The 144,179-nt window shown below is 42.9% G+C and overlaps 1 protein-coding gene across 1 annotated transcript; it reads right to left on the bottom strand.

Annotated features, from left to right (window-relative positions):
• Positions 1–27,088: 27,088 nt before the first annotated feature.
• Positions 27,089–137,107, bottom strand: EPHA4 (EPH receptor A4). Its single transcript, XM_068280731.1, has 18 exons — positions 136,969–137,107; positions 134,605–134,672; positions 130,365–131,028; positions 93,959–94,114; positions 81,460–81,795; positions 63,212–63,336; positions 60,517–60,676; positions 59,685–59,796; positions 49,593–49,651; positions 47,489–47,602; positions 47,188–47,373; positions 44,479–44,540; positions 42,212–42,421; positions 39,041–39,190; positions 36,618–36,811; positions 33,256–33,411; positions 31,742–32,401; positions 27,089–29,564 (listed from the first exon to the last, which is right to left on the bottom strand). The coding sequence occupies exons 1-17, from the start codon at positions 137,057–137,059 to the stop codon at positions 32,287–32,289; spliced, it is 2,958 nt and encodes a 985-aa protein (XP_068136832.1). The 5' UTR covers positions 137,060–137,107; the 3' UTR covers positions 27,089–29,564; positions 31,742–32,286.
• Between the last annotated feature and the right edge of the window lie 7,072 nt (positions 137,108–144,179).

The following is a 144,179-nucleotide window of genomic DNA, read 5'->3' as shown; positions in this document are numbered from 1 at the left end:
CCTGGCTGCCTAACCCTAACCAGTCCACCCTGGCTGCCTAACCCTAACCAGTCCACCCTGGCTGCCTAACCCTAACCAGTCCACCCTGGCTGCCTAACCCTAACCAGTCCACCCTGGCTGCCTAACCCTAACCCCCTGCCTAATTGATCCTACTCCCTGTCACTATTCTGTAGGTGGCATTAGTAAAAGCCACAATTAGCAGCAAGGAGGTTAATTATGGTGCACGATAAATAGCGGGCGCCTATAAGGCACCATAATTTAACCTCCTTGCCGCTCTTTGTGGCTTTTACTATTGCGCCACTTTTATTGGCAATCGTCCTGCACCATTTTTATCCATCACGACCGGGTGGGGCATCACCAGCACTGGAAGAGCAGCATTACTATTGATTTGTAATAGTTTTCATTATGAAATCTGTTAAAATTGATGTGCAGTGTGTGGCTTAAAGGGAACCTAAACTGAGAAGGATATGGATTTTTCCTTTTAAAATAATACCAGTTGCCTGAATCGCCTGCTGATCCTGTGTCTCTAATACTTTTTAGCCACAGCCCCTGAACAAGCATGCAGATCAGGTGCTCTGACTGAAGTCAGACTGGATTAGCTGCATGCTTCTTTCAGGGTGTGATTCAGCCACTATTGCAGCCACAGAGATCAGCTGGACTGCCAGGCAACTGGTATTGTTTAACAGGAAACATCCATATCACTCTCAGTTAAGGTTCCCTTTAAAGCACTCTGTGAGTGTAATGCTGGGAATACATGGCTCGATTTTGAGCCATTAAGATGGTTCGATTGATAATTTCCAACGTGTCCGATCTCCCGCCCAATCGTTTCGCCGCTCAATTTCAGATTGAAGTGAATGGAAAAGGATAAGAAAAACAAGCGGAAGATAAGAGAATCACCTGCGGAATCGAGCCGCGAAATGATCAAAAGGGAGAATGGAGCGGCAAAATCGAGCCATGTATGCCCAGCATTAGACAGGCCTGTGAGGAGAATTTCTGGTGCAAACCTTGTGACTAGTATTTTGTTTCACAGTTTGTTCATTAGAGAAAGATCTCATTTGTAAAGTTTTTTTTTTTCAAAGGACACACATCCAATGAAAATAGTAATAGTTTTAGTTTACTGCTTTTGCTTCCTTCAGGCACCCTCTATGTCCCGTGAACTTTGAAAGCACAAATTACACCATAAGAGCAGCTACCACAGGGCGCCTGCAGGCTGCAAGTGATTTTATTATTATCTTAATCCTCTTTTGTGCAGCAAGAAAGCCTTCATGATCCCTGAAATATGCTGAAAACAAATGTCAGGATTCACTGTGACTCGAAGCTCTGCCAAGAGAAGACCCATCTCCTTTCATGTCTCTCCTCTACCATTGTCCACTGCTATCAATGGCAAATCAGGTCACATTGTCCCCCTTTCATGTGGGTGCTTTGATTAGCGCAACCAATGTCATTACACTGGGGGTAAGTATTCAGCATTTTAGGAAGCTGGTTGGTGTTAGGGAATATTTAGCATTTACACGGGGTTAATTAAAGTGGACCTGAACTCTTGCACAGGACAGAAGGAAAACATAGAGTTTAGTCTGCCTATTTCCCCATCATCTGTGATTAATCACAAGTTGTAATTTGATCACTCAGTTGTGTCAGCTGAGTACCATGGCAGAGCAGCTAATTGGTAAACACAGGATTTTAACAATATGTCTGCTTCCATGAAAGCAGTAAGTTGACACACTGCAGATTTATTGCAGGATTTGTATCAGCTGTGACAAAGTAATGTTTTTCTTTAAGGCTGGTTTCACAGTGGGACGTCACAGGCGCACGTTAGAGCAGCCTGTAACGCAGCCCACCGCACAGTAATGAAAAATCAATGGGGCTGTTCACAGTGCGGACGTTGCGTTACATTGTAACGCTGCGTCACAAGACAACGTACTGCATGCAGTACTTTAGACGCGGCTGAGCCGCGTTAGACTGCTTGCACATGCTCAGTAATCTTGTGGAGGAGCGGAGAGCGGCCAGGCACATGGCTAATTAATATGCACTGCACGTTGTGACGTGCAGTGTTTACTTCCTGGAGCGGCCGCTCTGTGCGGCGATTGGCCGGCGGGACCACGTGATGCCGCATGCGCACAAGAGTGCACATCACGGCATCACTGACGCCAGAGTGAGCTGCACAACGCGGCTCACTCTGACGTCCAGATCCAGCACCACCAGGCGTTCCGTTAGGGGGACGTTATGCGACCTTAACGCCCCCTCTAACGCAACGTCCTGGTGTGAAATTAGCCTAAAGGTTATTATGCCGATAGGTGTCGGGAAGGTGGCCCCCCCAGGATCTTCTAACGCCGATCGGCATCAAGTCCTGGGGGGCGGAGATTAGCGGGGTTTGTGCGCACGGATGCAGGCTGAAAACAAAATCATGCTGAAAGTGCTTGTACAGCGCTGCGATCTAATGCAGTGCTGTACAGGGGACAGCTCTGTCACTGAGCTGTCCCCAGGAAAGGCTCACAAACTGATATTTTTCATAGGCTGATGCCTATTAGAGGAGATCATGATGACTGGATCTCCGGGGAGGGGTAATTAAAGAAATAATAGCCATTTTTAATAAAAATAAGTACTGTAACAATAATATTGATTAAAAAAACAACAATTTCATCAGCAATCAGATGCCACCAACAGAAAGGGGCAAAATTGAAGTTGTATGGCCCTGCAGCAAGCTATTAAAGCTGCAGTGGCCTGAATTGTAAAAAATGGCCTGGTCACTCGGGGTGGTGTAAGCCTGTGGTCCTCAAGAGCTTAAGTAACTCATACACTGGGTCGAATTTCCACCGATACACAGCAGATTCGAATCTGCTGAGAAATTGTTAACACGAACGCTGACCGATGGAAAATTTTGCTCGATCGTTGGCGGGTCGGGTGCGCGATGCTAGCGCCGTTTGCTTCGCCGACAACCGATGCCGCATAGGGGCAGCAATAACATCACCTGTCCGCCCAGCATGAGTCCCCGGGATCCATGCCATCTTACTTTTTTCTCCGTCTTCTCTTTTCTTCCTGTCGCATCCTGTGAGTAGCCGAAGTTCAAACAATAGAGCGCCCTCTACTGTATGAACTTCCGCTAGTCAAAGGACACAATGGGAAGGGAAGAGGGGAAGAAGTGAGAGACAGCACAGATCCCGGGGACTCACGCCGGCCGGACAGGTGATGTATTGCTGCTGGCATCTATCTGTTGGTCGATCTGGTGGCCATCTATTAGTGTATAGCCACCTTTTCACTGCTGACTGAAAACTGCTCTGTCATGCACCACACCATTGTCCCTCCTCCTCCTTTATAGCAAGTAAACACATTCTGAAGTAAAGGTGGCCATACATCTATCGATTTTGCAGCCCACTCGACCAGGTGAAGATCGGTGCCACAACAAGTATGCCCTTTCAATGATTTGACTGATTTCGGGCAGAAATTGGTTGAATGTGCCAACCGAGCAAGCTCAGGCCGACATGGTCGATTGGGTGCGCAGTGGTAACTGTGTGTGAGATTGGTACGAGCGGCCAATGCAATGGAACCCACCACTAGTGTCCAGCTGCTCCTTCTCCTACATATTCACGCCTCACCACTGGCGTGTGCCACCACGTGATGAAGATTAGCATTTTTTTTTTTTTTTAAATAAACTCTATTATACATATACGAGGTGTCCCGATGTCCGGCTTCCGTCTGTAGCCCTGCTTCTAATGGAAGAGGACACACGGGCTTCACTAGGACAGAGACGCACCTGTGACAGCTTCTGCTAGGGGGCGAGGCCTACAGGCATCGGAACACCCGGTAAGTATAATTAACTTCATTTAAAAATCAAAATGCTTGGCCCCTAAATCGCTGCAAAATTGTTTTTCAAAGTGATTTTGCAGCGATTTTATACACAGCACTGAGCGCAAACGCGCCCAAAATGCTACATGTCCTACGGTTGTGATTCACCCCCTAATCGCCACTAGTGGGTTCTGCACATTTTAAATACATTGGTAACGGGTTAGTCGGCGATCCAAAAACGCTGCCAAAATCGCTCCAGTGGGTCCCGGCCCTTACTAATCTTGCTTTTATAGAAAATTGTCCCATGCTTGCTAGTGGCCTTAGTAAAGCGACATACATGGCTGGATTACCCACAGAATGGCAGCACAAGAGCAGAATTCCACAGCAGCTTTTCATTACATTCCGCCATGAACTATATTTATGTATTTTAAGCCCGTTTCAGTTATCTTTATGTCCAGGCTCTTGGTTATAAGTAGATTTACACTGAACCGTGCCTTGGCCTCTCACAATCCCCCCTAGTGTGCATTCAGCATTTTGCAATAAAGACTTTTTTCCCTGCGTGACTTTCCTTTTATAAAGGTTTCATTTCTTTGGAATGAAATGCTTTTGGTGTATACTGAGTCATCTACCACCTCCTAACCTGTGACATAAGAAGCTGCAATCTTCTGAAATAGTAACACGGTTACAATTAGCCTTTGAAAGAGCGGCTATGTTTTTCCTGCCCTGGTAATATGAGGTTTATAAGATCATCGCTGCCATTATAATATGCAGTTGTGTTCCTGATTCAATTTGCAGCAGCTGCATAAAAAGGCTGTTATTTCAATAAACTGAATGTACAATGCTCACTCGACATATTTAGGGGGGGGAAATGGCTGTGCATCGAGATCTATTGTATTCATTTCCTTCTGCAAGCGTTTTTAGTTATTTGGCTGTTTAACCCTTGATAGAGATCTCATTCTTGCCGCAGTGAGACGCTAGCGGGGGATCCGCCATGCTGTGCGAAGCCTCAGGCAAAGAGCGAAACATATTGCATTATTATTGCCTAGGCATGTGTTTTATGTTTTAATACAGAGAGAAATCATAACGGGACAAAAGAGGAGCCCAAAATATGGTATAAAAGTTACATTACAAAAGGAAGAAAGTGCAGGCACTTACCTCCTCGATAATATCATATTCATGTCTGTAACAAGACCTATGATGCGTTTCGTGCGGTTTACTGGACCACATTAATTGGGCAGTGGTTGATTGTGGCTGCCAACAGATTTGTGGTTTGCTCTTCTACCCTTGCATTGCATTAACCATCTGTATTTTGTACAAATGAATAAAAAGTTTTATAAAGTTGGATACAAACATGCCAATAGCAGGCCAATCAAGGTAAGCTGTTACGAATCTGTAGTTACCTTGCTCTTCCTGCTGGTGGCATTGCACATGGCTGATGTCTCTGGCTATTCTCCAGTGGGTCTCTTTGGCTGCAGTTCCAAAGCTTTCCATTAGGTGTCTTTGGCTGCAGTTTTATCAGCGTCCTGCTGTGAGTTGTGTTCCTGCTGCTTTGGACTAAATGGGCCACTATAGTGAATAATAAGTAAGCAGTTAAAATCTGACAGAACTGACAGGTTTTTGACTAGTCCATCCCCTCATGGGGATACTCAAGGTTTTCATTGATTTCAAAAGCATTCCCTGGACGGAAGTTGCTGAATCCAACTGCCTAAATAATCAGATACCACCCAGCCACCTTACTTACTTGCACACTATTTTGGCAGTTGGACTTAGCAACTGCCGTTCAGGGAATGCTTTTGAAAACAAAGAAAACCCTGAGAATCCCCCATGAGGAGATGGACTAGTTTTCTTTTGTTTTTTGCTGTAGTGGTCCTTTAATTACATAAATCTGTAACTGATCATAGGGATGCCAGAGCCACTCCCCTAAGTCTTGTTCAATACGGTGTCTCCTTCATTGCATTTAGCCCTGTCTAGCCTTTCCATTCTAAAGCCTGGTACATACTTTTAATTATGACTGGCCAATCACTAACCAATTTTACCACCTCCCTGTAGTATGAGGGTCAACAGATGTTGATTACTATGAGGGGAGTGTGTAGGCTAACCCTATTCCTACAGGGAGGTGGTAAAATTGGTCTGTGAATGGTCAATCATAATTGAAAGTGTGTACCAGGCTTAAGAGGACATACATACATGTCATTTTGATTGGCCAATCGTGGGCCAATTTTACCACCTCCATATAGTATGAGAGCTTATTTGCACAATCAGTTCATAGTATTCAAAATGTGTTGGTCTCCATACTACATGGAAGTGGTAATACTGGCCAATCAGAATTGGATGTGTGTATCAAGTTTTAAAGCTATATACTCACTTGTAATAGTGGTCACCTGAAACTATGATTTTGGAATATATATATATATATATATATATATATATATATATATATATATATATATATATATATATATATATATATATTCATTCATTTATATGGATACACCTTAATAAAATGGGAATGGTTGGTGATATTAACTTTCTGTTTGTGGCACATTAGTATAATTAGTATATGTGATATATGAAGTGAGCAATGTTGCTATTTTTGCAGATGATACAAAATTGTGCAGAATCATCAACTCTCAGGAAGATAGTGTCATATTGCAACAGGATCTGGATAGGACGGCTATATGGGTACATAAATGGCAGATGAAATTCAATGTTGAAAAATGTAAAGTCATGCATTTTGGTCATACCAATGGTCTAGCACAGGGGTCCCCAAACGTTTTGGGCCGGGTCAACATACTTCAGACTGCTGGGGGGCCGGAGTATTCATAAAATGATGTAGAAGTCTTTGTGCACCACACAGTGACGCATACCCAATTGGACAGCAGTGTCACCTGATGTGGAATGTGATTGGAAACCACCAAATTACTGCTTTCCGGCTTCATTCTATATGGGGACCACCAATATTTAAAGATGTAGCTGACCGCATCTATAATACATTTTGTGTGTGGGGGGCCGGTAAGAAAGCCTCAGGGGGCCACATTCGGCCCGCGGGCCTTAGTTTGAGGACCACTGGTCTAGCACCATACTAAATAAATGGGATACAGTTGGGGACATCAAACTTGGAGAAGGACTTAGGAGTACTCATCGACATCAAGTTAAATAATCGTACTCAATGCCAAGCTGCTGCAGCTAAAGCAAACAAAATTTTGGGATGCATTAAAAGGGAAATAAAAACTCGAGATGCTAGCATAATATTGCCCATGTTTAACTCTCTAGTAAGGCCACATCTGGAATATGGAATTCAGTTCTGGGCACCACATTACAAAAAAGATATTGCAGTTTTAGAGCAGATGCAGAGACGAGCAAAAAAATTGATACGTGGGATGGAAGGTCTCAATTACCAAGAAAGGTTAGATAAACTGGGTTTATTTAGTCTAGAGAAAAGACGCCTTAGAGGGGATCTAATTAACATGTATAAATACATCAGAGGGCTATATAATAGCTTGGCGGATGAGCTTTTTGTCCCTAGGCCTTCTCAAAGGACTAGAGGACATGATCTGCGCATGGAGGAAAAACGTTTTAGCCATTTATTTAGGAAAGGGTTCTTTACAGTAAGAGTGATTAAGATGTGGAATGCAATGCCACAGGGAGTCGTTATGGCAAACTCTATACCTGCATTTAAAAGGGGCTTAGATGCTTTCCTTGCGTTGAAAGACATCCATGGCTACAATTACTAGGTAATGCCTAATGATGTTGATCCAGGGATTTTATCTGATTGCCATCTGGAGTCGGGAAGGAATTTTTCCCTTTTGGGGCTAATTGGACCATGCCTTGTAAGGGTTTTTTCGCCTTCCTCTGGATCAACAGGGATATGTGAGGGAGCAGGCTGGAGTTGTACTTTATACTGGTTGAACTCGATGGACGTATGTCTTTTTTCAACCAAAATAACTATGTAACTATGTGATGGGGGAAACTTTTTAAGATGGGTGGTGACCATGGTGGCCATTTTTAAGTCGGCCATTTTGAATCCAACTTTTGTTTTTTTAATGGGAAGAGGGTCATGTGACACATTAAACTTATTGGGAATTTCACAAGAAAAACAATGGTGTGCTTGGTTTTGTTTTGCCCATTCTGCAAATACAGTTACGTTAAAACCAAGCACACCATTGTTTTTCTTGTGAAACTCCCAATAAGTTTAATGTGTCACATGACCATCTTCCCATTGAAAAAACAAAAGTTGGATTCAAAATGGCCGACTTAAAAATGGTCACCATGGTCACCACCCATCTTGAAAAGTTCCCCCACTCACATATACTAATGCGCCACAAACAGGAAGTTAATATCACCAACCATTCCCATTTAATTAAGGTATATCCATATAAATGACCCACCCTATATATATACATATATATATATATATATATATATATATATATATATTATCCTCAGGACTTCTAGCTGGTGCGTTTGGAAGGCAAAAAAGTAAAAAAAAGTAAGAAGACCCCTTAAAATCATTAGTTAATTAGCTACGGAAGCAGAGAAAATTCCCAAAAGGCACTGGATACAATTTCCAATCAACATTCTACTGCTTATTAATGAACTTGTGTGTAGTTCACTACATGTTGTTCTTCTACAGCTGTGAATTTTGGTCAGTAGACCTTGAAGAAAAAATACAAAAGAAGGACAGGAGCCCAATATTGTGTAGTAAGTTAGATACTTGAGCTGGTGGACAAGATTAAAGAGTTGGGTACTCACAAATCGCTACCACCTTCTGAGCCTGTGGGGAATGCCCGTCCTTTACTTGGGTTTTCGAGGAGATATAAATCTCGATGGTCACTCTCTCTAAAAAAGTGAGTTAGGGCCAGTGGTCTGCCCCTTCTGGGGAGGATTAAACAACTAGTAAATGTATTGGGTGAGAGGCGCCCAAAATAATGTGTAATGAATATCACAATATAAAAAGGAAAAAAAGAGGTGTCTTGCCTCAATGATGAATCTAAACTCTATATAGGGATAATATATGTTTATTGCGCACATTTAGACAACGCGTTTCGTGAGTGACTTGCTCCCTTCCTCAGGTCAATAAAGTGCCATAAAGGCTGGATGCAAAAACTCTGGGAGCCTCTCATCCAGCCTTTTCGGCACTTTATTCACCTGAGGAGGTGAGCAAGTCACTCACGAAACGCGTTGTCTAAATGTGCGCAATAAACTTATATTATCTCTGTATAGAGTTTAGACTCATCATTGGGGTAAGACACCTCTTTTCTTAATTTTTATATTGTGATATTCATTACACATTATTTTGGGTGCCTCTCACCCAATCGGTTTACTAGTTCTTCTACAGCTGAACTCCAGGAAAAACCTTTTTGAGGGTTTGGGGCTGTAATAATAGTTGGTGAGACGGAGACTAGACTTTTTTTTTTTTTACAGAAACAGAAACAAAAAATAAAATGAATATTAAACATATCAATCATTCGATAAGAACAAATTATTCTACATAATGCAGCACAACCAGCTACTTGATATTTAAGCCACTTGCGCTTCAATTGTTAATATACAATATTATATTTACCTAAAAAATTGGGGTTGGGGGGGGTTGTCTTATTTATTACTATGTTCAGCATCTACCTTCGCATTTGAAATTTTTTTGCCAACATGATTTCCCTTTTATAATTTTTTTTATTTTTTGTAATTCTCAAATGATAAGTACCTTAAGATTTATATTATCTAAATGTTTTTTTCTGATTGTTTTGAATTTTTTACTTCTGACCACATTGGTTTTGTTTTAGCCTCTGTACTTGTCACCCTACAGAATAACTTGACTGAAATGTTTATATAATACTGACATTAAAAAATCTCACTTATGTTCTGTATCTCTTTTCGAAGAAGTCTCCTTCCTGTCTATGGTGAAATGCAGCCTTAAGCTACAGGATATTATCACTTTTAAAGTTGTGTTTTTATTTTTCCAGCCTGTGCATCTTTAAAGCTTAGGTTAAGATCACATAGTGAAAACTCTAATAATGTACATTTCTTATAAGTCGGGCATTGTCGGAAGTTAAAGGACTATTGATGCAAAAAAAAAAAAAAATTAGTAAAATGTAATTTTCTCCTGTGTTGCTATGGCTTACAGTAAGCAGCAGTCCACTCTCCTCATGTATTTCCTTTATCATTTACAAAAGTCCATTACAGACAGAGTCTACACAAAGATGCCAGCAACTGCAGTTCATCAGTAAGTGCTTTTGAAACTAGAGAAAACCCAGAAAATCCCCCATGAGGAGATGGACTAGCCCAAGACCAGATCTGTCTGTTTTTTTTTTTTACAACCTATTATAAGTAAAAGCAAAGTAGCATAAAAGTAATTGATATTGCATTTTACACTAGAATAAATGTAATATATATATATATATATATATATATATATATATATATATATATATATATATATACTAGCTGGTCGCCCGGCGTTGCCCGGGTATGTAATAGGCTAGTGGTACCTCTGCCCACTTTTTCTAATCCTAACACACAATTACTCAAGGATGACCTACAGGGGCGTAACTAGAAATCACTGGGCCCCCCTGCGAATATTTGGATGGGGCCCCCCCATAGGTGCCAAATAATCGTAATGGGGCAGCGTTTCACTGTAAATTAATTGTAAAGTGGGCAGCATTTTACCAGACAATCGTAATGTGGGCCAGAAAATCGTAATGTGGGCAGAGTTCACCAGAAAATCGTAATGTGGGCCTTTAGAAAATCATAATGTGGGCAGAGTTCACCAGAAAATCGTAATGTGGGCCTTTAGAAAATCATAATGTGGGCAGAGTTCACCAGAAAATCGTAATGTGGGCACCAGTCACCAGAAAATCGTAACGTGAGCAGCAGTCACCAGAAAATTGTAACGTGGACAGCATTCACCAGACAATCGTAATGTGGGCAGCGTTCACCAGAATATCGTAATGTGGGACAGAAAATCGTAATGTAGGCAGAGTTCACCAGAAAATCGTAATGTGGGCAGCAGACACCTGAAAATCGCAATGTGGGCAGCAGACACCAGAAAATCGTAATGTGGGCAGCAGACACCTGAAAATCGTAATGTGGGCAGCAGGCACCTGAAAATCGTAATGTGGGCAGCAGACACCAGAAAATCGCAATGTGGGCAGCAGACACCTGAAAATCGCAATGTGGGCAGCAGACACCTGAAAATCATAATGTGGGCAGCAGACACCTGAAAATCGTAATGTGGGCAGCAGACACCTGAAAATCGTAATGTGGGCAGCAGACACCTGAAAATCGTAATGTGGGCAGCAGGCACCTGAAAATCGTAATTTGGGCAGCAGACACCAGAAAATCGTAACGTGGGCAGCAGACACCAGAAAATCGCAATGTGGGCAGCAGACACCTGAAAATCATAATGTGGGCAGCAGACACCTGAAAATCGTAATGTGGGCAGCAGGCACCTGAAAATCGTAATGTGGGCAGCAGACACCAGAAAATCGTAATGTGGGCAGCAGACACCTGAAAATCGTAATGTGGGCAGCAGACACCAGAAAATCGCAATGTGGGCAGCAGTGACCAGAAAATCGCAATGAGGGCAGCAGTGACCAGAAAATCGTAATGTGGGCAGCAGGCACCTGAAAATCGTAATGTGGGCAGCAGACACCAGAAAATCGTAATGTGGGCAGCAGACACCTGAAAATCGTAATGTGGGCAGCAGACACCAGAAAATCGCAATGTGGTCAGCAGACACGTGAAAATCGTAATGTGGGCAGCAGACACCTGAAAATCACAATGTGGGCAGCAGACACTAGAAAATCACAATGTGGGCAGCAGACACTAGAAAAAAAAATGCACCTGTTAAAAAAAAAAATTCACTTACCTGACAGAAGTCTTCTCCTCTCCCGGCATCTGGCTCGCAGCTCCCCGAGTCCTCCTGCAGCACATCTCCCGCGCTGACAGGCAGAGTGCAGGGCTACGGCAAGATGGCTGCCAAAGCCCTGTACTAGAGACACAAATAGTCTCCAGTGCAGGGCTTCTTCGGCGGCCATCTTGCCGTAGCCCTGCTCTGCCTGCCGGAGACTATGCAGGCTGCTGGGCTGCGGGGAATGAAGCACCTTGCTGGGGGGTCCAGAGCAGCGCTCCCCCCACGCACAGTGAGCGGGCCCCAGAGCAGCCCCGGGCCCCCCTGCGGCTGAGTGGGTCGCATCCCCGGTAGGTACGCCGGTGATGACCTAGTTTCTGAGCTTTGCAGTCTTTGGCATCAATAATTGGCATTGAAATGAAATGAATCTAATTGGCTGTGGCTCCACTCCTTTGAAAATCAATAGGTGAATTTTGATTAGCTTTTGTAGGCTCCACCCACTTTTCTAAATATTAATCCCAGTCACCCAGTGACCAACTGTGCAAAGTTTAAGAAACCTGCCATTGACAGAGTAAGAAAAACAAAAGTTTGCTTTCTTAAAACAGAAAGAATTTGCAATAATTCAGGGTGGAGTGAACTTAAAATGTCTCCCAGGCACCACTGTTGAATATATGCAAATTAACCATTGTTACCCTTGAAACCTAAACACACCTCCAGAACTGCTGGAATGAAATGATGTGTCAGCTTGTTAGTTTGTACAGAGCCATAAAAATCCAACATGCATACAGACTGTTTTGGATTGTTTGATCCTCATCAGTGCATGGCATGGATTAATTTGGCTCTATGCAGTAGGGCTTGTAACACCGAGAGGTACAGACTAACCAGCAAGCTCATGGTGACCCAGAACTCATTGGAGTGTGTAAGGGACTACAATGGTCCTAAAAGCCCCCTTACTAAGATGTTAAGAAAAACAAAAAGTTTCCTTTCTTAAAACAGAAAGAATTTGCGATAATTCAGTTTGGAGTGAGCTTGAGATGTCTCCCAGTGCATCACTGCTGAATATATGCAAATTAACCATTCTACCCTTATGGCCCATACTCACGAGGGACTTTTGTCGCCTCAACACGCGGCGCGCGCGTGTTGCGGCGACAGGTCGCCCGTGAGTATGGGCCGTCGCACGCGCGCGCACCCCGAACTGTCGCCCGCCGCTCTTGTCGCCATGCGATTGAAAGTTTCAATCGCATGGCAACAGTCGCCGCCGCACCTCCGCCGCAACTGTCGCTAGTCCACGTGAGTACGCGGACTAGCGACAGCAACCTCCATAGAGGTGAATGAAGCTTCCGGCGGGGGGAGGAGGAACGTCGGCGACAGCTTCCGTCTCGCCGCTGGTCCCTCTTCCGCGTGTGTACGCGGAGGGACCTGGAGAGAAGCTGTCGCCGGCCTGTCGCTAGCACGCTCACGTGTGCTGGCGACAGGCCACTTCTGCAGCCCGTGAGTACGGGCCATTAGAATCTAAACACACCTCCAGTGTAACAGTGTAAGAGTGGCTGCAGTTTACATTTTCCAGTGAAATTTGTATTTGTCTCTTTTTGGTTATGAGAATAAAAAGTATCCTATACTTTATTCCAGGTAATGTACTATGTGTGTGCCAAATTTCATTCAAATCCGTTCAGCCGTTTTTGCGTGATCGAGTAACAAACATCCAAACATCCGAACTTTCCCATTTATTATATTAGTAGGATATATATATATATATATATATATATATATATATATATATATATATATATATATATATATATATATATATATATATATATATATATATATATACTTGAAAATGTTACACATTTCCAAGGTGGTGGTCCTTTAACAGAGCATTGTTTCTAGTTGGGCCATTAATACGTTTGTCCATAAAGTTATCATATAGTAATTTTAAGCCATTCACAGCATCTGCAGGGAAATGACCCACATTTTGATCCCAAATGTTCATTTCCAATCATTCATAGAAATAATCGTTTGTAAACGATCGTTCACTGAATGATATCGCTAGTGGCAACATTAAGATAACAATCTGTTCACTTTGGCCAAATCTGCCAGTGAGCAGTTGCCACCAGCAAGCCCCAATAAACTTCCAATGAACTTTGAATAGCGCCGACATCATCCCTAGCACTTTACAGAGTATATATAGTCTTGCGACTTAACTGTCCCTCAGCGGGCTCACAATCTAATCCCTACTATAGTCATATGCTTATTGTAGTCTAGGGTCAAGTTATGGGGAAGCCAATTAACTTATCTGTATGTTTTTGAGATGTGGGAGAAAACCAGAGCGAGGAGAGCGCCAGCGCATACCACTAAGGCTGCATCTGAAATGACAACCAGCTCGTGTGTGCAGCACCTCTAATAGGCTTTCTGCACACTTTACATTCAATGCAGATGCAAATCATATGCAAAACTGCTACTACTTATCATGCAAACAGGAAACTCAGGAGGAGGGGCTGGGAGCAGCTAACCTGATAGTTATATACTTGCAGAGTTAAGAAAAAGTGGGGGGGAAGGCTGCGCATCCCTAAACACAAGCTAAAGTTCCTCCTAGTGTAATAAATGTTAGCACTTGTTTTCGATGCAGGGCATGCATTTTTCAGTCTAATAGAGGCGGTGTATGCCTATGCGATTAACCATTCAATTGCAGGCAGCATGTGTTTAGGGATGCGCAGCCTTCCCCCCACTTTTTCTTAACTCTGCAAGTATATAACTATCAGGTTAGCTGCTCCCAGCCCCTCCTCCTGAGTTTCCTGTTTGCATGATAAGTAGTAGCAGTTTTGCATATGATTTGCATCTGAATTGAATGTGAAGTGCAGAGAGTCTATATAGGTGCTGCACACTGAGCTGGTGGTCATTTCAGATGCAGCCTTAGTGGTATGCGCTGGCGCTCTCCTTGCTGTCCAACAAAATGTAAGTTACATTTTTTTTTGCTTAGCTGCTCCCAAGGTTTTATATTTAGGTTAGGTCACTTGCCCGGAGGTTTGCCTCACCGTGGCGCAAGTGTCTAGTACATTATACTTTGCATGCAAACCATATTGGAAGCTAAAGTTCCTCCTAGTGTAATAAATGTTAGCACTTGTTTTGGATGCAGGGCATGCATTTTTCAGTCTAATAGAGGCGGTGTATGCCTGTGCGATTAACCATTCAATTGCAACATGTGATTAGGGATGCGCAGCCTTCCCCCCACTTTTTCTTAACTCTGAGAAAACCTGAGCGCCCCGAGGAAACCCACGCAGACACAGGGAGAACATACAAACTCCTTGCAGATAGTGATCTGGCTGGGATGCGAGCTGGGAATGCAGCGCTGCAAGGCGACAGTGCTAACCACCACACCACCATGCTGCCACCCACTAGTTGGGGAGTAACAGCTGTGGGTCCATGGCCCTATAGCTTTGTACTGCACTGAGTATAGCCCGGCCCAGATTTACTTTTCAGGAGACTATAATATACACAGTTGTCTTGGCACCCTAGGCTTCACCCTCCTTGAGCCTACAAACTATGTGCTGGCTGGTCCAGCTGTCACTTATCCCTTGCCCTTCTAGCTACAGGTGCCCCTTAGTATTAGTTAGCCAGAGGTATCCTCAGTATTAAGCTGCCCACAACTGAAGGGAAATCTCGTCAGTGGAATGCAGTGACCTGGGTGAGTAACCTCTCATTTACATTCCACTCAGGACTCTGCATAGGGAAGGAGAGAGAGGAGGCAATCACGGAGCAAACTGAGCTGCCTTTCCATCATCAAGCACCTGTAGGCGTGTGTCTACAGTGCCTTATGGTTAATCCTGCCCTGAGTATAGCAAAGCTAGTGGGGGCAGCCAATCAATCAAGTTATCGCCAGATTAATTCAGGAATATAATTGAGATTGAGGTGATAAATGGATTCTTCCTGAATGATTTCCGATTGGGAAGTGATCGATTGTTTACCATAAGGAACCATAACCAACCATTGCATACGTTAAAAGTTGAGATACATTTGGGGCCTAAAATCTACATACAACATATGATGTATCGGATAAAGAGAGTAACTCGATAATGGGAATGGATCTGGGTGTGTTTATAGATTATGCACTCAATATCAGCAAACAGTATAATGCCAATCCGCAACCTCTAAAGGTAGCAAGATTGTCACTTGTATTAGAAGACACATACCGCAGCTGGCAATTTAATTGCTGCAAGGAAGGAGCAGTGACTGATCAGATGGACAGCAGAGTTTTCAGTGCCCCCTGTCAGCAGAATCAAAGGCTGATAACCCAAATGCCTGAGTGTGACAGTGCAGAGCAGAACATGAAAGCTACAGGAATGATTGCTGCAGCCTGCAGGCAACCCACACACTTCTCCTTTCCTCCAGTCTCGGTACAATCACTGAATAACATGAGCTGTGACTGCTGTTAGCATCCAGAACTTCATGTACTGCTTGTTTTCTATTGATATTAAAACCTGCTGTGCACTAGATGCTCTGCTACAAAACACACATTGCACGATTACATTTCTTGTATGTTCACAAATGTTTCTTATTGGTAAATGCTAAATTATTAAGTGATAATAGCTCCTGTACAGATCTGGAAACCAGTAAATATAATCCTTGTGTAAACCTAACAAACTTTCTATCCCAGGAGTGTTTGTGCCATGAAATCCACAATGCCAAGCTATCGCAGAACACCCTTAGCGATGACTGATCAAGAAAATCCAATATAGGAAACTTTATTTCTCCTGAAAAGTAACTGAATATGGGTGTCTGTTTAATAAAGCCACCCACTGTCAGAGATTGTCACCTAAATGACTAGAATCATCGGCATTGAGCATTAGTCATTGACAGATGGTGACCATTATGTTTTTGGAAGAGATGCCCAGAATTACCATATTTTTCAGACCATAAGACACACTTTTTCTACACCAAAAGTGGGGAGAAAAATTTGGTGCGTTTTATAAACCAAATACTCCCTGACTTCTGCAGCCTGGTGCAGTGTAATCTGCTGCAGAATCTCACCTGCTCCAGACCCAATCTCTGGTCAATTCGTGTCGGGCTGCGGCGTGCATGTTACCTGCTGTGCGTTCAAGGGCAGGGAAAAATGTGCTGCCTCTATTGCTGGGATACGGACAAGCTATGGTGCTGGGCAGCGCGTGTGGTCAGTGGTGGTGAGTTACACAAACAAGCAGCAGAAGGACACAATGGGATGCAGAGGGACACATGGTGGACTCGGAAGGATACATTGGGGACTCAGAGGGACACATGGAAGACTGAAAGAGACACGAGGACGCAGTGGGACTGGGAAGGACACAAGGAGGATTGAAAGAGACACGAGGATGCAGAGGGACTAAGAGGGACACAAGGAGGACTGAGGGGGGCGCAAGGATGCAAATGGACTGAGAGGGACACATGGGGGACTCAGAAGGACACAAGAAAGACTGAGAGGAAGGAGGCCTGAGAGGAACACAGGGAGAACTGAGAGGGACACAAGGAGACAAGACAAATAACATTTATATTGCGATTTTCTCCTGACGGACTCAAAGCACTTGAGTTGCAGCAACAAGGGCGCGCTCAGTAGGAAGACTAGCCCAAGGACTCCCTAATAGGTACTGGCTTATTGAACAGGAAGAGCCAAGATTCAAACCCAAGCTGTGTCAGAGCCCTTAACCGTTACACCATGCAGCCACTTTACACCATCCAGCCAAGGAGGACAAAGGGGGACGCAAGAGGACCTGAGAGAGACATGGTGGACTCAGAAGGACACAAGGTGGATGCAAAGGGACACAATAGGGATCCAGAAGGACACAATGGTAGACACAAGAGGTACAAGGGGGACATAAGGCACAAGGGTGACATATTAATTGGGAGGGATTGGTGGGAAAAGATCCACAAGACACCCCTGAACCATGGACCCACCAGGTTTAGCATATTTTTTCCCTTGGTTTTTATCCACTAAACCTAGGTGCATCTTATGGTCTGGAGCATGTTATCATCCGAAAAATAAGGTATATACTGCAACTAAATGAATAAAGAGATGTGATACAGGTAAGGCAAACCTGTAACAACGTAGGGTGGCATGCTGGTGTCATGGATAACACTCTCGCCCTTCAGGACTGGGGTTTCCAGTTCAAATCTGGGCCAGTACACTATATTCAAAGAGTTTGTATGTTCTCCTGTGTTTGTGTGTGTTTCCTCTAGGCTCCCTACTTTCCTCCCATATCCTAAAAGCACACTGATAATTTACTTGGCTCCTCACAGAACACTTTGTACACATGCTAGATGGTTTGGCATATAAATGAATAGTAATATTAAAATAGAATATTGCAACAGTGTTAACGTTACTAAACATATGTCTGATGTTATTTATACAGGGAGCCCCACTCCAAACCGACCCTTAAAATTGTGAATAAGTCAGGAATGCATCAATACATAAATATGGTACAGAGCTCAAAACTTCCTGATTTCCTGTAGCATCAATTGCACATCATGAAGACAAGAAAGGTTGGTGTGATGCCGGTGTGGAGACACCACGGTCAGCTGGCTGCACCGAGCCTCCCTGCCAGAGAACAACCATGCCGGCACGCAGAAGCAGAGAGAGTGAGGATTCCGAAAACCAATTGGATCACCATGTCATTAACCAGTTGTCAGAAAGAATACCGGAAGAGGTTTAGAGGAAGAAGCGGTCTTTGCAAGAACACCATTAAATCTCTGGCAAACAAGCTGAAAACCATGGAATGCCTCCCAAGAGACAGTGCAAGAAGTGAAAGAACGTTCGGAGTGAACACCGTTACATTTTTAGGCACAAGACAAAGAGTACTCATGTTCCACCTGTGAGTGAGCCACAATAAAAGGAAAAATTCAGCCCTATGCCGTCACAGTGGTTCTGGAATTAAAAAGCTTGATATTCAGAGAAGCGTTTCATATTGCCAATGGTTCCTCCATTTTTTTTGTACTTAATTCACTTCTCCTGGACATCACTTGGTTTACTGATGGATCATGATTAGTCTAAGTAGGTGAGTGCTGAATGCTTAAATGCTGAATGCTTAAAACACTCATGGACCACAGTAATTTCCCTTTGCTTACACGAGTCGCCCTTCCATGACTTGTAGAAGATTGTAGTGTGGTGTGCGATCTCCCATACTCAAATTATTGGTCCTATTGTTTTAATGCACCTTAAATACCAACTCATATTTTCCACATTTAGCAAATAAGCAAATCAACTGGAAGTTTATAAACTTCAGCAAGTCTACTTTCAACAGGATGAAGTACAGTACATACCATACTATGCATGCCAGTATGGAAGATATCCAGGGTTATTTTGGAGGGTCATTTCAAAATGTTTGTGGCCAAAAATGTGTCTGACCATCTTGATTTCCAATTTGACTCCAGCAGACTTCTCCCTGGGGGAACAGTTGGAAGTTTTAAGTGAACAAACCAAGGACCATCAGACAACTGAACAGTGTGAAATTGCTGCTAACAACAGTGTTATGTTGAGCAAGACATGCACATACACATATATGTAGCGTCATGGTGAATTGTGAGTGGGGGACAGTGGAGGACTCTTTAAACACCTGCTATAAGGTGGGATTGATTGGCACTAAAGCTTGTGTATGTTTACACATTCCCAAATTATTCACAATTTTAAAGAGGAACACCAGTGAAAATAATGTAATAAAAAAGGGCTTCATTTTTACAGTACTTATGTATAAATGATTTAGTCAGTGTTTGTCCATTGTAAATTATTTCCTCTCCCTGATTTACATTTTGACATTTATCACATGGTGACATTTTTACTGCTGGCAGGTGATGTCAGTGGAAAGAGATGCTGCTTACTTTTTTGACAGTTGGAAACAGCTGTAAACAGCTGTTTTTTTCCACAATGCAACAAGGTTCCCACAGTGTGATGTCAGAATCATGGTCCTGACATCACACTGTGGGAGAGGTTTCACCACAATATCAGCCATACAGAGATCCCTGATGATCCATTTGTGAAAAGGAAAATATTTCTCATGGGAAAGGGGGTATCAGCTACTGATTGGGATGAAGTTCAATTCTTGTTTACGGTTTCTCTTTAAAGGGTCAGTTTTGAGTGGGATACCCTCTATTATGGTGAAAAAGCTAGGCTTTAGATTTACATTGATTAGCCAAAGCATTGAAACCATCTGCTGAATACTGGGAAGTCTCCATTGTACCATCAATCCCAGTGCTTCATTGTGGCATGGATGCCACAAGACCTCAGAATGTGTCCTGAGGTATCTGATACCAGAACGTTAGCAGAAGGACCTTTAAAGTCCTCGGTCATCATGGAATACCAATGCAGTAGGAGGTCTGGAACAATTATTCAGTAGGTGATACGTATCATAGCAACATTTACAAGGTCCTATTTTTTCTGCTTATAACCTTACAGACTATTCATTTGCTGACATATATTTCACCCATTGACAGCAGCCATTGCAATGAGATAATGATAATGTTATTCGCTTCACCTGTCAGTGGCTCGTTGTGGATGATTAGCATATGCATATGAATAGAGTGGGATGAAACGGAACAAAATTATATATGTAAAATGGGCGGTGCTTGTATTGTAGGTATATGATAAATGCGTGTATTGCAGTTATATGATAAAATGAGTTTGATGGTCGGGTGTTTTAAACAGGGAATCCCTCACCCCTATGTTTACCTCCGTGATAGCTATAGCGTGGCGGTGGGGGGGCTGGGCAGAGAGCGTCGGTGGGAGGACACAGAGGCATGTCATGAGGCAGAGAACATGCCTCTGTATCCCATCTGCCCCCCCATGAACTACCCCCCCCCCCACCCCCCAGGATAGATCTGAGCTCAATAAAAATCCACTTACCTCGGGCTTCCTCCAGCCCCTGCATCAGTAGCTTCCGGTGCAGATGCCGACCTCTCGGCATTTGCTTGCGCTTCACCATGTGGCTCACTGAGTCGCACTGATGTCATCCGGACTGTACTGCGCAGCAGGGCTGTGGAGTCTGAGTCGGAGCAATTTTGGGTACCTGAAGTCGGAGTCGGTGGTTTCATACACTGAGGAGTCGGAGTCAGATGATTTTTGTACCAAATCCACAGCCCTGTTAAGTATTAGACTAAGGAGCAGGAGTCGAGGTGCCATTTTGGGTACCTGGAGTCGGAAGTTTCATAAACTGAGTTGTCGGATGATTTTTGTACCGACTCAACAGCTCTGCTGCGCAGGCGCAGAAGTAATGCGCCTGCACGGTACAGTCCGAATGATGTCAGAGCGACTCTGAGCGCAGCACGCAGTGGCTATTTTGCGCTGGAGGGGACCCTGGGAACGGGTGGAGAGCAGAGCTGCGGCGAGGGTACGGGATAGCTGGCAGGGGCAGGAGTAAGCTCCAGGTACGTGGATTTTTTTATTTTAATGGTGCTCAGATGTGTCCTTTAACCTGCTTGTGTAAAAGGGGCCTCAAATAAAAGAGTGTCAGTTTGTCTTTACTACCTCTAGTAATTCATATACTGTATATATAAATCCAATGACTCACTCTGGTATTACTACCTCCAGACTTATGTTCACTAGTCGATTATTTATGTATGTATGTATTATGTGCCCCATATTTGATTCTTACTTTGTATGGCGCCACAGAATAAGTTGGGGCTTTTTTAAATCAATAATAATAATAATAATAATAATAGTCAAAATTGTTGCAATATTCTGATTGTCTCTATTTATTGCTTTTCCATTACTTCTATGTCTCAGTCATGAATGCTTTCAATTATAAATACACTGTATTGCTACAAGTATAAGGACACTAGTCTTTACAAACATATGAACTTTAATGGCAACATTAATTGGAGGTTGGAGTGTTCTTGATTAAGTTAGCCAAGGCATTCTAAAGGGTAGAAGCAGCATGACAGGAAGCTCTGGCTCTTGGCTACCTAAAGACCGCTCCACGCCCATGGGCGTGGCCACGGCGGCAGCCCCAGGACCGCCTAATGCCAATTGGCATCAAGTCCTGGGGCTGCAGTTTGCAGGAGATCGCGCGCAGGCTGCGCGCGCATCTCCTGCTTGGGGGGCGGAGCTCTGCCCCGCCTTTAGCCTCCGAGCGGCAATCGCCTCTCGGGAGACTGTTAGACGGCATAATCGCTGTCTACTTACATGTACAGTGCTGCGATCAGCAGCAGCGCTGTACTGGGGACAGCCGTGTGACACGGCTGTCCCCCTGGGGATCAAGAGGGCAATCGGCTCTCATAGGCTGAAGCCTATGACAGCCGATCGCCATGATTGGCCGGCTGGGGGGAGGGAGGGTTTAATAAAAAAAGAAAGAAAGAAAGAAATGGTAAAAAAATAATAAAAAAAACAAACAAACATAAATATTGACAAAAAAAAACCAAACATCTGGGGAGAGAGAACTCTGTTGGCCAATTATGAAACAAATAGTCCGGTCATTAGGGGGGGGGGGGTTTACCACTGTGGTCCTCAAGTGGTTAAAGGGAACCAGAGACAAAGCACCCTCATGTTATTTACCATATATATCAATGGGAACAAGACAGTAAATACCTACCCTCCTCTCTGTTTCATTCTTCTCTGCTAAATCTGCCCATTATCAGCCCTGATAAGAATCCCCGACTGAGCATTCAGTCTAGCTTTTCCCGGAATGATTATAGCTGAGTCAGTCTTCTGTGATGTCTTTTCAAGCCCAAGCCTGCCCCCTTGTGGCTCTGCTTTGCTGCTTCAAGGATAAATAGCAGCAAAGCAGAGCCACAAGGCAGCAGACTTGGGCTTGAAAAGACATCACAGAAGACTGACTCAGCTATAATCATTCTGGGAAAACTAGACTGAATGCTCAGGCGGGGATTCTTATCAGAGCTGATAGCAGACAGATTTAGCAGAGGAGAATGAAACAAGGAGCAGAGTAGGTGTTTACTGTCATGTTCCCATTGATATATATGGTAAAATACAGGAGGGTGCTTCGTCTCTGGTTCACTTTAACCACTTGACGACCAGGGGATTTCTGTCTGATCTGTGCTGCGTGGGCTCTCCAGGGCGCAGCACAGATCAGGATTATGCCAGGGCGATCAGACTTACCCCCTTTTTTCCCCACTAGGGGATGTCTTGCTGGGGGGGTCTGATCGCCGCTGGCTTGTTGCACTTTGCGGGGGGGGGGCTCTTCAAAGCCCCCCTCCGCAGCGTTTTTGGCGCTCCCTGCCTCTCCGTCTCCCTCCATGGCCTGCGCAGGACGGATATCCGTCCTGCGCATTGAAGGATAGGCTTCAGCCTATCATATGCCGGCGATTCCCGGCCAATCAGAGGCCGGGGATCACCAATCTGCCTTACGGCGCTGCTGCGCAGCAGCGCCGTATGATGTAAACAGCGGGGATTTCTTCCCCGCGTGTTTACATTTTGCCGGCGAGCCGCGATCGGCGGCTCTCCGGCTGTTCACGGAGACACCCTCCATGAACGGACATGGAAAGGCCGCTCGAACGAGCGGCCGTTTCCATGGAAACCCGCAGACGACCAGTTTACGCCAATCGGCGTTAGCTGGTCGTCAAGAGGTTAAGATTGTCAAGTTATTGGATCGTTTTGATCTGAGGCTATGGGAGGTGTGACACAGTTGCAACAAATCCTTCAGGTATCCGGGGCGTAGGTCATGTAGGGATTTGAATGTTAGTGTAATGGATTGCGGAGATGCCGCCGCGCGGTCTGGCAGCGAAGCGGCTGTCTCCGCGTTCAGACCGGCGGTTTCCGCACAGCAGCATGCATCTGGTTTGTCTGAGCCTTCTAGTGCACACAGATGGAGAGCTACGCGCGTGCGCACCGGGAGGCAGGACCTTTATGCCAGTAGGAGAGGGATCAGCTGATCAGGTCGATCAGCTGATCCCAGCGCAGCGTGTGATTGGCTGAGTGGCGCTGGGCGGCGCTGAGGAGCGCTGCACTATATATAGATCTTGCTGGTCAGTCTCAGGTTGTCTGCCGCTGCGAATACTTACGTGTGAGCACTCAGACCAGTCAGATCTCACAGTGTGTTAGAACCAGGAGGACCTGGGAATTCACACTTAGCCAGATTACGCTTGTGTTATACTATAGACCAATTCCGGGGTGTTGAGACCAAGGACCTCACACCCAAGCTTAGGATTACTGTGTCATTGCTGTGTTATATCTTAGACCAGTTCCGGGGTGTTGAGACCAAGGACCTCACACCCAAGCTTAGGATTACTGTGTCATTGCTGTGTTATACTATAGACCAGTTCCGGGGTGTTGAGACCAAGGACCTCACACCCAAGCTTAGGAATACTGTGTCATTGCTGTTATACTTTAGACTAGTTCCTGGGTGTCGAGACCAAGGACCTCACACCTCAGACTAGGACTCTGCTCTATTTCTGTTATGACTATTTGCTCTGTCGACCTCTCTGTTGCTTTCTGATTCGGTACCTCTGCCTATCTGCCTACCTGTTGCCAGACCCTGCCCGTACCCGGTTACCGAATCAGCCTTCTGTCTCTGTACCTCATCTGCTCGTGTGTTGCCAACCTGGCCTGCCCCGACCTTCCAGGCTGTCACTCACCCTTGAGTGCTCAGTCTATCTGTACTAGCAGTGACACAATTCCACAAAGTGTCAGTTGCAACTAGGACTCCTGCTCCTCAGAGTATCCACCCTGTTAGCAGCTAGTGTTGGGCCGAACAGTTCGCCTGGCGAACCTCTCTGGGCCTCTTACTACTTCCGGGTTGCAATGACCCGGAGTAGTACGCCTGCGCTGCCCGGCGGAGCGCGTCCTAGATCGCGCTCCTGTTGCCGGGCACTCTCTGCGCATGAGCGTGACGTCACTCATGACGTCACGCACATGCGCAGAGAGTGCCCGGCAACGGGAGCGCGATCTAGGACGCGCTCCGCCGGGCAGTGCAGGCGTACTACTCCGGGTCATTGCGACCCGGAAGTAGTAAGAGGCCCATGGATTAAGAGATGTTCGCCGGCGAACGGGTCGGGAACCGTGCGCCACATCTCTATTAGCAGCCAGTGGCCTCTTCTCCTGGAGTCCCCTGGCTGCAGTACAGTCTATTACCTGACCTCTAGATTCCCTGGTTGCCAGGTTCTCACTATTCTCTCTCTCAAGGAGATAGTCCCTGCACTTCCCAGGGCCACCTACCCCTCAGGTGGTTCTTGGCCGAGCTGCCTATATCTCCCGCCTCACAGGAGATAGCCTACAGTTACACCAATCACTTACTCTTTATTAGGTGTCCAGAGGTTAGTCATACTTTTATTATTGGTGATTCTGCAGATCATCCATAATCAAGTATACATCTGTATTATTGATGATTCTGCAGATCATCAATAATCAGATTCTCTCTGTGTGCTGACACCGATCGTTACAGTTAGCATGCCAATTTTGAAAAGAATTCCCCATTTTATGGGTAGCAAATGTATTGAGCAAAAGATTGGTGTTATGTGGCAATGGTGGGGTTGGCTAGTTAACAGTCTTGCGGCAGCATTCTGTACTAGCTGCAGTGGGTGTAGGTCTTTATTTGGAAGGTCTGCATAGAGGGCACTGCAATATTCCAGCCTTGATGTGATGAAGGTGTGAACTAGGGTTGGAAGATTCTTTGAAGGAATGAGGTGCTTAATTTTTGCAATAATGTTCAAGTGAAGGAAGGAATGTTTCCCAGCAGCTGAAATTTGATTCCTGAAGTTTAATTCCCCATCAATAAACCTAATCTGCGCACAGTGTTGGAGCTTGTTAGGTCTGAGTTCTCTCCACTCACTAGTGTTGGCTGTGGAGCTGCTTTGCTGTTAGAAGCTGACCTCTGATGACAAGAACCTCGGTTTTGTCATCTATAATGCTTTGTGAGCTACTTAATTATTAACAATTATTCAGAACATCTGTCTTGTATACTTCCTACAGTATGACTGCAGTGGCATGATGGCTAGCAGTTCTACAATCCAACATTTGAATCCCAGTTAAAGCGGACCCAAACCAAACATTTTTTTAATTAAAAATATTTAGTTGCACCACTCTGACACATACAAAGATAAATAAACACTCCTTCAAACCCATGATCATTTCAGTGCATGCTTTTCACCCTTCTCTTTTCATAGCTAGGGTTATACTGGGGGCAGCCATTAGCAATTCCTCCATTGCCAGACACCATCTACTCCACCAGTTTGCCGGAAAATCCCGGCAATTTGAAAGGAAGGGAGGGGTTCCTCCAATAAATGTAAAATATTTTATATTTTTCATCATGCAGATGAAAAAAGGCAGCTATTTATTGTTATAATTTAGAAAATAGATTTTATTTCTGAAATCTTGTATTTTTAATTTGGGTCCACTTTAAAGGATACCCGAAGTGACCTGTGACATGATGAGATAGACATATGTATGTACACTGCCTAGCCCACAAATAACTATGCTGTGTTCCTTTTTTTCGTTATCTGCCTGAAAGAGTTAAATATCAGGTATGTAAGTGGCTGACTCAGTGCTGACTCAGACAGGAAGTGACTACAGTGTGACCCTCACTGATAAGAAATTCCAACTATAAAACACTTTCCTAGCAGAAAATGGCTTCTGAGAGTAGGAAAGAGATAAAAAAGGGAATTTTTTATCGGTGAAGGTCACACTGTAGTCACTTCCTGTCTGAGTCAGGACTGAGTCAGCCACTTACATACCTGATATTTAACTCTTTCAGGCAGAGAAAGATACAAAGGAACACAGCATAGTTATTTGTGTGCTAGGCAGTGTACATATCCATATCTATCTCATCATGTCACATGTCACCTCAGGTATCCTTTAAGGCAATGGCCAAAACTCACTTAGCTCATCTCCTTTCATAGCTTCAGTAGTTGAGTCACACACCTGGTACAAACATGCACCAAGTGTAATATGAGTACCTGATCTCTATACTAGAATCTCGCTATAGTAGACTCTGACAGAGTTAACCTCTGGCTATAGTAAACCATGTGTCTGTATGAATCAACAATGTATGACCAATCCTATAGGCAATACACAGGAGATTCATACAGTATTTTGCTTTTCTCCTGGCGGACTCAAAGGGCCTCAGGGCGGCAGCCTCTTAGGACTCGCTCCACAGGTGACCAGGATCATTAGGGAGTGTTGCCTAAAGACTCCTTACTACTTTACATACTGGCTTGAGCCTGGATTCGGACCCTGGTCAAAGGCTCAAATGCTACATCAAAGGCCTTAACCCTTAGCCAGTATGCTATCCAGCTGATATAAACCTCTGATATAGTAAGCTACTTGGCCAGATCGCTTGAAGTTTACTATAAGGAAATGTTACTGTACTGGGTTAGGGTTAGTAAATTGGAAGGTAAGTGAGGCAAAGGAAGAACACAGCCACCAGGAAACTACCAACAGTCTTTCTTAAAAGAAATTAGAAATGGCACTCGTCATATTCCTTTCACTCAGAGTTTCCTTTAAGAAAGAAGTACAGTTTGCTAGGAAAAAAATGAAGACAACTCATGTAATATTTCAGTAACTACTTTATTTTTATTTATTTTTTTTATTTAATTTTGCCCGGAATGCAAACCTTTGCATTAACTTTGCTATTTTACAATTTTACAAACTAGGTATAAAAAGACCATAAATAAAGGAGATAAGTTATGCGTACCTAATTTCTGGAGAAGAGGAACCAGTTACTCTTCCCTGCGCCAAAAATGCAAAAAATTACAAATGAAACAAAAAATAGAAAAACATAAGTCTAAAGAATGCATGAACCAAAAAAATGTTCTGTTAGATTGCTTTTTGTTTTTCTTTTTTTTTCTATCTTTTTTTTTTTTTTTTTAGAATAAGCTAAATTAAAATTCCTCATTTGCAGTGACACAAAAAATATAATGTCCCTTTTCTTTCTCTGGTTAACATTTGGTGGGGTTAAGTACAAGTTAGGAAGTGAAAAATACTGAAAATACTGCTAAGGATAAACCGGATCAATCTATAACATCTCTGCTCGCGGCTGGACCTAAATGACCCTCAGGCCCAGATGCAGGCATTAGAGTTAGCCGTTCCCATCAGACGTCGAGTATTGCTAGTCAGACAATGCTTGCAATATGTGAAAAGAGAAAGAAATTTTGGCAGTAACACACAAATACTGATTAATGTATACCAACCCTTGCCTGCAGTGTGTGGGCGCAAGTCATGAAGCAAAATGGAGTCTTTTGCGAGATGCAAGGGACTATGGCAGATAAAATTAGGATGATGCATCTGTTTTAAGAAGTAAATGTCACTGAGCTGATAGGGTGGTGCAGACATAAGGTTGATCTCATCTCCTGTTGTTTTGATGAGAGATCTGCATGACTGTTGCCAGTCCCTCTCTTTCAGAGATGCCTATAGACATACATATTGCAAGAATGTCTCTATACAAGTAGCATCATTTGTGCCTCTCTTATTTAACAAGCCTCTATCGACCGTAAAATCCAAACTAACCAATAGAATCCTCACTCGTGTACCAAAAACCTAACCGATAGACTCCAGACTTATGTACCTACAACAAAGGGTGTTTGCTAACATGTGATGGCATCCATAGACATCCTGAGGATTGCCTAGCTCAAAAATTGACAAGAAATTCCCTTATTGATGGCTGACTAATTAATTCTGCTTCGGTTTCATCCTTGTGTTAAAATATTTTATTACCAATAAGACCCTTCGTGCCAAAAGATGGTCCATTACCCTTTCAAATGATCTCATTGTTGAGGAAACCACACCGTGCATCTGACAAAAACAGCAATTCTTGGCAACGTCCGTGTTACAGAATGGAAGAAATCTGGTCAGGTTTTGTGATGTGCTTACCACCCTCGTCTATACTGCTGTCAAAATCCCATATGGCCGGCAGTGGAAATAAGGATAGCCTCATTTGTTTGAGATTTTAGCAATCACACATGGAGGAAACACAATTTCTATAGGGAGAAGCATGGTGATAAAACACATATTGGCAAGATTTAGAACTGTCAGTACTCATAGTGGTCAAACTGCACAGCACTGAGATGAAGGAGATCAGACAAAGACAAAGGGTTAAGCACGATGACTTAAGTTTATATATATGAAACTCATTCTTCCATTTATTTATAAAGTGGTTTGCAAATTTATTCAGTCCTCTTGAAGTTTTCCGCATTTTGTCATATTACTGCCACAAACATGAATCAATTCTATTGGAATTCCACGTGAAAGACCAATACAAAGTGGTGTACATGTTAGAAGTGGAACGAAATGTGGAAAACTTCAAGGGGGCCAAATACTTTTGCAAACCACTGTATATATATATATAAACTTAACTGGCAGCTCTGCTTGGTTGCCACTGGTACCAGTAAAATGCTGAAATGGATAAATTGCATATTTCCTTTTCTATTATCTTGAATGGAAAGTCATATTACATTATAGAGGCCATCACAGATGAGGAGCAGGCCTTGGCCGGAGTGCATCAAGTCTTTGTGGTGTTATGGACTGACCATAAAGCAAAACAGTTAACTGGCCCATGGCAAGTTGGGTCCATGCTTAAGGTTAGTTTGGCATACAATTATCTCCATAGTGACAGAAATGCACTGCTCACACATTGTCCTCTTTAACGTGCGGTGGTGGGAAAGAACAGAAACTGGTCTTGGGTATGTCCAAAGTGCCTCGATTCCCTTTTTACTGATGAAGAAAAAAGCATGGAGATAGTCATGTGACCTCAGTGATCCGAGTTACTGAAGGCAAATATTACATCCAGGTCTTGAAGACATGGCATCATTAGTAAACATAAGCTAGCTCCCATTGTCATTATACACCAGGGCATGGAATACACAGGAAGAGCAGTGGGACCTTGGAGGATTATTTCTTGCTGGAGAAACAGCAGCTGTGTCCGTGACATCTGAAGAATGCCCTCTCTCAAGTTTGCAGAGAACTTTTTTGGCTTCAGTTCACTTGTGTCTGTGGATGGTAGACTTTCTGTGGAGGATGGAAAAGAGTTCCCTGCAAGGAAAGAAGGAGAATCTTTAGTTTTGTATAATACAGAGTTCAAAACAAACACTTTCTGCATTCCAGAAGAGTTATCTGCTTAATTAAATTATGTCTAAGCATGTTATCTATAAACAGGATCAACTACTGACGTTTGAGCATTCAATAATTTATATGACTCCATTAGCTTCCTTTACAGTCTTCCCTGATAAAACAAAAGTCCTCTCCAAAGATCAAAAACTCATGTCAAAGCCTTGATAAACATCATACAGATGGGAAGAAGACGAAAGACACTGGTGTCTCCCTGCACTGCTGGCAATCTACTGTTGTCCATAGGCAGATGTTTTGATGTAACAGCAAAACATCTAATGGTAGCTTATTCTTTAAGCAACTGAAAAGCAGATGTAGCAGCAAAATTTTATGACTTCTAACTGGATTTCATTTTTTTTTAATGTTCAAAGCTGTAATTGTTTTTTTTCCATTTTTTGTTAACATCTGCATTTCAGTTGACTACATAAAGCAAAGAAAAAAAGAAACCCATAATCATGGAATTTCATATACTGCACTCGTGAGGCTCAAATACCCTAAAAGTAATTGTAAAAGCAATATAAAAAAAAAGTAAGATACTTACCTATGGACAGGGAAGGCTCTGGATCGTATAGAGCCTTCCCAGTCTTCTCTTGCTCCGCTCATTCCAGCGTTGCCTCCCTTATTGTGTGTACTCAACCAATTGGTCAAATACACATGTGTGGGCCCTTGGGAGGCTTCGGAAGTACTGGTGTCACCAAGTGCTTCCAAAGACGGGCAGCTCCGTACTGCCCATCAGTGAGCGCGCACCCATGCATGTGCAGTACGGAGCCGCCGGTCTTCGGAAGCACTCGGGTACACGAGTGCTTCTGAAGCCTCCCTAGGTGGCACATTTAAATGGGGGGTGATGGCACTGGAACAAAGGGTACAAGAGAGGACAGTGAAGGCTCTATAGATATGGAGCATTCACTGTCCATAGGTAAGTATTAGACTTTTTTTTTATATTGCCTTTACATTTACTTTAAACAGCAAGCTAAAATGGGTGTGCTATTGGAAAACAGTCCTGGATGCATGCTTGGCCAAAAGCAAGTCAAAAAGCAATTATTTCTATGGCTCTGCCTACTGTCCTGCTCACGTGATGGATGGTAATTCCCTTCTGTTGTAAGAAAGCAATATTGTAATGGTTCAAGTTAGGAAAATCAATATAAATGATCAATTTAACACTAGCAGACAGTTCACTGAATAAGTGTTGAGCTGTGATAACTTGCTATGATTCACACTTCAGTTAGACATTAACAATATGATCATTAACTTTTACCATTTTCACCAGCAGTACAATACTCAATCTATTCACCCAATTCAACTAGCTTACAGTATAAAATCTTCAGCAAAGTTTATGGACCATTTCTGATGTACACTAGAAAAGGTCAGTGATAAGCAAGCAGTAGCTGAATGGAGTAATGGTTAAGGGCTCTGCCTCTGACACAGGAGACCAGGGTTCGAATCTCGGCTCTGCCTGTTCAGTAAGCCAGCACCTATTCAGTAGGAGACCTTTGGCAAGTCTCCCTAACACTGCTACTGCCTATAGAGCGCGCCCTAGTGGCTGCTGCTCTGGCGCTTTGAGTCCGCCAGGAGAAAAGCGCGATATAAGTGTTCTGTGTGTTTGTGTTCATGCAAATTGTCTGCAGTTTGGAAAAGGTCCAATCAGATCACTTCCTGTTGAATAAGACTGTCTCAATTCCAAGCAGCATACAATCTGCAAGCAAGACAGAATTATTTGCATCTCATTGAACAACTCTAAGGTTTACTTACCTAAAATGGCTAATTTAGGCATATCCTAGTCAGTGGTTGTCACATAGAAGACATTCCTTGTATAAGAATCATGTGGTGTAGGGTTGTCTTAAACCAAGTCAAACTCCTGTCCTCAAGGGCCATATCCATGCCAGTGTTTAGGATGGACCGAAAAAATTGAGAAATGTGTTCTTGATGAACCACACCTTTTCCTGATTCAATCCCATCAATTCATTTGAGCTGGGCCAAAAATGTGTGAGGACCTTGGCCCTTGAGGACGGAAGATGGACATTCCTATCTTAAACGCTTGGAGAAAGACTGTGCTCCAAACACATTCCACTGAACAGTGATAGGGAAGAGATTCAAAAACTCACCCTCATATCCCATTCCACACTGTTGCCATTAGGTAGTAAATTATATGTCCTTCAAATCCCGATTTAGTCTTCACAAGTCAGTACATGACCAGTAGGTTATAATTCATCTGATTGACAGGAAGCAGCTTACATTGATCCTGTAATCTTCTCCTACAATGGTCTGCATCTCCAGCAAAAAGATCATATGGTTATTCCATTTGCCCACATTGATGAAGTGATGTACCCATTCCATAAAGATGTCCATGTGACCATCAAACGCAACCCACAATGAGATGGCGAAAGTCTGATAAATCAGATGTATCTAGTGATACCAGAGCTCCCTCTTTGATATGTCTATCTTCCGGATGTAAGTGTGGCACAAACAACTACATTTATTTCCAAGTTGAATGGGATCCACCTCAGCCCCTGTGATAATTTAAGTCTCTGTCCGATGGGGTGAGGTTAATGTAAAAAAAAGTGCAGTTCTTCAATTAAAGTGCATGGATGAGGTAAACTAATTCTTCAAGAGTTCTTAGTGTGTAGTTTTGCCCTGATGCACAGTTTAATCAGACAGGAACCATCCTGCCTTGTAACTGTTGCATCTGGGTCCTCATTCCCTGGACACTGCTCAAAATCTTGTTCTGGTGCGCAGGGGAAGTGATACCAATCCGGGTGAGGTCACTGCACAGAGACAAGAATGAAAATGATTAGTCAATAGCTATGGAATCAACGTATCTCTCAATCTGGAGTTTAATAAAGCAAACCCACAACCACTAGGCATTGACTTTTTAATGCCCTCTGTCTGTTTTCTTTATACTGACTATGATAGCTTCAATTCACACAGCACTGATCTAATACAGAATATACAGAATCATTGCTTATGATGCCTGTACCACAGAAAAGCTCACACTCTGCAATTTCTATTACAGCCATATTCTAGAACCTATTTGGTCACTATTCAATTATGGTAAAGGGAACCTGAGGTGAGAGAGATGTTGTCATATTCATTTCCTTTCAAACAATACCAGTTGCCTGGCAGCCCCACTAATCTTTCTGGCATTAGTAGTGTCTGAATAACACATCTGAAACAAGCATACAGCAAATCCAGCAAGACTTCAGTAAGAAACATCTGATCTGCGTGCTTGTTCAGGGTTATGGCTAAGAGTATACGAGGCAGAGGATCAGCAGGACAGCCTGGCAATGTTTAAAAGGTATTACTTATGGCAGCCTCCATATCCCTCTCGCTACAGGTTCCCTTTAAAGTAGCCTTTTGAGAAGAAACCCATGAAACAAAGAGGAATACATAAGACTGAGACTGACTTTTGTGAGATTTGAACCCAGAACGGAATGGAAGCGTTTCCAACCACTGTCTACAGAAGTCATTAGGAGAACATTTTCTTGATACAGGAAGGGGAGGTTGAAAGCGAGGCTAGAATCTCAAGGCATCCCATAGAAGTAGCTAATTGAAATTCTTATGTGGCCCTGTGGTAGAAACAGCCTTGTGAAAATGAATAGAGTACAATGAGCTTACTTACTCTTGGTTAACGTGGACAACTGATTCCAGATTGGTGTACCCAGCTGCTGTGAAGTTATCTTTGTATCGCTCCATCTTAATGGCCTGAAGCCAGTCCAATACAGACACCACTTGGGACCATTCAGGAGAGCCAGGGTCCAGTAGAGCGGTGTTCGTTCTGGAGGAGAGAAAATCACGGAATGTAAGCCTAGTGTAGTGATAGACATATTTGTGACGTTTACAAGTACATAGATCATATGATTAGACAGAAAATGCGGGGTTGATACTGGCCAGTTTTACACCTGGCCAGTGCGTTTGCAGTGTGATGCTCCAGGGAGGGGGCTACCGCTCGCACTGCAAAAATCGCCTTTCATATGACCCTGCGGCAGATTGCGCCAACAGGGTCATATGCATAGGGCCGCTCCCACACACACGACCCACGCCCAGTGACGTACTCCCCGCTGGGGAGGAAGTAGGTCAATGGGATTCCGCGGTTTCCCCGTCATAATTCCGTTGTTCTGTGCCGCTGCCAATGTGTTTTAAATGTATGCGTTGCCCATAGACTTACATATTACGGTAACATGCTGTTGTCTTTGCAACGGCTTGCTGGCATGTCAGCCCCATAGACTTTCATTATTGTTGTGTTACCTTGCATGCCAAAAGGGTAACGTAACACAATGAAACGGCGTAGTGTAAAAAGGGGCCTCACAGTGCCATTGTCCTTTTACTCACGTGGTGTTTAAATGCCTTAGCATAAGGATCTAACCAGTACTGCAGTATACTTCCATTACTGATTCTGGATCTATTTTCCAATGCAATCTGGCCCATTTCCACTAGTGTGGCATCCGTAGCGTTTCCCTGTATGCGATTCAAGTGGAGAAATGATGTCTACTCCGTCAATAGGCTTGCAGTCTGAATTTCATGCTGATGTGATTCTGGTCAGCATGCAGCAATTTTCTATAGGATGCATCCAAATCCCTATAGCCATTAATGGCTGTGGCTTCGCAAAGGCATGGGTGTCATGTTCAATTTGGAAACGGACATAGAACCCCAGTGAAAATAGGCCCGTCTTGTCTGTGCCTATGCTTACTTTAAGAGCTAACTTTGCAGTGGCCTACTTCTCCATAGGCATATTTTAATACGTGGGGTAAAATCAGTAATGCAAGCTTATTGCTGTACTTATTAGGGCCCTTATAAACACTGTAATCCGCTGCATACTGAAGTATATACGATACATCTGAGGACTTACAGTCAGATACTCAGACTGATTTTAATCATTGGGTCTGGGTCTCTTTTCTGTAGTAGCAGGAAGACTGTCTGGACGCGTGTGAAGCCTTTCAGAAAATTCCCACTGTACAGCTTCTATCTATAAGAGTTAGGCTCTAATCAGCCTTGCTGCACTTATACTGCGCTTATGTTGAGCTCTTTCGCAATATAACAGCCCAATCAACTAGCTCCTGGCCAAGTTCTCCAAGAGCAGACAAAGCCCAGCTTGCAGGGGAGATAATCCGCTCTTTAATCAACATGTTCCTGAACGGTACGTATGATGGAATTGGCTGGAATAAGGGGGTCTTTGATGTAGGGTTAGAGGAATGTCATTCTCCTCAGTTCCCTCTGCGCTGGACCTTTGGGGTAATTGCTTTAGCAGATTCACCACCGTGATTAGTAACATATCCTGAAGCCAATGCGCAAAACGGTCAGAAAACTGCTAAGACTTTTTCAAAGTCATACCAAGAAAGAAAGTTTTTTTTAGTGAGTAGTAAGAGCAGAAGGAAAGATGGGTTCATTGGATCCTGATGAAAGTGAGAATCGCACTTGTAAGCTTTGGCTTGTACCCGTTTCACGCACTGAAATACATCAGCAGACATCAAGCATCTCACCCACATGGGTGCGCTGATGTAAGAGGTCTCTGACTGGCAGATCAGGTTTCGCAACTAGTTCATCTTTCTCGGTGTGTTCTGCCTTACAAGGAACCGCAAGTCCAACATCGCTTATTTAAAAGATGCTACTAACAGCATTTTCAGCAATATATATAAAGAAGCTTCATGATCTCATCATAACTAAGTTCTAAAGGACGATTTGCCTCTTTCTTGGTCTGTGTAGAGAACAAAGTGATATTAGGTAGGAGCAGAATGAAAAGGTTGAGCAATAGGTCAATTCAGCTCCAGGTGCGTACACATGCATGAAGCATGTCGTCCATCCCTCAGGTGACAGCTCAGTGCCATACAAATGTATCGCAAGGCTGGCAGCAGGAGGGGTGAGGATAGGCAACATTGAAATCTACACAGGACAATGCAGCGTTCCGGACTGCTCAGCGATGAACCAGGGAGAGACAGGACAGCACAGCTTCCGATGTGGGTGCAGGACTGAAAGTAGGGGATCACCCACACAGTGTTCAAGTAGGAAGATGCAATCCACACACTAAAAGTCACTTTCCACTGGTTTTATTAATCCACGGTGACTGATGTTTGGTATGATTTGCTGTCTTGTCCATCATACCTTGGCAAAGGGGACCCAGTGAGACCTCAAAACATTAGTTGGTGATATGGCTTGATTGGGACACTGTGGATTAATAAACCCACTGAAAAGTGATGTTTGCGTGTGGATTGCATCAACTGGCAGGCATCAGGAATGAATCCTGGAACAGACCATTCACTAGCTTGTAGGCAAGCGATGCATCCATTGCTATGGAGGGGGTAGGGGGGATGACATATGGCACCCCAGGGATTGGATGATGCAAACAGGAGTGGGGTGCACTTAGGCACTTATAAGGATGCCCTTTATGATCCAGCATGCCAGATCTTATCTCACCCAAGATGGCCTTTGTTTGGCCACCTCACCCTAGCTTAATCCAGTGTCTATACATAGCGTGACAGTAAACTGAGAGATAAATGAAATATTTCAAAATAATCGTAGTGCTTTAAGCCCCTTTGTTCATTTCAGTAGAATTAAAAGACAGGTTGAAGTGTTAACAGCAGCATCATTATAACCAAGAGATCTAATATTTTTCATCCAAGTCGCCCTGAATACCCCTGAGAATCCCTCTGCTTTCTAAAGTGTCCAATCAATATCTATAAACAGAGATACTTAAAAGTCTGTTGAGTGTGGTTACAAATGTAAACTGATCGCGGATAGATTCTGGGTCAGGAGGAGGAGGGGGGAATTAAACAGTTGCTGTTATAGTTCCTTCCTAGTTGAATAATTTAACATATTGATGCAGATATGGCTGTGAGCTGGGATCTCCCCGCTGGGACTTATAACCTATATCTGCTACAAACGAGTCCTTGAAGGCCAGTGCAATTTAATTAGCTGGCCCCGTTTCTGCTCTCGTCATTTGGGTGCAGTGCTGCATGCTGCGGTTTATGAATGAGTGTATTTACTGACCTTGAGCCTTCTAATCCAGTCCTTTTCAAGCTGTTTGGGTTCCGGATAAGCTTGTCTAGCATGCTAACAATCTGTCCAAACTTGGGCCGGTCACTGCGCTCCTTCTGCCAGCAGTCCAGCATGAGCTGATGGAGGGCGACAGGGCAGTCCATGGGAGGGGGAAGACGATATCCTTCTTCTATGGCTTTAATCACCTTGAAAAATAAAAGTTTTGCAGGTGAGCCTGGAACACTGACGTCTAGTCCTTCCATTAATCAGTGATGCTCACTAATGCTATTAGATATTAGTTTTAAAGCAACCCTAAATTGTAAATAAACTTATGAGATAATGAATTGTATGTGTAGTGCAGCTAAGAAATAACACATTAGAAGCAAAAAAAAAAGTCTCATTTTGTTCTCCAGTACAGGAGTTATAAAACTTAATTGGTTATCTATGCAAAAGAGCTTCACTGAGCTATCCCGGTAGAATACAGTCCTGTTTTCTGAAGCACTTAAACAGCCAAGAAACCGTGTGAGACAGCTTGAGATAAGGTTTTACTGCAGGAAAGTTCAAAGGGTCATTATATCTGCTTTGTTTTATAGCTTCAAAGACAGGGTGTGGTTTCTATACTGCAAATATGAATGATGCAATGTTATAAAGAGAAGCTATATAATTGAAAAAAAAACCCATGAGACTTTTCTATGCTATAATGTTCTATTTGTAATCCGTACTACACATACAATTCAATATATTATACTTTTTTTTTTCGCTTCAGGTTTGCTTTAAATAACTCCAAACAAACTTAAAATGCTCCTTATGTATTCCATAAAAAATCAGAAAAAAGACTACATAACCAAACACTGTTACCTATAAACTGTGTTTCTACTGGGGGCATGAAATCTTACATTGTGAGTGCCTACCTATACATGAATGGGATAAAAGGGGGGGGGGGGGGGGGGGTGTTACATGAGGGAGATTAGAAGATGGGAAAATTGAAAACTTAATCCAAACAGCAAAGATGATAAGAGGGGTGGCAGCGAGTCAACAGAATTGAATGTTCTGCATAATAATGCCATCCTCTATACTCTAAAGCCTAGGCTCTCTATGTGTGGTACGCGAACCCCAGGGGGTACTTCTGATGATTCCAGGGGGTACTCAGGCTTGATATACTTAACCAAGAATAACAAATTTAGAGTTTTAGAAAATGATAAATCTTATTTAAAACAATACTATCTTAGTGTTTTAGCTACTTAAAAGCGATAGTAAATGCTTGTACATTTTTTAGAACCAATTACCATGTATTACGAATAAATATATATTTGACAAGGGGTACTTGTGATAATGTTACTATTCCAGGGGGTACTTGGTGAGTACAGGGTTTTAAAAGGGGTACATACCAATAAAATGTTGAGAAACACTAAAGCATCACAGCATCACTATTGCATCACAGCATCACTATTGCATTACCTTGCCAACCCTTGGCCATTTCTAAAAATATCCTGCATGTGTTTTATCTGCATATAACAAAATGTGTGTAATTGTCCTTTAATAAGAGATGAGTATTACAGCTCATTTCAGTGATACAAATACAAGACGCTGGCACTTATCACTGAATGGAGCTGTAATTGCCCACAATATCACTTTCTATATAGTGTTTCAGGATGTGTGGTCCAGCTGACCCCACCATTCTACGAGGCTGGTGGTTTCTCCCTGCAGCATCGTATTTCCAGCTGCACCTGGACCAGGGTTGCTCGCCTGGTGACTTCCGCACTCTCTGGATGAGGGAAGAAAGGTAAAAATATCTCCAGGAGTACAGAGGAAACCTTCACACAATACACAATCCCAGGCTTGGTGTGGGATTGCACGGCAAGCGCTGCACTCAAGGAAATCGAGAAAGAAAGAACCTGGCATCTTCCTCTTGTCATTGTGATCTACAATGCAGACTATTTCCCCTGTTACTATACTTAGGTTTCAGTGGGTCATCAAGAGACAGCTGTCTGACCGTGCTCCCATCTGAGACGCTACAGATGGTCCACTTAAAAAAGATATATATAATTTAAGGAAGGCCATTAGTGAATTATTTTTTTTAATGTCCCCCAGGGACAGTGGTTTAATTGGCTCCAGAGATAATTACAGCAGCGCGCTGTGTGTTTTACAATGCAGGTTCTTCTCCCAGCGGTGAGTTTGTTAATGACGCATAAGGCCGTGCATTTCTATAATTGACAGAGCCTGTAGCTGGGGTTTTATATGAAGTGATGTCATATTGTTAAGTAATCAGAATCCACCGCTTTGACATCACCAGCGGAAACTCCCATTAAAATAGGAAGCGTCAATCAGAGCTGTGTGTGTAGAGAATAGCAGGGGAGTTACATCACTACAGAGCACTAGATGATGAGTGAATGAGGGAATGTGTTCTCATCTGACCAGGAGAGACCGATGCTTACATCTTGATTGGACATGTCCCAATAAGGCCGCTCTCCATAGGACATGACTTCCCACATGACAATCCCATAACTCCATACGTCGCTGGATGATGTGAACTTCCTGTAGGCAATGGCTTCTGGTGCAGTCCACCGGATGGGAATCTTACCCCCCTGCAACACAAAAAAAAAAATGTAATGCACATACAGATGACTTTCAGTGACCTTTACAATGCCTAGTTCACTTTAATGGCAGACAAAGCTGATATCGGCTTTAGACTTTACGTGACATTACTGATCTTTAAGAATTGCCATTTTCACTGAAAGTATTTTTCATATTATGTGCATTTCTGTAGTTCAACTTTTTGACATATTTGTCTTAAAGTGAACCGAGCAGAATTTATACCCCCCCAGGATATCTCAATAGCACCTTAAACATGCATTCTAACAATGTGGCTCATTACTAAAAAACATTCTACCTCTATTTTTATATTTACATTTTTTGTAAAAGGCTGTTACATCTATGGCCTCCCGTTTGCAGAAAGGGCAGGCAGAGAAGGATTGCCTTAATTAGCAGTAGCAATGAGCAAACAAAAGCTTTCATGGGGGGCGGTCCTTTCACACTTGGTCCACTGCGTTGCATCACAACAAATAAAGTCATTGCATTGCTGTGCAAATGTAATGGGTTCATTCAGTGTGTTACAGAACAGTGTGTGCATTTACAGTGGCACTGAGGCATACTTACATTGTACTATATGCCTCAGTGTATGGGTACACCACACCGTTAACATGCAATGCAAATTTTCAGAACCATTGTAGTGAGATTGAAGAATAATCATTTTGCAACATTCTCTATATAGTGTGAAAGGAGACTGAAGCCCCCCCCCAAAAAAAAAATAAAAATTAAAGCAAGCAGAATTATATTTTTTTTAAAAATAGCAGGCTCCATAGGCATAACACTAGAAAATGCACATAATAGGTCAAATCAGTTTGGTATAGTTAAAATCTAGACAGCCAGAAACTTCAGTAATAAAAAATACAAAATTGTTTCCTCATTTAAATGGTGTATACATTTTAAATTTGCTACAAGCTGTAAAAAACCTGGGCAACATCCCATCTGCTGGCCTTCAAACATCCCTGGATCGCTATAAACGTTCTCTTCTCCTTTAAATGGGGTTTGTAATGAAGATCGAAATAGCTTGTGGAGTTCACCTCACCTCAATTTATGCTGTCAGCAGTGGCCTTAATCAATTGCTCATCTTGTCTGTCTTAGAGGAAGGTGACTGCCACTGACAGCGATGGCCTGCTGTCGTCAGGCTGTCACCGGGCTATTTATGATGGTAAAATATAGCATAATTTAAGGCTAGAGTGATGAGACAGGGTAACACACGGCCATAATTTATATTAGGCTACAGCAGTGAAGGTGTTACACATCATCTGCAACAAGATCCGTGCTGGTATGCCTTCAATTAATGGAAAAGCCAACAAGGGCTTGGCTTCCGCAACAGGCCTCAGTGCTTGGTTAAGTTTGTAAAGCGACTCCTTGATTTTTATCTTTGCTCGATTCACTTGGCTGAGATCCTGCCACTGATACACCTAATTGTTGTGGTAATGCACAAAGTGTGTTCCCTTCCCTACTCCCCCCTTCTCCTGTGAGGAGGTTTTTTTGTTCCTTTTGGAGCTGTTTATGTAAACGGCAGGTCCTGGAATGCAGAATAGAAACAAGGCACAGCACAGTGTAACATGTGAAGCTGGGGGCCTTGCCAGTGATTATACGGAGATCAGTTTGCACCCACTTTAGTGGCAAGGGTAATAAGCAACACAGCTGCGAATTTCACAATGTCTTTACTCACTGTACAGCCAATCGCTGTGACTGAAGAGAGAAACAGCTTTGTGCCAAATCTCTAGTTTATGGCATTAACCACAAATATAATCAATCACTATAGAAGAATGTGCAACAACAGCACCAATGTCTGTAAATCTGGAAACGGTGTGGCACCCATTGAAACTGGCCAAGGCAGCGAGAGAAAAGTCAGCTTTAATCGTTTGTCATAACATTCACAAACTCTCCAAAAAGTATCTAATATTCAAACAGTATTCGGGGCAGAAGCAGGTTAAACTGTGACGGAGCATTGTACAGATCGCATTGTGCGGTGGAGTGGCGATTTCTACAGTATCACAGCTGAAATCAGACACTGCAGTGTGGTGCATCACTGGATACCTTCCCACTTCCATTGTAATGGTGGAGAACTGATTGTTAGAAGGACATTATGGTGCCCACGCATGCCAACCTTAGGGTTTGTTCTTCTACGGAATTTGATCGTTTTATTGAATTTACTGAAAAGCAGACATGTAGTTACAATTTTGTTTTGGATCCATTCTACATACGTTTGGATATGGTTTTGAAAGAGAAAGTGCACATTTTTCAGTTGGTATTACTGAAAATGATCTAAATTGGCTCATAAATTACTGGGGAGTGTAATGACTTAAAGGACCACTATTGCAAGAAATTTTTAACTTAAATGTTTATAAGAAGCAGGTTTCTCCCAGAGTAAAATGAATTACTTATTAATTACTTACATCAATTACATTTCTCCTATGTCACCATCACTTACAGTAAACAGTGCAAATCTGACAGATCTGTAGGTTTTGGACTAGCCTATCTCACAGGGGATTCTCAGTATTTCCTTTATTCTTTAGAAAAGCACTCTATGGAGAAGATCTATAGAAGGATGCCAGCCAGCCTCACTACATTGCATGCAATTTTGGCTGCTGGACTGAGCAACTTCTCTTCAGTAAGTAATTTTGAAAATAAAGAAAACCCTGAGACTCCCCTGTGAGGAGATGGTCTAGTCCACAACCTCTCATATCAGTCAGATTTTTACTGCCTACTGTAACTAACAGCAACACAGAAACAAATGCACGTCTTATACATTTCTTGACAGTGGTCTTTTGAAGAACATTATTATTATTCACAGCTCTAACAGTACTGAAGAAAGTAAGTTTATGGTCACAGGACCGTTAATGTGCCACGCAGATGCGGCAACGCAGAATATATGCAGCGATTTTTTTGTGATCATCAGCTGCCATCTCAGAGACTTTGCAGTTACCCCGCAGGAAATAGCCAGATTGCCTATACAGAGATCAGAATTCAGAGAAATGCTCTACCCAGAACTACTGATAATGAATCCTTACCCTGGTGGTATAGGCTGCCTCGGGGTCATCTTCCAGCACACGGGACATGCCAAAATCAGACACCTTGCAGACGAGGTTGCTGTTGACCAGAATGTTGCGAGCGGCCAGGTCCCGGTGGACATAGCTCATGTCGGACAGATACTTCATGCCGGATCCAATCCCACGCAGCATTCCCACCAGCTGGATGATGGTAAACCGGCCATCATTCTTCTGAAATGATAATAATCATAATAATCAGTTACACATGATAAAAAAAAGGGATAGCCTCGTACAATAAGGTAACTATTTCATTTTCCACTTTTGTGACTGCAATAAAATTTCCCCCTGACTATCATGTTGTAACCATTCTCAGGTGTTTTCCTGAGGGTCAGGCTAGGCCAAGCTTGGGCAAGTTGTAACACACAAGCACCAGGAACTACAAACTATTACTGTTCTTTTTACTAGACAGTGCCATAAATTGTCTGTGCTGTGTAATGCTACACCAACATAGTTACATGGAATACGTAATCAAGTCAGGGTAACCTATAAAATAATGACCCATGGGTGGCCACTCTATAATTGAGATAAGTAGGCCCCACCCTAGAGAAATGAAGCTGGTTACATGTATATTATGGTGCTAAGTCCTGCTCAGTGGTGTAGCAATAGGAAATGCAGACGTTGCAACATCACCGGGGTCAACGGACCAGAAGAACCCACTAGGGGCCCGCCCTCAACCACAGTATTAGCTCTTTACTGGTCTTATGCTGGTAATAATCACCTCTATAGATGCTTTGAATAGTAGTAATCATTAGCAAACTGTTCCCCTTTTCTGCTTACACCTCTCATACAGTGGATGTCCTTGGCAGGTTTTGTTGCGCCACATGAATTGTTATGTATAGAATGCTTGGGGGTGGAGGGTCCCAATGCAAATCTTGCACTGGGGCCCAAAGCTCCTTAGCTATGCCACTGGTGGGGTGGAGAAACAGGCGAGCCCTCACTATAACTGAATGCAATAGAGATGAATCAGCAATACAATCTAGCCCAGTTGATTTCTATTCCCCATGAAGATTGCCAGACATGAGAGGTCAGGTACGCGGTTATTAGGGGAATCGGCAGACATCTAATTTCACCTAATCCAGCTATTAACCAGCAGAGCTGGCAGAAGTGATTGCATTTCTATATCTAGCTTAAATCCTAACTCCATAAAGCAATAGCGGCTTCACCTATTAAGCTGTGTTGTCAGTTACATGGAGTAGAGGAAGGGGAGGAACAGACATAAAATATTCAAAGCATCAGTCACCTGTCAGCACACCAGCAAGTCTATCATTAAGAGTGAATGAGTTGAAGAGCTCGCTATTTTAAAACAATGCAACGTTTTCCCAGCACATTTAACCTATAACTGAAGTTTCATGAAAAAAATGATGTGAGATCAATGACTGGTACAAGTCTATTTTGTAATTTAATACTATTAAAATTAACATTCCAATTTCCATCTTAATCTGCATCCAGCTATGGTTTAATAGATATGCCAGGAGATTTAAATGAGTTGTCCTTACAAACATGGCAACACCAAACCCTTTGCTGGACTGAACAGCCCCAAATTCTCATTTTCCCATTCCCATCCAAAAATCAATGTTTTATGCAGTCACTGATAAGTTCACATCTAGAGGAAAACCAGAATTCCAAATGGCTGTTCACAGTCCATATGCAGACACGCCCATTTATAAGTTCCTCTCACCTGCCAATACAGCTGACTGTATGTAGACAGTGCCACTTCATTCATACAATCATTTTTCATGAAAGAAGACTTCTACTTTTAAGGGAAACTTAAGTGACATGTGACATGATGAGATAGACATGTGAATGCACAGGGGCAAGCATAAAAATACCTATGCCATTTTAATTTTCGAGCCTGAAAGAGTTAACATTCAGCTGTGCAACTGACAGTTTCTCTCCAGTCAGGACCTATGGCATCTTTCACTGATAAAACTCTTTTCTGACAGAGAACTGGGCTTCGGAGAGCAGGGAATAGATAAAAAAATGACAATTGTTCATATATTTTAGCTGTCTGAGACACGGGACAAACTGTGTCATTGAGAAGAGCCAAACAATAAATCTACTTTTTTAATTTTTAAACATAACATAAAACTGTGGGATATAAAAAAAAACATTTTAGGAGTAGGAGGATAGATACAATTGTTTATCTCATCAGTATACTGTCATTTAAGGTTCACGGTATGCTTCGTTTTACATAATGAGAAAAGAGCAAACAATCCTTATGAACTAACCCGTAGGAAAGCATCCAAGGAGCCATTTTCCATATACTCTGTAATGATCATGACTGGTTTACCTAGGAATAAGAAAAAGACTATTAATGGCATATAAAGCATAGAGGCTGAGCTGCTGTAACGTTTTCATGCGGCCGGGCATTGAATTGTTGTCCTTAAACTGGATTGTTCTCCCTTGGCATGGCAGAATTACCCTTTCATTGTAATTCCGACCTAGCATGTGAAACATGAATCTCTCGACTAATTCATAGCGGGTGTCTGTTTCTTTGCATAATTACCATCTAAATGTATATGGAAATGTAAGCACTTTTCTGTCTCCCAGCCCTATTTTTCATGCAACTCGCATTTTCTTCTTTCTTCTCTCTTACTGCTACTCGAGCGGCAGCATATTTTAATGTGGTGCATGCAAGGCTTTATTCAGATTTTATGGTTCCATAAGTCACAGAAATGATAATAAGACACTGCTGGAATCTAAATCAGGAGCTTGGAATGTACAGTAGAGAATGGAGGAGACCAGCATTTTACTGCTGACACTTTTCACACCTTACAATAAACAACACTAAACATAGCTACGGGGCAGCCCGCTAGCCCTGCCCCCACCGCCAAAGTGCTGCCTGCTAGCCACCGCCAAATAGCCTGCATAACGGCTGAGGGACAAGCGGAATTATCAGAGCAGACAGCGGTCATAAAGAAAAGCATCTGTATAGCCCACGAGCTGTTAGAAGAACGAGATATTATTGTATGACATTAAACTGTTACTGGGCAGACATTTAAGAAGAAAAAGTGTATTACAAAGATCGGAAAATGGTTCCAGGCAATTCCCTGAACTTGGACAAGACAGAGGGCTGCTAAATACGTCTTCAAAACGAACCTGAATTCAGACCGTCCTCTTTGCTCTAAAAGATAAGCAGCAGCAAAATAACCTTTAAAGAAAAACATTTCTTTGTTACAGCTGGTACAAATCCTGCAATAAATCTGCAGTGTGTTTACTTCCTGCTTTCATGGAAGTAGGCATATTGTTAACAAGCTGTGTTTACCAATTAGCTGCTCTGCCGTGGCAGTCAGGTGACACAGCTGAGACATCAAATTACAACTTGTGATTAGTCACAGATGAGGGGGAATTAGAGAGGCTAAACTTTCTAAGTACATACAATGTTCATTTCTTTATGGTTTTGGTCCTGTGCAAGAGTTCAGGTCCACTTTAAAGGAAATCTGAAGCGAGTAAAATTATTTAAAATAAACACATGAATATTACATACTAGCTTCACTGTCAGTTCCTCTCAGAAGCTCATCATTTTCTTCTTACAGAGATCCCTTCCAGTTCTGACAATATTTTGTCAGAACTGAAATATACCAGTTGCTATCAGTTATATATCAGCTGCTGTCAGTTACAACTGAATGTGCAAGGTAATGCACATGTTTCCCTGTGGCTCAAGTGGGTGATATTACAGTACAACAGTTTTCTGACCAGGAAGCTGTTATGGGGTAATGGCCATTTTTAAAATGGAGGACGGAGAATTCCATTGATCACAGTGGACAAATGGGACGCAGGAGAGGAGAAAACGATTGAGGAGTAGACTACACCGGAGGTAAGTATGACCTGTGTATGGTTATTTTAAGTTTTTATTTTCAGTTCAGGTTCTCTTTAACATTACAAAAGCCGTGTCACCAGATTTGGTAAAGACCAATTGAAGGAGAGCTCGGGACAACCCACTTGGGATTTATCAAAACCACAGAACTATAAATGTGATTTATACATCTTAAAAAAAGTGATGCTTGTTCCGATTTAATGATTTCCCTGCAAGATTGAGAGTGCAAAACCACTATGCTACCATGCCGCCCTACTGCACCCAGGACACCATGCATAGAAGGGTGTTTTGATTAATGCCACTACGAGGTGAGAGTGATAATCACTATGCCCCCTCATTGTGACACTGGGTATAGTGGGGCATTTGATAAATAAAACTGCTATCTAAAAAGAGTCATGCAATGCCACTAATGAACTGGCAGCAGCAAACACCAGTGAAAATTCAGCTACAAATCAGTTCGCTACTTCTACCTGACAAAAAGTGTTGCTGTAGCCAGGCGCATCCTGCCTATGCCACCCCCCCCCCCTCCCAACAATTCAGAAATACGCCCACATGTGGTCCAAAAAGCACACTGCATGCGCATCTCTGAAAATTCCTGCAGTCTCCTCGTCTAGGGAAAAAACGCCTAAGTGAGCATCACCAAAGCCATTTTTATGTGACATGAAGATGGATGGCTCGATCCACACCCTATTCCCTCTGCTTTAGGAAACAGTGTAGCTGTTCCATCTGTCATTTCATGCTGAGATTTTGTGCTCATGACGGGATGATCTATTGTGCTGCTGAATATATAGGGAAATTGTAGGAGGTTCTACGGGACATCCATCTATTAATATTGTGGAAGATAACCGCTCATGGCAATTCTGATGCAATAAATCATATTTGGCTGCATCGCAGAGGGAAATGCACATAACAAACAGCGGGGTCATGTGACCCGTCTATAGTGATTGGCAATTCCTCTACAGTGCTTAGCACAGACTGCAGACTGGTTGTATGTGATTCATACGTTGCTGATGTGATCATGCAGATACATTTAATACTGTTTTTTCCCCCATGAATTGCAACTGGTATGTTTATGCCACTTATGTTTATGCCACTTATTCATCAAGTAAAAATGGCTTACATTTGGTGACTACTCCTTCAAGATGGATGATGTTGGGGTGATCAAACTGTCCCATGATGCTGGCCTCGCTGAGGAAGTCCCGCCTCTGCTTATCAGTATAGCCAGCCTTCAGAGTCTTGATAGCGACATAAATCTCCCTCTTCCCAGGAACCTTCAGACGACCACTGCACACCTCTCCGAACTCGCCTGGGCACAACGGAAAATGCTATTATAACACTTGCAGAAGATGGAAGATGGCTCTACGGTCACTGCACACGTGGCAATGTAAGTAGAATACATTATTTCAGGCTCTCCCACTCACCTACACCAATGACTTTCTCAATCTTAATGCAAGAGGCATCAATCTCCTTTGCAAACTCTCGCACTGCTTGGTTAGGGTCTTCATATGTGAATGGATCAACATAGGTCTTCACACCTGCGACAGCACAAAAATTAAATAAACCAGCCGAACAACAACATAGTGCAGAACAAAAGAAACAACAAAAGTACACATATGACTTAAAACAGAACTCGTAGTATTTGTAGTATTAGATCAACTTGGAGGCTTTAATGTTTGGTGATTGAGTAAACAGGGCCTGTATCATACATCGTTCTTTATTAATTCTTCTTGTGTCAGATCATCCTCTAACTGCTTCTGGAGTGAGACCCAAGCATGGTAAATACATCCACTTTTGAATGGCCAATCTTATTAATTACTTCCATGTAGTACAGCTTATCTGCATATTATATTCATAGTATTCAAAATCTGTTGGCACTCATACTACATGGAAGTGGTCAAATTGGCCAATCAAAATTGGATCAGTGTACCAGGCTTCAGGCCTGAGTTGTAAATTGCAACCTGTCCTTTCCTTTATCACTAAGCAGCTCTCACTGGTCAACTGTAATTAAAACTAGAATAGTGCCAACTTATCCTGTCACCAATATCACAAGACTAAAGATGGTGACAGTTAACTAATGGGAGCCTCTTAAAGTGGAACTAAACTCTGAACTTCCTCTTTGCTCAAAAATATTATCCACAACATTATAACCTTTATGGGAAAAAAAATCATTACAATTGATGGAAATCCTAAAAAACTGAAGTTGTACTTGGTTTCACTTTTGCAGAAGGCAATAAAAGGGTTAAGCCTTGGTGTTTACTTTAAGTAGAGCTGCCTTGGCAGAGCTCTCATATAGTCTATTCACAGCTGCTGACAAGAAATAATTGGATAAGTTAATCTGCCTAAACAAACACAGAACACAGAGAAGTGAATTTCTTCAGCAACTATATGTGGAATAAAGACTTTTCATTGCAGACTGTGCAAGAGTTTGGGCCCACTTTAAGTGAGGGAAGAAAGGGGGGAAGCGCATATACAAAAAAGGTTCACTTTAAAGGTAGCCACAGACATTCAGCGTAATCATGAAGACAGCTGGTCTGAAAGCTCCTATGGAGACCGAATAACCTGAAGATTTTACCATCGACTCTGTAGAGCAATGTCTCCTGAAAAAAAATGCTTCTTGGCCCTGATTCAGTCAACTTACATCCACCACCTGTTTACCAATGCATTGGTAAATGGAGTTTCTGCATTCATCAACAGTGGGTTGCTATGGTTACATGGTGCTGCCTTGATTGGCATGAAAAAAACCTTGCAGATTGGGTTTTTATCCAGGAACGATTATTTGTTTGGCAACATGATATTTGCCATTTCAGTCGGCCAAAATACCAAGTTTATGGCTACTTAGGGCTTGATTCACAAAGCGGTGCTAACCTACTTAGCACGTCTAAAGTCTTTAGACGTGCTAACCAGGGTGTTAAGTAGGTTAGCACCGGATTTCTCAATCAGATCGCGCGCTAACTTTGCGCGCGCAAAGTTTTAAGCGCGCAAAGTTTTATGCGCGCTAAGTCCCATAGACTTTAATGGGCACTTCGCGCGGTGCGCCCTGCGCTCTGTGCAGTGTACACGTAAAGTTTTACGCACGTAAAGTTTTACGCGCGTAAAGTTTTACGCGCATAAAGTTTTATGCGCGAAAAGCTCGTTTAGACGTGCTAAGGGGGTTTTCACAGGCGTGCTAACAGTTAGCACCGCTTTGTGAATCAAGCCCATAGTGTTTTTATTATGCATCTACTAGTCAAAGATGAACTGATTAAACAGAATTTGTTCTCTTTGCTACCTCTGCAATCTCTAATGGCATCACATTTTCAATGCAGGCATTCAATGCTGACAGATCATATCCGACTGTCATCTGATGTATCAAGGTAGCTTAAGGCAACTTGTAAAAAACACAGGCTTTCGTTATATATACGGTTGCCGAAAAAAACACATTTGAAACAAGTCATCACAGATAAACACAAACACCGCAGCAATTTATTTTTACTAGCTGAATTGTTTGCACACTAATCAGAGCTGCTAATTATGAAAAATCATTACCTTGGTTTAAATGCTTCTCTTCATCAGCTTCCTGTTTTGCTTTGCTGTACTTACTGCGCCTGAGGGGTGAGAGAACAAAGCCGTGAAGAGTCTGTGCAGTATGAGCCACATAACTTCATAAAGGCAAAATACCACTGCACATTATGCAAATAGCCAGCCGTGATTTAGCAGGAGAAGTGTCCCTCCAATAAAATAAGGGCCTGTGCCTGGCAGCAAGGCTTATTACCATCATAAAATACAATACATGTTTTATGCATTTTTTTCCTCACAAAAAAGGGGGATTTCTTTTCAAAGACAGGAGTTATAAAAAAAAGGAATACTGTAAGGCACTGATTTTCTGAGACATTCACAGTCTACTTTATTTAAAAATATATTCATTAGCAATGCTCCAAAATGTCTCTAAATCTCTAACAGTGTGTCCCATTTGTAAAGCAGCAGTGAAGATCCTGTTAAAGAGACTCTGTAACAAACAATTTTTCAGCCTTATTTCTTCTATCCTATAAGTTCCTATACCTGTTCTAATGTGGTCTGGATTACTGCAGCCTTTTCTAGTTGCAATGTCTCTGTAATATATCTAATCTTTTTTTTTTTTTTTTTTTTTGTGTGTCAAACTTTGTTGACCCAGAGAGGAATGCACTGCCTCTGCTGTGATAGGGAGAAGTTATGCACGCCCCCTCAATGCCCCAAGCAGGCTCTGTGTGTGTGTTTTGCTTATCCCTCACAGACAGGTCTCTGCCCTCAATTTCAGCTTGTCTGAGGGGAAGGGAGCTGCCCATGCTGAGAAACTGTGAGAATCCCTGACTGGAGTGCAGAAAATTAATGCTGAAATCGATTCACAATCTGTTTGCAGTAAAGGCAGCCATACGATCCCTCTCTGATCAGATTCGATCAGAGAGGGATCTATCTGTTGGTCGATCTGATGGCAAATCGACCAGTGTATGGCTACCTTTACCCTCAAATTAAATGAATTTAGGTCCCGCCCACATATCTGGCCTCATTTATTTTAAATGTCCCTTGCTTCTGTTTCTCTGATCTATCTATGTTTGTCTTCTTTGAACACATGGGTAAGAGGAAACTATTTGTTATGCAAATCTCCACTGACACAGGAAGTGGAAGCTGTACTAGTCAATGAAAGCCAAACACTGTGACCGACAGTGTTAATTTTATTAGTCAGTTGCCAGTTAACCATTTTGAAAATGGTGCTTTAGCACTGTTTACCTTCCTAGACCAATGGAAGTTTGCACTTTAACCACTTTATTACTGTGCACCATTTTATTATGGCACACAAAAGTCTTTCTCTATTTATTTACAGTAACAGATTAATAAAGGATAATTTACATATTTCATAGAAAAACAGTTGTCGGTTAATTATAATGATCGATCATGTGACATAATAATGGCGGGTTCCGAAGTAGTTATCCTCGCAGAAGACCGTTAGCCAGCCAGTTAGTCAGCGGAATGATGAGCGGGATGCTGCCGATGTCATGGGGCATCTGTACTCATACAAGATTTTTACCTGAAGTAATAGTTTCCCGTGACTAAAATCAAAGGTGTTTAGATAGCTGGTAGAAATGCCTGAGCCAAGCCACACAGGTTAAACATACAATGGTTATCAGCAATTTAAGAATGTTTCAACCTGATATTTGTATTAGATAGCCTATTTAGGAAAAAAGAAGGCTGATAACAATGGAAGCAAGCATTCAGAACAATGTGTAATTATGGTTTGTTTGGGGCCTTGTCCAAAGAACACAGATTTACTGATAAAACACTAATAGGAGACTATGAGGGATTGAATGACAGCTTTGCCACATAACTGCTTCTCTGGTCACCTCTGTGACCTTCCATAACCTGTGTGCGCCCTCACACAAAATGCTGGCTGCCATTGTCCAGAAGGCACCTGGAAGAGGGCGAACTACAAAGACAGCTGCCAATCAGCTGCTTCAGGCCATCTCTTAATTACCAAGGGAATCTGGAGTAATTTCATCAGCTGACAAATCATTTAAGAAACATTTACAAGTGAAGGACGGTGCGGGCAGCCAGTGGTCCTCAGGCTCCTGTCCATCTATAAGTGCTAATGGGATATGCATTCTTATGAAGTGCTGTGAAATACCGACAGAGCCAAATTATAACAGCAGCAGGTCACCACCTTCAACAGAAAACTGTACAGGCGAGGTGATAATATAAGAGTTAACATTTCCCACAGGATTTCAATGAAAACAAAAGGCTGGAATGTGCATACATTGTGAGGCAGCAGGTTAGTGTGAGAGGTTTCCCTCAAACATCACATGTGTACACAATGAAAGGTGTGTCTATCAGCCCAGGTCTGCTTTGATCGGTTCTTGTGTGACCTTGATTGATGACTTCAGCTAAGGGACAAAACAGGAACCATAAGCCTGTTGCAGTATACAATGACAAAGCCTGAGGACAGCGGTGTCCTCGCAATACGGGTAGCAGAGGTAGCATCCACTACAGGCACAATAGGCCCTGGGGGCCCTGCTTTACCTTGTCTCCAAAATTCGTGTCTCTTAGGGCTGGTTCAGACGGACGTTTGCAGAGCGTTTACAGCCAGCGTTCAGGGCTTGGTGTTAAACGCTCCCATTCAAGTGAATGGGAGCGTTTGTACCAAGCTTTCAAGCGCGTTTACACAAACGCGGCGTTTGGGTCCCGATTTTCCCTGGCGTTCAAGGAGCCCCTGGAAGCTACATGTAGCTTCCAGGGGAGGTTAACCGCGACGGCTAATGTCCCCCTAGGGGAAGAAAAAACGCGACCGCATCCAAACGCACACAAACGCTGCTGAACGCGACGCCAGCAAACGCAACGCCTCCAAACGTCCGTCTGAACCAGCCCTTAACCAAACATTTTGGGAGTACATTCATGATTTGTTTCACTACTTAGGCTATTAATACAGATTTTATTTTACAGGGACTTAGGTAATAAAGTCTACATGAGTTAAGTGGCCGTTCCTTATTATGTATACTGTATAATAAAATGCATAACTGAAAGCCACAGTAAATTTAGAAACACTATTGCAAAAAAATGTTACATTTAAATACACACACACACACACACATATATATATATATATATATATATATATATTATAGAATGTACATTTATCCCAGTGTAAAATGCACTATAATTTACTTCTCTCCCTATGTAGCTGATATTGTTAATCTCACAGTTCTCAAACTCTGACTGACAGATTTTAGACTAGTCCACCTCCTCATGGGTAACTCTCAAAGCTCTCTCTATTATTTTCAAGAGCACTCCATTTAAAGGACCTATAGAAACAAGCCAGGTAGCCTGTCTAATCCTGTAGGCTAGAGGTGCATTCTGTTGTAAGGGAGGAGGGCTAACAGCGCGGACACAATGGTGTGGGCTGGGCAAGCAAGAAAACAATGTGCTTTTGTTCTGCCAGGGACATAACATGGCAAGGCAATGGGTGGGTGGGGTGAAGGGGGAAGGGGTAATATGGTCAGGGCCCGCTATAGACACACTAGTTTCTTGGCACAGATGGTCAGTTCAGCTGCTTCCGCCAAGAACCATTTAGCTTGTGTACAAGTCTTAAGTGACAGCTACATATGGAAAAAGGTCATTTACAGTTCATTTTACATCTTATATGTATTTGTCCAAGTGCATTTTACAGCTTTTAATAATAGCGGTCCTTCAAATGAGTTCTCCATGACCAAATCATGTAAAATCTGAGTATTCTCCTTTTTTTCCAATGTAAAAGTACAAACAGGTCCTCACGTGGTAACACCGTGTTACTTCAGATCCAGGAATACACAGATAACTCCGTGCAGTGCTCACCTACACATTCATCTAGCTGTCAATACATTGCTGACATTACAGACTAGCAACTAACAGGGTTAAAAGGAAAAAAAACACAGAAGATGCATGGCATACTGACTCACATCCACCCCTCCAAGCCAGTTTGCCTGGTGGAAACTGCTTCCAAAAAAACAGCTTTAAGAAATCAGCATTAGGAATAGAGAGAATGAAGCCATGTACAGGGGCGCCAAGCTGCTATGAAACGATAGAGACACCATCTGCCTTCCTCTCTGTCAGCTGATTACATAACCTCATTAAAGTGCTCAGGAATAAATGTTCGGAGCTGTCCAGCTGGGTAATGACACGGCACTAGCAACTGGAAGCTTGTTCCTGGAGATGTCACAATCCAGACCTGCTTCTACAAGCTGCCCGGGTCAATAAATCAAACATTTACTGGTGTCTCGGACAAAAGCACTGCGCTGCAGCGTATTCACAAACAAGGTCAACGAGGAAAACAATTGCAGAAACCGAGGAAGGGAGACGAGCACTGAATTCACAGGTAGTCACAGGCAGGAAGGATTGGATGTCCAAATTACTGTCTAAACTGTGTGTGGCATGGTCATGAAACGACTTGGCAAAGAAGTATTGTATGTTTTGGAAACTTTCTTTCATGCTTGATTATACTAGGACAGCAGTGTGTGGAGGAGTCCACGTCAGATGGTTGGTTTGGAGTGTCTTCATGCAAGTGCAGAGAAATGGTGCTTTGTCATGGTGGAAATAACTGCTGACATAAATCAGCATTTCCTCAGCTGTATAATATAATAAAAGCCTTTATAGCAAAAAAAAAAAAAAAAAAACAACAACCCACAAACTTCCTAGAAAAACTGCACATGTGTGACCAATATCCTTCAATGTGGTGGTATATTACCACAGGAAGGTAGTCACACATACAGATATAATTAGGCTGCTTTTTCTCTATGGCACAGGTGTTGAACGCCAGTCCTCGAGAGGCCAAATCCATACCAGTGTTTAGGATGGACTGAGAAATAGAGAAATATGTTCAACTTGTTGAAACACACCTTTCCTGATTCAGTATCATCAATTAATTTGAGCTGAGCCAAAAATGTGTGAGGACCACAGCTCTTGAAGACTGGTGTATGACATCCCTGCATCCCTGTGGGCAGAACACCTATTCATCGTCTGGAGAAGAAATGGAAAATGTTGCTTGGGCACACCAGTGCCTGCTTATATGGTATATTTAACACTTAATTTTAATAAGTAAGACAACTTGAGGTAAACTTTTACTTAAAGCGGATCTGAGATGAAAAACTAACTCTAACAAGTACCTTGTCTATATATCTTATCTAAAGTTTAGATTGTTTACACAGCATATCGAGCTGCCAACAGCTTCAATAGAATATGATTATTTCTTCCTGTGATACAATGACAGCAGCCATGCTGTTTGTAAACATTACAAACAGGCAAGCTTATCTGCATCTTCTGTGAAAAAACCTAATCCCCCTCCTCCTCCCCTCTGCAATCTCTGGCAAGTAATACCTCCCCCTCCTCCTGCCCAGACTAAGCTCCCATGATCCCTTGCTACTGCCAAGGCTCTCTGAAAAAATGTGGGTGAGGCTTGTTTAGTTTATAGGGAATTAGAGTATTAAAACAAAAACAAAAAAGTATTTGGCTTGAGGAATGCCCTATAAACAATATGAAAGGAACACAATTATGCAATGAGTAAAAGTTAATCTCCGATACACTTTAAAAGTAGAATTAAAACTAAAACTCTGAGTTTGGATTCAGTGAGTTAGATAAGAACCACTATCAGGCCATTACTTCCTCTGTGTTTGTTGAGGAAAATTCTCCCAGCTTCCTGTCTGACAAGGCCCTCAACAACAGGAAGTGAGGTATAATCTACACCCATCACAGCAGTAATATGGTAAAGGTGTAAAACAACTGTGAGGTATTTAAATGCTCTCTGCCTCCCCACTGAGAAATGTTCAGTAATATCCTGTCCCAGTATAGAGTCACCAGAGCAGGAATGAAGCAGCATCACCCCTGTATTTTTGACCTGAGGAAGTGCCCACGAAACACATAATCTTGTAGGGTCTAATAATTGTATACTTTCCTTATTAAATTGTTTTTAACGGTTTTAATCCTGGGGTAACTCATTCCACCTATCCTATTGTGGTATCACATGTAACAATTAATTCTAGCAGAGAATATAATCCTTCTTCAAATTATGAAAGAAAAAAAGCTTAGGCTACCATTACACTTTATTTAATGCATCATGGACTTTAATTTCCAATTCCAAGAGTATCCCTTGAACCTGTTAGAGGTTCACATGAGGCCAATGAGAAAAGACCAGCTAATTCATACACAGAGCCCTATAATTCATGGTCAGCTACTGTGTAAAGTGCATGGGAAGCTTTATAGCAGACCAAGAGCTCACCGACACAAGAGCGGGACTATTAATAACTCATTAACTGCTCTCTCCCTTTCTTCACTAGACAGACATTATACCAAAGAATGTTTCTCAAGCATCCAGACAAGCATTCCTGTAACTGGAGACCCACAAATTATGTTCAGGAATACCTTCTACAAAATAGACTGCACCTAATAACGCAGCATTAGCAAGCAGCTTGCATTTAGCAAGAAACTGGAGGGAATAGACAAATGCTCTAGTTTCATACAAGATGCCATTTCCAGCAGGAAACGCTGTTTGAATTCACATTAGGGGCCACGGCGCTGTCAGCTACTTGCCTTCTGCCTCTCTTCCCTTAGACAGCTTTATGGTTGACACTAAGGGGGAATCAATGAAAAGTCCAAAGGGTTGACGTTTCATTTTTATCTTAAGTGCTCCATTGAGAACCAATCACAGCTGGGCTGCAATCGACCCGAACCCACCCTTGATCGTCAGTGAGAGACTGTGACATGCTGACAATTCCCTCACAGAATCTAACAGAGTGATGAACTGGGTGTCTATCATGCAAGTTCCAATTTTACACAACTGATATACGTGGCAGAACATAGCTACATAACGAATACTGCCACATAATATTAAACTGTGTAGCGGCGCTTTACAACCGCAATGCTACAAAAAATTCCATATTATAAAAGGCCAATAGCAAAAAGTAGTCTGCATTCCTCATGGCTAAGAAGAAGAAACAAAAAAAGATTGCTTGATTTTATAATGGTGGATAAGAGTGAGTCAGTGGAGAAGGAACAACTGACTTCTCTATATGGGATACTTATACAGGCAGTCCCCTACTTAGAAACAATTCGAGATACAATGTACAAAATAGTAGCTAGACATTACTTTTTCATTACTTAATTTTGTTGTATATATTACACTACTATATAAAACGTTGTAAGTAGATTAAAACAAATCAAAGTGAACCTGGTACGGTTAGTTAATTGTCCCGTAGAAAGAGGTATATGGAGGCTGCCATATTTATTTCCTTTTAAGCAATACCAGTTGCCTGGCAACCCTGCTGTTCCTCTGCCTTTAATGCTGGGCATACACGGGTCGATCCGGCGGCCGATTAGGCCGCGGGTATCTAGCGTAATGCTGGGCATACACGGCGTCGAGGGAGGCTTATCAATCGAGCCTGATGGCTCGATTGATAATATCCGACGTGTCCGTTCACCGCAGGGATTAATTCCGCGCTCGATATCCGCGGGCGGACAATAGCGGCGAATCGAGCGGAAGATAAGAAGCACCGGCGGGGACGAGCGGGAATCGATTCGGGAGCACGCGCGGACGAGCGGGGAGGCAGCGGGAGTCGATCCGGCGGCTAATCGGCTGCCGGATCGACCCGTGTATGCCCAGCATAATACTTCTAGCAATAGACACTGAAGCATGCAGCAGATCTGGTTGCTCTGACATTATTGCCAGATCTGACAAGAGTAACTGTATGCTTGTTTCAGAATTGTGATTCAGACACTCAATATACTTCTCAGTTCAGTTATCCTTTAAATAATTAATCAATCAAACTGTCAGTTTGAAGGGAATGTCTAATTATTTGTTTGTTTCTATATATAATAAAATAACACACTCAAAATAATTTTATGCATCAGACCCAGACTTAAATGACTTTCAAAGTGAGAAGTTTTTTGTCACTGTTCCTTATATGACCCAGAAAGGCAACAGCTGTCATTTTCTACTGCTTGCCGTGAAATCAAAGCAAGAGACCTGACTTAGGCAACAGAAACACCTTTTCTGTGAGACACTTTGTCCCTATTCACAGGCAGCCTATTGTGCACTGCCTCTAACAGCACCGAAAAAGCCGGCTCAGGAATTAGTGGAATTCATTTTCAATTTGAAACAGAGCTCCTGCTGCAGAAATCGTGTTTAAATAGCAGCCTGCTTCTGCTGCCATCATGCTGGGGACATCAAAAAAGCTGGTAGGGGTTTCCACTGGGAACGCTGCGTTTAGATGCTAATCACAAAACATGGCTTTGTTTTCAGGTCACAGCTCCACCCAGAAAAGAAAAGCAGTGGGAAGGGGCTTTACAGACAAAAGATGAACCACACATAGTTGGAATCCTAAAAATACCTCACATACTTTCTCAGATGCTCCTCGAATAAAGGATATGACAATATTTCTATCTGAAAGGAAAGGATTCTGGTCCAGCTTTTTTGGCTGGTGCACTGTTATATCACTAGTGAAACAGCTGTTGGCGTTTACTTCCTGTTATTATATGGCCTCTCTATCTGTACTGCTAGATGGTATACATCCACCAGCGGGACTGGCATATAGCAAAGTGCACCTGTCAAAAACCTCAGTGAAAGACCATAAGCCTAGGAAACGCCAAGATTACACAAATAGAAAACTCCATGTAGGATTAATGAGTAGTTTTTCGACAGATAGACTGCTGACTCCCACCTTTAGTAGTATTCAGTTTGGGTGCAGCATCCAGTGCCCCCCAATAACTTTATTACTGGGAGCCTGAAACCAAGCAGCGCACACCAATACATTTTGCCACACAGTGCGCAAACAGAATGGTAATATGTGCTATATCCAACTGCTTTCAGCCATACTGACCAACAGGAAACCACAAACCTTCAGTTCACTATACATTCACATTCAATATGAACAGACAAAAACACTTTCTATTTTTTACAGTTGAAGAAACATCCTTAGCTGGCACTAAATACAGATTGGTATGATGTATGTCAGCGCTGTGTAATAGCTTTGTAATAGTGCATACTCATGTTGGTTACATGCGATTGGTGGACATACCATATAAACTGTATATGCACTTGGTATTTAGGTAAAACTTTTGTCTAGATAAGTTTGCAGGGAGGCGCAGTTTGCATATATAATACTAAATACAGATTGGCAAAGTCAAAAAGTTTTCAGGGACTGTGCTCCACGGTGAACGGAGTAATTCAATAAATGTACAGAAGCATAGCATTCGGGTACCAATCCAAGGGTAATCCTTAAAACACTTGCTGTGTTTTGTGGCGTCCGACTAAGCTGGGGGACCCACAAAACAGCTCCCAGGCCATACTGCATACTCCGCTCTTGTGTGTCTGTCGATTTATGCTAAGGATGCAAAATAAAAAGATGTTCTAAGGATTACCCATGGATTGGTGCCTGGATGCTATGCTTGTACACTTTATATTTTTTACTTTTAGATTACTATTATTTAGTATTTATATACAGTAGGTGGGAAGAAATGAAGACGTCTGCCTGGGTTGCCATTTACAATAGAGTTAACCTGATCTACAGTGAGAAGAAATATCCCCAGGTACACAGACAGCAATTAACATGAGATGAAGGTTCTCAACCTTTGAACTTTGCTACAAGAAGTGTGTTTACTGTTGTCTGTGTCCCTGCTGTAAAGATTTCTCCTTACTTCCTGGTCAACTTAACTCCAATTACTTAGACAGGAAGTGGTGGTGGTGTGGAGCTCCTCCACAGGTTCAGAGACAATAATGGAAACCTGACAGAGTTCTATTTCCCACTCCACCCAAGCAAAAAAACTGCAATGCTGATCTGTACAGTGCTTCCTTACATATACCCAGTAATAATATATGAATGCATAAAACAAATAGTCTTACTCTGATCTAGCACACATCTCTATACCCCAGACAGGCTGGGGCCGTTTAAAAAATAATGGTGTTTTTACTTAGAAAGCAAACAGAATAAAAAATCGAGCATGAGATTGCTGTAGTTTTGTGACTTGCTGTTTTCATCACAATCTCTGAAGATTTTCCCAACACAGCAGCTTGTGAATAATTAAAGAGCGGTTTAAACACGCTTTAGTTAATCATGTGAAAGGTTTGGAATAGTTGATGAAGCCACATACCTTCTGCTGATGACAAAGGCAGCAATAAGAATGACCACCAGGACGATGCTTCCCGCCACAGACACCAGAAGCACTGTGGGACTGGCCCCTTCACCTATCATGGGGGATGGCACTGAGGAGACAACAGGATATTCAATATACATTTACTATGTCCGCACTGCCAAACTGAAATGTTCTGGAGTTCATAATGTGACTTCTACATCTCTTATTTTACAAAGTTCTCAACTGCTATCTAACGTATAAATAAATATTTACTATGTCAAGTGATTCTCAAGGTAAAAATGTATTACAGCAATTATTATTAGACCCGAAGGCACAGGTGTCGCACTCCAGTCCTCAAGGGCCACAGCCATGTTTAAGATACACTGAGAAATGGAGAAATGTGTTCTACTTGATGGACCACACCCTTCCTGATTCAGTCCCATCAATTCATTTGAACTGTGCCAAAAATGTGTAAGGCCTCAGCCCTTGAGGGCTGGATTTCGTCATCCCTAGCCTAAGGCATACCTGTCTGCCTTACCTGGAAACTGTGTCTGTCACCGAAAAAAAATCTTCTCCCTCCTTACCCTACCCAGTAACCATAAAAAATAATGATAGTTGTGACTTAGAAATGTACTGTACACTGAGCTAAACACTACCCAGCAACAGAACCCCCACCCACCCACCAACCTCTAAACCCACTCCCTCCTTCTGTGACAGATTGCCTGCTCTCTATAAGAGGCAATGCAGATGTCTATGACTGATTATGAGAGAAAAATGAATGTTCAGTGCATAATAGGGGGTTTACTGTGGTGGTTTTCTGGTGACTGGGAAAAACATAAGATACACTCACCAGTGTTAGTGGTGAATTCAAAAGGTCCGCTGAACTCGCCATACCCTGCTGCAGTGCGCGCACGGACATGGAAAACATAGGCAGTCAGTGGATTAAGGCCTTTAATATCAGCACTGCGTGTCCCAGTCTTTACAATACGATAACTACGTTCGTTTTGGTCCTATGGTAGAAAAAACAAAATAAAACCAATATTCATCACAATCATTTTTCATAAGAGCAAAAACAAGAATATGATAAAGTCAGCATGAAGATTTGGCAAAAAAAGGATTTGAGGCCAATTATTAATCAGAAAACTGCAGTTTTTCTGGTGATTAGCTGATCCCCATCCCCAAATTCTCTGATAAACATTTGTTAACCTTGACAGTCATTATCGACAATAAGTGATAATTGCCATATTTATAAAGTGGCGAAAAAGGGTGACTGCATTTTTACAGAATAACAAACAGCATTTAACACTTTAAAAGAGGAAAACACCACTGACTTTAAAGTGAACCTGGAATGAGTGGGATATGGAGGCTGCCATATTTATTTCCTTTTAAACAATAACCTTACCAGGCCTGAAATCCTGCTGACCTCTTGGGCTGCAGTAGTGTCTGAATCACACCTCAGAAACAAGCACGCAGCAAAATCAGGTCAGACTTGGGTCAGAAAATCTGATGTGATCTGCATGCTTTGTCTATGGCTGTAAGTATTAAAGTGTGTACACACCTGTGACAGATGTCACCCATCAGGGATCGGTACCCGATCTCTTTGGGCAACATCACTAAGCTATAGAGATGGGAAGTCAGCTGTGTAGCTGACAACGTGTTCTGTTGCTATGTGGGGCGAAGAGATAATGGCGCTGTGTGCACGTGATGCCACGCGTGGGGGAAGGGGTGTGTTGGGCAGGCTAGGCGAGTGGTGAGATTAAAGTAATCACCTGTCGTTTGGGTAAGTTGATTTGACAGGATCATTGCGGGTGTGTTGGTCGGGGGCTGAAGCACACCTGCTTGATTATCGGCTGAGGCAGTAGTTATCGGCTGCCTCAGGCAACTTTAGTCAAGCCTCCAGAGGCAGAACTAGGTAATTTGCATTGTTTAAAAGGAAAGGAAATATCCCTTTCACTCCAGATTCCCATTAATACAGCCAGTTTTCCCCTTTTGGTGCAGATAGTTTAAAAAGTAGGAACCTGCAGCTGCAATACACGTTGGTGAGTGGGGGAGAGGGTGTGTGCATTTTTTGATGAATACAGTAGTCATTTTGAAAAATGTAGTTCAAAGCAACTCAAGTGTATGCAGTAGCAGATCAACACTTTGGGGTAATTATGGGGGGCAGTCAAAGCACTGGACATCCCCCCATATGAATATTATGTCTTAGAGGGATATTCTGATTTTTAAACCAAGTAGTGGCAAGCTAATCAGAACGCTACTTCTTTATATACATGGCCTTTGTCTCAAGATTGGTACAAAAGATGAAGGGATATGAGAAGATGATGCAGTAAGATTAGAGAAGGGTTCCTTGAGGTAACAAGGTTTAAAATGTGAGCACATGAGGACCGCACAATCATGAATATAATGTAAAAAAGGCCTGGATATTTAATGAGCAATAATGATTCAGTTATAATTGCAGATGTAAAGTGTTACTGGTTCAATAAAAAGGATTGTCCCAACTGTCTTTGAGGGAGCAGGAAGGAATGCTGGCTGTTAACTATTTAACCTTTGAATGAATGAACGAAAAAAAACTAAACCAAACGATGTCTCAATGACACCAGACAGAGCACCTAATTGTAAATCGATTACAGCTTGCCAATCTGTGCGATTTTCTACTGCTCAATGCAATATAAAACAGTCAATCCTCAACCCAGTTATAAAAATTCAGCCTGCACAATTTCATTTTTTATCGATTTGGTTCTTGAAACTGTGAAAATAATCAGTGAATTTCTTCTGAAGCAAAAAAAAAAAAAACCAAACCAGCTGAAAATGGTACAAAATGATCAATTAGTAAGTGAAAGGTATTATAAGTCAACATTTACAGCAGTTTCACAGTTATTTATTTACCTCAGAAACAAAATTCTTGTCAGTCTAAACACTACTGGCCCCATTGTCTTTTATTTAAAACTTCGTAACTATGGTTTGTATTTTAAGTCTGGTGTTTTTTGCAACAAAATAAACAAAGTGACAGAATGTACTAAATACACTACAAACACAAAGCATTATTAAGTAGCTTAATAAGAACTCAAAGGAATGGAACAATCTAAAAAAACTCTGGCCTATTATTTATATTTATAAGACTGCATTTGCAAATTACTTCCATATCACAGTAAATGTTAACATTATTCTGTTCTCAACAGCGCAGTTCATTAATAAAAGCGCTCCAGGAACTTTCATCAGGAGACTGGCTGGGCACCATGCTCAGACTCTGCCTGACAGGAGCATCGTGGGAAGGCAATACCATAATGCACAGGGGTAGGGGAGGTGGACACAGGCATATCACCACAAGGAAAATACTGGTGCAATCCTCATGCAAAAAAATTAACATGGCCAATCCCATCATGGTAGACTCACCAAAATAAACGTGTTTTAGACAAACATGGGTTTATTTATGGATAGTTTGAGGTATTTTAGGTGAGTTTAATAAGTGGGGCTATGCTAGTTTCCAAATACAGTACAGGTCCACTTCAGTAATATCCCAAACATTTGTAACCCTGTTGTATTACCTTTTCATAGTACTTGACTTCATATTCTAGGATGACTCCATTGGCCCGGTCAGGTTCTGGCCAGGATAAGGACACACTGTGTCTTGTGATCTCTTTTGGCTGAATCTGTGTCACAGTTGATGGGGCTGCAGAGAATAAATATTTGTATTAAAATGGGTGTTTTATAAACTTACCCTAAAATAACAAAGCAATTCTCACTACAATTACTAAATGTAATGACAGTACAGCGAAACATTACAATATGCAGTTTGCTAACACTTTCTGAGAAACCTCAAAACCACTTCATTGAGAAAAGTAAGGCCAGGACTGAAACGTGTGCTGAAAACTAGAAAGGGCTCTGCTACCGAGCATTATCTATCCACATTTGGTACAAGACTTAATTAAAGTGTATGGAAAGTCTCAGATTGTGCCACACCTGCTTCCTTCCCCCACAGGGGCGGATCTATCATGAAGCCACCCGAATCACGTAATTCAGGAGGCAAAACCTAGGGGGTGGCGTTTGGACAAACAGCTTGGACCAATTGGAACCTGCCTCTTATCCGCTCTCTCGCCCCTCTCCCTAACACACACACTACTCCTCATCCACGCATCCTCGTCCTCATTCAACCAATGGCACCTGCTGCCCTTCCCTATGACATCATAAGCAGCTCAGGTGTCGATATATCCTCTTATCAAGGCATGCTATGGTAAAACCCATCACCAGCAAGAGAACACCATGGCCAGTCAGAGGGGAAGCTTGGCACATGACCTATCAAGCACCAGACCAGCCAATCATAGTCACATCTGATATTTCACTGCTACTGATCGAGTGCAGCGATTTGCCCAATGACAATGTGGTTGTCTTGCCCATGAGACCATCGGTACCAGATAGCAAAAGGAGCAGCAGGCAGCTTATGAGCATATCTGGAAGGGAGGGGGTTGCAGACATCAGGTGACACTACTGTCACCTGATGTGAAGATTTGTTGTTAGTTCAGGTGACAGTTGGCTCTACAGCCTGTGACAGTCATACAAACTCAGCTAGGCCTACTGTGGAGACAGGAGGGGAGGTGAAGCAGTAGGCTTCCCACTCTGGGCAAAAACAAAGGTATCTTAAAGAAGGAGGACGTTTATACAGACATCAAGCTGTCACTCAAATGAATAACAAATGATTGATTGTTCTATGACAACTGGCATTGTCCAGCCATGTCTATGTGTTTTACCACAGCGCCCTCATTACAGCATTGGAGAGCAACAATATGAATTGTACAAATACTTGCCAATGCAAATTATACCATCACCACATATTCTGTGAGGCCGGCCTATATGGCAAATGCCCAAAGTGTACTTTCCTCAGTGACCTCTGCCCATCAGCAGACAAGAAGCAGTCTCCACATTCCCACAGTGCTCACTAGCAGCCTTTCATCAATTAGTTTCCAAACCCAATTACCTCAGACAAAGTCATAACAAGCAACTTCTGACATTTTACCACATCCAGCTCTGACTTTTCTTCCTCGGTGCTGAAAATAACCCAGCAGTATCTGGGAGTCAGTCAGGAATGAAATCAATTAGGAAAGATTAAGCGATGAACCTCTCAAATTCACAAGGCTACTCCCTCAGTGCTTGTGAAACCAAGTATGTGATTGTCACTGATTTAATTTGCACCTGTATAAAATGTCACTTTGGGAATCGAGGTACACCCAAAATGGGAGAATTAAGTGACTGAACTTCGGTAAATTAACAGGTTAACAATAAAGATGGGAAAACCAGGCAAGGGACATCACATCAACACCCACTCATTACTAACAAAGTCCCCTGACTCAGCAACCAGTGCTGACACCCAGGTGACATCAGCCCTGGGAGGCCTGAACAGTGCTAGTAAATATATTGCAGGCCTCCCACAAACTAATGACACGTTCTAGTGATGAAGCATTATATTGTAATACTGCCTTCATGCATTAATGGATATCCATGCATTCTGTGCTGCCCATCATGTCACAATAGGTCATTGCCCATGACAAATTAGCTTATTATTGGTGATGCGCTAAAAGGAAGATAAAGCGACTTGTTCAAGGACAGGACATGGAAATGAGCCTGGCTTAAGCCAAGTGATTCTTTATCCGTTTTTTTTAAATTACAATTAATACTTTAGTGACATATTTAATGGCACATGTCCTATTCTGTCTGTGTTCGTATATATATATATATATATATATATATATATATATATATATATATATATATATATATATCAGGGGTAGAGCAGCACAAACCAAGTTTTATGCAATATTATGCATGCACGCAGCACTGGAGAACTCCAATCTCCATAAGAAATATTTCAATACAGAGGGGCTGCAGCACACAACAGGAAAACAGTGATAGGGGCTCTTGGTTACGCTTTAACGCGTTTAAGCTCACCAACTGCGCCAAAGTGTCCCAATCTGGTATATATATATATATATATATATATATATATATTACAATATATATATATATATATATATATATATTACATATATATATATATATATATATATATATATATATAATACAATACATCACCCCCAAGACCAACATAGGCCATATACTGGCAGATCTATTAAGATTTATGCGAGCTTCAACAGCTCTTCAGCCAATCCCGTAAATCATTCATATCTTATGTCAGACATGATCAAATTATCATTAACAACGCTCTGATGACTTCCGTCATTAGTGGCCATGTATGACGCTGTGTGGTCAAAAAACAAATGATTGCACGCCCAGTGATTTATCGGTATGTGTCTCGTTCTGATAATTCTGCACCGGATCATTTTACTGATTATCCAAAAGTTGTGTGGAAAAGCCTCCAGCACTGCAACCTGCTTGCCCTACTTCAAAGATTTGAAAACTTGAAGCCCTTCTCCTGGCACAGATGTGAATATACTGGCTGATGGCTTAGCGAATAAGAGTATCTAATAAGCCTCTTTAGTCACATGAGTGCATGGAGCAGCTCAGGTGAAGGTGAAAACAGCAGGGCTGGTGCACAGCACAGACCACGTGGGGGTGCTAATGAGCTCTCTGAGTATTCCTTACTATAAGGGGGAGAGAGTGCAGACAGAACTTCCTGAAGGCATTGCTGTATGAAACTGCAAAAATCGCAGCTGCGCATACAGTAAATGTTAAAGGGACTTCTCCTAAGGTACTTTAAATGTGATTTATTTACAATTTATTTACAATAGGGTAGGTTTGTGTTTTGGTCATGTTTATTTGGTCTGTGTTATCCTCTACCTCTGAATACATATGGAGGACCTTGGTGACATAACAGCTGCATAAGCCATCATTATCTAAGGCAGAGTACACTTCTCAAATTGTGTGAATATTTTATTATCTTTTCATGGGACAAGGCTGTACAGTCAGTGCCCTAGAACAAGTTTCCAGATAAGAATCATCAACATAGCTGATCTGTGTATTTGTTCCAATAAGTGCCTCAAAACATCAGAGAGAGAGGATAAGCACTGAGATATTGTTTCTTTTGAAGAAGGAGATTAGCAGTGGGTGTTCCCATACTTCTCTCATGCAGGTGTACCTTTAACCTATGTTAACCATATGCAATCACACACTCAGAAGTGTAACTCATTAGGTAAGCAAATTGTTTGCCCAGGTAAGATTATGTGTTACTGAAAGATTAAAAAAAAGGCCCAATATATTTACATATGTAAATCATTTCAGAGCCCTTCAGGGAATTCACCTGTGTTAATTAGGTATTTCTAAATTAAACTGCAAGTCACATGTATTCACCATTCACAAGACCCATCAGCCAGTGTCATGCCATCTCCATCCTGCTGCACTCCTGCTAGAAGAAATAATGGCAGCCACGTGGCTCTCAGTTCTTTCTCCCTCTTGGTCCTCCCCTTTTACCCCACCTTCTCTGGTTTCTCCTCCACTGACCCTCCCCAAAGGGAAAGCAGCTGATACTACACGGATGCAACGGATAGTACCAACTGATGGTACTGTAGATGGCAGCCGTGGCCACATTACACTCGGCCTTTCCATTTTCTGGCCTACTCTACCCACTCTCTCGCCTAGCCACCCCCCCAGCCACTCAGATCTCCCTCACTGATCCACCCTCTTGCTCTTGTTGTGATACTATTGCACAACTGCCGCGCAGGTGCAGTGGCCATCGACTGGCCCAGTCGCTTAAATAGAAACCGAGCGCCAGCAGGGGACCGGAGGATCGTTTTGTCCTGGCCCGGGCACAAGGCACCTGCTGGTGGCTGGTCAAAGCCCCAGGTCTTTTTTCAGGTTTGCTTTAGGTTCCCTTTAACCAAACAAGAAACAGTGAGAGAGACAGGTTGAGATAAGTGCTTCAGAAAACAGTACTGTAGCTGGGGAGCTCAGAGAAGCTCTTTTGCACAGATAACAAGTGAAGTTTCTTAACTCTTCCTGTACTGGAAACAATATGAGACTCATATCTGTGCTACTAATGTGCTATTCCTTAGCTGTACTACAGATACAATACAAATCATTATCTCAAAAGTTTATTTTCACTTCAGGTTCCCTTTAAGAGTTCTTTGAAAAATGAAGCACCTTTCTATGCTGTGTTTGGGGTGGCTGAAGGCAGACACAACAAAACAAATTCCCGGAACCGTGATTTACAGCTCAATTGGTGGACGGGGTGAAGTTAGCGTTTCAATGATCTCTCTATGTCAGCTCTATATAAATGAGCTGGATAAATAATGCACTCCGTTTTCATTTGTAAAGCACTGTGTTATTTAGCATCCTCCAAGTCCACTTATGACATATAAAACGCTCATCTTAATGGGCGCTTTGGAAGTGTTATCTGACACCTCGCTGAAAGGGGAATGTTAATGCCTGCTATTGGAATAGATTGTATCTTGGTACGTAATTTTCAGATAAGACTTCAGAAGGTGAGAAAAGGCCAGACTATTGGAAAAGCACACAGACCACTGCTGTTGTTTTTATTAGGGCAATCAAGCAGGTATGCAGGCGGCCCTGCAGTAAAGTCTCCATGGTGGTAGGTTTGATGTGCTCACATTTAGAGGACAGAGTTCAAAGCTCAAAGGTGAAGCGTCTGAGGGTGAGCAGAGCCAGACCTGATGTTCACTTCCTGCAGACTGGCCATTAAACACCTAGCACAGGTTTTACTAGTACCATCAAGGTGCTTGATGACATACCCAGTGGCGGTTCAGAACTGGCTACAAAGCATTGCTCGCTGCCCTCCTCCTCCCAGGTGTTGTAAAAAGGGCTTCCTGCAGCATGGATTCCAGTTGAGCAGAACAGGCCCAGGCCTCACGGTCTCAAATAAAAGACAAGAGATGCTAGGAAGGAAGTAAACAGCTGCAATTAAAGTTCCCCAGGCTCCCAGCAATTACAAGAGAAGCAGGTCTTTGTGCACAGAGGCCTGTAACCCGACCTGGACCTGCAGAGCGCGCAGACAACGCAAACCAAACAACTTTCCACCAGCAATGGACAGGCTGAAATATTACAATTCAGTTGCTGCGTCTGATGCACTATTGAGTGTTGAACTTGTTTTCTAAATGAGCTAGGTAATCACTATTTATGTCCAGTTCTCCAAAGTTCTTCATCCTCTGCTGGAGAACATTACACAAAAAACAATACATTCCAAATATCTTTCTTGTGATCCAGAATAATAGCAGCTATGCCTGGTTTTGTAACATGCATTATAAACAGTCTGCAGACACCTCTGTGTACATAGCTAAGGGGCCCAAAACAACTATAATGATCGTTTAGGACAGCGTTAATTATATTAACATACTGAAAATAGTATGAAGACATCACACTCTCCAGAGGTAAACAAAAGTGAAGGTAGCACACTTTCTTCTGTTTTATTTTATTCAGAGAGTTTTTATTCAATATTTTATTTATTAAGTACTCATATAGGCATAAGGGTCAAGCTGTTGAACTTGCTGCTAGGATAGGATTTTGGGAATTTGATAAATGCCCTAAGTTCCTCTTTAACTTGTTATGGTTTACATTCCCTGTAACAGTGTGAACATGTCCACACCCATATCTTTGCCCTGGTGCTGACATTAACTCTTTGCAGCCAGCACTGTAGCTCAGCATTCTCCTCCTCCTGACCAGTCACCCTCCCCTGTGTGTTTATAAAAGCCAAGTTAACGGCTTTATTCTGCACTGAGCAGGAAGGAAGTAGACAGAAATGGATGATGGGACTGCAGCGCTGGCCACAAAGAGTTTATCTCTAGGCAGGATCCAGAAGAGGTGGGCGGGGACAGGTGGGCGGGGATAGGTGATCAGCTCTGTGATCAGAGTAAAAGACTATATGATTCCTCCTCCATGGAGCCCTCCTGTGGGTTATGATGGTAAAGGGGAAGGATTGTAGATGGTGCGCTGCACAGGAAGATAATTATGCAAACTATCAGGTAATAAAAAAAAACAATACAAAAACAAAGTACCGTTTTTTTACATGGCAAATTATGGTATATATCCTACACAATATGCATTAAAAATACCCACAAGCCCAGGCAAAGGCTGTAAGAACACTGATTCCCAGAACACGGCAAATATTAGCAGGTTGTGCTGTAAAAACATATGCTATTCTTTCATTTCCCACCCCAACTGCCCTGCTGCAGAATCCCAGCATATCACATTGCTTGTGGTCCTATCTGGACCGGCCACATGATACTGCCCAGGGTCATCTTTACTGCCCTCTAGTTCTTAGTAAAAGAAAGAGCTGAAGAGAGCAAAAAAAATGCAGCAGGCATGAAAAGGACTCGCACTGAATGGCGAGGATAATCAGAACAATGATACTGTATTTGAAAGGGAGGCTGTACAATATGAAGGCACTGCTCTGTAAAATGTGCTTATTTGCTCCTATGGAAATTCCCGGTGTTAATGAAGCATGCGTATTCTCCTCCATTCAGGTGAGTCGCGAGTTGTTCCAGACGCAGTTTATTCATTTTTCAGTAATAAAAAGGCAAATCCATAACCAAACAGGTATCGTCAGATAGCGGGAGCCACCTAGCAGTGCATTGTGGGCTTTGTTAGCATATATATACATGCCTGTTCTATGTTGTGTAATCCTCCTCTAAGCAGCTTCACTCTCCATTTCATCAAGAGCTTAGCTGGCTTCTGTAACCGCATTCCGCAAAGTTTGTTTGTGTAGTCGCTTTTTCCCCCTTTTTCCTGCAGCATTTCCACTAAACACATTTTTCTTCAGATACTGTTAATACTTAAAGTGGAAGTCAAGGCAAAGCTTTTTTTTTCTCTCTTCTGAGTGTTTTCAAGGATTTCACAGGTATGTGTAAATTTGATCAGCTAACGCAAGGAAGCCATCATCATATTTTGACAACCTTTTTTGCCAAAATGTGGAGGGTAACAGGTTTCCCTGGAGAGTAGGCCTGAAAGAAAAATCGAATTGAAACCGAAATCACGATCACCAAGATCACAATTTCGGAATCGTCAAAGTGGCGATTATCGCGAGCACGTCATTTCCACATGGGGAAGTTTGAAGAAGCGGCTTAAAGTGAACCTCCGGACTAAAAAATCTACTCAGCAGAACTGTTTCACAGCATCAGAAGTTTGTTTTTCTTACCAAAGCATCATTTTTAGCTACATTTTTACCTAAGCTCCACCCAGCAAAGAAAAAAAGCCTGGGCTTTTATTCCCTGATGCAGTGCAGAGCATGATGGGATTTCCTATGTTGTTTTTCACGTTGCCTAGCAACTGGGAGAGGTGCTCAGGACACAGGACAGTTGGAACTGTGTCTCATGCTCCCTGTCACCTCCTTTCAACCAAAAAGATGGCTGCCATCATGAAATCAAACATTTGCCTGTTCTTTTAAAACAGTGTGGGTAAGAGATATTACCTACCTATTTTAATTAACATAACTAATGTAACTTAATGACAGTATGTTTGTTTAGGCTGGAGTTCCTCTTTAAACAGTTAGACAGTTGGACAGTTAGTGACAAGACAATATACTCTGTACAGCACTGCAAAAGATGTTGGCGCTATATAAACAATAACACATACTGTATTTTACAGCATTTCCACTTTAAATACTGTATACCTATTAATACTTGATAGCACCAGTTTATTCCACCGATGCACACTGATAACCACAATAACGGTATAGCCAATCTAAATGCATCCCTTTGTATTATTCCCAGAAAAAAAGATGTATGTTTTCGGCAAGTCAAAAGGGAAGTCATTAATTAATGGCAAGGGAATGGCAACACATTGCAGCCGCAGCCCTTGAAAAAAGTTAGTAAAGTAGATGTTGGGGAGAAGGACAGGAAAACACACAGAAGTGCAATCCATCATCTTGTTAAAACACAATCCCTGACTGTGTGTTTGATTAGTCTTGTGTCCTCCTGATTTCTTAACATTACTCAAACACCAGCTCTGTGCCCCCTCTGTTTCCACAATCAATCATGTGGCATCATAAGAACGGATCTGTCCCCAGGGAGGGAGAATAGAAAGTTTCTGTGGATAGAGAGGAGATGCTGGCCGCACTGGGAAACAGAGTTAAAAGTGGTGTTAAGTACCACAACACTGCTGGTTAAACAGGCCTAATTGACAGAGATCCACAGACACTCTGGCTGTGTCTGAAATAGAGAAAAACACTGAGGCTTCATAGATCCGTTATCTGGCTCAGAGTAAGCAGATGTCAACATCAAAAGATTAATGCCACATGATGTTTATTTATGTAATCATTGTGCACACTGTGAAATGAGGTTTGTAAAGCCCATCTCTGGGCAAATTGTCAAATGTAACACTAGACTTGCATCCCCAGTGAGTGTCCCTCTGGTGATCTTTGATCAGGAGGACCTCTCATCTCCTTCAGGACAGGGGACAGAGAGTCTACAGAGCCATCTTTCCCACAGCCTATGGGTATCACAGTGATAAACAGGTAGTTCATGGCAGCACCCATACTATATATCTGTGTGGATAGCTAGGAGGAGTTGTGTGTGGTGGCAATTATGGAGGTGGTATCCTGAATATTATTATTATTTAGTATTTATATAGTGCCAACATCTTCCACAGTGCTGTAAAGAGTATATATATCTACCCCCTACCATAGTCATATGTCTATGTATGTAGACAGGTATGTATGTATTGTAGTCTAGGGTCAATTTAGAGGGAAGGCAATTACTTTTTTGGGTTGTGGGAGGAAACCATAGTGCCCGTAGGAAACCCACGCAAACACCGTGAGAACGCCACTGTGCTGCCCACTACACTACTGTGCTGCCCACTATGCCACCGGTGGGGGGGGCGCAGCTGTGTTCAGGGAGACGAGGGGGTTCTAACCAATGGGTGGGAGAGAGGCAGGAGGTTTGCTTTAGAGGACTATAACCAATAGAAAAACTAAAGGATTAACAAATAATTGGATGGCCTCCACCTCATCAGTGAAGGTAACCTGACATACAGTAGTATTGCCTTCTTATAGACAAAGTAATATGCAGGTCTCACTTCCACACGTGCAAGAAGCCACACAAGACAGCGGACAATCATGTCTTTTAGAGACTTTCACATTAGCTGACTAAGCATAGATACAAATGTGCTCAGCAGGAAAGATTCTGAAACCTTTATATGACCTATACATATTTTATATGGTCATCCACAGGTCAGTAGATGATCGATTTTCTCACACATTCTGACTGAACCTGCCTATAGAATTCTGCTGCTCTGAAGATCGTTTGAAAAAAAGAATCATCTGAATGAAAATAATAATAAGCCAACATAAGTTAATAACAAATGCTGGTTAATTATTATGATTATTAAAGAAGCACCATAGTGAAATATAGTATAATGCAGTAAAGTATACAGGATACCCACTTTTACAGAAATGTTCCCAGTTTCTGCAGACGACAAACTTCCTATCCTATATAATAAAACCCCTGTGTCTCAGCTTCCTGTCCCTGTGTGTGTGTGTCCCTGCTTCCAGACTTGACAGTCTGAGAACCTCATTGCATTGTGGGAAAGAACAGCTTTTTCCAACTGTCAAGCAAACAACATCTCCCTGTGTGCATATACTTCAGACAGTGGTGGGAGACGAGTGAGCAGGAAGCATCGGTAGGCGCGTTGCCGGGGTTTAGCGGCCGTGGCCTAAGGCCCTTTTTTAACGGGCGGGCCTTTTTACTAGTATCTATATATTGCTGCATATTGGTTTCCAAATTTACCCTCCCAGATCTGCTGCATTATCATCCCAGAGCATTCTGGGAGGCCAGACATTATTTGTACTGGCTTCAGAACTATCAGTAAACGAACATTTCAAAGAGATGCACCTGTCAGGACTAAAGATGTTGCCAACTGTGATACATTTCAGAATGTAAATCAGGGTGAGGAAAACTTTTCCAAAGGGAAAACACTGACTAAATAACTTATATATAAATATTGTAAAAAAAAAAACACAAACAAACATTTTATTCACTACTTTATTTGGTACTTTTCCGTTAGCTGGGCGCATCGGATAGGTGGTGCTAATTACATTAATAGTCGCTTAACAAAAGTGTAATGTAACTGATTCTATTGCGTTTTTTACTGGTCGTCTCGCTGCGGCCAAATGTATTATCAAAAGTGAGTTAACTGAATTAAATTAAGTCGGCGGCATGGTAACAGATGAAGCCGCCGGCTTCGGCTCTGCCTCCTCTCCTCCCCCTTGCCTCTCTCCTATAGAACACTGGCAGCCGGGGGACACGCATGTCCCCGAGAGTTGTTCGTCGCAAGAAAACAAGCAGAGCAGGGGGCTGCAGACATTGCTTCTGCCAGCACCCGCTCTACAAGAACGAACGGCAGGATTCCCTGCCGCGACAAACGACTCTGGGGGGACACGCATGTCCCCCGGCTGCCAGTATTGTATAGGAGAGAGGCAAGGGGGAGGAGAGCGAGAGCCGAAGCCGGCGGCTTCATCTGTTACCATGCCACCGGCTTAATTTAATTAAATTAACTCACTTTTGATAATACAATTGGCCACAGCGCGACAGCCAGTAAAAAACACAAAAGAATTGGTTACATTACACTTTTGTTACGTGACTATTAATGTAATTAGCGTCACCTATCCGATGCGCCCAGCTAACGGAAAAGTACCCGTTATTTTCACTACAGGTCCTCTTTAAGCAAACTATCTAAACTAACAAAGTATCTTCACAGTTGTATCATGGTCGCAGTGTTTGTAAATTATATTACAGTCATACCATTAATAAACAGGTAGTTATGCCTACATGTTAGGAGTTTGCTATTAATCACACTGCAGTAAATCCTTTCATCTACAGAACATTTGTTTTTTAATAAAAAAATAAAAATAGGTATTTGACACTCTCTCTTTGTGGTTTACACCCTCCCCCACAGCCTGCACCTTTCCCTGGGCCCATTGCTGCTACCCAATTACCCCAATGACACCCAAGGAAGAGACAGCTGCAGCTTGCCAAATCCATGGCCCAGTACACTGGCCTATTAACAAGAGAGAAGCCTTTGGTAGCAGCAGGGGTCAGGGCTGTGTGTTCAGGCTGCCCCACAATGCTCCTTTCTCTCAGGACAAAGCAGGTGACAGCGTCTTTCTGGCAAGCCAGACACTCCGCTGCTGCGAAAAGATAACCATTTTCCTCCATGGCAGAAGTAGATAAAACTGCTACCTTTCTCTGTCCCTCCAGATTCAGTCTACACAAGTCTGCTCTCATTAGCTGCCACAAAGTCTTCATTACAAGGGCTCCTCTCCACAAAGCAGCAACACAACCAGACATGGATATTACTGAGCCCATTTAATTATGGCTTTGCGTTGGGAATGTCTGTGCTTAACCGTTAACTCACTAGACCACTGTACATTCCAGCAGTACAAAGCATTCATCGCAAACAGGATACTGTAGCATTGTACAGCTATGAACAGCAGACACGTCAGGTGTGAGTATTCTGCCCCCCCACCTTCGAAAAGCTTATTCAAATTTAGCTACAAGAAAGAGAAGCTTTAAAGAGAACCCGAGGTGTGTTTAAAGAATGTTATCTGCATACAGAGGCTGGATCTGCCTATACAGCCCAGCCTCTGTTGCTATCCCAAACCCCACTAAGGTCCCCCTGCACTCTGCAATCCCTCATAAATCACAGCCGTGCTGTGAGGCTGTGTTTACATCTGTAGTGTCAGTCTCAGCTGCTCCCCCGCCTCCTGCATAGCTCCGGTCCCTGCCCCCGTCCCTTCCCTCCAATCAGCAGGGAGGGAAGGGATGCAGACGGGAACTGGAGTTCTGCAGGAGGCGGGGAGAGCAGCAGACTGACACTATAGAGATAAACACAGCCAGCTCTGACAAGCTGTTTGTCAGCAGCGTGGCTGTGATTTATGAGGGATTGCAGAGTGCAGGGGGACGTTAGGGGGGTTTGGGATAGCAACAGAGGCTGGGCTGTATAGGCAGATCCAGCCTCTGTATGCAGATAATATTCTTCAAACCCACCTCGGGTTCTCTTTAAGGTGGCCATTCATCAGGAGACTTGGCGGCCAATCGACCACCAGATTCGATGATTATAATTGAATTTGATGAATATCGGTGCCCCCAAGATCATTCCCGATGGACGATGTAAATTTTGGGCCCGAAACTGGTTGCATGTATTGATCACATGTGCTGCAAAATCGCGGGCCGACATGCTCAATCGGGTGCGAAGCGGTATCGGGGGCGAAGTTAAGAAACCCCTGGCTCTTTCTGCCCAGTGTAAAATGTGCCCTCCGTGTATGAATACATTACCTGCCGGTGTCTGCCGCTGTCTCTATCCTCTTCCTCGCACACGCGCTCCACATGGTTGAGGAAGAGGATGGAGTCAGTGGTGGACATTGACAGGTTACATATTAACCACTTAATGACAACCAGACTTATAACAAATGTCCTGCTAGAGCCTGGCTCCAGGACGTTTTTATAAGTCAAACCTTGTGGCTGCTGCTGTGCGCGTGAGATTAGGGAGGAAAAAAATCCAAATATTATTACTATATTGTCACCATACTTTGTGCTAGGGACATAATTAAAATCTTGTGATAACCAGGACAAATAGGCAGATAAAATGTGTGGGTTTTATGTACAGTAGCAGTGTTTATATTAAAACTATAGGGGATGACATTGGAGAAATAGTGTATTTTTTCATTTTTTTCTTGTTTTTCCCTTTAAAATGCATAGAAAATAAAGTAATTACTGAAAAAAACAAGATATAGATAATTTAATTGTGATTAGTAGTGATTAAGCTATTGGCAAATGAAAGGGATGAGCACTGAAGGTGAAAATCGCTCTTGTCCATTAGGGTAAAAAACGCTTTGCGGTGAAGTGGTTAATGGATGAACACCGGGGAGGGGGGCACAATTTACACTGGGGGGACGGCATCAGGGGCGGCAAAGTAACATCAGTAGGCCGATTCCTGAAAGATTTCATGTGGAAATCGATCGGGAATTGGCCTGCGGTTTATGGTAGCCAACAGATCTCTCTCCGATCAGATTCGATCAGAGAGAGATCTGTCTCTTGGTCACTTACATCGCTAGATGTATGAATACCGTACAGTTACATAGATAGTTCTGTTTTGTTGTTTTTAGCACACTCATGACACTAAGGAAGATTTATTAAAGCTAGTGCAAGGAAGATTGAAGCAAACTTTTGCAAAAATGGTGCCAAGATCAAGGATTCTGATTCGTCACTCTCAGCAACTGCTCCAGTCCTGTATGTATTTTGGTTAGGCTTTACTTCTGAGTAGTGTTATGGTACAAACCGTGCTAGCCGCCTATCCATGCCCCATCAGCCCACAGCACTGAAGACAGACGCAGACTGTTTATATCACCCCAAGCAGGGGAAGCAGCAATCACAGCAGCCAAGTGTTCCACTTTCAGCACAGAACCCACAACACTGGGGTGTTGGTAAACACCGAGCAAGCTGCAAAGTCAGTTCAGCCTTTGGGGCAAACAGCTCCACCCAGGCTCTGAGGATGCAGCTCTTTCATGTTAGGAGACCACAACTGCCAACACAAACTAGATAAAAGCGCCAACAAATCAGTGAAATTAATATGTAAATCAAGCAACAGAAAACATGAGCTGAAGAAACAGGATTTCATTTCCTATGCTGTGCCAACATGATGCAACGCAACAGACCATAATGGCCCATACTCACGGGCTGCAAAAGTGGCCTGTCGCCAGCACACGTGAGCGTGTGCGCGACAGGCCAGCGACAGCTCGTCGCCAGGTCCCTCCGCGTACAAACGCGGAGGAGGGACCAGCGGCACGACGGAAGCTGTCGCCGACGTTCCTCCTCCCCCCGCCGGAAGCTCCATATACTTCAATGGAGGTTGCTGCCGCTAGTCCGCGTACTCACTTTCAATCGCCTGGGGACATCAGCGACGGGCTACAGTTCTGGGTGCGCGCACGTGCAACGCCGCATACTCACGGGCGACCTGTCGCCGCAACACGCGCGCGCCGCGTGTTGCGGCGACAATTGTAGCCCGTGAGTATGGGCCATTAGACACCTACAGAACCATTTACCATGATGACCACAGTCCTCCGAAACCAAATACCGTGAAACACACTAAAAGCACACAGACGATTAATAACTTTCCCAAAATGATAGGTTCACAGAGAGATAACTGTCAGAGCCATGGTCATAACATCACACTGCAGGAGGGGTTTCACCACAATATCAGCCATGCAGACCCCCGTCCCATTCGAGCATTGCAAACTCAGAAAAGGCAGCCCCATCTCCTCTGGTCCCTGAATGATGAATGGAGAGGTGCATCTGCACTAATGTACTAATGCCCCTGCAGTGACTTGTGTACAGGGCGGTGGAGGTGGAGCAATTTTGGGTACCTGGAGTCAGTGGTTTCATAAACAGAGGAGTTGGATGATTTTTGTACCAAATCCAAAGCCCTGGTAAGTATTACACTAAGGAGTCGAGGAGTCGGAGCCATTTTGGGTACCTGGAGTCGGAGTTGGAGTCAGTGGCTTCATAAACTGAGGAGTCGTAGTCTGATAATTTTTGTACCGATTTCACAGCCCTGCTTATGTAGGGGCATAACCTAGTCTGCAAAGGTACTACACTTCGCCTGCCAGTGTGGGAAAGAACGACAGTGGCTATGTGACTGGTCTGTGTAGATTCTGTAAGAGTTATCTATGTTTCTTTTTTTTTTTTAGGGGGGGGGGGGGGGGGGAATAACACTATGACAACATATTCATTCAGGTAGAAGGCAAATAAATGCAAAAGAAATCCTGTGGCTTCAAACACTGGGAGAAATAGCCAAACCGGGATGGCAAGACTTGACTGTGACTATTACATGTTCAGACACCTAATGAAGTGAACTCAGATTTGTGACAAAAAGATTTTAGTTTGGTTTAGCTGAATGCTTTTTGTCAAAGCAATAAGTCATTGTTGAGGTATAGGGAGAGAAGAAGAAATATAAAGAACACTCTCTACATCTATCTTCAACTGAATGAAAACATTTGCAATACCCTGTAATACTTGAAGAAACGAAGCAGAGGAAAATGTTTGCCCACTTTAAGATAAATATAAAGGGTTTTGTTACTTGTCAGAACAAAATGACTGTGCTTTTTTAACAAATCCAACATCACTTCATTATGTGAGAAAATGGCTGGAGTACAACATATGTATTATGTAGGCTCATCTGCTCTCATTCTTAATATTTAGGAACAGCACAAACTGGAAACAAATCTATTCTATTACAAGAAATCTACATTTGGCCAAATAGCACATTCACAACTATAGGAAAGTCCCACCAGTCAAAGACCTGATGCAGTTGGCTACATCACCAAGATAAAAAAATACCGTAACAGAAATCAAGAGGAACAGTCCACTTTGACTACATGGCACTTGGTGATTGCAGAGACAGTGGCAATTAAACATACTGTATTTACATTGGAATGAAAATGTACCCTTGAATGGGCAGGAGAAAGGGCAGGTAATTAGGAGGGCGATAGTTTACCTATTTATCCGGCTTTGTATTTTCTTGAGGCTCCAAGCAGCTCAGCGCTGTAATCTGGCCGCTTGGCTTATTTCTAAAAACGCCTAACTTTGACCGGCCAACAGCTGCTTAAAACTATCTGTCGCCTCTCTTAGGGAAAAGGCTTGTTCAATTTATTTACACACTTTCTGTGCTAATTGGTGTATCCTGTGTCCAGCAAGCTGTGATGTGATGGAGAGAAGGAGCAAGGGGGTGACTCGTTTGGGTAACTGATCCCAAACGTGTTTTGTTTATGTCTGTTGGCACAGCCAGGACTGTTGAGTTCTTTAAAAAAAAAAATACAAAAAAAACCTCTAAAAGCATTCAGCGGAGCAGAGAGCCCTCCCCCCCACAAAAACTGAGGGGAGCAAGAAGACCAACAGAGAGCCTTTCTTTGCAGCCCTCATATGGTTTTCTTTCTTCCATCTCGTGGGTGATGGTTTGTGATCACGATCCGTTCTCGTTCCCTCCAGTGTTTGTGCACGCAGCCCTGTCCAAACACACAAATCAACTTTTTGGAAATGGGTGGTTTGACTTCGTAATTGTAATATTATTAAGAAAGCTTGATTTGTGGTAGAAGTCACTTGCCAAATGCTTGCAGGGCCGATACACGTTCCCAATCATTCCTCAAGATTGCGGAATACTTTATTTAGGAAAATGTCAATTTAAATCCCTTACTAATCTCACATGTGAAATTTCTGTGTCAGGAAATCTAGGGCTATTGAAAACTGCAACCAGCCATCTCAGGAAACGTGAGATCTCAGATCAGATTGCTACAGGCCACTCTTTCTGTCCTACCACTCGCTTTTGTAAAAATCAGACTTCCTGTTCGAAATCCTAAAACTCAACTAAAAACTTTCAAGGGTTGGTGACCATCATCTAAAGTCCATGCTTAAAGTGTGCCCGAGGCGACATGTGACATGATGGGATACACATGTGTATGTACAGTGCAAAACATGTAAATAACCAGGCTGTTTTTTTTCTTTTTCTGCCTGAAAGTGTTAATTTTCAGGCATGGAATTGACTGCTTCTCTCTTGTCGGCACCTTGTTGGTAATATAGTAAACATCAATGATAAGCAAATTAAAGCCATAAAAGTTTTCCTGGCAAATACAACTACTGAGGGCAGGGGGGAGATAGAAGAGGGTCAATAGGTCATGTATTTTAAAGTGTTTTATGGCTGTAATTCCTTATCAGTGAGGGTTACGCACGCTATAGTCCAATCAGGTCCGGACTAGGTCCCGACTGGACCAAAACTGTCAATTGCATTCCTGATTATTAACTCTTTCAGGCAGAGATTGAAAAAAAGGAACACAGCATAGTTATTTGTGTGCTTGGCACTGTACATACACATGTATATCTCATCATGTCACCTCAGTATTCCTATAACTTTACTTTGTTAGAAGAAGTAAATTGTAAGCTCATTGGCACAGGGAGTGGTGTGAATGGTTAAATATTTTCTGCAAAGTTCCACAAAACAAAGTGTGAACTCCCCTTATACAGTTAAATATCAGAAAAAATGAAGATAATTCAGACTTCAAGCCTCTGGTATCATGCTGTTTGTAGCGGCATTTGAAGCCAGGAAGAAGCCCGTGTTTCTGAGATATGTGTCATGGCTGCATTATGGCGGCGCTCTTGTGCAGCTGTCTGACTGTGCATCTCTGGCTGGACTGACGGATCTTCCGCCTCTCTCTGTGCCATCCCTTCCCTGCGGAGTGCCTGTCAGACAGCGGCACCATTCACACTTTCAAAGTCTGTCACAAGCTGAACACAAGTAAAAACTGTCCTGATGGGTGAAGACACTGCCCGTGGATAGCAAACAAAACGATGAGTCGGACCATTTGCATATTTAAATCAGGATGCTCTTCTTGCCTATTAAAATAATAAGTGCCAGGAGACTTTCACACGGTCCAAGCTGTGGGCCGCTCGATGTTCCAGGTTTTTCAGATGGCACTTATCTGCGGGTACACCACTGCCAGACATGTACTGCCACAGGGTGATGAGCTGCCGCGACTCAGTAATGATGGGGTGAGGAGGTTATTAGCATACACTTGTCACTGACAAAGGGCACTTCTGAATTATAAAGTCGCCAAGATAAAAAAAAATGCAAAATGCTGATATACCCTTGTCAACAAGAACTGGTCGAAACTAACAATTCATAATATGTCAACTGCAAAGCAAAAATAATTTCAAACTTCTCCTCATTTGCCAATTAAACATTTTCTCTTTGACTTTCTTTGTTTTGTTATTTCCTCGCTGTATTTGGTATATGCAGATAATATTGAATTACACCTCCATTGCTGTTTTAAAATAACTCAAGCAACACTTACCGGCTTGGTTGGTTGTAACGGTCACCGACACGGATTGATCTGGACCAGGGTTCTGTTTGGACACTCCGTTCACTGCCCAGATCTCAAAGGTATAATTGGTATGCGCCTGAAGGTCAGTGATGGACACTTTGGTAGTCTTCAAGCCATTTTGTTGGGGTATGTAATGAACTCCAGACCCACAAGGGCGGCAGCGGGTGAGGTCAGAACCACATCTCTTACAGACCACATTGTAGGAGACATCTGTCCTTCCCCCAGTGTTCTGAGGAGCAGTCCATTCCAAATTCACTGAGGTCTCATTCACATTGGAAATAAGGTTCTGAGGAGCTGATGGCGGACCTGTTAAGAGATAGAAAATGTTAAAGCGCAGCATGAAAACTCAAAAAAAGTCTTACAAAGAAGACACAGCAAAAAGGAAAACAACTGTTGAGATACCCATAGACAGGAAGAGGTGATCTATCAAACCAGGCATCTAGCTGGGGTGATGAGCTCATGCTTCCAAACACCACATAGTTTGGGGGAGAGTGCAGGTAAAAAGCTTTGCCTGATCCCCGATTTTCCCTTATTCAACTGGGCCCAGGCCCATATCCCCTTACGTAAAGCAAATGATTGTGAAAACATACGTTTCACAACTTATAAATGCTTCAACTTCATGAAATAATATTCTCAATACCTCTCACACTCTCTTATTTATCTTACCCTCCATTTCACAAAACTTCCATATTTACCCATAGGATCTTCAACTTCGGGAGTCACTAAACCCCGCCCTTAAGCAGACACAATACACACTTTAGGCTTTAACTGAATGATTCCAACTCTGCTCCTCCCACACTGCAGCTCAGAAACACCCACACCTATAGTTGCTGCTTCTTTTGCGCAATGTTATATACTGTAGGCATGTCATTAGACCAAAGAGAAAGTTCCTCCCCTTCTCCCCCCCCCCATACTCCAGTTAATGTTGAGGGATGCAAAAGCCACGCAGTCAAAAACAGATATATTAGCCCCCCTTCTGAAGGCAGAGACAGTTGGAAACCTCAGCTGTTATTTTTCATTGGATCAAAATTTCCTTTCTTTTATATGTATATGCGGTGAGACTTCAGCCTGACGTCTATGCCTGCCTCTTCCTGATACTGGTGGATGGATAAGCGGACAAATTTCTTCAATTAACCCAGTACAGTTGTTCCTGGAATGGAGCTAGAACTAGGACAGAGGAGTACATTTGAAATCGGCGCCGGTAGACTTGGGCGCAGGATACAGCGGTATATAGCTGATCCTGCTTCTGCACAAGTCCGGGCCGATTTAATTACTATTCCCCCTCCAGGCCGCCATGGATAGTGGGGGAATGAAATAATTCGGCTTCCAGCGATTGCTGGAGGCCGAATTATTATGTTTTTAAGCAACCTCGGCTCCATCTTCTGAAGGAGCCGACGTTACTCACTGAGCGCTTCAATAGGAGTGATTCCTATTAAAGTCTATGGAGGCGCCGGCTGCGCCCAAATCTAGCAGCGCTGAAAAGCACTGCTCCGAGGACAGAGGGCCTCATGTGAGTATAGTATTGTAGTATTGTTGCCTGTAGCAACCAGTCACATTCCATGTTTCTCTTGTAAACAAGCACTATAGAAACAAAAATTAGAGTCAGGAGAAATTTCTCAGGAGAACTTTCTCACATACACTGAGGTGGACAAATGCCGGGTACAGGCATGATGTGCCTGTGTTACCTTGTGAAGTATTTAAAACATTACTTTGAAAAACTAAGTCACAAAAATAAATAAATTAAAAAAAGAGAGAACGCAGGTCCCTATCATTACTCCCTGTGTCTGTACATGCATGTAACCTATTAAGCAACTTTCTGACAGATGTTTGTTTAAGTGGAGCTGCTGTTTAGTGTCCAAATTTACAGTGAAAATAGGTGCTGCTCAACCAAGCAAAGAACTGCAGTTTGTTGGGGGTTTAGTCCACAGAATTTCCAGAAAGTGGACAAATTTTGTTGCGCAGCTTATCACTTGGTTATTATTATTTATACTTAAAGCTCTAACATATTAACACTTGACAATAAATACATACAATGATACAAAGGATGACAGCCATAACAAGGTTATACAACATGATAGGACAAAGCTATACAAGGCAAACAGTCCAAAATGCATGATCATGTGATTTTGGGCTGGTTAGGTAGGCCCAGTAATGCAAATACGAGGCTGTCATAGGAAAGAAGCACACAATCATGTAGAATACACTAAGGAAGGGAGGACCCTGCCAAAGGCTTACAATCTAAGGAACCTATATGACACTTATGCTAGTGAAGTAGCAAAACATTTTTTACTATTAAACGAGCCTTGAGGTTACTCATCCAACTGATGCCCACACAAAAAACATTTTGAGGGTAAAGGAATTACTTTGAAACCCAGGCACACGTGGTTTCTAGCACCTCTGTACCACTGTCCATCCTTAGTAACAAGGAGCTGGTGAGGGCACCTTTCCAAACGGCTACGTCCACTTTCACGTGGGAAAATACGCAATAATGAATCAAGATCTTCAGAAAGTAAAAAGTCAGTAATTGGTATGTGGGACGAGGCCCAGGCAGCTTCTGAACACAGGAGCAGCCAAGCGGAAAACTAGGCACGCAGATGCTGGCAGGTCTGAAGAGAGAGATGGGTCAGAGAAAGCCCCCCACCCTCCCTCCCAACATGAATGGAGATGGTATACGGAGAGGAGAAGGTGACAGTTGAACATAACACAAAGGGGGAGGCAGGCATATAGGGAATAAAATCTTGACGTTATCAGCAAGGTGGATGGAAATAATGGTGCCAAATCTGACAGGTAGGTTTCAATCCATCTGCGCAAGACTGATATCTTTTCAGATCTCTACGTTCTACATGCAAAGTCAATCCCACAAAGTAAAAAAACTCAATTAATGCTTGTTTCATTACTTGGGTGTTTGGAGTTCATCCTATAAACAGGTAGAATTAGTTCCCCCCTCTCAGATTCCCCCGTCTAACTTAATTTGAAATGTCGGCTCGTTTAGACAACAATAGGACCAAAACAGGATGGAATTCACAATAAATGTACCCTGCGGTATTGCATCTCTCCTATGGTAATATCGACCTCCCTGGAACTGTTGCTATAGATTTAACCCTTCCCTTACTGCACCCCAATAACAAATGAATCTGAAGTCCTCTATTTAGCCGGAGAAGCCATCCAAAACGTTCCACTGGGTTAATTAAAACCGATTCCCAGATCTCTGGATTTTCAGCTCGCTTAGATTTCTATTCACATACTAATCACACCAGGACCTCAGCTGACCTTGCCATTTCTTATTGAGTGACCTTGAATGCTTAGTGGTCTTTCACTGAGAGGAGCAGAATTTTTGGGGTGGTGCCTCCTCCGGCCCCCATTCCAACACCAGGAACCATTGTGCCTGCAGTCTGGTTTTGTTTACTGACAATTCTAAGCTTACATTTTGTTTTCGTTAAGCTGGGCAATTTTCTCAAGAAGGATCTGACGCAGCCCATTAAATTACAGTTTTCTGTTTCTCGGCTGGGCGAGTTTGGACTGGAGAGGGTGTGTGTCACAGGCTCGGATTAGTTGTAAGAGGAGACACAGACAAGGAGAAGCCTAGCACGGAATTTCTTTATTATTATTATTATTGCTATCTTTATGCATTCCCTTGATTGCTAAGGTCTGTCGTTAGGTTAGGAGTAGACGCCCAGAGCAAAACAATTAATTTATCATTCAAAATAACAAGTAATGAGAAGAAATCAAAAACGAACACTTCATGATCTGAGAATTCAAGAAAATGGATTTTGCAGACAATGCCTCATTCAGTTTTATCATTGTATAGTAAAATTGTAAATGGTGAGCTACGTACCTCCTGTTTGGGAAACTGTAATAATTTATATATTGTACAGTATTTACAGATGGGCTTGTCCACTCTTGCTTCATTTAGGAATTTATTTTACACAGTGCCTGTGTGCTGGGATAATAATAATAATAATAGTAATAATCCTTGTCTGCTTTACCCGTGAAAAAGGTAAACTGTGAGATTCAAATTATTGACAAGACACAGAACATATCTATAGCACTTTTCTCCCGGCAGACTCAAAGCACTTGAGCTGCAGTAACTAGGGTCTATAGGCATTCTTGCCCAAGGTCTCCTCACTAAATAGGGAGTGTTGCCCAAAATCTCCTCACTGAATAGGTGCTGGCTTACTGAATTTCACAAATTAGATTTAGCAGTTATTTAGGAGCCCTTTATAGCTTCCATGTACTGATGGTTTGATTGTCGAACAACCAATCATCTATTCCATTTCCTGTTACTACAGCAGGTAAGAGCATATAAGATTGGTTGCTAGGAGAGGAATAGGATGTGTTCAACAGTTAGTGACTTCATATAGGCCCCAGCATACAGCTACCATAAATATTGTACACAATACCAAACAATGCTGCGCAAAACATAGTTACAGTAGACTAGTTAATTGGCGAAGCCTTGAAAAGGTTTTTTTTGCGTCCCCCTGGATCAACAGGATTATGAGAGGGCGCAAGAAAGAAATGTTTCTAATTTTTACCGATTTATTTATTTATTTCACCTGGTTGAACTTGATCTTTTTTCAAACTAATGGTAAGTACAGACTTTAGAATATAGTCGTTCTTAACAGCAGTTACCGATCGTTCGGCCAACAACCGGGGAAGAATTTTTAGCGAACAATCAATAAATTTAATGACGAATGAACGCTATCAGTAAGAGGATATTTTGGGTTGAAACGGAATAAATTGAATGACGATCATTACAAAACAAAAGTGTGCATAGATGTCGATAGATAACGATTGTTCGCGCATGCGCAGAATCCATCACCCAACAAACTTTGACGTCACTTTTGTATGCGCGCGCATCAATCGTTCAAGATTGGTTGTTTGAACATAAAAAGTTAGTTGTTAAGGTAGTTCAGCATTCCAGTTGGCGAACGGTCGTTTGTCTGCAAATTATCTGTTGATACGAACGATAGTAGTCTTAAGTCTGTACTTGGCATAACTATGTAACTACCGTAGTATGGAGGCTGCGTGGGTTTATAACTAAAGGTGCATACACACATCCAATTTTAATTGTCCAATTTTACCACCTTCATGCAATACAATGGCCAACAGATTCTTAATACTATGAACCGATTGAGTAGGTAAACTCTCATACTACACGGAGGTGGTAAAATTGGCCAATGATCGGCCAATCAAAATTAAAGTGTATATGGGGCTTAACTTGGCATTTTCTCAATCAATGACCTGGAACAAGCATGCAGATTGGGTGGTTTTACTCCAGTCTCACTTCACAGCCACATGCTTGTTCCACATGTGACTCTGCCAATGCAGGGCAAAAAACTGAGGTAACAGCCAAGGAACTGGTATTTTGTAAAAAGAAAAAAAGAGAACATATGGCAGCCTCCAGGTCCCTTTCATTAGGGTACCTGAGACATGAATTGACTGCTATTTGGCTTGAATATCTGCACTGGATATGGCAAGAATTGTATGTCTTTATGCCCCTCTGCCACCTTTTGGGACAGACACCCTACTTGGGGGATTAGCAGCCTGCAGTCACATATTCCCGGTCAGTTCCTATTGTATCCTCAGCAATGGGAGATCTGCTTACTCTCTGTCCTTTCTCTGCTCCAAAGAGATCAACAGGCATGCTTGGCCGAGCCCAGCTGCAGGCTAACTAGGTCTGTTCATATGCTGGCCTGCTGTAATTGTCCTTGGATTGTGTCCTGCACAAACAACAACCGTCTTAAAGCTCAATTACAACCAAAACAGAACTAGGCAAATTCTAATAGCAATCATGATGAAGTGAATGTAAACAGTGTAGAGAAGCAAAGTAGCGTGTGTGTGTGTGTGTGTGTGTGTGTGTGTCTGTGTGTGGTAAGTGTGTGTGTGTGTGTGTGTGTGGTAAGTGTGTGTGGTGTGTGTGTGTGTGTGTGTGTGTGTGTGTGTGTGTGTGTGTGTGTGTGTGTGTGTGTGTTAAATATGCTTCCCACTGTAGTGCAACTTGCTTTCTCTCTTCTCTGTGGATTCAGGCAGTGGGTGTGTCAATGATGTATGCTTATGTGACACCCAAAGTACATAAAACACTGGATGCCCAGAACATTTTTCAGCATCCCTGCATAACAGTAGAAAGTATATGTCTACATAAGAAGGCGGAGCTTGTAGTTCATACATAGGAAGTAAGTACTATGCAAATGTAACGTCTCAGTTTGCCAATAGGAAAATATTAAAGTGTCGCAGGTTTTACACCTCTCTGAACAAGAGCACAGCTATAGGCAGGTACAGTTACACAAAGGGCTTTTGAATCTTCATTTCCAACAGTAATACTTATAACTGACACTAATCAACATGGTTGCATTGAGAACTTGCCTTCTTCAGTTTCTGGATTAGTTGAGTATTAAACCTGAGCAATTCTTAACCCTTTCGGGACCGGACAGTTCTGGTCCCTTAAACAAGAACCATCCATTTCCTATTGTGCGCTGTGATTACCGTGATTGGCTCAAATTAGTCATGGGGTCAGGACAGGAGCCAATGAAATTGGCTTCTGACTGAGATGTGGAAGCTCTGCTGTCATTGTGACAGCACAGCGAGCGGGTACAGAGGACAAGCAGGACAACCAGGCAATTTGAATTGTTTATAAATAAATAAATATGGTAGCATCCATATCCCTTTCACCTCAGGTTCCCTTTAACCCACAACAGCCGATCAGAGACCATCTAATATCACTTTTCCTGATCCTCCAGTTGAACACAGACTGAATTCTGTGAGATATGGTCTCTGTCACATTACTAGTGCTTGTTGCCTAATTAGATGAGCCCACGTGTCATCCTGTTCTGTATACAGTCAATAATACCGTGCTTCAGTGGAGGCTATGGCAACCTGGGGTGTGGATAAAGCACTTTAAATTACCTTGTAAGATTTACAAGCTGGTAAATTAACATTTGGACATGGGTGACTGAGAAGGACTCATCACTCAGTACAGTCAGCATAAAGCCGCAGCGCTGAGACATTTCCCAGTATGCCAAGACAGGCAGGAAAATATAGCTGCCGATTGATAAATAAAGAAACAGCGTGCAACAGTTGTAAAAACAAGATCCCCCCATTCCCTCCTCACATAATGGCTTGTCCCAAGCACAGGAAGTGTGGAGTGACCCTAAATAGAAGGCTGCCAGTGCCAGGCCAGGCTGACTCTTCTACTAAACACTTCAGGCACCCATAAGTAGCCTGCAGCTTCAAACAACCAGGAGATCATTACCTTTTAAATGGTTGTTTTTATTCTGCAAGTGTCACTTTATGTACCATATAATGCACCGTATAATGTGTTACACCACTAGTCACTACTGGAAGACAGGTGGCCTAACACCACACACATTTAGCAGGGTTTACAGTTGGTGAATTTGCACATTGTTTTTTTCTATGCAATGGGACATATTACCAGGGGCCTAATGTAATAATATGGGCCTACTGCGATTTGTAAAATAATAGCGATTCTGCACATTTAAAAAGAAAAACTAAAAACCTGCACTACTTTTTTTTTTCCTGCGCAGAAATCGCACTCAATGTATTTCAATGGGACTGCATAGGTACTGTGGATTTATATGAATTATAATGGCAAATTTTATTTGCCATTTGTCGCTTACCTGGATTATATATGATAATTTAGAGTGTTTAGATACACCTTGTAGCAAGGGTTTATTCAGGCCTGATTACTAATGTATTTAGAGTTTATGTAAACTATGCCCGATGATGCGTTTCCTGTTCCTGTTATTGTGGATGAAGAAACCACATACACAAAAACACACATATGCATAAAACGTACAAACACGTACATGGAAAGATCACATGCCTAGCACAGTAAGTACCATAGGAGAAAATGAGGAGAAAACATGATGCTGATTCACAAAATGTAGTAGATGACAGCAGTCAAATGCCGCTTTGAGTATTATTCTATTATTATGTATCTTATACTAAATATAGAACACTGCTTATAGGTAAGCAATTTATAAATAAAAGATGATAAAATTGCAGATGCACTACTTTATGTGGGTGGTTGTTTAACAGCAATGACAGGACACTATGCTTCAAAGATTTTAGAGAAGCAAAAGATGCTATCTTCACACCTTCCCCTGGATAAATAATGAACAGCTAGAAGGGGAAGGAAGAACATGGCAGCTCCTATAGCTATTAGGAACCAGGACAAACTGCAGACGAAAAAGTGGCACTTGGTTCCCTTTAACACAGTAATTGAATCATGGAGAAAGTCTTACTCTGGTGGTTGGCATGAGGTTGGTCCACTACACACATCAGCCTTCATGTTACTCAAACTACCCAATTGGCCTCTCATTCCCCATTTATTGCAGGTGAAAAGAAAGATTCCCTAATCGAGAGGTCATCAAAGGATAAAAAAAAGGTCTGTGTATTGGTGAAGGCTGCAGGCACCCTATACAAAGAATTTATGAAGCACTGGTATGCCATTCAAGGCATTTCAACCTGCAATTAATCCCCAGCTCCCTTGAGGCTCTCAGGGTTCTCCACAACACTGAAGTGCAATTCCTAATACAATTCCTGAAGACTAAACTTTACAAAAGGGGATTCCTATTAAACCAGTGACACCATAAACTCCCTTAAGGTCAGAGTGGCTCACAAAGAAACAGCTGGTACTTTTAGTTTAAATTACGGAGTGCTGCTTGTGCCTAGGGAACACTGGGAGCCCCAGACAGATGTGCCAACACTAGACAGCCAAGATAATTAATTATGTCCACCCGCTCGAGTGCTGATGAGATGAACTCAAGGTGATGACAGAAAAGGCACTACTTGTAGCTGATCTGTAGCAATAGCTGTGAAATGCTAATCCAAATCGTATCAGTTATAAACTCTGGCTATTTAAGAATCATAGTACTAACGCTGAGCTGTTCACATCTATATAAAATCACAAGATTACACCCCAGAAAGCTCATGGTGATCCAGAACCAATAGGAACGTATAAAAGATTAAAAGAGAGAAAAAAACCCTCTGGTAAAAAACAAAGCTAAATATAGTTTTGCCTTCTTGGAACAGAAGGTATGTGTGATAATTCCGCTTTAAAGGACAAATGAAGTGAGAGGTATATGGAAGCTGCCATATTTATTTCTTTTTAAACAATACCACTTGCCTAGCAGTCCTGCTGACCCATTTGGCTGCAGTCGTGTCTGAATCACACCAGAAACAAGCATGCAGCTTATCTTCTCAGATCTGACAATAATATCAAAAACACCTGATCTGCTGCATGCTTGTTTGGGGTTGAAGGCTAAAAGTATTAGAGGCAGAGGATCAGCAGGACAGCCAGGCAACTGGTATTTCTTAAAAGGAAATAAATATGGCAGCCTCCATAACCCTCTCATTACAGTTGTCCTTTAAAGGACCACCCCAACAACAAAAGTAAGCAGTTAAAATTTGACAGAACCAACAGGTTTTGGACTAGTTTATTTCCTGAGGTATTTCAGGGTTTTCTTTGTAAGGGTTTTAAGTACAATTAATGATATTCTACTATTGGGCTTTATGTAATTACAATAGTAAAATGTCAGTAATTTTTATGAGTATTTTGCTATTGCCTAACCTGACCCCATTCTCACATCCCTGACCCTTCCTCTCTAGATTCCTAACCGACCTCTGCATCGCAATCTCCACAAATATGTAAATTTGCCCTTCGGCCATATCCGCCTAAATACAATTATTAGGCGCCAAATGATTACCGCCTGAGCACTGGCATAGCTGCAACTATCACTGTGGTCTATGCGGCACAGATATTACCAAACCTACCAGCACTCACTGATGTATCTGCTGCTTAGTTTCCTATTCTACTTATTATTACCTGCTTTGTCTAAGACTACCAAATAGCACAACAACCTGCACAGTAATTTAGAATGGGCCTCACTGAATATAGCTGGTGGCGCCAGCGATGTAGCCTCCAGCTGCCAGCTTTGTGTGGTAAAGCTTATGGGTACCATATATCATCTTCCCTGCACATAAAACGTCACCTATAGTTCCGCTTTTCAGCCCATCCGCCCTGCAAGCACAAACACTGAGCCTTTTTCACAGCTAACCTCATCCTTGCCTGGGATTTTGCTGCAGCGCTTTTGGAATCAGTGATGCAGGCCCCCCCTGGAGAACATACCAGGCACTGCAGATTCCCCGATAATTGCTTTTGTGCTGTTCTGTACGTGCTTCGGAGACAGCGAAAAGAGAAATTCAGATGAAGGTTAAAAAGTGAAAAAGAATGACGAGGAACGCTAGTTTAGGGTAATGCCGCTGCCTTAACTCTTCCATGGCTCGCAAGCCTGCAGAAGGAATAGCGTGCTGCAGATCCTTCCAGCGGAGGAAGAAATATAGTCTGCACAGAAGAATCCCGCTGAGAGATGTTCGCCGCACACAAGTCAGCAAAGAAATACTGGCTTTCATCCTTGACCTTGGGAGCGGCAGAAGGTCGGCGGGTTGCTCGGTCTGCCCTTACATTTCAACAACCTGCCTCTCAGACAGCAGCAGCAAAATTCACAGGCAGCTTCCAGTCATTTCATTAGGGCTCATTACGCGGATAACTGTCACAGCGCATTAGAAGAAGCCACCGAGATTAATAGGGTGCAATGGCCATTTAAAAACAATATCCTTTCGTGAGGAAGCAACAGCCACAGCAGCAAATCTCATTATTTCAAGGAAAAAAAATATGAAGGGAAAGATTCTGACGCTGAACTAGCTGGCACTTACAGCGCATAGATTTACTGACCAATTCTGTGTGTAATTCATAGGAAAGAAAAAGACAAGACTGCACTGCATATACCTCACACATAGGCTCATTCACCAAGCTTTTATCCTGAATTATCTCACATTAATCATGTACAGAAATTGTACGGGAAGGTTTCCGGCATAGATTTCACATGATCGAATCGGCCGGATATCGATAAAAAAAAAAAAATTGACCACTGTATGGCCATCTTTACTTACTAGCCAAAACTACATTTTACTAAGCAAATAAGACAAAATGTATGAAAACATTCATTCCTTAGATTCGAATAACACTGCAAGATTATATAGTCATGTGACACACTGATGGTTAAGGGCTCTGCCTCGGAGACCTGGGTTTGAATCTCGCCTCTTCCTGTTCAGTAAGCCAGCACCCATTCAGTAAGGAGTCCTTGGGCAAGACTCCCTAACACTGCTACTGCCTACTAAGCGCACCCTAGTGGCTGCAGCTCTGGTGCTTTGAGTCCGCCAGGAGAAAGGCACAATATACCTGTCAGCATGGTGGCGTAGTGATTAGCACTCTAACCTTACAGCGCAGCGCTTCAAATCCCAGCCAGGGCACTATCTGCACAGAGTTTGTATCTTCTTCCCGGGTCTGCGTTGGTTTCCTCCAGGCACTCTGGTTTTCACCCACATCCCCAAAACATACAGATAAGTTATTTGGCTTCCAATTAAAATTGGCCCTAGACTATGATACATACACTACACGATATAGACATTTGTCTATGGTAGGCATTAGATTGTGAGCCCCTCTGAGGGATACTGACAAGACACTATACTCTGTACAGCACTGCGGAAGATGTTGTCACTTTATAAATACTAAATAATAATAATATACTTGTAAATGTTATTTGACTTGTCTTGAGGCTTGAATTCAAATGGATTTGAGACATATACCGGTAGTGTATTCAAATTGATTAAAACCTAACATTATCCATCTATCCACACACACATTGGAGAGAATACTTCACACTACCCTATTGATTATTTTCAGTTGGATTCTTACAAATGTAAATATACTAATCGATAATGGGGAATCTATTTGTTAAACCAAAATGACCAAATATGACCTGATCTGAAATAAACTGACTATTCAATTCAGTGCCGTTAGCCAGCTGAAGAGGAACCATGATGGAGTCTGAAGATCATGTACAGCTGGAGACATAGGAAAGCTTGCTTGTTATTGTAGGCTATGGCCAAGCATTCCCAGACGTCAGAAAGAGAAATTAGGACTGGGGTGTGTGACTTACAGGCAAATCCTACCAATCAGCTGTTACTGTTTAGTATAGATTCTGCTGACCCAATAAAATAACTTCAATGGACATAATTCAATGAAGATGAATAGTTCTATGGCATTGCTGTCCAGCACTGTAAAGCAGCTGACTGTTTGATCCTGTATGACAATGACTGTCCTTATACTGAGCCCAGGAAAGGAGGTCAGCAGGGCTGTGGGAACCTTTTAGCTGTGCTCCGTTTAGTGCAGCACAAGTACATGGAGCACAATGGGTGGTACCTACAGCCGTACTCCTGTGCCTGTGACAGCTGCTGTCAAGTATCTGTTATATTTTAACAGCAGACGTACAGTAGAGAGAAGACAGATGCTAGAGTGACAGAAGAAAAATATTTAAAGAGGGATATTCCACCAAGGATGACTTCACACACTTTCTCTGGGGAAAGGTGGAAACATTTCAGGACTTACGAGTGCAAGGCATGGAGGCGGGGTCGCTGTCTGCTCGGAAGAAGCCCCGATCACATGTGCAGGAGGTGGAGCCTTCACGGAGTGCATAGCTGTGGGGTGGACACTTGGAGCAGGACACGTCCGAAGAGAGGGCCTTGTAGTATCCAACTTTGCAGGCTGCAGAGAAGAGATCAGAAAGCATTAGCTAAATAGAATACATGAATGGTTCTGAAACATGAAAAACTCAACACAAATGGTCATAATAACAGCTTTGGGATATCCAATTTTACTTTCTTATACTTTTTTGTCTACATTACAATCCAAGATGATTTCCACCCAACACTGAAAGTCCATTGAGTGTGATACGCACAGGAGAGTCCAGTGATTTGTATTTATCTGCAACCCATCCCATGGTATACATGTTGTATATCACCCCACTTCTTTCCTCTATATTGACTGTAAGCTCGAAATGACATGGCTCTCTCACCCTTTTGTTCATCGTATTACATTAGTCACTACTTATTATGTCTACAAATTCAGTACTAAGTACCAATATCTATATTTTGTGTACACCATTGTCTGTAGGCTCATACACACATCCAACATAATGCCCAACCAACCGCACAACAAAAAGTTTAAACGATAAGTATGTACACACACTCCAACCAACTAAACAACAGACTCACTTAAATACTAAGTGCACAAGCTAATCAAACTGCACAACATGTCCGCATTCAAAAACAACAAAGCTGTTCAAAAGACACACGTTTCACCCTGCATGATAGTTGGGCAGATTGATCCACTGGTCTGGCAAACAACCTGTTACCAGTTAGTTATCTGGTTGTTTGCCAGCCATACACACGCCCAACTCTTTTCCAACAGACCAAGTTTATGCCTGGTACACACGATGCAATTTCCCATCAGACTGACTGTCAAATCAATTATTTCCAACAGGTCCTATCTGATTTTCGATTGTTTTTCTGATCGAGTTTCTATAGAAGTGATCATAAAATCCATCAGAAATCAGATCAGACCTGTCGGAAATAATCAATTCGACCGTCAATCTGACAGAAGATTGTATCATGTTTACTAGGCATTAAAAGATAGTTGGGCTGATTGTTGGTATGTGTGTATGAGCCTGAAAGCAGATCCGAGATGAAAAACTAACTATAACAAGTAACTTGTCTATATATCTTATCTAAAGTTTAGATAATTTACACAGCAAATCTAGCTGCAAACAGCTTTAATAGAAAATGATTATTTCTTCCTGTGATACAATGACAGCGGCCATGTTGTTTGTAAACATTACACAGAGGCAGGCTTATCTGTATCTTGAGCAAAAAACCTAATCCCCCTCTTCCTCCCTCCTCCCCTCTGCCTCTGAAATCTCTGGCTAGTAATACCTCCCCCTCCTCCTGCCCTGACTGAGCCCCCATGAGCCCTTGCTACTGTCTGAAAGTGCCTTGGCTCTCTGAAAAGCTGTGGGCGTGGCTTGTTTAGTTTATAGGGAATTAGAGTATTAAAACAAAAACAAAAAAGCAGGGCTTTGGAGTCAGAGTTGGAGTCGAGGAGTCAGGGAAATTTTGGGCACCCGGAGTCGGAGTCGTGGTTTCATAAACTGAGGAGTCGGAGTCGGGTGATTTTTGTACAAAATCCACAGCCCTGCTAAATATTAGACTAAGGAGTCGGAGTCAAGGAGTCGGGGCAATTTTGATTACCCGGAGTCGGAGTTGGAGTCGTGGTTTCATAAACTGAGGAGTCGGAGTTGGAAGATTTTTGTACTGACTCCACAGCCCTGCAAAAAAGTATTTGGCTTGAGGAATGCCCTATAAACAATAGGAAAGGAACACAATTATGCAATGAGTAAAAGTTCATCTCGGATCCACTTTAAGTATGCTTTGTGTCTCTTTTACTCTGTACAGCGCCATTGAATATGCTGGTGCTTTATAAATCAATAATAATGGAATCCAAATATGTTGGCTGTATAAAAGAGACTTCACTCACAATGAACAATTACATAATGCAGTAAAAAAAAAAATGTCTGTAAAGATCGACTTCATTATTCGACTAAAGATGTTCGGACCCAGGAGGTGCGCTACACAAAACTGTGGGAAGTCATAAATTCTGCTAGCAATATAGCCATATTACTATTATTGGCAAACCTAAAATGCAGTTTTCATTTTTCTAATGAAGGTAGAATTTAAACAGAATATAACTGATAGGCAACAAAGCCTTTGCCCTTCCATCAATATGTGCAGTATATATAAACCAACTCCACGCCGTACAAGTGCTGGAATTCTCGATGCATTGTAATGCTGTGACAAGAGTGGCCGCTGAGCCTGGCAATGCGTATTGTTTGGCTGCAATACCCTGTGGTAAAGTCTCTTTATCAAGTATGTACACAGCACACTGCATCAGGCCTGATGAATCTCTAGGTGTTTGATCAGCTTGTCTTGGAATGAGTCCCATGAGAGGAATTGATAAGAGTCTGAAACCACAGCTTGGCAGACAGATAGGCTTGGGTCAGGCCCCTAGCCCCACTTCAAACACAACCTCATCCCCCTGCACACAGAATGCCACCCCACTGGAAACTGCCTGTCATTCAACCGTCACAGATAAACAAAGACAGCTTGTGTACAGCCAGCAACTGTATGCAAGGAGGCCTCACTCTTCTCCTTTGGACTTGACAACATTTTAAATACGGCTGAATGAACACAGTCAGCCTCTGTGTATTTACCGCAGCATTGCATGTTCAGGAGGAACAAAATGCTCCCCGTGAAATGAATATGCTTCATTTCAGTGAGGACCATCTCTGCCTGCAAAGCAGATAACCAGACTGAACTAGATGCTCCGCTGACAGGAAACTGGGCAAACACAATGGGCATCAACCATGGGCGCATGGTACAAAAGCTAATTACAGTCTGGGTATTCTTTCATACATGTACACAAAAGATATCACATGCAGTACTTGGGTGAATTGACAAGTGCAAAGCATAAGTATATTACATGTCGATCACAAATCCATTCTCTTAAAGAGAACCCGAGGTGGGTTTGAAGATTATTATCTGCATACATAGGCTGGATCTGCCTTTACAGCCCAGCCTCTGTTGCTATCCCAAACCCCCCTAAGGTCCCCCTGCACTCTGCAATCCCTCATAAATCACAGCCACGCTGCTGACAAACAGCTTGTCAGAGCTGGCTGTGTTTATCTCTATAGTGTCAGTCTGCTGCTCTCCCCGCCTCCTGCAGAACTCCGGTCCCTGCCTGCATCCCTTCCCTCCCTGCTGATTGGAGGGAAGGGACGGGGTCAGGGACCGGAGCTATGCAGGAGGCGGGGGAGCAGCTGAGACTGACACTACAGATGTAAACACAGCCTCACAGCACGGCTGTGATTTATGAGGGATTGCAGAGTGCAGGGGGACCTTAGTGGGGTTTGGGATAGCAACAGAGGCTGGGCTGTATAGGCAGATCCAGCCTCTGCATGCAGATAACATTCTTTAAACACACCTCGGGTTCTCTTTAAATTACTTCACGTTGCTTATTTTCCATTTCAACTATAAGAAGAGCTAATTCATGAGCTAAAGAGATAAGTGGCCTGTTCATGTACTGCGGGTAATATTACCATGCATAGGCAGGGCTTGTTAATCCCACTTGTGCTAACTGCAGCAGAGTATTGCGCATTACGCAGTAAGTGTGACCCGCGGTACCTAGGTAATGCAAGTGCTGCTATGGTTCAGGCCCAAGGAGGGATAAAGAGATAAATAGATTAGGAGAGACATCTCATAAGGGGCCTGATGCATATTGCTGTGAACAGACAGCACACAGCAATAATACTACTGCAGCAGTGTATAAAGAGAAGCATGACCCACCGTACTCGAGCAACGCACTGATAAGGAAACGCACATAACCAACACACTTTACCGTAGCCAACACTCGCGGTACTTGAGTACTGTGAGTCGTGTTACTGTTGTGGTAGTACCAGTAATACTGCTGTGCGCTGTCTCTGCATGGTACTATTAAGATTAATAGTGAGTTAATAGGTACGGTGAATAAACGTATGACATAAGTTGTAAACCAACATAACACTGCCCACATAAGGAATCAACACCATAATAACTCTAGACATAAGAATTCTCAGGTGGTCACAACATTTATGCTTATTACAGGAGCCAGGAGAGACAGCAGGCTGCTAGAACGTTTCATTTATTTTGTATATTTATAACCATTCCACCTTCTGCAGCACTTCACAATGTGGCATTGTTATGTCACTAACTGTCCCTCAAAGAAGCTCACAATCTAAACCCTACCACAGTCATATGTCCTTTTCATAGTCAAAGGTAATTTACAGTATCTGTATTTATTTTAGGGATGCAGGAAGAGACTAAAGTGCCCAGCGGAAACCCACACAAACGCAGGGAGAACATACAAACAAACCCCATGCAGATGGAGTCCTGGCACAGACATGAGCTGGAGACCCAGCACGGCAAGGCAGGACTCCTAGCCACTTAGCCATTGTATAAGCCTAATAAATATTTGGAGAAAGTATCAATAAAAAACAATGGCTAAAACCAGGGCTGTGGAGTTGGAGTCAAGGAGACGGAGCAATCTTGGGTTCCTAGAGTTGGAGTCGGTGGTTTCATAAACTGGAGGAGTCAAAGTTGGGGTCAGAATATTTTTTGTACCCATTCTATAGCCCTGCAAGGGCTGTGGAGTCAGAGTTGAGGGGTTGGAGCCATTTTGGGTACCTGGAGGTTTCATAAACTGAGGAGCTGGAGTCAGATGATTTTTGTAGCGACTCAACAGCCCTGGCTAAAACTATTGTGTATTAGTTAGTAACAAAACCGGCTCACTAGAAAGAAGACAGATATGTAATCTTGAGAAAACCTGCCTTCATTACTTACTGCACCTCCCTACTGCAAATACACCATATTGCTGATTAACAGGCCCTTAATTAATGACTGGCCTAGAACATTTCTCTGCTTTCATGCAGTGAACTATGGAAACCCTGACAGACCGTTGTGCCTGCAGTCAGTGCTGAAAGTTATTCCACATTGTACATAACAAATAAAGGATGTTCTCTGCTTATGGAACTTGCATGCCATGTGACGGGGACACTCATTAACTGTGTGTGATGCTATTGAGGGGCTTCATTGTGTCCTGTTAATACATTCTCCCACCAAATCCCTATTCTCTGTGCCACAAATTAAAGTCTTTGGTGCGTGCTTAATGCTGCCCTCTGTTTTTGTCCCCGGGCCTTTCTGCTGAGGATTTGCTGCGTAAGACTGTGGAGGAATAAGGAGGAGGAAAGGGGTTATTGCCAGAGCTTTAGGTCCATCCTTCTTTGTCCCCAGCTTAGTTCACATGTTCTATACAAGCCCAAAATTCAATATCTCTGGCACAGCTTTGATGAGTTTTCTTCCCCTCTTTTTCACTTGCCAAACAAAGCAGATCCACAGCCCAAATGACAGAGCTGCACCACCGGGTTAAGGTTTAGGATCAAGCCTGGTGAGAAAAAGCGTTTCCAACACAACAGACAGATTCTAGAGCACACAGACCTGTCCCTATGGATCAGCCTAATCGGGATGCACACTCACAAATCCAGCCATATGAAGCAACCTTCCGATCCTGATCCCCAAGACTTTCAGGAAAACACGACAATAGTTCATGTCCAAAGGCTATAGAAGGCCATGATACCGTGCCATCGAGCATATCATATCTGGCAGGGCAAGGATGCTGAGAAAAAACCCAGAACTTCTCAGCAGCCAATCAGGTTGTTGCTGACCATTATTGTAGTATTGTAGTTTGTGTGTGTTGTTTTTGTTTTTTTAAGTTAGTATTTGAAGGTCATGTACGACTTACTGCACCATCAACAAATTCACCACAAAACACCTGTTCAATACAAATACTTTGAAAAATCACTGTATTGGACATTAAATATTATGTATTTATACTGCATATAGCATATTACTCAGCACTTTGCAAAGTGCAGAGAACAACGCACATCAAGAACTGGCCCTCGAAGTGGTGCATAGACAAGTGTTACTACCACAGTCTAGAGAAAACAATTGGGGAGATTTGACTTAATGTGCTAGAATAGCAGAGGACAGGAAAACATGGTATCTTCCACAAAGAGGAAAAAAAGCACAGGAGACACCAGGAGTGTTTCATACTTTTTGGAGCATCTCCCTCCCAATTCTTCTGAATGACAAAATACCCAAGCAGCTTAGTGTGACTTAAAACCACTACAACAGAATACCCAAGCAGCTTGGGGTGACCCAAACCTACTAGGAAAGTACAGAGGACTAAAAGAGACCGAAAAAGCCCCCCTACTAAAAAGTAAAGTTTATTGTGATTTACCTTCTTAAAACAGAAGGTATTTGGGATAATTCAGCTTAAAGGACTTACGAGACCAAAATCTGCCCCCAAAACGTAAAAAAAGTTAACTACCTGCATGACTTTGTAAGGCACGGAGGACGCCGTCCACGCCCTCCGTGCCGTTCCGCCTGGTCCCCTCTGCTCAATAGCCCCCCGAAAGGCTGCGACCCAATGGTCCTGGTCAGTATCTGCAGCCTGCATAAAGATGGCCGCCAGAGCTGGCCATGGCTGCGCAGTCCGCATAGCCGCTACTGCGGCTGCGCAGCTCTAGGGCCAACCCTCCGATCCACGTTGCCTGTTACATGGATCGGGGGGTTGGCCCTAGAGCTCCGCAGCTGCAGTAGCGGCTATGCGGACTGCGTAGCTGTGGCCAGCTCTGGTGGCCATCTTTATGCAGGCTGCAGATACCGACCCGGACCGTGGGGTCGCAGCCTTTCGGGGGGCTATTGAGCAGAGGGGACCAGGCGGAACGGCATGGAGGGCGCGGACGGCGTCCTCCGTGCCTTACAAAGTCATGCAGGTAACTTTTTTTTACGTTTTGGGGGCAGATTTTGGCCTCGTAAGTCCTTTAAAGTGAACAACTGTGGTTACCCACAATGCATCACTACTGAATATGCAAATTATCTCTGAATTCCCCTGAAGCCAGGTTTACATCCAGAACTGGTGGTGTATAGCAAGCCTATAGCTTATAACGTTTACAGAGCCACATCAACCCCACATGCAGACAGCCTGTTTCTGACTTTCAGTCATCAGTGCATGGCAGGGATTGATATGGCTCTATGGGACAGGACTTGGACCAGAACAACAGAATACCCAAGCAGTTTGGGAAGAACCAAAACTACTAGGAAAGTATAGGAGACTAAAAGAGACTGAAAAGCCCTCCTACTAAAAAGCAATGCAGGTCAAAACCACTAGGAACTCTTCTGAATGAGTATTTCAGATGAGGAAGGTTTACTGTGTGGTATGTATGTAACTCATACCATAAATAACTACTAATCAACAAATCATAGCCATTTACAACTGATGAAGCTATACAAATCTGCATTTTATTACTCGTTCCTAATATTACAAAGAAAAGCAAGAATGCAAGCTTTCAGATACCAGTTCAGCCCTATCTACACCATACAATTTTTTGTCAGATTCGATTCAATCCGACATGTCCGATCAGAATTCGAATTCAATTTGCCATTGCAAAACAATGACAAATTGAATCTAATCCCGATCGGACATTTCAAATTGAATCGAATCAATGAATTGAATCAAATAGAATCGGACCAAAAATTGTATGGTGTAGATGTGGCTTTAGAGGATAAATGTACTACTGGCATATATGATGAATTAACTCCAAAGTACCCTGTGGCTAATACCGTTATAATCATTTGATGTCCCCATGTGAGATGAGCAGAGAGACACCCCCGCAGAGATGCTGCACAGTGGTGTTGTATGTCTACATGCTGCCATTCATAAATGTAAACAACAGGTGCCCAGGAAATTCAGATTTGTTCGGGGGAACAGAACTAGTTACGGAACACGATTGTATTATTGATCAAGGGGCAATTTTGGGTTGATCTGGCATATTTGTGTAATTAGAATGCACCGCTACTGAATATGCAAATTATCTCTTTATGCCCCTGTAGCCAGGCTTACATCCAGAACTGGTGGTGTATAGCAAGCCTATAGCTTATAAAGTTTACAGAGCCACATCAACACTACATGCAGACAGCCTGTTTCTGACTTTCAGTCATCATCAGTGCATTGGAGATATATGCTCACTCCAACCTGAATAATCGCAAATACCTTCTGTTTTAAGAAGGCAAACGTTGTTTTACCCCTGCTGAGTTAGCGATTCACATCTTGACTTCAGCGGCATTTGGAGTGGAAATTCACAAAATGGGTCAGTAAGAATGGACTCCAGAGATAAAATCACAGCATTGGGGTTGTAGAGAGTATTGGCCTCCAGTGATGACATCACAGCATTGGCGTTGTAGAGAGAATGGACTAGTTATGACATCACAGCATTGGCGCTGTAGAGAGGTATAGAGAATCCACCTATATAGCCGTACTATCAGCTTGGGTGGGCTAGCAGTCAGGAGCTGTTCTCATCCTTCCATCATCAGACTCCAGCACATTACATATTCCGAGTGCGTGGAGCCGTTTGACTTCTGCGGCGCAGAATCCATGCATTATGCACCTTTTGATTTATACAAATTATATACATGTATTCACAAGTTAAAATACACATTTTTACCAAGCGGCGGGAGCAATTGAGTCACAGAGTTCTGACTATACTTTAGCAAAGCGACAGAATGCTGAAATCCGTTGGATGCTCGCAGCCTGTGACAGGGATCAAGAAAATGAAAATGACAAACCACATAACCCCCTTCAAGAGTGGAATCCTATTTCTTTCTAGCATGAAGCTTGAAAAGCTCAGTATGAAGGAAGGTACTTAAGGGCGTCCTGTTTGCAGTAAAGGAAAAAAATGACAGCGCGGATCGCCTGGGTGCCCGGGCTTCCTGCTAATTAATTGGTTAACTGCTGGGTGACAACTGCTAATCCTGTTATCTGGAGCCCTCTCCTCTGTATGGCCACCCCTGGGGAAAGGCACAAGCTTTCAGGCCTGTCTTTGCTTTAAATAATTTGTTATGTCAACACAAGTTAATATTCTAATAGTGGATTCTTCCTGAGCCCTAATTTATGATGTCTGCACAGAGGCGCACCTTCGCTCAAACAGTGCTAGATGTTGTGATTACTGCTTCTGATATAAAAAGCCTGTTAATGCCTTTCCTATGTTAATCCTAAATTCTGTTTCCGATTGGATACAATATAAAATCTAATTGGAACATTGGGTAGAAATCTATAAGCATATGGCCAGTTTTAGGATTTAAAATTGAACCTTAAAGAGAACCCGAGGTGGGTTTGAAGAAGATTATCTGCATACAGAGGCTGGATCTGCCTATACAGCCCAGCCTCTGTTGCTATCCCAAAAACCCCCTAAGGTCCCCCTGCACTCTGCAATCCCTCATAAATCACAGCCACGCTGCTGACAAACAGCTTGTCAGAGCTGGCTGTGTTTATCTCTATAGTGTCAGTCTGCTGCTCTCCCCGCCTCCTGCAGAACTCCAGTCCCCGCCTGCATCCCTTCTCTGCTGATTGGAGGGAAGGGACGGGGGCAGGGACCGGAGCTATGCAGGAGGAGGGGGAGCAGCTGAGACTGACACTACAGATGTAAACACAGCCTCACAGCATGGCTGTGATTTATGAGGGATTGCAGAGTGCAGGGGGACCTTAGTGGGGTTTGGGATAGCAACAGAGGCTGGGCTGCATAGGCAGATCCAGCCTCTGTATGCAGATAACCTTCTTTAAACACACCTCGGGTTCTCTTCAAGTGAAAATAAACTGATGAGATAATTGTATCTATCCTCCTACTCCTAAAAATGACTTTCAGATATCCCAGTTTTAGGTTAGGTTTAATTTTTTTTTTTTTAAGTAGATTGTATTTTTGTCAGCTCAATGACGGCTGTCCCGTACCTCAGAAACTAAAGCTCAAATATGAACTATTGACCTTTCTTTATCTATCCCCTGCTCTCAGAAGCCCCGTTCTCTGCCCAGAAAGTGCTTTATGGCTGTAATTCCTTATCAGTGAGGGACACTATAGTCCAGTCCGACTACTGGAGAAAAACTGTCAGTTGCATTGCTGAATATTAATTCACACTATGTCACAGCATGCCACAGACTGAGAGGAGCATAATGGAACTGTAAACCTAAAAAAAAAAAAAATGTCCACAGACTGCTTAGCCACTGTCCCCCTACCCCACCCCCTCCCATGTCCCCCTTTTTCCCCTTGCTTTGTCAATACCTATAATGAATCTTGGTCATGCCAATAAAGCTATCTTTGATTTGATTTGATTTGAAATTCTTTGAGGCAAAGAAAGAAGAAAAGGAGCACAGCATAAGTACATTTAGGCTTGCCACTGTACATACACATATCTATCTCATCATGTCATGTCACTTAAGGTTCCCTTTAATAAGGCTTTAAGTGTCAGCAGGTGCCTTCCATCACCATCAAGAGAAAAGGGTGCAAAGCAAGACATTAGGCAAAGTTTACCTTGGAGTTCTCCTGCCGCGGCAGCTGTATGTGCGCACAGGCAGGTACAGATTAGGACTATTCCCCAGCTAGGGTTTTGCTGGCCTGACCAAGCTCTATAAAAAGTCAGGGCTAGAATGGTCTAATTAGCAGCAATTATATGGCCAATAAATCCACACCCCGACCCTACTTCACCTCCATCAGTTTGTTCTATAGAGCATGCCAGAGCAGACAATGCAGGCTGTGAGTGTTCTGGGGCTGAAGCCCAGCCTTCCCCAGACACCAGCCAACCCTGCACAACATGCCTGGCACAGCTGCAGTGACATTGGCCCACACAGCTCCAGCAGGGAGAGTCACTAGGTGACAGTGCTGGCTCTCTTCCTGCTCCTTCCCTGAGGAGTCTTCCCAATACTAAACTGGTGAGAAGACAGGCTAGCTCATCAGCTTAGTCAGTCCTGAAAGCTGTTCTCCAGAATCCCTGACTGCCACACATCATCCCTCTGGCATGGTCCGAGCTAGCAACTGCACAGCCCATTTTACAGAAAAGTTTATAAAAGGAATCGCTGTTAAGCCCAAAACTAAGGAAAGCCAATTCTAACTGCAATCAGTATGATAAGCTAATCTAAACAGGGTAAAAAAGCAATGTGATGAACAGATTACCCGGTTCATAGGGCAAATGTGTTTGGGACTGCAGTTCAGCTTGAGTTCTCTCCTATTTGGTTTTGGCTGCTGGATGGGTGAGAGCAGTGTGACTGTGAAACACAGACTCATGCTAGGTACACACCATACAATTTTCTGGCAGATTTACCTGCCAGATCTTGTATGTCGAATGTAATCGATTTTTCGATCTCTCAATCGTTTTTTCGATCGTTTTTCCGATCAATTTTCAAATCAGTTTTATGAAAATCGATCGAAAAATTATTTAAAAAAACTATCGGAAAATCAAAAAATTGATCGAAATTCAGATCGGACATGTTGGAAATAATTGATCTGGCAGGTAAATCTGCCAGAAAATTGTATGGTGTGTACCTAGCATAACAATGAAGGCTGGAGTACATTTCCTTTAATCCCTGTATTGCAGAAGCAACCATAAGGTGGATTCAATGGCAATTTTACTGGTACATCACTTCCGAAGCATGTGTTGCGCATATAGTGCAACCCGCGTTACCACAGCAATTTTACTGATGTTACAGGATTCATCTCCCATGTGTCTTCATGAAGATGTGGGAATTTGTAGTTCACAGGAAGTAGGTAACAATTCATACCACTGACCAATTGTTCTTCCTCATTTGCAGAAAAAATGGTTGTATGTCCTCTCCTGCTCATTCCAGGCAAGCAGTTTTGTGACATACCACATCCCTTTCTCTGCATACTGTACCTCATAACAAGCACCACACAACATACAGTCAGGGCTGAGGGGTCAGAGTCGAGGAGTCGGCGCAATTTCGGGCACCTGGAGCCCGTGGTTTCATAAATTGAGGAGTTGGGTGAATTTTGTACCCACTCCACAGCCAAGGTAAGTATTAGACTAAGGAGCTGGAGTTGAGGAGTCAGAGCAATTCTGGGTACCTGGAGTCGATGGTGAGTCGGGCGATTTTTGTACCGACTCCACAGCCTTGTATACAGTACATGCTGCGGATGCATGCTTTTCTCAATATAGAACTAAGATTAGTAATTACCCTGTACAGCACAGTGATATATCATATGGTCATCCAAATTAACTAGATACTGTACTTTGGTGGTTGATGCAAAGCTATCTTACGTCCGCTTCAAATGCAGAATACCACTTCCACAACAAGTGCCCCAGGCAGAAGAGGGGTTATTTCAGATCAAATATGCTCAGAAGAACCCTAGCTAAAAAGCAGCAAGCCATCATTAAGCAATCTGTTCGAGAGATGCAATCGTCAGAGCTGGAGGAATCAGCTGTTGTTAGCAAAGCGTTGGCAGAACAAAGTTTTCCAGCTCGGCAGCCGGTAAAAAAAAAAAAAAAAAAAAGAACCCTTCCCCAGGTTCAGCCTCACTGAATTTTTCCATCTGTAATTCACACTTTGCTGGTGTTAACCCACATTGTACTGTACCGGAAGATTCTGCTGCAGGTTTCAGTGCTGACAATGATGTACTCTACTGCTATGTATGTAGTACCAAATAGGACTATCCACACCTATAACAGTATGATGGCCAATTAGCTATCACCCTGTCATAGCAGGTGTAAAATTAGTTACATGGATCAGATAGTTATTGGGTATGCCAGACACAGAGAACCACCATAACAAAAACCATATCAATAAATATCCTAGATTAGACAAGACAAATAACATTTATATCGCGCTTTTCTCCTGGCGGACTCAAAGTGCCAGACCTGCAGCCACTAGGGAACCCTCTATAGGCAGTAGCAGTGTTAGGGAGACTTGCCTAAGGTCTCCTACTGAATAGGTGCTGGCTTACTGAACAGGCAGAGCCGAGATTTGAACCCTGGTCGCCTGTGTCAGAGGCAGAGCCCTTAACCATTACACCATCCAGCCATGCATACACTTGGCAGATAAGTCAAAAACAGTCTTATCAGTGTGACGACAGCCTGTACTCACGTAAAACGGTCGTCAGAATGACCGCCCCGTGGGCGGGTCTGACGACCCATAGTTTGAAAAAGTCCGGCGTGTGTAGTGAGAGGGATATGGAGGCTGCTATATTTCTTTTTAAACAATACCAGTTGTCTGGCAGTCCTGCTGATCTATTTGGCTGCAGTAGTGTCTGAATGACACTTGTGCTTGTCTTGCAAAGTGCTCTTAAACCAAGTTACTTGCAATGAAAGGTTTTTCTGTATATGATGTGGTGTGTTGCTGGCTCCCACACACAAGTCAGCTATGAGGACAATTCTTATAAGGCGCTGTCACGCTTTTGTTATTAGCATTCGGCATTTTGTTTAGGGGAAGCAGTTAAACTTTCCCTGTGGTCCACTTTGGTATTTCATGTCCATATTACTAGCGGTGACCCCAGTATTCCTTCCTGCCCATTGCTCCCATTTCCCTTTGCTTGTTATTATGTATGGGGAGACACGGTAGCCATGATGGATTGTAACACCTCTTGCCCTCTTCAGTGCGGGGCGTGGCATCCAATGTGTGGTCTCCCATAATAATAAAAGGGAAATAACTCTTTGGATATTTCGAGGGGTTGTGACTCCTCCTGACATTTTTATTGGGAATGTGAAATACCTCGACCATTTGTTCTAAAGGCCTCTTTGTAACCTCCTTCTGTCCCCTTTATTAGAGACAAGTGAATGTGGAATAAAGCCCTGTGAGGACATGTAAATACCCCATGCTCTGAGAAGGCTGTGCTGCCCACTGCAATGGCAGGGGAGGATGTTTGGTTCTCTTTGGTCCACTCATCTGAGTCTGACTGAATATTCAGTCATGATGCTTCCCAAGCCCTACTCTCTACAAGCCATGGCTTTCCTATCTTGCACTAACAATATCAAATTAGAAATCTGAGGTAAATGGGTTCACCATTTTAGGCAGTGTTTGTCCTTTATATCTGTGAATCTGTAGGCACAGTCAGGCGACGTTGTCTTGATTTACTTACATTTGAATCGATTTCAGGAAAATAAATCTATCGCAATTTTGATCGGGTGGTCATGTTATAGTATAGTGATTTGATCAGAGTGATTGAATCTACCTAGAACATCGATAAAGCTGTGGCTACCTTTAAAGAGCAAAATCGCAAAAATTGTAACATTTAAAATACATACATAAAAAATTTAAGTTTCACCCAGAGTAAAATGCACTATAAATTACTTTTTTTCCTTTCTTTCTGTTACTAATAGATTTTGGACTAGTCCATCTCCTCATGGGGGATTCTTAGTATCCCCTTTGTTCTTAACAAAAGCACTCCCTGGAAAGGATCTACACAAGGATGCGGGCCATCCTCCCTACTCGTTTGTATGCTATTTTGGCTGTTGGACTGAGCAACCGATGTTCAGTAAGGTCTTTTGTAAATATAGAAATACCTGAAAATCCCCTAGAGGAGATGGACTAATCCAAAACCTATCAGATATTAATCACCTCCTGTAAGTGACAACAACATAATAGAAAAGTAAGTAATAGTGCATTTTACTCTGGGAGAAATCTACATTTTATATGTATGTATTTTAAATTGTACAATTTTACATGATAGTTGTCCTTTAAGAGAGACCCAGTGGTGGGGAGTGAGTCAGAGGAAGCAGGCAGTAGTCACAGCGCTCTTGTATATACTGTTCAGAATGGTGCTAAGGCTTCGTACATTGCAACATGGAGCCTAGAGTGACCACTTACCCTCCACTGACCAGTTACTTCCCATTACAAACATGATAAACTCTGAAATAATGACAGCCATCCTATATGGAAAGAGCTTTATTCCTCTGCTTGACTAACAACCTTTCATTGCGTTCAACATCAAAACCACCAATCAATAGCAGACATGCCAACTAGGCCGACTCCATTGCGGGATCCAATACTCCCCAGCTGCATTTCCACTGAATAAACCTGGGCGCAGCTAATGAATTGATAGAAAAGGCGTCTTGTGTGTCCATAACTCACATAGGAGACATAAATCAGACAAAAAGTAAATGGAAAAGAGCTGGCGAGACCAAATCCCACCCTGGCCAAGGCAGCTTCAGCATCTCTACCCAAGTAGCAGAAACATCTTACGAGAACGGTTTTGAACGTCTCTGCCCTGTCATTGCCAATCAATCTGAATGAAGACTGCATGGCATCCCAGGAATTCTCAGAAAGATGCAGCAGTCTACATGGGAACAAGTTGTAATTTCAGCTAATGTGGCGCAGTATTGATTATACATCTCACAGTACATTAAGATATGAGGGACTCCCAGTGTGAATGTCTTGCTATCTCAGCACTATGATGATCAGCACTGGATAGAGATCTGTTTGCTGCTTAGTAGGGAATTTCCTTGCCCTGAGCCGGGGCAGGCTGCCAGGAGGACGCACAGGTGCATTCCTGCATCCTATGTATGCTCATTCCTTATGCAGAGCGGAGGCCTGGCTGAAGAGATGTTATCACTCCATTCACTGGGTTATTAACGAGCTCTGTGGCGCCCTCACTATCCGGCGCTGTATAAATCAACTTCTGCACAGCCAGGCAGATAATGAAGCAGCAGTTTCTCAGGCATGAAACAAGGGGCAGGGAACCCTGAGAGGATTTAATGTTGCAGTCTCTCCAAGGACACAAGCGAGCCAATACTAATCATAGGTGATGGATGCCAATCTCACACACACACAGGAGAACTACAAGCATTGCTGAACGTGGCTGAGCGGGGGAAACATGCATGCGGCATATTTACTCTGCTTACATCCTTCGTGCGCAGAATAACCAACTGCACCCATCAGTCCTTCCTATAGGAGCCCAATTTTATATGCAGGGCAATAGAAATGCATTTATATATATAACATAGTCCCACAGCTAAAGCATCATAGCAAATCCACAACCAAAGTTACACAGTTAAAGGACCACTACAGCAAAAAAAAATAAGCAGTTAAAATCTGAAATAACTGACAGGTTTTGGACTAGTCTATCTCCTCATGGGGGATTCTCAGGGTATTCTTTGTTTTCAAAAGCATTTCCTGAAGGCAGTTTAACTGCCCAAATAGTAAGATGTCAGCCTCCCTATTCGCTTGCACGCTATATTGGCAGTTAGACTGAGCAACTGCCATTCAGGAAATGCTTTTGAAAATAAAGAAGACCCTGAGAGTCCCCCATGAGGAGCTGGACTAGTCCAAAAGCTGTCAGTTCTCTCAGATTTTTACTGTTTACTTTTTTCGCTGTTTCGGTCCTTTAAATGTGCATTTTATTGCCCTTTCTCTCTAAAACTCTACAGGATTGTAAAGCTGCCTTCACTCAGTATACAGAGCTCAAACTGCTGACTCCCACCACAGTAAAATGTAAAGGACTTTCTCTCTACAGAACTTACTAATGAGGGTGCAGAAGCGATTGCATGAGGGAGGGGGGCAGTAGGCACATTTCATGTGAAAGGAGAGCTGACAGAGTTATGGGGTAGGACTAGGCACTAATGAAGAGTGCTAGCCACATAGCCCCAGAATCGCCTTTTACTTAGGAGTCTCATAAACAGGCAAACAATCACTGAGGGGAGGGGATCCTGAAGTATTTGAGAGGGTTCAGGACGCTTCCAGAGTAGACTGAATTTTGCAGAGCTTTGCCTGATGGAGCAGAGTGGTTTGTGCACGCAGATAGGCACCCGATATAACAGGTTAGAACTCTTTACTGAAGAAAACGTACAGAGATAAAAACATACACCATCATCAGGAAATGTAGCTTACTTAGAGGAGAGGAACACAGAATAAATACAGAAAACAACAATAGCACAGAGATCATTGCAGCACTTTACATTTTACAGTGACATCTTGTGGTTGCTTTATTAGACTGCAGTTTAAGTAATTTTGTTGATACTGCTAAAAATATCAATATTGATTCACAAAATTGTCTGTAAATTTCCTTAGGAATGCTTTTTTTTACATCTTAAAAGGGAATGAGGGGGGGGGGGGGGGGGGGGTTAAAGCTAGGAATATTTGAGAAAATATCTCTATGCTGTAAACAATAGCATCGATGAGGAAAGAAAAACCAAAAACAATTACAGCAGTCTTAACAGAGCCCTCCGAGCCTGTCGCTTTCTAACGATACCAGACAAGAAAATCTGCATTCACAGGAAAATTGCTACTGTTACCTGCTGGTCTTTATTCACTTACAAGCATTTTATGTATATAACACAAGTTTTACATTGACTGGTGTTTTACAGCAAGGAAGATGACGGCCTGTGTTACTTATAATAGCTGTAACCTGAGTACTGGAAACCAGAGCTCTTTGTATCACAAATGGGAAACACTGGGCCATTCAACTAAGCACATCTGAAAAACAGGTTTCAGATATATTCTTATTATGACAACACAGCCTTCCCAAAGGCTAAGAAACGTCTCTTTCTTGCCATTTTGCTCTTGATTTATTATTTTTGCCTAGCACCTGTTCTCCTATTCTAACCCGGTGTCTTTGTCGCTACCACGCCCGTCCCCATTCAACTGTTTCTCTGTATTGCAACTTAAATATTTGGACACTGACTATTTCTATTCAAATAGGAAAGTCTTGTTTGTCAATACCGAACTACACCACTTCCTTCCTGAAGATACACATATCAATTTAGGATACCCAACTTTTATGGTAATTTTCCTGGTTTCTGCATCAGAAACACTTCTATATAGTTCTGTATATTGGTATGTAGCCCCCCCCCCCCCCCCCCCCCCCCTTCCCACAGTAATGCTTAGCCTAGGCTGTTAAGCTATGCAGAATTCTCCTTCCAAAGCATTCTGGGAGACCAGACATGATTTGCACTGGCTTCAAAATTCTCAGAAACACACATTCTAAAGAGCTGCACCTGACAGGACTAAAGATGTCACCTGTGATACATTTCAGAATGTGAATCAGGAAGTGAAAAGATTTTACAATGGGCAAACACTGACTATATAATTTATACTGTAGGATACATAAGCAATGTTATACATTGTTATTTTCACTACAGTTCCTCTTTATAAACTATTTGTACATGACTGCTGGAGCAAGCAGATCCCGATTTACAATGCAGGGCTACCTGATTGGTTCCCATAACCAGTGTGTGACCGTCTGTCTGGGGTATGGGCACATCACATGAGCAGCAATTGCTGCCAGCACCAGAGAGGTTAATTTTTTAGCAGTTCTATAATCCCGTTAGCCAGCAGACAAACAAGTCATGAATTGTGAGGTCTCCTTGGGAGAGCTAAAAGGTGGGAAATAGCAAGGAATTCTTATCAGCGACTAGCAGTAATAGGAAGAGTAACACAAATACAGAGGAAGGAAGTAGTTTCTGTGTTTCTACAACACAAACCATGTACTTAACGTGTTGCATGAGAACACGGGAAGGCTCTCCTACAAAACATAAAGAGCTCAGCGTCAAAGGTGGTGCAAACACCGAGCCACCCATGTGAGCCTGCTCCACCCTCCACCCAGGATTCCAGGCTCTGAATCACCGGAGACGTTGTCTGTGCACAAACACAATGACTCTGTCTTCTAACGATAGCCTCCTAGAGAGGAGCGCGACACTGAGCACAGAATCACAGCGCTAAGCTCAGGTATATTACCTCACTGCAGGATTTAACTAATAAATCTGAGCCCGAGAGCTCATTTTATACCCAGTAATACGTTCTTAAAGAGGAACTCAAGTGAAAATGCACAGAAACATTTTGCACACAGTGAATGGCTAATGTTAAAGCGGGATTGTCAGCCATAAAATCAAATTCCCATTTACCTACTGCTGTTTAGTATGCAGCCTACAACCTGATCCTGCATTGCAAGCAATCCAATATAATCAGAAATGTTTCTGCTTTAATACATTTTATCTCAGTCAGCCTGACTATTTAATACATTGCTGGAGAGACGGAAGCTTGTTATCTCCCCTCCTACATTCCTGCTTCTCACAGGCTGAGGGCAGTTCAGTGTGACATGAGGCTGAGAAGGAAAATACACCTCACCCCTCAGCAGAAACTGCTGAAATACAATCTATGCTGTGCTCACCTGTTTAGAAAGCAAGCTAGATTGCAAGCTAGGGAGGAAATGACATCAGGATTGGCTTCAGTCAGAGGCAGTAAAAATGGAAAATGTCTGAAACAGTTTTTTCTATATTTACTATATAAAATTCACTGAAATCAAAACGTGGCCAGTACAATACACATATGTTATGTAAGGAGAACAGGTATTTATCTACTTATATGTGTTTTTTTTCCTGGGATAGTATGGCTGCCCCTGCTGCTTTAAATGGGGCCCTAGGCAAGTATGCAGATTTGGCTGTCCCTGGCTTCTTTGGTCAGAATAGATGGAGAATGGGGGTATGAAAAGGTACCAGCCAGGCCCCTTGACAACCACCAAGTCCTAGACACTGCATAATTTGCCTTGTGGATGATCTGGTTCTGGTTACATATATGGAATCCATAAAATGTGTAATTTTAAACATACCTTATTATATAGAGTCTGGAATTACTTATATTTCCTATCAGAAGTTGTTGAAAAACGAATATGGCTGCATTTCTTGTGTTGAAATGAAAATGGAAGTTAGTTACCGTGACTCTACACAAGCTGACTAGGAAAAGCTACGAACTACCACCAGCCATCGCAATAGTTGTTCTGAGTGGCCAGCACACTGCTAGGGAACATGGGAAGTGTAGTCCAAGAGGCAGTTGGTGCAGGAGGCAGCATGAAGCTCTGCTGCTAAGTTACAGTGCGCTAAAATAATGACACCATCACAATATTCTGCTTTGTGCAATTTTATTTTTTTTACATTTTAAAATGGCGCTAATCAGAAGAAGGATATCATTGTGCATGGGAGGACAGAGTTCCTTTGAAAAGTGAATATTTAGTAATGTAGCAAGTGATGTCTAAAAAGCATCCAGTGAAGTAAGAATCCCTGTTGTCCTGTTTCCTCTGCCACTGATGTCGCAGGGTGCGCGTTGTCGAGCTGGATACCTGTCTGACGGAAGCTGACATTGTCCCTCTCAGATTGATGTTAAACAGATGCTTCACTGACCTGCTGCACAGCTTGTGCTGTCACACAATGGCAGCCTCCATCAGACACGTATTTATTGTGTATAAGGTGGTAAGATCAGACCACGTAACACAATAGATGTGCTGTATACAATTACAACCCATTCTGAAAGGTGTGGTTGTTTAGCTCCTGGACTGAGTTAAGGATCCCATCTGATCATATGGCAAGTCTAGCATCCAGGACATATGATATCTGCTTGCATAGTAACTGGGTATCCTCATGTCATGTGTGACAATAGATGAGCGTCATACTGTCTTACATAGACTCACGCAATAGCCAAGCCATATTCTGGAAAGAGCAGAGGTAGCTGTAGACTATCACCACAAGTCTATGGCCACTAAGGCATAGCACGGTCCGGGTGTGACTGTCCTCACCAGCAGCCGTACAGATTAGCAATAATCGGATGGCGGAAATGGCATTTCTGAGTATTTTTTGACACAAAGAATGCTGTGGAGTTTAGTCTGCGGCTATTATCTAAATGCCTATAGACACAGCAGAATGTCAATTATTTTGTTATCGAGTATCTTTAACAGTGCCGAGACAGGCATACAAAGATTTGCAGCCACGCATAAGAATCTCTTGAAGCAGTGATGAGGGTTTTCGGAGCATACACAGCTTCGTTACAGCTGGTTTCGTGACTACCCACCTGCTTTCTGCCAGTGAAGTATAAAATACTAGCGAACACAGGAAAGCAAAACATAAGCACTATAATTGCCCCAAACAACCAGCCAGAACCAAGTAATGAAATCTGATTGGTTACTATGAGTAACTTGCACCTTTTTTAACTTCATATTGAAAGCACTGCATTAAATAACCAGGCTAAAGATGGCAACTCACTGGCAGATGGCCAGCAGATCCAACCATCAGATAGATCCCTCTGTGATTAAATCTGATCAGAGGGATGTATTGCTGCCAGTGTACTGCCCACAGATTTCCAATAGATTTCAGCATATCTATTGAAAATCTGTGCAGCTGCCTCCTCCTGCCAGCCCCTTCAAGTCTCCCCCATGTAAGGTGTACCCCTGGGGCCAGAGGTGAGTGTTGCAAAGCTTACCTGTCCACTGGCACACCACCTTCCCCTGTCTTCTCTACACATCCGCTGGGACGCCTGTACCCCGTGACTCAGTGGCATGTGCGTGACCTCATATCTGGTCTGGTCATGTGGTCCAGGCACCCGGCAACAGTGAAGAGAAGACATAGGAGGAGCGCGCCAGCAGAAGATAAGCTTAAGCACCATTTCAACACTCACAGCAGGCCTGTGGGGTACACATTACACAAGGGGGAGACAAGCCCTGAGTCTGTCTGTTGTCAGGAAACTGAACTCCGCTACTGCCACCTACCCGACCAAGCCCTTTCCAGCAAAATCTTTCCAGGATGGCGGATTGATCATTTTGATCAATTTCAGAAGGAGTCTCTGGCAGATTCAATTACTATGATCGAAACTGCCGGACATCAATGCGGAAAATCAAGTAATGCATCATCTAAAGTTTCTAAACCATACATGTCAAACTCCGGCCCGTGGGCCAGATCTGGCCCTCAGAGCCATCAAATTTGGCCCGCTAGCGGTTTACCCACTTTGCAACTCCCAGATGACCAGGGAAGCTGGATTGGAGATGAAGCCCTAGATCACTAGAAAAGACATATTGGGGAGGGAGGGGGAAAGCACTAGACATCAGGGAACTGTATAGGGGGGGGGGGCTACTAGACACCAAGGAACTGTGTAGGGGAGGGAGGACTACTAGACACCAGGGCACTGTATAGGGGAGGGAGGGGGCATAAGACACCAGGGAAATGTTTAAGGGAGGGAGGAGGCCACTAGAAATTAAGATTGGCCCATGACTTGGTCACAGTGTTCAATGTCGGCCCACCATGTATTTGAGTTTGACACCCCTGATCTAAACTGTACACACTATTTGAATGCCCAAACAAAACCCAAAACAAAACAAATTCAGGAAGCAATCATATTGAAACAATGTTGCTATCTTAAAACAGAGGGCTTTTCCATATATTCCGCTTTACATGTGTATGTATTCACAGACTGCATCAATACAGCCATGTAAGAGATTGTGCAGATCATTCCCTTATATCCCTGAAAAGCCAGGCATACATCCAGAGCTGCTGCTGTGCAGCATGTTTTACAGCCAATTAATCTTACACATAATTCAACTTGCTGACAGATGTTTCAGGCTAATTTGGCTTTCATCTGCGCAAGGTGTGGCCTGAGCTGATGTGATGCATCATGGGAGGATCTTGTAGCTTGCATGAAGAAGAATATTTGCAAATGCCTTCCGCTTTAATGGGGCAAAACTGCATTACATACCACGTTTGGAACTGAACTTCTCAAAGTGAAAATCCTTTTGGCAGCTCTACTAAAAGCTGAGTTCCCACTATTATTGACCATATTGCGCTACCAGAGGTGTGTCAATCATTAAGCATATGACAACATGATATGCTGTTTAGAAAAATTCCTGCTGTCAGATTTTCCACAATGGACTCGAGCAAAACAGGTCGTTGTGAACTGGCTTATGGCAAATTGCAGTCCTTCACCCATTCTGAGTCTGCACCCCATGTTGTCAAAACAATGTGAACAGGCTCTAACACATTTCTTGCCTGTTTTCTCTTATTAGCACACATGACAGCTCATAATAAAACCGCTTTATTAGCGCTAAACTGGTAAGGATCACCCCTATATGCGCTTTGATTAGTTGTAACTGTTCTCCTCCCCAGTCTACAACTCTCTCGACACTGTAGTTGCCATTGGCAGGTTTTGGTGCTCCATATAAATTGTTATATGTATAGAGTGCTTGAGGGGTCCCAATGTAAATCTCGCACTGGGGCCCAGAGCTCCTAAGCTGCGCTACGGTCTACCAAGTCCCACCTCTTAATGATGGGACTTGGTTCCTACTATGGTGCAGTGCTTCTGAGAGTTCCTTTCTTGAATCTCTTGCGCTTCCTAGCTTGTTATGCTCACACCTGACTGACCCACCCAGCAGCTGAATCCAGGAAGAAATACACAAGCTGCACTGCAGTTGGAACAGCATTTGGCCTTGCAAAAAAACAAAACAAACACCTATTCTGCATGTGCTGTAGGCTGTTAGAATCTGCCTCGCTCAGTTCTAAGTTTAGCTGGGAAATAAACACAACACAACTGTCTAGCTGCCAGAAACGTCTTCACCTTAGTGATTTTTGCACCGGGTGGCAAGACAATATTTATTCTGCGATGCTCCCGTCTGATTGCTCTCTGAGTTTCTAGTTCTTGGGAAGCTCGTTAAATTAAAATGAAAAACGATGTCCTCTTTTCCAGGCACAGACATATCATCTGGGCCATTTCTTCCACTGCGCAGTGCCAGGAATCTGCAGTGAGGGTGAAGGTGGCACAACACAGAGAGGGAAACGCCAAAAACAGAAAGCAGATGGGGGTGATTACAAAAAAAAAAAAAATCGAGGCGTAGGAAAACAGAAAGAGTATTGATTCAAGGGACGCATTGACATGCTAATTTACTTGCAAAGGTCCCGCTCGTTTCGCTCCTTCGCTGGCACACTTCGAAAAGGAGACGAAGTTTCAATAGTTGACATTTTATTTTTTTCCACGTTGCTGTTCAGACTCAGAGTAAACCTGAACGAGAAACAAATTGTATAAGGAGGGATGGATTAGCCGGGGGGGCGCCCATGGGACGCTGGAAAATCCCTTCTAAAGCAGCCACAAAGCAAAATTGCTGAAAGCTGGTAATATAATTCACCCTTCACCATCCCCGGAGATGCAGATTTCTCTACATTTTACCTCTACAGGAAAATATGCTGGAAAATTCATTAGGCGGACGGCACCGCCCACCCTACAGCGCAATCCTCGGCTTGTAGAAGGCAATCAGGCCCCTTCATCATGTAACATGAGGTTTCCAGGGATTCAGAAATGAGGGTCACTAAGTCAGCAGAATGCACTGAAATAGTTGGAAAATCAGGATGAATATGTCCGTACCGCCACATCTCTCCCCGTGTACTTAACATGCTTGTAACTCAGCAAATCATGTGTTTCCTATTTGAAAGCTTAGCGCAAGTAATTGGTTGGATATTTTTCCTGCCATAGCGCCCAAATGGCAGCATATTTGTGTAAGCGCAGATGAACCATGAAAAAGCTGGTACTTCCATTAATGTAACCCTAGTATGAAAACTGAGCAAAGATGTGGAAAGTATTAGAAGCTAGCTACACTTAAAAGTTTAAAATGGAAAAGATTCTGAGGGTGGGCGGTCCTGATTGTGAAAAAACTCTGTTTACATTAGAAAGGTACATAGGAAAGAGGCTCCGCCCATCTCCACCCAGCTTTATTCATTTTGCAACAATCTTTTTGCAATGATTGGACAATTTTACCACTTCCATGTAGTATGAGAGCTTATATATTATCAGTTCAGTATTCAAAATCTGTTGGCCCTTATACTATATGGAGGTAGTAAAATCATCCAATCATTGCCAATCAAACTGGATGTGTTGCGCACCCTTATGCTGAATACACTCCATGCGTTTCCGCGTTGAATGCGTCCGTCGATACGCGTCGATTCGATTATTTCCGTGCATTTTCGAACGCATGTCGATGTTTTTTAGGTCGATTGCCATGTAAAGTATGGCAAATCGACCTAACGATCCATCGAAGCTTGAATCGGACATGTCGGAAACAATCGAATCGTTGCGTATCGACGGACGCATCGAACGCGGAAACGCATGGTGTGTATCCAGCATTAAAGCAGACCTGAAATCAGACCTTTCTCTCTGCTCTAAAAGATAAGCAGCAGCAAAATAACCTTTACAGAAAAACATTTCTTTGTTACAGCTGGTACAAATCCTACAATAAATCTGAATTGCGTCTACTAATGCTTTCATGGAAGCAGATATAGGGTTAACATCCTGTGTTTACCAATTAGCTGTTCTGCTGAGGCAGCCAGCTGATACGGGGAGAGATCAAATTACAGTTGTGATATGTCTCAGATAAAGGGGAATTAGGCTAAATTCTCTAAATACATACAGGGTGCATTTCTCTCTGTTTTCCTTCTGTCCAAGAGTTCAGGTCCACTTTAAAGGCTCGTACACATGCTCAATTAATGTCGCCCAACAGGGATCGGGACCCAATCCTTCGGGTGACATTGTAGGGTGGTGGCTTTGCGGACATGACGCTCGCAATGCGGGGAGGGGGCATGGGAGTGATGTCGTGTGGCGGGCAGGCTACGGGAGAACAATGCTCTCGGCCATCACTCGGTCTGTGACCTACTGTGGCCTTTCAGTTACTAAGAACTATAACATACATTTCATGCCAAGATGACATGAAGGCATGGGCGTCCGCACATACGGCAAAACCAGGCATCTGCCCGAGCCTGGCCGCCCGCTGCCCTCCCCCCCCCCCCCTGGCCGCGTGCCCGTGCAGCCAGAAGGAGGGGAGCAGCGCAGAGAAGAGAGAGAGCTATCTCGGATGTCTCCCCCCCCCCCCCTTCCCTCACCTTAGGGGGCTCTCTCTCCCTCGCTGTCCCCTCCGGAATGAAGTGTGCAGCGGCTGGGCAGCGGGCGAAACTTACCTCGTCTCGCTCCTGCGCCGGAAGTTCTGGTGCCGCACTCTGGTCTGGATCAGACCAGAGTAGCGGCTAATCCATTCGGCGTGTGCGACGAGAGGAGGTAAGTTCCGCCCGCTGCCCAGCCGCTGCACACTTCATTCCGGACTCCGGAGGGGAGAGCGAGAGAGGGAGGGAGAGCCCCCTAAGGTGAGTGCCCATAGCTCTCCCTCTTCTCTGCGCTGCTCCCCTCCTGCTGGGGCACACATGGCCACTTTTTCTGGGGACATATACCCCTGGCTACATATACTGGGACATATCCCCCTGGCTACATATACTGGGACATATCCCCCTGCCTACATATACTGGGACATATACCCCTGCCTACATATACTGGGACATATCCCCCTGGCTACATATACTGGGACATATCCCCCTGGCTACATATACTGGGACATATCCCCCTGGCTACATATACTGGGACATTTCCCCCTGGCTACATATATTGGGACATATCCCCCTGGCTACATGTACTGGGACATATACCCCCTGCCTACATATACTGGGACATATACCCATGCCTACATATACTGGGACATATCCCCCTGCCTACATATACTGGGACATATCCCCCTGGCTACTTTTTCTGGGGAAATATACCCCTGCCTACATACACTGGGACATATCCCCCTGGCTACATATACTGGGACATATACCCCCTGCCTACATATACTGGGACATATACCCCTGCCTACATATACTGGGGACATATACCCCTGCCTACATATACTGGGGACATATACCCCTACCTACATATACTGGGCACATATACCCCTGACTACATATACTGGGCACATATACCCCTGGCTACCTGTTCTTGGGACATCTCTACCCCTGGCTACCAGTTCTGGGGACATCTATACCGCTGGCCACCTATTCTGGGGACACCTATAGACCTGTGGCTACCTATTTTTGGGGAACCACTGCTGTCAGATTGAGTGTATCTTGGGGAACTGCTGCCAGGTGAGAGGTGTCTACATATTAAGGGGGCATTCTGCCTATTTATGTGAAAAGCTGTCTATTTATGTGCCTCATGACTGCTGAATTTGTCTTGTTGCGGGCCTCATGGTTACTGACTTTGTCTTGTTGGGGGCCTCATGATTTGTTGGGGGCCTCAAGATTGCTGAATTTGTCTTGTTGGGGGCCTCATGATTGCTGAATTTGTCTTGTTGGGGGCCTCATGATTGCTGAGTTGGTCATGTTGGGGGCCTCATGATTGCTGAATTTGTCTTGATGGAGGGGGGGGGGCCTCATGATTGCTGAATTTGTCTTGTTGGGGGTCACATGATTGCTAACTGCGAGACTATGGAAAAAGCTGAATCATCATCATATGAGACAATAGCATTAAACCTACTTTTTCCGCTTTTTAAAACAGAAAATGAAACTGGAAGGTTCTAAAAAAAATGAATAGTTTTTTCAGGAGTACGATGGATGAAATTGTTTATCTTCACAGTTTATTTTCAACTTAATTTTCCATAATGTTCATGTATGAGTTAAAACGTTTGTATTTAGTTTAAATTGCTGTTGGCACTTTGCGATAGTAAAGTGACTTTGCAGTTTGGACACTCGACCTCCAAAAGGTTCACCACCACTGTCCTAATCTAATGTCCCACCATTGCTTAGTTCATGTAAACTTGTCTCCACCCACGACCACACTCACATTCTGGTTCATGACCACACCCATTTTTCGTAGCTCCATTTTTTGGCGCGTTACGCGCGCCACACAACACCAACCCAGATTTGCGCCGCCCCGCTTTTTGCTCCCCACTTTTTGCCCCCCCCCCCCGGAAAATTTGCTGCGGACGCCCATGCATGAAGGGTCTTATTTTTCCTAAGCAAGTGCAGGAATTGGTTATTCTAAATAATTCTCCAACTGTCCGCATCGATAAGTATCCAGATTACAGTCATGCAGTTTCCAAAATAAATGCATGGAATCAGATGGCATTTTGTGGGCACAAGAGATCAGTACACTGTTTTGCACTGCATTACTTGGGCAACCAGACAGGTCTAATGTCAAAACAGTGAAGTAAGTTGTAAGAGTGGCAGAATCGCCATAGACATGCTGCAAGTCTCCTCATGAAGAGATCGCAGTTGTCCTGTCAGAGCAGTACATCCAGTGGGTTCTCCGCCGCATTTATCTTATGGGCCTCTCCACCAATGAAGCCCTCGGAAACTGAGAGCCAGGGCCTCACGCTGATAGGAATAAAAAAACTTAAGACTGGCTCAGCGACTCTCTTTGGCGCCCTAATTACTGTTTATCCTGTGGATAGCCTCTTATTAAAAAGTGAACAAATACAAACCCTCACAATCCTCCCTCCTTCAGAAAATCCGCCAACAAAGTCTGAGAGGCCAGTAAACCAAATATAAGGCAAGAGTACTGAAGACTTCTGAAAACTCTCTCCACTCCCTCAAAAAAGAAAAGTTTTAGAACAAAAGGATGAAGATTGAGGATAAAAGAACACAGATCAATCTTTGTTCCCTCACTATAACCCGTTCTGAGCTGCTGAGCCAAAAAGATATTAGATACAAGAAAAGAATATATTTGCATTGGATGATTCAGACAGGTCTTCAATAAGTAGAGAAGAGTGTTATGGTCTTGTGTTATTCACATTTCCTCTGAGAAAATAGCATGTTCATTGGTGCAGTGCGAGAAGAAGCAATCTGTATGATGTACCTGGAATTGTACAGAATAATCAAGCAGGCAGTGCAGTAGCAAAACAGTATATATTCTGCAACTGACTCCATTCACCAGTGCAGAAGAGTTGCAGGGGAGGAGGGGATACATTCTAACCAGCAGAGATGGTTTCCTAGGCACTGAGGAGAGTGCAGAGATGAGACTCCTGAATATTCATGAGGTGATCATGTAGTTATGCAAATTATTGTTTGCAAATCTGAATATTATTCCTGTTGCTCATCTGAAAGTTGTAGGAAAGACAACTCATGAGGTCTCTAAGAAGGCAGAAATGACAGGACTGTAGGGACATAAAACTGTGGTTGGAAATATATCATTTCCAACTTTCTCTCTCTCTTTCTCTCCTATCCCTTTGTCTAAGGGTTGATGTACGGACGGTACATATTTGTGTAAACGTATGTATTTTTTTTTACTAAAATTGAGTCTGTGACACGCTCAGCTTTATTGCCAATCCTCTTTAAATTACATTTTGCTTATTTTCAAAGCTAAATGAAGAAAAAAGCAACAATTATACAGAGGACCAGTGGTTTAAATAGTAAAGCTTTAGCTCAAAAAATGTTAAATAGTATGAGTGACTAGGAGTGTGGTTGGAGGTGTGGAAGGGGTGTGGCTGGAGGTGTGGGAGGGACTGAGCTGGAAGTGTGGGACGGGTGTGGATGGAGGTGTGTGGATGGAGGTGTGGGAGGGGTTTGGCTGGACGTGTGGGAAGGGTGTGGCTGGAAGTGTGGCTGAAGGTGTGGCGGGGAAATGACTTAAATACATCCCTTTTGTTTTATTTAAAAAATAATGAGGTCTAGAAAACAGAAACACCTGATCTGCATGCTTGCTGAGGGTCTACTGCTAAAAGTATTAGAAGCAAAGTATCAATAGAACAGCCAGGCAATTAGCATTGTTTAAAAGGAAATAAATATGTCAGCCTCCATATCCCTCTCTCTTCAGGTTCCCTTTAAGTCTAGAACACATTTATATATTCATAGCAAACTTCATTGCAAGCCACACAAGTCTGAATTGCCATCATGCAATGGCCCTTACATTCCAATAAAATGATCACAACTACGCCAGATCGAACTAAGGTTAAGAATCATTCACAGGAAATGTTTTCGACTGAATGTGATCATTTTACTGAAAAGGAGACCTGAACATTTTTGATCTCATTAAATCGAACAGTTAATTTGAAAACATTCAGATGATCATTCAGATTCAAGTACGATTATTAATTTGAGAAGTTTGCATTAAAATCTATATGTTTGTGGCCAGCACTGTATCAGAGTCGATGGCAATGAAGGGATATGAGTTTCTGAGCTATTAATAATAATTAGATGTGACGAAACCGCTATCATCTGTGTAAAAACATGAGTGTAAAATGATTAGTAGACGCCAAACCTGCATATCAGGTTGTCAGCATAGATAATAACAAACGTTACAAAGTGTTATAAAACCTTAATGCTCGGGTGGACGGTGTTATGAAATAGCAGTCTGTCTCTCCAGCAGCCAGAGAGACATTTTTAGAAGCCAGCTCCACTGACAACAATTAGAGGAAATCACAGAAGTTAGGCGTCAGCTGTGATGATTACACAGCTCTGTCTACCTGGATACTGGGACCTGTCCAGCCCTGCCTTCATCTAAAGAGAATCTGTCATTACAGATAGGCCTATTTACTATAGGTCATGGCGAACCAGAACCACTAGGGGTTTTTATAAGGGACTAAAGGGAACCTAAAGGCTCCCAATTAAAACAAATAAATAAATGTTAAATATAATATATGCAAATAAATAGGAAACCTATTTAGAAATATGAATATTCATATATTGTACCAGCTATATGAATATTCATGCATTGTATAGGGCTGGCATAGTATGTTGGCACGTTATAAATAAAACATACATAATAGCAATGCCGATCTTAACAGTAGTAGCTCGTTTCCTGGTTCCCAAGGTCATCCTATGACTTCACTAAAACTAGGTGTCACTGCATGTACATTGTAACCAGTACAGCCAGATGATCCTTTTGTCAGCCTTGGGCTGGCTGTATATTAAAATGGTCCTGAACTCTTGCACAGGACAGAAGGAAAACAGAGAAATGCACCCTGTATGTATTTAGAAAGTTTGGCCTGTCAAATTCCCCCTCATCTGTGATTAGTCATCAGTGTAATTTGATCTCTCAGCTGTGTCAGTCGGCTACCTCGGCAGTGCTGTTAATTTGTAAACACAGGCTGTTAACCTTATGTCTGCTTCCATGAAAGCAGGAAGTAGACACATGGCAGATTTATTGCAGGATTTGTAGCAGCTGTAACAAAGAATTTTTTTTTAAAGGTTGTTATGCTATTGCATATATTTTAGAGCACAGAGTAAGGTCTGAGTTCAGGCCCGCTTTAAACAATCGGTCAGAAAATTCAATCACAATGATCAATAGAACTTATTATTTGGGAAATCATTCAATGACTAAATTACACTACACAGTGCACCTGGCTTTTACCGCATCTACATTCAGAAGTTCTGCATGGATTTGTATTGTTCAGCTCAGTACACCACCGGTTACCAGTTACCAGTTAAAGAACTGAAATTTTCTACAAAATCCAATATATTTTTTTCCCTGAAAATCAGTTAGAAGTAATTGACTGATTTCTCAGAAAGCAAAATATATATATAGGCAGATTGGATCACAGTGATCGAATCTATCCCAAATTGATCAATGTATTACAGCTGGGTTGAGTTCCTGAATGTGTTTGCTACGATGCCCTAAACAACAGCTGTCCCACTTGCGAAGGAGAGAGAAGCCCAGTACTCCAACACACCTTACAATCTGATTGAGCGATTATTTCACAGCTATGTAGCATGTGGCTCTAATCAACGCATTCATATTATTTTTAATTAGTTGGTAAAACTGCACAAACATGAGACAGCCAGCTTGTAAAGTGTGTGATGATCAGCTTAATCAGCACTCACACACCACAATGATGACTAAGCAGAGTACTGCTGATCTGCATAGTACTGTCAGTAGTTGGAAAGACAACTTTTTCTTGTAGTAGGAAAGTCAAGCCTTTACTTAGTGAGCACGTTGTGGTGGCCAAAAAGTCAAATCGCACAGTAACAATGTGGTGCAGCCATACAGTGAGGCATTTACTGCTTGGGAACCCACCACACTGCACTCAATGTCAAAGCCCCATAGCAAAATGAGCGCATCGCATTGCGATGATGTTGTCCATTGCAAGGCCACGCAACGGCCACAGTGTAAAAGGGTCCTAAGTCGCTCTTTGGCAGAACGGTGTAAAGCCACCTGAACCACAGAACTCTCTAGACAGAATTATAAATTATTTGTAGGTGTCGTATTTCACATATACTATATTTCATCTGTATATTGAGTTGTCAGCCTACACTTAGCTCCAGATTTGCAGGTTTAAATATTATAGTACACTAGTTGACCTAAGCCCATTTAAAACCTGGCTCTAGGTGTTTTCATGCCGCCACCGCCGCCAGCCAGTCAGTGCGCTTGCGCGCGCACCCGTCCGCTCTGCATGCGCGCACCCGCCCGGCTCCCTGGCCTCGTTCTCCTGTCCCAATGGCTGTCCGTCCTGCACATGCACAGTAGCACAACACACGGACACAGAGACAGGATGACAGGAGACAGTTTTATTATATAGAATATTTACCCTCCCCCCCCCCCCTTTTTTTTTTTAAATACAGACGGACTTGATAGACACTGTAAAAGCAAGCCTCCGGTGATGCAGTGTGGGTAAATGAGAGTGCCATTACAGCAGCATTTAGGGAGGGGCTATGTGGTGACATCATCACGCTCTGTTGCACTCTGCAAACATACATTAGGCAGTCTCAGACTTGTCTTTTAGCACATAACAGCTCTATAGAAAAAGCAGTCTCCAGGCTTATATAGGTACACTTATTACTACACAATTGCAGAGATTTCAGACATATGATTGATGGTTTTAGAATACTGAAAACATCTATGTTTAAAAGAAAAAATATATATCTGGAGTTCCCCTTTAAAGAGACTCCGTAACAAAAATTGCATCCTGTTTTTTATCATCCTAGAAGTTCAAAAAGCTATTCTAATGTGTTCTGGCTTACTGCAGCACTTTATACTATCACTGTCTCTGTAATAAATCAACTTATCTCTCTCTTGTCAGACTTGTCAGCCTGTGTCTGGAAGGCTGCCAAGTTCTTCAGTGTTGTGGTTCTGCTATGAACTCCCCCTTCCAGGCCCCTCTATGCACACTGCCCGTGTGTTATTTAGGATTAGAGCAGCTTCTCTCTTCTCTCTTATCTTTTACAAGCTGGATAAATCGTCCTCTGAGCTGGCTGGGCTTTCACATACTGAAGAATTACAGACAAGGGCAAAGCTGTTTGCGGGAAGAAACAAGCAGCCTGAAACTTCAGTGCATGAGAACAGGGGGAAAGAAACACACAAATAATCTCTTGAGATTCAAAAGGAAGGCTGTATACAGCCTGCTTGTGTATGGATGTATTTTCTATGTGTGGACATACTGAACATCAACCTACTTCCTGTTTTGGTGGCCATTTTGTTTGTTTATAAACAAACTTTTTAAAACTGTTTAACCACTTTTAATGCGGCGAGGAGCGGCGAAATTGTGACAGAGGGTAATAGGAGATGTCCCCTAACACACTGGTATGTTTACTTTTGTGCGATTTTAACAATACAGATTCTCTTTAAGTATACAAGACTACACGGGTAAAAATCAATTTCAGTGGAATATTCTGTGACAGTCTAAATCATCTGCATGGAGTTTGCACATTCAGTGTTAGCTTGGGTTTTCTCTAGGCACTCCAATGTCCTCCCACGTATGAAAATACATACTGGCATGCTGATTGTTTAACCCCATCCCCCCTCCAAACCCCCCACCACCACCACCAAGAAGTTGCCTCTAGACTATGGCAGGGCTATTAGATTATGGTTAGAGAATGTTCGCTTGTGCATTTAATTCTATGTACTCTCTAGAGATCTGCAGAAAATGTCAGAGCTATGTATACAAATAATGATAAAAACAAATATGAAACTACCAAAACACAGGTGTAGCCTAGCCAATGGCATAATCTCCCTTAGATTTCCAAAACTGCCCAAGAAATTAGTGAATTGAAATATAATTTAATACTTAAAGCAACATACTAACATACCAGAATGCTCCTGAAAATATATTCATAGTCTTACTAACAAAAGACATCCCAGCTATATAGGAAGCAGAGGAAGATTCTAAGAGACTTTATCCCCAATTGAAGTTCAGATGATATCATTCTTACAGTACTGTACAAACAAATCAATAGGAAACATAGCATTACAATTGTGTAAGCTCACCCATTGTTTTGCATATAAAAATGCACATAATATATTTTGTAGCCTGCCTTTAAGTTGTCTTACCAGCCTCCTAAAACAATGCAATTCATTGCAACAGAACATGTTTTACAGATGTTTCTAACCTCATTACCATAACTGGTTGATGTACATGTATTTTTAGTAGGTGTATGCAGGACATCCAAATGATTGCTATTTATAAGTATGATTACTTCAGAGCAAGATGATTATCTCTCCAATCCAACAATTATCACCCAGGGAAATTGAATGTGACCTGAGATCAATAGACTGCTCCATCCCCTGTGCCAAAGGACTAACTATCAAAGGCCTTCAGGTTGGACATTCTGTAGACCTGACCCTTGTCCACAGCATCTCAGCAAGCCTTTGTCAAACTGGAGATCTTAATCAATCTTGGCTGGTGACTAGGCAATGACAAGAGGAAGATGGATGAAGGATTGAGTGACCTCAGGACCTCCCTCTTGTCTTCAGTCTGCTAGGGTCCTGCCTCCTATGGACAATCAAGGAACAACCTGCTAGCAGGGGTCACAACCTCCAGGCTGGTGCGTCTTTCTTATCCTCTCAAAGGGACAATTAAATTTCCCCTAAACCACACCCAAAGCTCTTATCTATATAAGATCTAAATTCAAACTGGACACTGAAGAGGGTGATCCGAGGGTGATCCGAATAGATGCCATGAAGGCAGATAATTTAATAACCAGCACAGAGGCCTGACATGGAAGAGTGTTTGGAGGTGATGCACAGCCGGCCAAATGGTGGATGGTATGCCAGATGCTGACCCCATGAGAAGGCCCATGGCATAAGGCACTAAGTAGGACTAAAGTGCAAATGACCTACAATACCCCTTCAATAATCAGTGTATAAATATTGGATAAAAAAATGTTGGCAGGTTGTCTACGTGTATACATATAACCCAATAAAGAGATTTTTAATTGGAATCCTTTGGGGATATTTTTGTGAGGCTACTAATTATCTCTTTCCACGGGACACCATTTGACAAAGGTTTTGCAGCCTGGATCAATTTGAGACTGGTGCCATAAACCCTTTACTGAAGAACTGAACCTGAAGTAATTGGTTGAAAGACTTTCGCTGAGATTATGGTGCTCTGGGCCACAAATAAGTGCCAAAGCTTATAGGAGCCTGCACAGTTCTTTCAATTAAACAGATCACAGGCAACCTGTTGCTTCTTAGAAAGATCCTTTCTCTTTACCAGCCAGTAACTTGGCCAAAAAGAAGGATTTATTCCTGTGTCCTGTTTTATTTTCTTTGTACAAACAGAGTTGCGCCATCCTAACATAGCAAGCCAAGGTTAGGCCTCTCCAGGAACTACAACTGCTGGTGAGAGCTGCCAGCTGCTGTGCCAAAAACAATGCAACCTAATTTACCACAGAGGGCACAGAATAGGAAATGGATTGCCCTGCTCTTAGAAAGGTCCAATGCTAGAAGTCATAAAACAAGTCCTTATGCAAGTGTCTAGACTCTAGACTAGAACAGCCCTGGAGCCAAGATATATATTGCCCTGGACTGAAGACAAGGGCCTTTTCAGGTGTATCACACACAGGCTGCTACTGTGTTCAGCACACACATACACAATTACCACAATCCACACTTTAAACCCATGGCCAAAGTCACTACGCCTCACTCTTCATACTGTCTTCTGTTTCCTTCATAAAAATGCATCTGTATAAAAAGCTATAATTCTAAGTATATCAAAGTCTTCTACTGAGTGCTAGGAAGAATTTAATTCTGAATGAGTTCATCAGATTATTAAATATTTATCAATATAAAACAGTACAATGAGCCACTCCAAACAATGTCCACTTTCAGGCTTGTAAAAAAAAAAAGACATACATAACAGTAAATTCAAGATTAAAAAAATTGAACTACAGTATTAAAAGGAACCCAAGATGTGAGATCTAGGGAAGCTGCCATATTTTTTTCCTTTTAAAAAATACCAGTTGTCTGGCTGTCTTGCTGATCTTTGTGGTCAGTAGGGCCTAAATCACACACCTGAAACAAGTTGTCAGATTTGTCGACATCTGATCTGCATGCTTGTTCAGGGCCTGTGGCTTTAAGTATAGAGGAAGAGGATAGCAGGACAGCCGGGAAATGTACATTAAGGAAATAAACATGTCAGCCTCCATATCCCTCTCACCTCGGGTTCCCTATAAATGTAATTAGAAGTGTAGGACGCAGTATGTTCAGTATGTTATAAATTGAGTGTGTTATGCAAATGTTCGAGATCCCTGTGAAACATTTGGAGTTAATAAAAAATCCTATAAACTTTGAATATTGCTTCAGCACATTACAATATTCAGCAACCGAAGCCTAAATAGGGTAGGAAGAGGGGTGCATCTCATATGAGCAGTACAAAGAGTACACTGAGGAAAGATGTCATCACATCATCACATCCAGATAGTGATTAATAGTTCTTAGAGCATCTTGTCTTGTTCATTCCTTATTGGAAACGTGGATGGTTAATTCAGTCGTGTACAGAGCCAAACTCTGAATATGTCTCCCTGCCTTCTGCCATGCCATTTGTTCAAGATATTTCCTGTGCCAGCCCTGCCACCTGAACCTCTTGGCCTTGTGTGTGCAACCCTTCTGTCAACAGGCCTCCCATGAGATCTGTTAATTAATGGCTTGTTTCCATTCATCTTATGGCACATTCAATTACGCTCTTTCACTCCAGATGGAAACATACACTTTGGACTCTTACCTTGACACCCTCCATTGCGCTCTTCATAACCAGCATTACATAGGCAATTTCCGATAGGAACCAGCCACTCGCCATCAGCTCCACAGTACATCTTTGGAACATCTTTCTCCTCAGAGTTATTGACACAGGATCCACGGACTTCCACAAGTGAGGAGGTATCAGAGCCTGTAATGGTGTCAGGGAACTGGGCCAGGTTCCGCACAGTCAATGGACACTTTTTGTAAAAAACCCGAACAGACACAAGGGCAATACATGCTCCCACATCCTGAAAGGCCAGGTAGAAGCCCTTCTTGCTGAGTGGACCTACATCTCTGACCTCCGTGTTGAGCTTCATAATTCGGTCTCCAATGTCCACCTGGGTGAAGCTCTCATCGGCTGCTATAGTGTCAATTTTAACATACTGGGTTTCACGGATGAAGCGTTCTTTATCATTGTTCGATTCATAATAGTACAGATTAAAAGTTTCTTTGCAGGTGCCCATGACTCCAGGCAAGCTATTGCAGTCCCTTAGGGTAAACTTAATCTCAACATACACTCTCTGCGCCCCACTTCTGGGGATCCAGTCAGTCCGCAGCCAGTTGTTCTGGCTTGGTTCCATTACATTACACACCTGATATGTCCGAATAGGAGTATTTTTTTCATCCATGATGCTTACTTCTTCCCACTGCAACAAAAGGAATATAGTTTACAATTTGTTTTCCACGGCCTTTAAACTACCAAAAACTATTATTAGATAACATAATACATACAATTTATTGAAGAGTTTATTGCTTAAGGCACTGCAGAGGGGAGAGGTCCAGTAAGCCATAGCAACCAGAGCTCCCTAAACTATTGTAGCTACAAAAAACTAAACTATAAATCTATTTCTAATCAAGATATGCACAACGAAAACTGAAATAGGAGTGGAGCCATTGCCAAAAGTTGTTCCTCTGCCCAACTGTTCCACTTTTGCTCCATGGCCCTTATTCAATTAATGTCTTCTCCTAGGTGATAATTTCACACATTATCGATAAAATGCCCTTTGAGCTACCAGCAAGCAGGAAACTACTCAGATTATTTTTTACACTAATTTTTTACCTACTTTTTGCTACTTTTATCTCCTAGGAGAAAATGCAGGAGAAAAGGTGAATTGAATATGGGCCCAGTTATCTTTACATTTGTCCTAATATGTAAGCCCCAGTGAATTGCTCTTTGTTTGTTGCACTTCCATACATATGCTGGAAAAAGAAACTCAAGTTTTTGAAAGGTTCTGGGCCAATAGTGATTGAGGTCCAATGGTAAAGGTGGCAAGTCACAGTTACGTTGGGCATAGGATTCAGAACCAGGGCCATGTTCAAAAAATGTCACTGAACTAGCACTGACGCTGTATAAAATGGATGAAGCCCTTTCATATCAGAAGACCATACAAATAGACAGATGTCTGCTCAGCCAGCAACAGTCGTTTAATATTGCCTCCTGTTGGTCAAAGCGCAGATATGACACGTGCCACAGGCAGTCAACGAAATGAAGTTCTATGACCTCACCTGTTCATATCAACCATTTTTTTGAGATTCACATATTCAGGTCACATCCTGCAGCTCAATGTTTGCGAATTAACCTTTCCAATAAACTTTGTGAAAGGAGGTCAATTAGATTTGCTGCATGCCATAGTACAAAACACTACTGCAGAAATCTAACTGTGTACCTATTACGTAAAATATCTCTATCTAGAGCAGCCTGGAAAAATAACACAATGCAGATGAAATGGGAAGCCTGAGTGTACATTGTGAAAGCAAACGCAATCTTCAGAGGATCTCTGACTGGCCATGTACTATTAAATTTTTCACCAGCGGTATAAAAATAGCTTGCATACGTAGATGCTGGGTTTGGAGAAAACTGTCACGTCCGTAGGGAGGCAGGAAAGTGGCAACAGAAATCAGCTTCACTTAATATAGTACAGCGGCCCTAATGCTGTCCACATTACTAGCTATCTATGCAAGATGTCCATATTGTGTTGTCTATAAATCAATGGCAAACTTATATATCTATTTAGAAGGGAACATGTCAAAAACCACAGCTGTGTAACAGCAATCAAATTCTGTGATATTGTAAAATAGTGTGATCCAAAGCAAACATCAATCCACCTTCAAAACAAAAATTCCACAAAAATAATGTAACAAATAGGATTGCATAGTAAGTGAAATACAAAAACATCTAACCAGATCCAAACTTCAGAAATAGAATAAAGAAAAAAAATAAACTGAAAGCTAGATTTAAGGTTTTTTTTACACTTTATTTAAGAAAAATCTGTTATAAAAGGCAAACTAGTAGACAAGGACTAGGCTACTAGGACCAAGTAGGAGGCTTTTCGGTCTCTTTTGGCCCCCTATACTTTCCTTTTGGTTTTGGGTCACCCCGAGCTGCTTGGGTATTCTGAAGGACAGAAGCGTATCTGATGTACGTGAGGCTCATCTTCATTAGACTATACTTTACAGCAACAATTGAAGCCGAGCTCTGATTGGCTGCTCTGGGACACAGCACATTTGCATTGCATTAAATAATTAACTGACTTCATTAATAATGCAGTACATTATTAAGAAGTTTTCACACTTAACGATGAGAAGATTTTTAGAATGTATGGCAAACTAGTGTCAGCTTGTGTTAAAGCTCTTTAAGCCGTGACCTCTATACTGTTATTCCATGCCAAACAGAGCAAATGAGTCTCCCGATGTGTTGCCACTGTACTTCGCTTGTGTGGGAATAGGACAGGCTGTGTCTGAACAAAAGACCCATAGGCTACAAAATTGTGCTGCACGCTTACTGCTGCCACAATCACAAGTAAGTAGAAACTGGTTACGCTTCCAGCTGCCTGCCAATCATCCGGGATTTTCTGCTGCGGACATCTGCTACGACTGTTCCATCAGCCGGAGATATGCTTAAAACTAAAACGGGCCATGCTGGGGCGTGGGGTACAATTTATAGTTCCACTCTTTATTTTTAGCCTGTTTTTGTCTCCTGCTGGGCCTACAGGAAAAAAATACAGTGTGGTGAACATCAGTGAGTATTCCAAGCCTGTGAGTCCTTTATGTATTCTTGTTGGCCTCAGGTAATGTAAAAACATAAAATGAAAGGCAGATTTATGTAAACCAGTGCAAGGGAAATTAAGAGTTATACAGGTGCAAGAGTGGAGCAATTGTTTATCAGCCTGACCAATCACAATCCTTGATCTGGCCATCATTTCCATATTTTCTTGCAGTGATTTTGATAAATCTGCCCCAATCAGAGTTCTTAGTGAAGGGAGGGACTTTGCTCTATTGCTAATAAACATATCACTATTTTAGCGTCAGCCTTTTTACATTCAACCCCTGTCTGATCTCCCTCCTTTCCCTCTGCATGAAGTCTTCCACCCATGCGATATTTTGTCACGTTAATGACAATAGCAGTAGCTGATAATGTTAGACTCTAACTAGAGTTCAGCTGTTCCCAGTAGGAAGATCTCCAAATGCCTGGTAACCAATATATGTGAGTGCTTTGATACTGCAAGTGTGCTTTATGTGCTTTACTTTGGAGCCAAGCTGTGATAAAAGCTCTCCAAATACCAATGTATTCCAGAAGTATACTTACCATCGCTAAACTTTGGTCTTCACTCGGATATGTAGGTTAAATAGCAAAGTCGTGTACTAAAGTGAGGGATTTTAACACCCAGTAATGCTGGGTAATAGAAGAAAACCTACATGTATATTAAAGCTCAGGTTTCTCAGGCAAAGTAAAATGTCAGATCAGCAAGCACACTGATCTTTATTAAACAGTCCAATGCAAAGGGCAATGGTACGCAGTAACCCATAGTACTCAATTAAGCTGTAAGCTGATATCTGATTGGTTGCTAGTGGCTGCAGTACATCATTGCTCCTTGAACTGAGGCCCACTCATTCTCCACAATGCACGTCAAATTGAAAATCGAAACAAATTCTCATTGTATCACCAACGTATTTTGTTACCTATTTTAGGAAGGCATTCGCTTTTATCTTGTTTTTTCACTAAAGAAAAACTTTACATTTTTTTCCTTTTAGTCAATAGTCTGTCAGTAATGGTTATCCCCCTAAAATATTACGTTTCAGGCCCACAAAAGGTAATTGATACGGTCGACGGGAGAGGTAATAAGTCTCTCTGCACAATCAACCAAAAATAAGCCTTTCTGAACCCGCATAGAGAGCCAATCATCCCATTAAAGTCTCTTAATTGTACCAAATCAAGGACTTACCCCTCCTTCTAAAGGACTGGCTATCCAGCCAAGCTCTCCCTGCACGGACCTGGAATCCAAGAGGGTCACTGAAAGAGAAGAGCAGGCATACCTGTGAGTGACAAGTAGGGCTATGGTTACACAATAGACTGTGACAGTGCTCCATCTTAGAGAGCTGCATACAATGGTGAATTTTACATGGGCACTGCAGATATCCAAGCATGGCATTGTTCAAATCACATACATCTGTATTTTCTGTTACTGTGATAGCATATGGGAATTATACACTTATCCATCTTTATGAACAGATGGCTCATTGGTGACTCCTATACTAGCAAAGGCTGACATATATCCAACATTTTCACATATGAAACAGTCCCAGCTCAATGCCTCTGCGCCGACAATGGTAACAGCTCCTGGGTCCTGCTAGGGTGAAATGATTAGACAGAATATCTACCATGGGAAGGAAGCTTTACTAGTTGTTTTTCCTGACTTAACCAATGTGATTGACAGAGACCATGTTGCAGAACATTTCAGTATAACCATATGGGCAAATCCATAGGAGGAATCTACCATCAAGCCAGTCAGCATCAATATTTTGCCACCCTCGCTTCTTGCTAATAGATACATAATGGGACACTTTGATGCCATTTTTTAGAATTCTCTTTGAAAATCCACACTGAAAGTCATCATTCATTTGTGTAATTTCACTGGTGTGTGACAGCACCGCGGGCAGTCTGTATGTGAGCACCTCTGTGCGTCCCATCGCTGCCACAAAACGCTCCTGGGTGACATTTTTCAGCTATTCTTGCAAAATTGTATCCATTCCGAATGTCCTTTTATCTCAAGGAGAAAATTCCCAGATCCCGCCTCCCACATTCTGCCGTGCTGCAATCTACATCCATCTAGATGCTTATAAGGTAGATTAGAGCTACAAAGAGAACAATGGGGCTCAATTTATACAAAAAAAGGAGAAGAGAGAATAAGGGGGAGAGAGGAAGGCATACGTGATCAGCATTCAAAGCTATAGAACTCCTTCTGTGCAAGAAAAGGCAGAGCAGCTAGTGTAACTTTATGGCAGTCAAGTTTACCAGGGAGCTGTATGCACACATATGAAACAGGCAAAGCCAAACGATGCCTGTGCATGGAGAACTCTATCCAATAGCTACAATGCCATACACCGGAGCACAACTGAAGCAACAGCAGTATATACTGACTAAATGAAGAGATAGATTGATAGATGAACATTTCTCAAGCACTCCCAGCCCTGTAACTAGCTACTATCAGCATATCCACTGCGTGGTGCAGTAAGCAGAACCAGCAAACGCAATGCCAATCTGGGCACACACAGGAGCAGAACAGTAGGGCACTAATCACCTGGAGCACCGCATCTCTGGGGCATGGCTTTATATATGAGGAGCAGAAGGAAATGCAGCCCCGGCTAAGACTTGTGCTAAATGTGAAGACTTGAAAATCTACAAAAGCACACATTTACCTATAATGATGGTGATTTCACATTAACCTGTGTGTCCAGTTGTAAAAAAAACTAAACTTATTTAGCCTCAAGGATACCAGATTGTCCGCTGGATTTTAGTAGGTCATGCATGCTAGGGTGGAAATGAATTTCTTGCACAGCATCTCCTATGTAACAGATCAGCACGCAGTACATCCTATTCTACAAAAACACCCGAAACCCTGCTCAAGCCCCCGATCACATCTGCATCTCAGAAGACAGAGAGCAAGGGAGCAATGCAGTGATATATATATATATATATATATATATATATATATATATATATATAGCCTCAACACCACTAGCTACTCGTACTAATAGCCTGTCCCGCATTTATAAATAGGAAGGAAAAGTAATAAAAGAATAATAAAAATCAATATCAGAAAGTTTGCTAGAGGAATAGCGGCTCAGCCTATCCGCAGTAATCAGCCTCATCATACCCTACTGCGACCACTCACATGCAGAGGCACAGCACGCATGCTGTCCAGTGATATAGAATAGATGTATAATATTATATATATTTGTATTTTCTCCCATGCATATACAGCAGGATGTAGACAGCAGCAGCAGCAGTATGCTATGTTGATGGGTATGCTGAAATGTTGGTACACCAGCAGAATAACTAGAGCCAGAGCAGAGAATGCAGAATGGGTATCCGAGCCACGTCCAACTTCTTCCTCTCCATCCGCGGGCGGGCAGCCTCCAGTGCAGTGAAACTTTCTCCCGCTGTGTTGCAGCCTCCTGCTGTCATATCTCCATACATATCCACTATGATCCTGGGGGGGTCGCCATTCCAGATCCCCCCCGTCCCGAGCGAGCTAAGAGCCACCAGCAGAGCGATCCGCGGGCAGAAGCGGCCATCCCAGGCTTACCTTCACTGGGTGGGTAAATCCTGGATCCCGTGACTGCGGAGCACACGCCGAATAGCAGAGAACACAAGAGGCAATGTACAATCCCGGCCATGGTGGGGTGTATGCGGGGAGGCTGGCGGCTGCTCCGCTTCCCTTCACTATCCCAGTGGAATAAATGCTTCAAGTTTTAGTGCAGCTGCAAGACATTGCCAAGGGGGCGGGGCTACGCGGCTCCTTCTCACCCCGACTTACTTCTCCCCCGTCACTCATCCCGCAGCCGGCCAATCAGGGGGAGCGGCGGGCGGGGATTAGGCGGGGCTGGCTGGCCACACCCCGCTTACCTGGACTGGCCCGTCATTGGCAGACAGGCAGGGGATGCGCGTTGTCCCCGTGCACGCAGGGAACATGCCGCCGCTGTCGCCGCTGCTTCACTTTGTTTAACCCTTGCAGCGCTGCGTGCAGCCGCGTCTTCCCCATGTAGTAGTAGTAGTGGCCGGATTACACCGTGCTGGAACTATTACATGGCAGTCCGCGGGTTTATTAGCTGTCTAGACAGGCTCATCTCGCGGTGCTAAAATTCACAGCATAGGAAGTGTTACAAGCTCGCAGATCGGCGTGATGCAATTCACACCTGCGCTTCCCCCGTTACATGAAAAGGCCAGCGTTCCTTTACAGTCATTTCCTCCCCTTCCGTGTACTTTGCAATCCTCATTCACTTGTCTAATGGAAATCTGAAGCGAGGGGAATAGAGGTGCTGCCATCTTTATTTGCTTTGAAAAATACATATAGTTTGCCCATTTGTGATGCTGAGCTGGAACAAGAACGCAGCTGATGAGGTCACACTATGTGGTCTGCGCACTTGTTCGGGGTCAGAAAGCCTCAATTCATGCTGTGTCCGCTGACCTGGAGGGTGGGATGGTCAAAAATGGATGGGACCAATGATTTTCTATGGGCTGGTTCACATGAATTCATTTTTGACAATAAATTGATTTTTCCCAACATATTATTAGTATTTATATAGCTCCAACATCCCGCTCTTCCATTAGCGCTATACACGCCCCTGGTGTATAGCGTGTGGCCTGTGTGTGATGTCACGTACACACCATGCCGCTGGCGTGTATACTGTTAATGGAAGAGCGGAGCGTCCCGAAAACAGATGGGCACCGCAGGGTGGGTGACACAGGGCAGGTAATGTATAACTGCATACATGGGGGCACATTTATACACCAGGGGAACAGCGCCAGGGGTTTTGTCGCTCATCCCGATATCGTTCACTGTTACCACTGCACAACTGATAGACGACCCGACATCTTGCAGTATGTCCAATCGATATATGCGGCCGATTTCGGCCCCAAATTGGATGCATCGTCGATCGGGCAAGCTATTGGCTGCACCGATTTTCATCCAATTCAATAATAATTATTTAATCAAATAATCAATCGGCCACCAAGTCGAGAAATATATGACCATCTACAATGTTCTGCTTAGTATTTTACAACATGAGTGCTTCCAATACTGGCTGACTGTAATCGGGTGGGGAATTGTAATTTTCTCAATGATGACATTACTTTGTTACAAAAGCAGGTAGGATAACTGTAGGCAAAAATAATTTAGGAGACAGGTTTTTGACTATGTGTTATGCCAAACTGTAATTCCATTTTTAGTAGCTGTTTATATATAAAAGAAGTTCTGAGTCACCTTCGCTGTAAACACGCTGACATCCTTCTCATTGCAGAGCAGCCCCCCTTGTGAGATCTCCATCACTCTTCAGCGACTTCAAATGTGATATTGCTGGAGGCAATCATTTTGCTATTAAAATATAATCCCACTGGATCTGAGTCTGCAGCATCCACTCATTTGATCCCATGAAGTAGAACTGCAATGCACCACTGAGAATGTAAACTCCCCGCTGCTACCAACCCCAGTGATGTCTTTCCTGCAGCCTAACCCCATTTCTGAGACATACACTAAGAAGCTGCTCTTCACTTCCACAATGATCTCCTGGTCCTGGGTGTATTGTCAGCATTATTGAATTATATTTCCCACAGGTTTTAGTGATACACAGATGAGTGTCTATAAAAAAAGAAGTTAGAAGGCCTCTTAAAAATATTTTTTTTCCCACTCACAGAGGGAAGCAAGCTAATCTCATTATCCGCGATCTGTCAGCAACACAAAATCCATCCTCCTTAGTTGGTATAGACTTTTATTTGGGACGTCAGCCAGGAATAAGTGCTTGGCCATTTTGCCTCCAGCAGCAATTCATATTCAGGGCCTGATAAGTCACTGGCCAAGAGGATGAGTAATATTCATAGGATGCCTTCTTGCTTTTGTATCGCTGCAGGGTCATTGGCTATGGACTTATTGGACACTGCCTGGGATCGTGTAGCCTTACTAAGTGTGATCAATTTACTATGCTGAACTCCAAGCACATCAATATCTGTTCTGCACAAACACAGCCAGCCACTGCCACACGCCACTGATCTGCTGTTACAAATAAACACAATGCTTATATGTAGCTTTATTTTGATGCTGAAGGTGCAATCATGTGACCTCTCTGGCCCCTTTCTTAAAGTGAACCTGAACTCTTGCACAGGGCAGAAGGAAAAGAGAGAGAAATGCACCCTGTATGTATTTAGAGAGTTTAGCCTCTCTAATTCCCCCTTATGTGTGTCTAATCATAAGTTGTAATTTGATCTCTCCCCTGTGTCAGCTGACTGCCACAGCAGATAAGCTCATTTGAAAGCACAGGATGTTAACCATATGTCTGCTTAGATGACAGCAGGAAGTAGAAACACTGAAGATTTATTGTCGGCTTGGCATCAGCTGTAACAAAGAAATGTTTTTCTTCACAACAAGCAAACACAGAACATTTATATCGCGCTTTTCTCCTGGCGGACTCAAAACACCAGAGCTGCAGCCACTAGGGCACGCTCTATAGGCATTAGCAGTGTTAGGGAGACTTGCCCAAGGTCTCCTACTGAATAGGTGCCAGCTTACTGAACAGGCAGAGCCGAGAATTGAACCCAGGTCTCCTGTGTCAGAAGCAGAGCCCGTAACCATTACACTATCCAGCAATGCACCAACCTTTAAAGGTTATTATGCTGTTGCTTATCTTTTAGAGCAGATAGGAAATTCTGAGTTCAGGTCCGCTTAAAGATCTATGAAGAAAAGACTGCTAAAAGTATGGCAGCATCCTCAGAATTACCGCAGAGGTATGTTTCAGCACTTTGTTTTTTTGTTTTCTTTGAACAGTACCAATGCAGGTGCTATCTGCCCTTGCCTGACCAAAGTCTAAACACACAGTCATTTAGTCTAGCAATTTTACACCACAAGCATTCACCTGAATTATGCTGTGATCTTCCAGTCAGTCTTTGGCCTTGTTATTTGACACATGATAATGGTTTCATTGCAAAATAACATGGCCTTAAGCCTGGTACACACCTTCAATTTATATTGGCCAATGACTGGCCAATTTTACCGCCTCCAGGTAGTATGAGGGTCAACAGATTTTGAATACTATCAGCAGATTGTGTCAGTAAACTCTCATACTACACAGAGGTAGTAAAATTGGTCCGTAATTGGCTACTCAAAATTGATGGTGTGTACCAGGATTTATGGTGCCTTTAATTCTTTTTTTCATCATTGGATAGCACAGGGAAGGGCTGAAACTTCTGCAAAGTCTGTATTGCTATATGTATTCCTACTGGGGTGATCTTACCATGTGTTACAGTGACAGTCAGATCTCAAATCCTGTGGTTGTCACTGAATAACAATACATCTCCATGGAGGACCCCTGTTCTGGTGACAAGTCCCAGAGGTGTGACTTCTCCTTCCCTGGGGGATGGCTCCTCTCAAGTCTTTTCATGTCATGTGTTTAAAGACAGGAAATAAGGAAGGATCTCCCCAACAGGATGTAGACAGAAAGAAACACCTGACTGATGTATATATCTAGCTAAATAAAGAAAAATGTCTAGAGATCAACTAGGAACTCCAATCAAAGGGTTGTTTTTTTATTTTGTTTTTCCTTTCTTTCTTTCTTTCTTTGCATAGATCTTAGGTGTGTACTATACCCCTGCTGAAGAGTCCTGAAGAGATTTACCATAATTCTCTAAAGCTGCACATACGCTATTCAATTATCTCTCGATTTTGTTTTTGATCGATATTAAGGACCAAAACGATCAAATGATAGATCGACAATTTTTTATTTTTTTTTAGTCAGGTGGAAAATAATTCATCATAATCCATATTATAGCGATTATAATATTGATTGTAATTTCAGTCGTTATATCGATTGAAAACAAGAAATTGAGTGATAGTTGAATAGTGTATGGCCTGCTAGCTTAAGTTTATTCGAGCTGACAAAACAGCAAGATCTTTTCTGGTGGTGATCAACTCAATTTACTGCAATGTTATTGTGCTCTGGTAATTCCTTGTTAATTATTGTGATGCTAAATGAGAGGCAAAGCACCTCTATGGGGATGCAGACAACAGGTCTAACTTTCCCCCACACCAGTCAAAAAAGGCTTTCAAAAGTCATGGCTGGATGTCACTTGAGGCCCTGCAGGCACAAATATTCTCCTAGCCCTGTGCAGTCAGGGGTGGAGCTTGTCTTTATCTGTGAATAATTATTTCTTTAATTAGCTGACATCAGATTAATTCCTGGTTAGGAGCCCTTCCAACAGCCATTTCCTGTATGACAGCTTTACAGAGCCACAGGCAGGATCTTGTCACAAAGCTCTGTGTCTGCCCACCCTTCTTCAGTGTGAACATCACAATGATGCTGCACCAGAATCTGCTGCTAATTCCATCATCTGGATTGTTTTAGGTCACATGATTACATTTATAAAACAACATTATTAGTTATAGTTGTAGTGCGTTGTGTGAAAGAAGATGATCTATTGAGCTCAGGAGGGTAGGGAAGGGTAGACGAGAAATGTGACAGTAGGCAGGGTAGCAGCTCTGGGTCCCCATGCTTTCCGGCTGGCCTTTACCGTAAAGCCTGGCACACACACACATGATTTTGATTGGACTATGATTGGCCAATTTTACTTTGTAAGGCTACTTACACACCAAGACGTTGCGTTTTAGGGGACGTTATGGTCGCATAACATGCCCCTAACGCAACGCATGGTGGTGCGGGAGAGGACGGTAGAGTGAGCCGCGTTAGGCGGCTCTATCCGCATAAGATCTCCTAGGGTGGCGCTGATTGTCCGGCGGGACCACGTGATGCGGAGCGAGACACTCCGAATCACGTGGTCCCGCCGGCCAATCAGCGGCCGCCAGTGCAGTGCATATTAAGTAGCCATGTGCGCCGCTACTGTAGCGGCATCTCCCCGCCTCCTCTCCGCCCCCCACTGAGCATGTGCAAACAGTCTAACGCGGATAAAGCCGCTAGAACGCACAGCATGCTGCACTCTCACTACAACGTGCAGCGTTACATGTAACGCAACGTGGGCAGTGTTCACACTTGTGTTACATTGCTGTGCGTTGGGGGAGCGTTACAGGCTGCACTAATGTGCGCCTGTAACGTCCCTGTGTGGAAGCAGCCTTAATGTAGTTTGAGAACTTACCTGCTTAATCTGTTTAGGCTGGTTTCACACCAGGACGTTGTGTTTTAGGGGACGTTATGGTCGCATAATGTGCCCCTAACGCAATGCCTGGTGCTCTCTGATGTGGACGTCAGAGTGAGCCGCGTTGTGCAGCTCACTCTGGCGTCTGTGATGCGTACTCTTGGACGCATGCGGCATCACGTGGTCCCACCCGGCCAATCGCCGCACAGAGCGGCAGCTCCAGGAAGTAAACACTGCACGTCACTGAGTGCAGTGAATATTAATTAGCCATGTGCCAGGCCGCTCTCAGCTCCTCCCCAACATTACTGCGCATGTGCAAACAGTCTAACGCTGCTCTGCCGCTTATAAAGTACTGCATGCAGTACGTTCTGTTATGGCGCAGCGTTACTGAGTAACGCAACGTGGGCACTGTGAACAGCCCATTGATTTTTCATTGCTGTGCGGTGGGGTGCGTTACAGGCTGCTCTAACGTGCGCCTGTAACGTCCCACTGTGAAACCAGCCTTATAGTATTCAAAATCTGTTGGCCCTCATACTACATGGAAGTGGTAAAATTGGTCAGTTATTGGCCAATCAAAATTGCATATGTGTATGCACTTTAAGGTAGACGGTGGGGGCGGAGGTTCAGAGAAAATGCCAGTCAAACTCCTAGATGCCCATGAGGCTGTGACATCTGCCCAGGATGCCTGATGGATTAGTAGTCCAGCTGTACTTGCCTAGCCGCTGTCATGTAGTACAACATTGCATTTGCTTCCTTATTTAGTGCTGGAAAATAATAATATTGATTTAAATAATTATGATATTAACCAATCTTTATTTCTGCAGAATAAACAGCAAAGTGCAGTGTAGCCAAGGAGCAGGGTGCACAGTCAGCAGCCAATCAGATTGAATCTCACAGCACAGCAGTTTAATGTGGACAGACCAAATAAGCTGCAGATGGCACTTGTAGTTCCACACAGGTTTTGTTAAGAAGGTGAGAATGGTTTTTCCTATGGGAGAAACAGCTGCAGCCATTTATATGACGCTCTGTGATGTGAGGCTTAGTAGTGGAAATTTATTTTTAGGCCTGTAAAATAAATGGGGAAATGGCCTATATAATTTGTCGGGCATAATTGTGCCAGGGTGTTAAAATCTGACAGATTTACATTTAATGTAGTGAGTGCTTTTAAATTTCCAATCATTTCCAGTAGGTTATTAAGCAGCCCTATTATTATTGAAAGGCATCTGGTATGGCTGCTCACTATCGGATCACCCTACTGATGCTGAGTAGAGGGACAGGAAGACTGAGAAATAGGGCTTTTTTGCTGCCCAATGCAGGATGCTATACAGTGCATTCAGGTGAGTTTGGGGTTTTCTGCCTTTGCAATGCTCACATGATCATAGATCACACTGATTGGTCTGTGACAAATTTCTGGGTACTAAGGTTTTGAGATCCGCCCACACGCTGAGATACACAGGTACATTTATACTGGGTCAGTACATTTATGGGAAAGTGCTGTGACAACATTCATTTGTTGTAAAGCACAAAGAAGGGATTAACATTATTACTCTATAGAGAGGTTACATAGTTAGTGTCCATCAAGTTCAACCAGAAGGAAAAAAACAAACAAAACAAAAAACAAGCTATCCTGAACCCTCATTCTGTATATCCCAGTTGATCCAG

Source organism: Hyperolius riggenbachi, chromosome 4 (assembly GCF_040937935.1).
Source record: "Hyperolius riggenbachi isolate aHypRig1 chromosome 4, aHypRig1.pri, whole genome shotgun sequence".
In the NCBI taxonomy this organism is placed as follows: domain Eukaryota; kingdom Metazoa; phylum Chordata; class Amphibia; order Anura; family Hyperoliidae; genus Hyperolius; species Hyperolius riggenbachi.
The sequence above is the reverse complement of the archived record's forward strand: the minus strand, read 5'-3'. Positions and strand labels throughout refer to the sequence as shown.

Excerpts from the sequence above, each read along its gene's own strand:
- EPHA4 (XM_068280731.1), bottom strand. The coding sequence starts at position 137,059 with ATGGCCGGGATTGTACATTGCCTCTTGTGTTCTCTGCTATTCGGCGTG. Across the intron at positions 134,673-136,968 it reads GATTTACCCACCCAGTGAAG|TGACCCTCTTGGATTCCAGG; the intron begins GTAAGCCTGGGA and ends CTTCTCTTTCAG. Across the intron at positions 81,796-93,958 it reads CGCCTCCATGCCTTGCACTC|GTCCGCCATCAGCTCCTCAG; the intron begins GTAAGTCCTGAA and ends ATCTCTTAACAG.